Genomic DNA, 130,179 nt, shown 5'->3' with positions numbered 1-130,179 from the left:
GTCCCTTTGTAGTGCTGCCCAGGGTATGGTGTGGGTCAGAAACCCAAGGACCTGGCTGGGGAGCACTGTGTTGGGCTTGGATGAGGGTTGAAAACCAGCAGGCACCTGCCTGGGCCCCTCAGGCTGCTCCCTGCTGCAGGCAGTGCCTGCACACAGACAGGGAAGGAGAGGGAGGAAAGGCTGATGGTTTCCCTGCCCATGGGGTCACTTCTTCAGGGAGCAGGGTGAGCTGTGGATGGAGGCCCAGCTCTACAGGTTGGAGCTCCCAAGGACAGGACATACAGGACCCCTCTCTGGGAGTTCAGGCATCCCAGCTGCAGCTACCCCCTGCCTCTGGCTGCCTGCAGGAGCATCCCTGCTGTCCCACAGCCCCTGACTCCCTCCCCCTGTAACCCTGCTGTCCCACACCCCCAATTCCCTTTCCACTTCTTTGCACAGCCCCATTCCCCTGGCACGATGCTCTTCATGCTGGTGGCTGAGAACTGGAGCTGCTTTTGCAGGTCAATGGCTGGGAGTTGCAGGGCAGGGACAGGAGGCAGAGGCTGCATTTAAAGCTTCCACTGAGCCTCTCTCTCTTTTCACTAAGGAAACATTTCCTTTGGAAGCAGCTCCTGGCCTGGGGCTTGATAAATTAACAAAAATTGTCTCCAAACTCTTAAAATAGCAGCAGTTTATGAGCCTGGGTCTGGGCCAGGCCCCTGGGGCTGCCTTTTTCTGGCTGAGAGACAGACTCAGCCCTGCAGCTGGGGCACAGAGGGGAGCATCAGCCACAGGCTCCCCCTTTGGCAACAGCTCACGGTGAGCTGGGAGCCCCCAAGTCACCTCAGTGATGAGCCCAACACCTCTGCCAGAGGCTTAGGGGAGGGGACGAGAGATCCAGGGGACAGGGCACATCCTTCACCTCCCTGTGATTGCGCTGGTGGGAAACAGCCGCCTTCCTCCGGGGGTGAGCAGCCGAGGATGCCGGAGGGGCCCCGCCTTCAGGGGCTCATTGAATAACGCTCACGGAGGCCGAGCATCCCCCCGAGAGCTGCCCCGACGGCGGAGGGTCCGCGGGCAGGGGGCAAAGCCCGAGGGTCTCGCTCCGCAGAGCGTTCGGCAGCGGCAGCGCCGCGACCGCCCCGTCGGGGGAGCCCGGCACCGAGGCGGGGACGGCGTGAGCGGTGTCCCCACGGGCCGTGACGGACGGCAGCAGCCAGGGGAAGGGCCCTGGCTCGGCCCCAGCCCGGAGAGCTCCCGCTCCGCCTCCGCGGGCGGCCCCGGACGGGGCGGTGCCGGCAGAGCCGCGCTGCGGGGCCGGAGCCGGGAGCGCTGCGGAGCGGAGCGGGCTGAGGTGCGGGGCCGGAGCCGGGAGCGCTGCGGAGCGGAGCGGGCTGAGGTGCGGGGCACGGCGGCGGCGGGGGGCTGCGGGGGGCTGCGGGGGGCTGCGGGGGGCCAGGGGTCACTGCTGACGGGAGTGTGGGCAACTGCCATGCGGGGTTACTGGGCTGTGGCGTTACTGGTGGGGTGGGGGGTGACTGGGGTTACTGGTGGGGTGGGAGGTCAGTGCTGGAGTGGGACTGGGGGGAAAAGGGGACGGGGGGTGGATGGGCCAGCTGGACAGAGTGGGGTGTAGTGGGATAGGATGGGCTGGGGGTCTCTGGGATAGGCTGGGCTGGGGGTCCATGGGATGGGATGAGGGTCCCTGGGATGGGATGAGATGGGGGTCCATGGGATGGGATGGGATGGGATGGGGGTCCCTGGGATAGGGATCCATGGGATGGGATGGGGGTCCATGGAATGGGGTGGGCTGGGGGTCCCTGGGATAGGATGGGATGGGATGGGTTGGGATAGGATGGGGTCCACGGGATGGGATGGGATGGGGGTCCCTGGGATAGGGATCCATGGAATGGGATGGGCTGGGGGTCCCTGGTATTGGATGGGCTGGGGGTCCCTGGGATGGGATGGGATGGGGTGGGATGGGATGGGATGGGATGGGTGTCCCTGGGCAGTGGCATTTGAGACACTGTGGACATCCCTCTAGTAATCATCCCTCAGGCTGTGGGTTTACTCAGCTTGGGGGTCCCTGGTACCTCCCAGCTGGGCACTGCCCTGGGCCAGGCTGGGTGAGAGCCCAGGGGCTGCTGGCCTGTGCCACCATCCCTTGCCACAGCTCCTCCCCAGCAGTGTCCCCACACTCAGCTTTGCTCAGGGAGCAGCCACTCAGTGTTTTCTTCAGAAAAAGGAAAAAAAAAACCCCACCCTTCCCTTTGCTTCCTGCTGAGCTCATTTCTAAACATTTATGTTAGGGGGGCTTGTGGGGAGGAGAAATAATTCTGTGATGTCTTAGGAGCAAGGGAGCATTCCAAAAGCATGACTGAGTGGCCCTTTCCAGCACTAACAATCTGGCAGCCACAGCAGCTGCCAAAACCCCCTAAATCCAACCCTAAATCCACACTCAGCCCCTGGACAACCCCTGGGCAAAGGGGATTGTGATGCCTGGGAGGCTGGAAGTGGGCTGGGCAGCAGTGCCACATCCCCAGCAAAGCCCTCAGCTTGTGAAACCAGAGGCAGGGATGTAGCTGCATTTGATTTTCATGTTACCCAAATGCCTTTTGGTGTCCAGAGGGTTTCAGTTCAAGTTCAACTCCTTCTCCTACAAGTAGCACTGGGGAGAGACTGTGTGAGGTTTTCCAGCCTTCACATTGCATCCCTGCTCCTGACAGCCACAGATTCTCCAGGGGAAGGGGGTTTGAAGTGGAAAATAAGCCAAGTCACTTATCTTCCAACAGGTTGTGGGGAGCATTGGACCAGGCTCACCTCCCAGCTTGCTGCTTTCACTGGACACCAGTATTGACATGAAAAGTAAGGAATGTATTAGCAAATATTGATTGGCCCTGGGGCAGTGGGTGGCAGACCTTGCACAAGGACAGGCAGCTGGTATTGGAAGCTTTTAGCAAGACTTTTGTGCTGCCCTGAGCCTGGAAAGGCTGTCACTGGCCTGGGAGGTGAAATAAGAGCATGGTATGATGTCCTTTGGAAAAGGAGGTAAGGGCAGGCAGCCTTTTCCCACACAGCTCAAGCACTTGTGGTTCAGGCTTTGTTTAGGCTTTAAAATTCTTCTGGTCCAAGTGCCATTCTCTGATTTGCTTGTGGATGGGGTTTTTTTGTGGGATTTAGCAATGAAAACAAGGCAGCCTGGCTCCTGTGCTCTGGGGCTGGGCTGACACCCTTTGCTGCTGCACAGGACTGTGTGGGGTCAGGCTGGGTGATGCTGCCAGGGAAAAGCTCCCAGTGTTAGAAAAATATATTGGGAAGGTCTGGGGTGTGTTAAGTGTGGGCAGCAGGTCAAAGGAGATTCTTCTGTGTCTCTGCTCTGCCCTGCTGAGGCTTCATCTGGTGTCCTGTGGCCAGTTCTGGGCTCCCCAGCTCAGGAGAGACAGGGAAGTGCTGGAGAGAGGCCAGTGCAGGGCCACCAAGATGCTGAGGGGATGGAACATGTGTGTGAGGAGGAAAGGCTGAGACCTGGGGCTGTTGAGCCTGGGGAAGAGGAGGCTGAAGGGAGAACCTCATCAGCACAAACCCTGCCTGTTGTGTTTCCCTTTGGCATCAGGCTCTTTGCTTTGAGCCCTTTTTGGAACTTTGTTCTGCTTCTGCATCAGAGTCCCCCTGATACACCAAACACTTCCCAGGAGCCTTCTGTGCTGCACTGGCCATGGGGTAGATGTCTCAGCAACTTTCATTCCCCTCTGTGGGCACAACTGCTGGTCAGCTACCTGAAAGGGTGTTGTAGTGAGGTGAGGTGGGTCTCTTCTCCCCAGTAATGAGTGGTGGGACAAAAGGAAACAGCTTCAAGTTGCCCCAGGGGAGGGTGAGGCTGGAGCTGAGGCAGAACTGTTTCCCTGAGAGGGGTGTCACCCCTGTGCCAGGCTGCCCAGGGAGCTGGGGCAGTGCCCAGCCCTGGAGGGATCCCAAAGCCATGGGGCTGAGGTGCTGAGGGGTCAGTGCTGGGCTGGGCAGGGTGAGGGCAGGGCTGGGGCTGCAGCAGCTTCAAGTTCTTTTCCAACCCAAATGATTCTGTGATTTAAATGTGGAAGTTTACTTTCTGTTTCATTGCACAAGCTGTGCCAACAAGTCCTTCCAGCTACAACCATTTCTAGTATGAGGCAGCCCTGCAGGGCTTTCTGCTGGTGGTGTCTGCAGGTGACCCAGGAGCCTCTGTCACCCTGTCCCCAAACACCTCCATTGCTTTAACCTGGGGACAGCTGTGACTTTGACACACACTGTGCTGGGGTTCCCTGCTTGGGCTGCTCAAAGCTGTGACCTGGGCTGGGAGGAGAAGCTGCTCTCAGGGGGTTCAGGAGGGAGACAGACCTGGGGTGGCCTGTGGCTGTCCAAAGTGGCTCCTGTTTGCCCAGTGGCTCTGGAGCCCTGTCCTGAGCTGCCCTTGCTTGGTGAGCTGGGGTGGTGGCAGCAGCCCTGTGCACACACAGAGCCATGTTTAGAAGTGGAGACAGCTTGTCCTTGGCTGCACTGGTTAGAAAACATGTTCTGTGTTCCCTGCTCTGTGTTTTGCTGCTCTCTGGGTGCTGTGAGCTGCCATTGGGCTGCTCTGTATTACAGGTTGCACGGCCTGAGCTGAAGGTGTGTGGTTTAGGAGCTTTTGAAATGCAGTTGAGTGCCTTGTGGCAGCTTTAACCTCAAGCCTGGTCTGTGCTGCATCAACCCAGCTCCTTCCCAAACAACAATTACATCCAAACAGCACTCTGGGTGCTTTTGTTTGTTAAACCACTGAGAAGAGTTTAGCAGAGCCCAAGACACAGCGTTCCCAGGAAGATCTGGTTCTGTTCAAAGAGGTGGTTTTGCTCCTGTGGTGCTGGAGGGTCCAGGTGGGTGTCTGGGCTGTGGGGTGATGAGGCTGCATGCAGAGAGCTGGCTGTCCTCTGAGCCTCCAGTCCCAGGAGATGTTTGGTGGCAGCTCTGCAAGGCAGGAACAGGAGCCCTGGGTCTGTTCCCCCATCTCTGGCCAAGAAAGTCCTTGGGGCAATGCTGGTGGCTGCAGGAGCACTCCCTGGAGCCTTGACCTTACTCTGCTCTCCTCTGCTTGTTCAGGATGGGGGGGTTTGCTTTGGAGTGGGATGTCTGCCCAGCCCAGGGGCTGTGGGGAGCTGGCCCTGACCTGCAGCACTGCCTGTGTGGGCCCCTGAAAAGGGGGTATCCTGTGAAAAGGCTGCTCCCAGCACAGCTCCATCCCCCCACCCCTGCCCAGGCTTCAGGGCTGAGCAGAAATTCAGCTGCTTTTGCTGAATTATGTTGGATTTGGGGACCTTGAGCCTCTCCAAGGAGGTTCCTTGAAAGATTTCTGTCCCTATTTTGAGCCCTTCTTCAAAGTGATAACATCTGCCTTTGCTGTTTCCTGAGGTCCTGTAGCAGACACTGGGTGAGAGCTGCAGACACTGGGTGAGAGCTGCAGACACTGGGTGAGGGCTGCAGACACTGGGTGAGGGCTGCAGACACTGGGTGAGGGCTGCAGGCACTGGCTGAGGGCTACAGACACTGGGTGAGGGCTGCAGGCACTGGCTGAGGGCTGCAGACACTGGGTGAGAGCTGCAGGCACTGGTTGAGGGCTGCAGACACTGGGTGAGGGCTGCAGGCACTGGCTGAGGGCTGCAGACACTGGGTGAGAGCTGCAGACACTGGCTGAGGGCTGCAGACACTGGGTGAGGGCTGCAGGCACTGGGTGAGAGCTGCAGGCACTGGCTGAGGGCTGCAGGCACTGGGTGAGGGCTGCAGACACTGGCTGAGGGCTGCAGGCACTGGGTGAGAGCTGCAGACACTGGGTGAGAGCTGCAGGCACTGGGTGAGAGCTGCAGGCACTGGCTGAGGGCTGCAGACACTGGGTGAGAGCTGCAGACACTGGCTGAGGGCTGCAGACACTGGTTGAGAGCTGCAGACACTGGCTGAGGGCTGCAGACACTGGTTGAGAGCTGCAGACACTGGTTGAGGGCTGCAGACACTGGCTGAGGGCTGCAGACACCGGGTGAGGGCTGCAGGCACTGGTTGAGGGCTGCAGACACTGGCTGAGGGCTGCAGGCACTGGGTGAGAGCTGCAGGCACTGGGTGAGGGCTGCAGGCACTGGCTGAGGGCTGCAGGCACTGGCTGAGGGCTGCAGGCACTGGGTGAGAGCTGCAGGCACTGGCTGAGGGCTGCAGGCACTGGCTGAGGGCTGCAGGCACTGGTTGAGGGCTGCAGGCACTGGGTGAGAGCTGCAGGCACTGGGTGAGAGCTGCAGGCACTGGCTGAGGGCTGCATCCTGCTGCCAGAGGAATTCCCCTTTTCCTGCCCGGCAGGAACTTCACATTTTGAGGCAAGAAGCTGGAGGAGGCCAAGAACACAAGGGCTGTCCTGGAGCCCTAGCTGGTTTTATAGGCATGGCTTTAGAATGAGCTGCTTGGAAAGCAGAGCAGAGCAGTTGGGTTTCATTTGTTAGTTTCTTGGCATGCTGAAGGAGCTGCTTGCTCAGGGTTAGGCTGGCACTGGCAGTGGTGGCACAGGCTGAACCTGCACTGTGGCCCCAGCAGTGGGCATGGGGCTGTGCACAAGAGCCTGATGGGGTTTGGCAGTGCTGCTCTGCAAGAGGTGTTGGCACAAAGGTGCTGCTCCCTTTTGTTATCTCTGTGAATGAGCAGGAGGCATCTCCAGTGAGGCACCTCAAGTGCTGCACACACCCCAGCCCCAGAGTTGCCATGAGCCAGGTTGGGTTGCCAAGGAGGCTGGGCAGCTGCTGCTGGGGCTTGGGCTGGTTAACCCTTGGCAGAGTTTAAGACCTGAATTTCCATATCTGATGAGAGTGGCTGTGTCCTTTCAATTACTTGGCTTGCCAGCAATTGCAGTAAAGCTTTGCACTGCAGATTGTCTTCACATCTTGCACTCTCTTTCATGCATTTGTGAGAGCCAAGTCCTTTGCATCAGGCTCCCCTGTCCCAGGGACTGGCCTTGTCCTGCTGAGTGACAGAGCATCCCCTGGCACAGGCATTAGTGTCTCCCTGAGCAGGGTTCCACTGGCACCTGGGGTTGGTGCCATGGGCTGGCTCTGGGGGGTGAGGGCATGGCTGGGGGTAGCCCATCTGGCTACCGAGGCACACAGTGCTCACAGCCTCCTCACCCCACTCACTTTGAGAAACCAGCTCTGGATTAGTAATGGGCTATTTCTGGATTGCTCTCATGAGTAATGGAATGAATTGTGCTGAGATTTTTGGGTGGGGACAGTGGCTCTGCCACTGAGTCACTGCTCAGCAGCACGCTGGGCTCCCGAGCTGCTGGGGCCGGAGCTGTCCCGGGTCAGGGTGCACGACGGGGGCCGTGGGAAGGAGCTCTGGGAGCAGCACAGTTTGGAGCCATCCACCATTCCCCTCGCTGGCCAGGGCCTTGGCACCATGCTCTGCCATGCCAGCTGGCTTTGGTTAAGGTCTGATGCCTGGCAGACGGGGCAGCTCTGGGTGTCTGCGTGGGACAGGGTGTTTATCTCCCTCAGCAGCCGCTCCACAGACGTGTCTCTGCCGTGTGAGGATGAGATAACAGCACAGCCCTCACCACCTTTCCTCCTCTGTTTGTCTTTGAGACATGGAGTCACTATTTACTGCAGGCAAAGGAGCTTTCTGTCTGAGTAAATAGACTTTTTTGCTGCTGGACTCTCCTTTTTCCACGCCATGGTGATGACGGCTGGAGAGACGGACGTGCCTTTGGTCAGATAAGGATGGTTGCAACAGGGGTGATGTGTTTCTTGTGTCCCCAGGGACACTCTGTCCTCGAGAGCCTTCCCTCTCTGAATGGGCAGGAGACAGCAGTCTCCTCCAGCCCTCTGATCTGCCTCCATCACACCAACACTGTGTCTCCTTGGGATGGGTTCCACGAGCTGCTGCGTGCAGAGGGCTGTTGGCATCCCTGGCTGTGCTGAGATGGGAGCTGGAAGGCACAAGGGCAGGGAACAGGAGCCATACAGGGGGGTTTCCCTCCCCTGGAAGTGGGAGCCACATGAAGCATGGGCTGGCTGTAGCTGCTCAGTCCCACTCACCTGCTTTTGTCCCCACAGCCATGGCAGCCATCAGGAAGAAGCTGGTGATCGTGGGAGATGGTGCCTGTGGGAAGACATGTCTGCTGATTGTCTTCAGCAAGGACCAGTTCCCCGAGGTCTATGTGCCCACTGTCTTTGAGAACTACATTGCTGACATAGAGGTGGATGGGAAGCAGGTGAGGGCTGTCCTGGGCTGATGGAGCTTCTCGCATCCCCTCAGCCCCATGCTGGCTCAGGGGAGCCCCACAGCTCCCACATTTCTGGGTCACCTCAAACCTTCTCTGGTTACTAGATCAGTAACTGAGGGAGATGCTGAGCCACCTGTGAGCTGCTGAGCTGTGTTTCTCCCCTCCCAGGTGGAGCTGGCCCTGTGGGACACAGCAGGGCAGGAGGACTACGACAGGCTGCGGCCTCTCTCCTACCCTGACACCGACGTCATCCTCATGTGCTTCTCCATCGACAGCCCAGACAGCCTCGGTAGGGACTGAGGGGGAACCCACAGGACTGGGAGCTGCTGCTAAACCCCTGGGGTCTGGGAAGCCCCCATGCTGTCCCTCTGCCAGTCCCTCCATCTCCTGGTGTCGTGTGAGCTCCAGGAAAATGGTGGGAACTTGCTGCTCGGTGGAGGTGGGAGGAGAGGAGGATGAGGTGGGAGGAGAGGAGGATGAGGTGGGAGGAGAGGAGGATGAGGTGGGGGGAGAGGAGGATGAGGTAGGGGGAGAGGAGGATGAGGTGGGGGGAGAGGAGGATGAGGTGGGGGGAGAGGAGGATGAGGTAGGGGGAGAGGAGGATGAGGTGGGGGGAGAGGAGGATGAGGTGGGGCAAACTCCCCTTTCTGATGGGGCAAACCCCCCCATGCTGGTGCCTGTGGCTGTGAGGAGGGGGGAGCAGCCCTCCAGCTCAGGGATGGGGCCACTTGTGCTCGTTGCAGAGAACATCCCTGAGAAGTGGACGCCGGAGGTGAAGCATTTCTGCCCCAACGTGCCCATCATCCTGGTGGGGAACAAGAAGGACCTGCGGAACGACGAGCACACGCGGCGGGAGCTGGCCAAGATGAAGCAGGTTGTGGGGAGCAGCCCCTTGGCCACCACCTCAGCCAGTGACCCCTTTCTGCCCAGAGCCCTTCATTTGCCTTTAAAGTGCTGTCTGGCTGCCTGAACTTTGCAAAATGAGCCGATGTCAAAGTGGCCTAGAGCCACGTGCTGGTTCAGGCCAAGTTTATTTGTGAACAGATACAAAATGAACTTTAAAGCTTCTTGAGGAGGGATGTGGTTTGGTTTAGTTGCTGAGGGACATGGTTTGGTTGAGTTGCTGAGGGACATGGTTTGGTGGAGTTGCTGAGGGACATGGTTTAGTTGCTGAGGGACATGGTTTAGTTACTGAGGGACATGGTTTGATTGAGTTGCTGAGGGACATGGTTTAGTTGCTGAGGGACATGGTTTAGTGGAGTTGCTGAGGGACATGGTTTAGTTCAGTGGTGGGCTTGGCAGTGTGAGGTGAGTGGTTGAACTTGATCTTTTCCAACCATCATGATTCTGTGCTTAGCTTTATGGGTTGTTTATGAGTTTCTATTATCCAATCTGATCTACATGCAGAGATGTACTGTAACCTGTCAGCAGTGCCTTTACCCCTCCCATTCCCTGATTCTCCCTGGGGCTTCCCTTTGTTGGATGCCCCAAGAGCAGTGGCTGCTGTTCTCTGGTGATGTTTCTGAGCCCTTTCTTTAACGTTTTCCAGGAGCCAGTGAAGCCAGAGGAAGGGAGGGACATGGCCAACAGGATCAATGCCTTTGGTTACCTGGAGTGCTCTGCCAAGACCAAGGAGGGGGTGCGGGAGGTGTTTGAGATGGCCACCCGGGCCGGCCTGCAGGTCCGCAAGAACAAGAAGCGCAGAGGCTGCCCGCTGCTGTGAGCAGGAGGCAGCTGCCTGTGCCAGCCCCACAGCCCACGTGGGACCTCGTGGTGCCAGTACCTGCCCTGAACCCTCTACCTGAGAGCCTGGGGCTGTCCCTGCAGGGCTCCTGGCAGTGAGGGGTCAGTGCCTTCCACACCCGCTGCGCTCCACGGGCCGGGCTCCCCGCCGAGCCCTGGGTTGTACCCAGCTCCCTGGCTTCCCTCTCCCATGGGGATGGCTGTGGTGTTCCTCTCCCTCCTCCTCCTCCTCCTGCAGAAGCAGGAGATGCTGCTGGCTGCTGGAGTCTGCTGGGCTCTTGGGGTGCTCTGCCCACTCCCCTTGGCCATGCTTGGGATGGCCTTGCCCAGAGCCAGGCTCGGCCACTGCCAGAAGCTCTCAGCTCCTGGGACCCCACAGAGGTTGTGGACTCTCTCCTTCTCTGTGACCTGCACTGGGGCAGCACCTTGGCCCAGCTCTGCCAGTAACACCTTTGAGTGTGCCTTGGTCATGGACTTAGCACCAGTACACTGAACTGCATAACTGGGAGAATAAATGCAACCTGGTATTTTAGTAACTAACTCTGCTTGTCTGGCATCCTTCTGGCTGTCCTTCGTGCCCCTGTGCCAGGCCAGTGCTGCCTGGGGTCCAGGGCTATGCATTGCAGGGTTGGGGGAGTTGCTCTGCCCCCAGCCCCTCTTGCTGCTTGTCACCATGTATTTGGGTAAGACCCATGCAGCAGCTTCCATGGGAAAGGCTGGGTGGGAGTTCCCCAGTGTACCCAGTCCCTGCTGGGATTGTCCTGTGGTTGCTGCTGGAGCCATCCTTCCTCTGTACCCATCCTGGAGCAGGGCAGGGCAAACCTCTCCCTGCTCCAGCAGTCTCAGCTGTGGCAGCAAGGCTCAGGACTCAACATCAGTGCACAGTTTTTCTCTATAAACATTTATTCCAGGGGGAAAAAAAACAGTGAAGTGTATCTGCCAGCTGTGAGGCCAGGGGTTGCCCAGGTGCCCTGCTGATGGCCTGCACACCAGTCACCCAGCACAGCAGCCCTGAGCTCCTCTGCCCACCCAGTGATGCCCTGCAGAGGCTGCACCCTCGCCTAAGCCAGCCCTTGAACGGTGAGACCACAGAGAATCGGGTTTCGACCATTTAAAGTGGAGAGTGGGCCCTGTTCCGCTCTGCAAGGGGAGATGGGTGGACTGTGGGGGCTTGGCTGGCACCAGAGGTTGGCAGGACCCTGTTGCCTGCTGGGCTTGGCTCCATCTCCACAGGGATGGCTGAGGTGAGGGGAGCAGGCGGCTGCTGCAGGCCAGGGACAGGCTGAGGGAGGCTGGAGCTGCACCGGGCTTCTCCTTCCCCAGGTGGGTTTCCTGCAGAGAAACCTCATGGCAGAGCTGGCCCCTGACTGGGAGGGGACAGGCAGCCCCCAAACCTATCTTGAGCCCCATCTTACTGCAGGAGAAGCATCCCAGTGCCCTCAAACACGCAGCCCCTGGCTCCTGCCCCTGCCCCGCTGTGCCAGCAGCTCCCAGCTCCGCTCACCTCCCTGCTACTCGCCGAGGTGCAGCGCCTGGAGCTCGTTGGCAAGGCCATCCTGTGCCTGGCTCTGCTCCTCGTAGGGGTAGCCTGTGTAGCCACCCTTCTCCCTGCAGTACCTGAGGAACCTGTGGGCACAGAGTGAGAGGAACGTGGGCAGGAGCTGGCAATGGCCTCGCTGCACACAATGGCCTCGTTGGCCACAATGATGCTCACTGCACTGGCCTCACTGCCCACGATCATCCTCACTGGCCTCACTGCCCACGATCATCCTCACTGGCCTCACTGCCACAGATGCCAGGGAAGCACAAGGCAGGTGCTTGTGAGCATCATCTGCAGAGGGGACCAGGCACAGCCTCTGGACAATCCCAGGTCCTCCAACCCTGCCCAAAGACTCACCTCTGCCAGTGCTGGTCCTTGCAGAGCACGGCTGGGTTCCCCACCATGATCAGCAGAGCCTTGGCCCTGGTGATGGCCACATTGAACCTCTGGAAAGAGAACAAGAGCGAGGGCTTTACCCTGCAGCAGCACCTCTTGGTGCCCTCCCCAGTGCAGGTAGCTCTGGTGTGGGACCAAGCAACCAGAGCAGCTCTGCCTGGCTGTGGGACACAGGAGGGGAGTTGGGGGTGCCAAGGGGCATCATTGGTACCTTGGGGTTCTTCAGGAAACCCAGCCTGAACTTCTGGTCGAGCTGGGAGTACTGGGTGCTGCTGCGTACCGTGGAGATGAGGATGACGAGACGCTCCTGGCCCTGGAACTCCTCCACGGAGCCCACCTGGGGTAGGGGCAGGAGGTGAGGGGCTGGGACTGGCAGAGTCCCTCTGCCCATGTCAGGGTGGGCTCCCTCCACCCTGTACCTTCAGCAGGCCGATGTCTGGCAGCGCCCGCAGGTCCCTGTCCAGGGAGGTGATGGCTCTCCGGATCTTCTCCACCTGTGGGGAAGCACCAGCTGCCACAGCGACGTCCTCACGAGCCAGCCCCAGGGCTGCCCTTCGTCCCACTGCCCCCCTGGCCCCTGGCTCCTCCAGAGCCATCCCCCTCACCTGCTTTCTGTAGGGAGAGATGATGCCAATGTCCTTGGGTGAGATGTTGGGGCAGCCCCTCTTGCCCTGGCTCTGCAGCAGCTTCTTGACGTAGTCGACCAGCACCTCGATCTCGGCTGTGTTGAAGAACGAGGGGCTCCTGGCTTCTCGCCGGTCTTCCCCACAAACCCCGTGGAAGATGATGGGGAAGCCCTGGGGATGGAGAGCATTAGGCTCTGCTCTGCCTGTGGTTCATGGTCTCCTCTGCTCTGGTCCCTGTCCCTGCTGCCCCTGCTCACTCTGGTGGGAAGTTCCTTCCAGTTGCAATACAGACTCCGGACATCCAGCTCGTCGCCCTCGTAAGCTTTGAGCTCGCTGTCGTAGAAGAGCTCGTTGGGGATCCTGAGGATGGCCTCGTGGGACCTGGCAGAGGCAGGACATTGCCCAGGGTGGATGCCATGCAGCCCCAGCACGCTCCCAGATCCTGCCCTGAGCTGTGCTGGGCAGAGCAGCCCCATCCCAGCCTGGCCTCGTCCCTACCTGTAGTTCCAGAGCAGTTTGGTGACAAACTGTGGGTTGTATCCTCTGTCTGACTTCTTGTACAGGGGGTTGTGCAGCATCAGCCTCTCCAGCAACGAGGTGCCTGCACCCAGTGAGACCCCACCATGGCTCTCTGCGAGGCTGCTGGGCACCAGGGTGCTGCCAGTGCTCCTCCCCCTCTCCCTACTCACCCAAACCATGCTCCATGGCCAGTGGTGACCTCAGGACGGGGCCCAGCTGCTGGGGATCTCCTGCCAGCACCAGCTGCCCCCCATTGGGGTTGGTCTTCTGGTCCATGGCAGTCAGGATCCCTGGGCACAAAAAGAGCTCAGCAGGGCACAGGGGAGAACCTTGGGCCATGTAGAAATGCTGGTCCCCAAGACAGCAGCTTTGACCACTCACCTGCAATGGCCACCACGCTCTCTGGCTCTACTGCTTGGCCACACTCATCAATGAATACATGGGAGAAAAACCCTGAGGGGAAGTTGGCTGACACCAGCCTGGAAGGAGAGGTGGAGTGAGGCTACCTCAGCATCCCTGCCCTGGCTGGCCATCTTTCCTCCCCTGGCTTTCCTCCTTGCTGCCCACCATCCCTCCCCTGCAGCCCAGCACAGGCTGCTCACAGGGCAGCCCAGGGGGTGATGGGGACAATCTCAGCTCCTCCAACCTTCCTGCTGTCACCAGCGTGGTGATGAGGATCCGGTAACGCCCCAGGTACTCCTTGCTCGGGTACACGTAGCAGCTCTGCTCGTTGTCCCAGTTGCAGCAGGGCTGAAACACAGGATGAGACTCTTAGGAAGAACTTTTTCCTTGAGAGGGTTGTCAGCCCCTGTGCCAGGCTGCCCAGGGAGCTGAGGGGAGCACTGGAGGGATCCCAAAGTGAGGTGCTGAGGGCTGTGGGTCAGTGCTGGGCTGGGCAGGGTGAGGGCAGGGCTGGGACTGCAGCAGCTTCAAGGGCTTCTCCAACCCAAATGATTCTCTGACTCTACAACTCTGCTGTCTGGAGGCACTGCCAGCACAGATATGCCAGGGGGGACCAGGACAGAGTGGCAGGGCCATACCCTGATATCAGTGGGCACCTCCTGGTAGTTCCTGGAGCTGGCCAGGACCCTGTAGATGTGGCGGGGAGCGATGTCCTTGATGAGGCGCTGGCACAGCAGATCTGCAGCACTGTTGGACGGGGCACAGGCCAAGATCCGGGCGTCCTTGAAGCACGTCCACACCTGGGTGAGAGCAGGGAGCAATGGCACTGAGCCCCACAGGCCAGCAATGCCTGGGGCTGGGGCTGGGCACTGGCCACTCACCTGCTTGATGGCCTCAACCACCGTGACTGTCTTGCCAGTCCCAGGAGGGCCAAAGATGAGGTATGGGGCTGGCCTGGACATGCCCATCACAATTTGTGTCACAGCTCTGCACTGCTCCTCATTGGCCTGCAGCTTGCGGTCGAACCACCTGCGGGAGCAGAGGCTGAATGTGATGGGTCCCCAACCTCCCCTGTCCCCATCCAATCCCCCTATCCCCATCCATCCCCTCCTGTCTCTATCCATCTTCTCCTATCCCCATCCAACCCCTCCTGCCCCCATCCAACCCTCCCTGTCCCCATCCATCCCCCTTGTCCCCATCCATCCCCTTTGTCCCCATCCATCCCCTCCTGTCCACATCCATCCCCCTGTCCCCATCCCTCCCCTCCTGCCCCTATCCATCCCCTCCTGTCCCCATCCAACCTCCCTGTCCCATCCATCCCCTCCTATCCCCATCCATCTCCTCCTGCCCCTATCCATCCCCTGTCCACCTCCATTGCCCGTCCCCTCCTGTGCCCATCCATCCCTTCTGTCCTGCAGGCACAGGGACTCACCGGGGCTGGAAGGTGCCTGTGAAGAGAGACTTGTGGCAGGAGGCAGAGGGGAAGAGGAGGCTGGACAAGCCACACTTGATGGCCATTTCTGCAGCCCGGTGCTGGACCTGCAGCGGCAGCCGGTTGAAGGTGAAGGTCACGTCGAACTTCATGTTGTTCACAAACTTCCTCTGCAGCCTAGGAAGGAGCAGTGTGAGTGGGACCCAGGGACCCACACCTTCCCTCACCCTTCCCACCTTGGCCTTTGGCACATCTGAGCCTGGCCAGGGCTGGACACCACTCACTTGGAGGAGAAGCCCAGCCTGACCTTCTCCAGCTCCACGCTGTGCACGTAGCCCTTGTACCGGACGAGCGGGGAGTGCTCCCGCTCGCTGCTCAGGGAGGCGAAGAGATGGTCGCCCCTCAGCACAGACGGGCGGTTCTCAGCCACACCGGGCACCTGTGCCAATGGTGATGGTGATGCCAGGCACCCTGAGAGCCCTGGCAGCCCTCCTGCACACCCCCCCCCAGCTCCCCATACGCACGTCAAGGGCCAGCAGCCCCCTGTCCTGCACCATGGACACGTCCTGCATGTCGTAGCGACGGATGTCCACCTCCATCTGGATCTCCTCCAGTTGCAGCAGCAGCTGGAACTTCTGCTGGTAGTTCCCAGTCTGCAGGGGGGCCTCCAGCTGTGACCTGTGGGCAGCAGGGACATCACAGTGCTGTGGGTGGGAGGTGCAGGGATGGGCAGCGTTGCCCTCACCCCACAGCACTCACTGCATGGTAGCCCAGCTGGAGCCGCTGTTGGATCCAGCCAGGATGGTGTCCTTGAGGCTCTTGGGGTACTGGTAGGTTTTCAGAGGGATTTCCCTCTCCAGTTCACTTTTCAGGGAGCTGGGAGAAAGGGACAAGAGTGCTGCAGGGGCTGGATCCCCAGTGAGCAGCGTGTCCCCAGCCCTCTGCCACCGGCCGTGGCGTGGGGATGAGGCACTGCCACACTTCCCAAGCAGCTGAGCCTTGAACCCTCTAGGCAGTCTGGCAGCAGGTGACCCCTCTCAGTACCTGTCTGGAGGGATGCCCTCCTCGATGACAACAGTAACAGGGCGCTGGAGGCTGGCCTGGTATGGCTGGAAAGGTGCTGAGGGCCCCAGGTCCTGGGCCAGTTGGCTCTCAGCAACAGCAGCGATCCAGCGCCCCATCATGAAGGACCCATCTGGCTCTTTGGTGAACTTGAAGACCATCACAGCGTGGAAGCAGCCGTTGCAGGTGACCAGGCACTTCACCTTCATGGGGTACCTGCCACCTGTGAGGCAGAGAGGTGAGAGCTGGGTCCTACATCTCCTCAGGTTGGGCAGGGAGTGGAGCAGGGGCTGGGGCCCTACCTGGGTGCAGCAGCAGGGGCTGGCCTTGTGTCACCCCCTGCTCATCCACAGAGAACTCCCACGACTGCTGGAGCAGAAAATGCTGCTGCAGTGTCACAGCCTCTGCCCCACGGTTCTGCACCACGAGGGTCACGTGCCGAGGCTCACTGGGCACCACGGGGAAGCGGATGTGCCCGTTGCCCTGGTCGTGCTCTGACACGACCTCTACCCCGTGCTTCCCACAGATGAACTCATCCCTGGGGGAAGAGAGGATCAGGCTTTCCTAACCAGGCTGAGGAGTCCCTGGGGCTGTCCCAGGGCAGGGTGGGGAGTCCCTGGGGCTGTGCCAGGGCAGGCGTGGGCAGGGTGTTGCTGGTCGTACCGCTTCTTGGCACGGCTCTGGCCCGCTGGCTGACTGGAGCTGGGCTGCTGTGCTGAGGCTGATGCAGATGCAGATGTAGATGTAGGGCTGGGCTGCTGTGCTGAGGCTGATGCAGATGCAGATGCAGATGCAGATGCAGAGCTGGGCTGCTGCCCTGAGGCAGATGCAGATGCAGAGCTGGGCTGCTGCCCTGAGGCAGATGCAGATGCAGATGCCAATGTCCTGGGTCTCCGGTACTGATCTGCAACCACCACACGCCTCCTCTCCTGCAAGGGGCACTCAGCATCAGCATGACCCCAGGGTATTGCTGAGGGTCAGGGGCTCCTACAGAGCCATTCCCAGGGGCTGTGGGAGCTGCTGTGCTGCCCCAGCCTGGGGCATCTCTCACCTTCTTGAAGTGCACTAACTCTCTCTGCACTTCTGCCTGGTGAGTCACCTTCAGCGCGTACAGGATGCAGGAGAAGTTGGGCAGTTTTATGTCAACCCTGCACAGAAAAGGATGAGAGGTTTCTGTGTGGGCTGGAGCACAGCTGGGCTGCCAGGGGCACAGGCAGCTAAGCTGTGGCACAGTTGTTACAGCTGTACCATGGCCACTCCAGCTGTGCTACACCATTCCTGTCTGACCCTGACAGCCCTCTCCCTGCCAGTGCTCAAGCAGCAGCAGGGCAAGGACACATCCTCGACCCCAGATCCTCCACAGAAGAGGCCATTCAGAGGGGTCAGCCCCACAGATCCTCCAAGATGCCTCCCCAGGTATGTCCTGCTGCATCCCAGGGCACGTCCCACAGCCTGCTGCCAGCCTGAACCCTGGCTTTGGCAATGATTAACAGTGGTGACATTGCACAAGGGCCAGCGTGACCAGTGTCAGGAGGGTGAGGTGGAGAGCGTGGCAGGCAACGAGTGTCTGAGGCTGTGTCCAGGTAGCTGCTGGGGGACTCATGCAGCTGGGGAACATGCCAGCAGAGCTGTGGTGAGATGGAGGGGTTTGAGGGGCACACAGGGATGGTGTCTGGAGAGTTAGCTCTGCATCTTGCTGCATCCACAACCCAGCAGGACACGGGTGGCCCCAGCAATGCTGCTCTTTGCTCTGAGCTTGGAAAGAACAGTGCCCCTGCATTTGGGTTTAACTGCTCCAGGTGGTCCTTGTTGCTGGGAAAGCACCATTCTCCTCCATCCCACCCTGCCAGGTGATAAAGGAGAGCCCCTGAAGACTCTACTTGCTTCCCATTACCACTTTCACACAGCTCCTGGCTGGAGTTGGCCTGACCCCCTACATGAAGCCCTAGGAATGCTGACTGGGGGGACCAGGGATGCCGTCTGTGGGGATCACCCCGAGTGATGCTGTCTGTGGGGATCACCCCGGGTGATGCCGTCTGTGGGGATCACCCCGGGTGATGCCGTCTGGGGGGATCACCCCGGGTGATGCCGTCTGTGGGGATCACCCCGGGTGATGCCGTCTGGGGGGATCATCCCGGGTGATGCCGTCTGGGGGGATCACCCCGGGTGATGCCGTCTGGGGGGATCACCCCGAGTGATGCCGTCTGGGGGGATCACCCCGGGTGATGCTGTCTGTGGGGATCACCCCGGGTGATGCTGCCCGGGTCCGGCCGAGGGCTCTCACCTGCCCCGGAACTCCAGGTTGTAGATGCTGCGCAGCGTGTCCCGCCGGTTCTCCCGCTCCCGGGCTGTGTCCTGCAGGAACTGCACGAACTGCTCTCCCCACCGCCTGGTCTCGGACACGCTGAACCGCGGCATGGCTGTACCGAGCTGTGCCGAGCTGTTCGGGGCTATGCTGACGTGTGTAGGGCTGAGCTGGGCTGGGGTGTGTCGGGCTGTTCCGTTGCTGGTCCTGTGAGAGGAGAAACGAAAGTGAAAGGGGCTGTTCGGGCTGCGAACCCGCCCGCCCGGGGCTGGGGACGGGGCGGGGGGGGAGCGGAGGCGGCTCCTGCCCCGCAGCATCGTCCCGGGATGAGCCTGGTCCGGGACTTGGCACCACGCAGAGTGGCGAGGATTTGCCCTGAGTGGTTGCGTGCTGGGACCCCGAGGGATGCACAAACATTCTCCCCTTTCCCCTCCCGGGCTACCCCAGCAGGAGCAAATAAGCGCCCGAAGCGGGCTGAGGTTGCAGGGTCGGGAGAAGCTGAAGTGGCGAGTGCCAAAGGTCTGGGCTAGTTGCCATCGAGCCCGGGGTGGTGTGAGAGACGGCTCAGGGGGGTGGGAGAGGGGCCCGGCTGTGCTGCCCGGTGAACGCGGCAGCAGCAGCAGCGAGGGTTGGTGCCTGTGTCTCTGGTTTGCTGTGTGTCCAGCCTCTAGCCTGCCTGGTGAGGATGGTGATCCCTGACCTGCTTCTGTGAACTGGCTGGGGCTGCTCATGGTGCTGCTCGGGAGCTGCTTTTGCTTTGTCTGTGGCCCAAGGACGTTGGGGTAAGTCTGGTGTTTTTCCTTAGCTGGGATTGGCTTTTAGCCTGGCTCAAGCTCTGCTGATGATGCAGAGGTGGCTGATGCTGTCAGGCCCTTCCAGGGTTGTGGGAGGGCTCTGGGGCTTGAAAAACTCAGGTATTGCTTGTAAGCCTTTCATATATTACAGGTAGAATCCTGCAGCTTTTAGCTTTGGTCTTGCAAAGAGATGGGAAAACTCTTTCCTTGGTGTGCTGCTGTCCCTGGCTCAGCCAAGCTGCAAGTGCCTTCTACCTGTCATTCACCTGGTGTCAGCCTTTGACTTTTGTGTGCTTCCAAAGAGCCAGCCCAGGATCCATGTTGCTCTGGAGCTGGTCAAAGTCTGCTGAAAGTTCTAGTTGGCAGCAGACTGAGGTTTAAGGATGAGAATTCCTCTGGGCACAAATCGCTGCTGGGCTCTGTGCCCCAAGGTGGGGGGAGATCCCAAGGGTGCTGCTTTTCCAGGGAAGACATAGGAGCTGGGAAGGGGCCAGGACTGAGACAGCTGAGGCTGCTGTAGAGAAGGTTGGTGGGGGAGAAGGACCAGGAGACTGAAAGGATGATTAGGGACAGATTTGGAGAAGGACAAAGAAACAGAAACAGTCTTAAGGCTGTAACAAGTGTCACTAACCTGGAGTGGGCAGAGCCCAGCCTTGAGGCAGATAAAAGCTGTGTTGTGTGCACAGCCTTATCTTGGGCTCTGCTTCAGCATCACATTCTTGGAATTGCTGCAGTGCTTGTCTGGCTGGGACCACAGCCACACACCACAGCAGCTTAGGTGCTCATGCACACAACCTTCCATCTCCCTGCAGTGCTTTGGACAGAGAGGACACCCTTCCTACAAACACCCCCTGGCAGAAGCTGCCCTTGAGCAGCTCAGTGTGTGCAAAGCCTTCAAAGGCAGCTGAGCACAAAGAGGTGAGGGAGTTAAAGACACAGACAGTGAGTGCAAAAAACCTCCTCTGCTGTTTTCTCTGGGCTGAAGTACATTCAGCTGCAGGCAGTGGAGCTGGGGAAGGAGCTGGAGCACAAGTGTGCTGGGGAGCAGCTGAGGGAATGGAGGTGAACAGCCTCAAGTTGCCCCAGGGGAGGTTGAGGTTGGAGCTGAGGCAGAACTGTCTCCCTGAGAGGGGTGTCAGCCCCTGTGCCAGGCTGCCCAGGGAGCTGGGGGAGTGCCCAGCCCTGGAGGAACCCCAAAGCCGTGGAGCTGAGGTGCTGAAGGCCAGGGGTCAGTGCTGGGCTGGGATGGGCTGGGACTGCAGCAACTTCAAGGGCTTTTCCCACTGAAATGATTCTGATTAGAGCAGTGTGACTTTTTAATGTGGAAGTTGGTAGACTCCCAGTTCCCTGGTGTGTGTACTGGGGTGGAACTCCTGTGTTCAGGCTGCTCTCTGGACATCAACCTTAAACAGAAGCAAAACCACCAAACAGACACAAGTGTGGTTAAAACACAGATGGGTGTATTTCCACGGGGCTGTTTGATACAGAGGGTGCCTGTGGGACTCGTGGTCACTCCCTACAGCAAATACAAATAGATCTTATTTAGACAACACTTCTCACAAAGCACAGACACACTGATTTTGTGGCATTCCTGTGCAAAACCTGAAGGTGACACTCAGCCAGCCCCATCCCCATCTCCCCAACCCCCTTCTCTGTGCATGTAACAGCAGGAAGACGTTGGCCAGTTTAAAACCAGAACCCAGAAGGCCCAGGGATAACCCAGTGCAAAGCAAGCCAAGTGAACTCACCAAAGGGGTTTCATTCTGCAGTGAATCCATGTTCTGTTTGAGAAAGGCAGACACCTACCTCTTCAGTCTCTTTTATGAGATGCTGCTGGGACTCCTAGTTTTGATTTTACAGGGGAAAACAAGAGTAGCACAGAGCAAGGAAAGGATCAATTCCCAAATCCCCTTCAAGTAAGAAACTGCCCACAACTGAGACAAAATGGAAAGGGTTGTTTTTAATCTCACTGTGGTGCAAGTTTATTTTGTTACACCATCCATACACCTGTGATACAAACTCTAGGAATCCTGCCACAAAGCATGAAAGCACAACATACTTATTGTTCTGTAGACATTTGCACTTTTAATCACCCTCCAGCCTACATGGATCAGCAGTGATGCAACACAGAAACTGGTAAAGATGCAGCTGGCTGATAACCGTGCACACGGGAGGGGGGGAGCAGAAAACGTGCCTCAAATCTTCAGGCTAGGGAAGGAAATAAATTAGTCCCTGGCAGAGCTGGCTGTGCAGGGATTTCTGTAAAGGATCCTGTAAACTCATTTCATGTGGTAAAATCTAACCCTGCAGGCTTTTTGCTTCGTGGAGGTCAGCACTGTGGCTAGAGGAGCTGCTGTCTCCTGCAGCGGGTCTGTCCTGCAGCGCCCGGAGCCGTTGGCAGATGTGAGGAACCTACTGGAGTACCTGGAGTGCTGCAGGTGGGTGAAGGGAATGTTCTGCACCCTCAGCTGTATTTACAATAGGGCTTTTCCAGCTAGGAAGTTTTCCAACCAGTACAATCAAAGTGATTGAAAACAGCTACTGCTGAACAATGGATGGGGCTTAATTAAAATGACCTACGAGTAAATGCAGACAGGACAGGGAGGGCTTATGCATCAGGAAACACAAAACACACAGACAACACTATTTGTTCCACAGTTCTCTCTGAGGCCAGAAAACCTGTTAACTTTGAAAGCCCTAGGGAAAAAAAATGCTGCACTGGTTTAGAAACCATCTACTTGGCATGAGACCACATCTGGGGTGGGGGGTTATTTTGCTTTCCTTTTTCCTTGCTTTCCTTTGCACACAAACACTTGTTACTCCTCCTTCCTCCCACGTTAAGCATTCTGCATCTCCTTGCCAATCTTGTAGCTGAGGATTTTGTTCCAGTCGATCTTGGTGCGGGTGACGGGGAGCTGGCGGCGTAAGGCTTTGAAGGTGGTGTCTGACATGGTCTGGTAGTTCTCACTGATGGCTGTCTGCAATGAGGAGCTTCAGTTACAGCAGGTATAAGATGAGGGGTAAGCCACAAAGCACTTAGTGCAAGGTGAAGGCAAACTACAGCCTAAATACATCACGCAGTCACCAGGGTGTGTGCAAGTGTGTGTTCAGCTCCTCTGGGTCTCCTTGGGCTTATCTACACGGAGGCTCCTTGCACACAGGCTGGGGCAGGGGAAAAAGCTGTCACACAAATTTCCTCCTCAGTAACTGTAACTGTCAGAGAGGAAAATATTTCAGACTGCCCTTCCATACTTGTTCCATGTAACCCTTTCAAATAACCCTGCAGCAAACCTCATCACTACACGTGGCTTCACATCTATATTCTTTAGACAAATACCACTGTCCTTTTCTAAGTGGTTCCTACAGTCAAGACCAGAAGCAGAATTAAGGGTCAATTTTCCATGTTTCCATCAGCTGTAACCAGAGACAGGATTCCACTGTGTTTATTTAACAACCTGATCTTACCTGGTACTCGTTTTCTGCATTTTCTATTATCTTAATAAATTCTTTTGCTGTCTGGACATCGCTCTGGAAAGGGGAAAAACACACATTGAGATGTTGGAGAGCAACTTGCAAAAGCTACACAAGAGATTTGGTTTCCTCAAATGACAGGCTGAGTAGAGACAAAGTGGATAACACCAGCAGCTTCTGCCTCATGTTTGTAGCTGGGGTGTTTTTTCACTTACTACTGATGTCTCCAAGGCTCAAAACAGAGGGATGTACTGGCTGGAGCTTGTGCTCCAAATTGAAACAGGGCTGCGCTCTAGTGAGCAGGAGGGAAGTAGATCTTCATGGTATAGATGAGGGATTTTAGGACTGTTGCTCCCTCTACTGCACTATAGGACAAAAGCATATTTTGCCTTCTTCAACTGAAGCTCTTAAGAGAAGTTTTCCAGCAGAGACTGTGCTAACAGAGTAGGACTTGATGTAGAAGGTTTCCCACGTGACTCTAAACACTGATGACACCGACCAGTCACCCCCAAATGACATTCAGGTGTAGTCACAGGAGTGCTTCAGGAGATGTTTAAGGGATTAAATAGTTGCTTTATCATGGAAAAAAAAAGTCTTTTAGCATACTTACAGAAACCTGTACAGAGTCCTGGATATCTTTATGACTAACCAGCTGGACGTTGCCATCTTCATAATAATGAACCTGAAGAGAGAGACAGAATGCAGGTTATCATTACCACTCACTTCAGCATCCCTAGAGCCCCCAAATGCTACCAGAATGGCACAGCAATGCTGTTGTGCCAGTCTTCTCTGCTTACGTGGAGGCTAAAAGCAGGATGGACTTTCTAAAAGGTTTCATTCTTTGTCAAGACTGTTCAAGATTATGTTAATGCAGTAAACGCCTAGAGTTGAAATAAGAGCAATTACAAAAGGATTCATGGTGTAGGTTTTAGCCCTATAAAGTGAAGCAGGCTTGGAAGCCTGTAGGGTAATGCTGTAACAGCTCAGACTGTAGGTGATGTGTGAAACATCAGATTTAAGGATTCATTTCTTGAATTGTAGGGTTGAAGTTTACATCTCGACTTCAGAAGGACATCTGGGCTGGATTTCAGCACCTCATTCTGAGTCAGATGCATCTGTGTAAGGGAAGCACAGTGCAGCTTCTCCTGGTACTGCCAGAAAGATGTCACTCACCTGGATTTTGAGCACTGCAGCCACTTGAGCTGTGGGTGGTGTGATGGTGAACTTCCATTCTGACCTCCAACGACCGTTCCTAAGAACAATCAAAGCGTGGAAATGATTTGCAAGGAGCTTCAGCAACCAGGAGAACCAAACTCACAAGAGCAACTTGTTTCTGCTCTTGTCTCATGACCAATATTACAGTGCTTTTAGATGGCATGGAATGACATTTCTGAAGCACAGCTGAACACAGTGCAGCACCAGTACAGACCAGCTCCAGTGTGCTCTGGAATATGTTAGGGGGTGTGGATCTAGCTTGGCTAATGCCTTTCTCTCTGGGTAGCCACACTGAAGGCTTTAGGGAAGTGCCAAGAGGGCTGCAAGGAGAAGAGACTACAGAAAAACAACTTCTGGGGAAGCCCAAGTCTACCTGCCCTTCAGACTTGAGAAGACAACAGAGGATGGGTTGGTTTGAGGACTAGCAAAGGAAGAAAAGACACTGTGTTGAAATAGTCTTACCAGAAGTTTTTGGGCTGGAACTGGTGGCTCTCAATACAGGCAATAATTGTCTGCTGCCCATCTATAGATTTACCATAAACCTGTGTTCAGAAAAAGAGTTAAAAAGGCCCAAGAGCTGAGGAAAGCCATTCTTAGTTCCTGTTCTTAGCAGCATCATGTTAGTTTGCTGTTGTGCAGTCTCACTGGGAACACAGACCACTAATTACAACATCCAACACCTCCACTTGCACATACATGCAAATAATGCCTCCTTTGAATTCACTGCAGGACTGAAGGTGTTTGGCAGTCATGACTATGAAAAATAAGGTCTAACACATCTTTCCCACTGTCTGCATCCCAAGATGTTTGCCCCCTCTTTGGAACTTGTTATTCCTAAGTTAGCAAAAAGCCTAGTGAGGATGGAGAATTCAAACACTGCTGCCCAGCACAAAGTCCACTCAAGGTACTGGCTGGTGTGGAGCAATGAACTTCCAGTGAAACAAGGTGGATACTCAACAGTACAGAAGCCGTTGGGGTAATGATCTTTCACGTAAGCTCTCAGAGCACTGTCACAGGCATCTCTCCATTGCTTTAAAGCTGATTCTGTGTCCTCAGGTTGGGGGTCACTTGCTTCTTTCCTTAAGTGATCAAACTTAAAAGACAGTTTGTTTCTTGGGTCTAAAAATCTGCCATTGCCCAGATCACCGTGTTCTGTGATTAAGACCTGTAAAAGAAGTTGAAATGAGGCCACACCATGCTGCAGTAAATGTGCAGGTTCCTGGCTTTCCCTATTTGAAATGATATCAGTGTTTCAACAGCTTCTTTCTTTGAGCTCTATCTTCACACAACCCAAGGTTTTTCAGCTGTAATTGTAATGAGGCTGCAGGTAAACTCTGTAACTCTGTCCTCAGTCTCCTGTCCCACCAATGGCTGTGCTTGGACAATGTGTGTATTTAAAGCTGGACAATCCTCATGTTACAAACAGGTGGTTTTGCTTTTAAAGTTGATTTTGCTTGTTCTCCTTCCCCATTTCTAAAGGAAACAAAGAATTTTACCCTGGAATTGACCATTTATTGCCATGTTCCACGAGGGAAAAGCTCTCTTTCTGGTCAAGAAGGGTATATAGATGTGGCTACTGCTAACAAAGCACACAGCAAAGCAGCACCATACCTTCCTTCTCCTTTGTCCCATTCACCCTAATTCTCTGGCTTCTTAAATACTAACTTGATCCTTTATTTTGTGAAGGTTGTACTGTAACTTTCTCTTGTCCAAGCTATTTCTATGGACAGCTCTCTTAAAATACCTGCCTCTCATGAACATGTCTGGGACACCAGAAAAGCTGGGTCAGTGCTTGGCTCAGAGAATAGAACAGATGGTCAGGGCAGCTTTCTGTCTTCTGTAGGTGCTTACTCTCAAAAACCCCCACAACTCTTTTGCTGGTATAATCAAAGCTACAATGTGGGTTTCAGGGTAGTTGAGAATGGATTAGAAATGAAGAGAAGTTAAAAAAACCCCACTCAACCCAAACTATTAACAATTACTACCTGTGAGCAGGTAGCAACAGAAGGATTTGTAAGTGAGCTTTAAATGAAGAGGAATCTTTAATCATTCACACTCTCTGCAGAAATCCAGGAACTTCAGCACAGGAACAATGAATTAACAAGGTAATATCACACAATACTTGAACATTTCACCTATGCTGCTTCTTTAAGAACAAAGGTTTGGTAATAGAATGATGTGTGGGAGAAGGAGGAGAGGTGATAACATGGGAGCAGATTGAAACTAGTCAATATCTTGATGAAACAAGATTGTTATTGCTTTTGCACAGTGCTGTGCTACAAATTCCAAGTGTAAAGAGTTTCCCCTTACCTGATCATCATACCCTTCTATCTTCACTGGAGTGAACTGATCCATGTTATACTGTGCAAATGCACTGTCAAGAATGAAAAGAACATGAACTTTAGCTGGACATGCACAGTTCTGACTCAAGGATAAGCAGCTGGTGTGGTTATGTATTACAGAGAATTTCCACTTAATTTGGCAAATAATACACAGGAGCACTCTTCAAAGGAGTTTTCAGTACCTTTTATTGACAATAGCTAGAAAAACCTGGGTCTATAGCCAGGCTTGTTTAGTGATAACCAGGGAAGTACAGAGTTCAAAAGCAGAACAGCAAGCAGCCTGGGGAAATATGAGCAAGCCAAGGCAGAACAGCAACACCCCAGCTACAATTTAGCAGCAAGGTAAACAAATGAGTGGACTCATATTTATAACAATTGTCTTGTGTCAAAACCTGCTGACTGATGTGTCACCTAAGCTTGAAGTGGAACCTTTTAGCATCAAAAAGCTTGTGTGAATAACCTTTAAGCACCTTTTGTTGAGGCTATGCAAGCAAACAAGACATTTTGAAAGCAGTTCTTTTTCTAGACTGAAGGATTACTCAGTATTTCAGGCTTCACTGGCTTTACAAATCATGCTTCAACAAGATCAGACACTCCTGCTGCTGCAGAGTTGAAATTTTTGGCAGGGTGCCTTCCTGTCAGTTTTATAGAGCCTCTGTAGCACAAATTCCAATGTAGGGCTTTTAAAAAGAATCACCCATACTCTTCACTATGTGTTTTGTTGGGAGGGGGATAAGGAGTTACAGGAGATTGCTTTCAATACATCAAATGGCTTTCTTTGGCACAGAATGATGGGTGTAAGAAGACATATGCATCCCTGATGGTAACCTGCCTTGTGTTTGAAATGTTAGTACTTACTGTGCTGCTCCTTCCCTGAGAAGATTGTCATTGTTGAGCAGTAACCGGACATCTGGAGAGGAGAGAGTCCAGGTAGGTTATTGGCATTTTTTTGATCAGATGTTTCTCTTTATGCATCTCATTTTCAACTCTACAAACACACCCGTTAAAATGATGAAATCATTTCAGTCAGAGTGCTTTTCCCTTGCCAATTCTTAACCTTAGAGTCTTACAATAGATGAACTGTGAAGGAAACATCCCTGATCATCTTTCCTTCTTCACTTACCATTGAATACTTCATTGAATTCTCCAGGAGGTGCATGAGTGATGAATTTTGCAGCTATACGCACCTACAACGAAGCAGAAAGGTAATTAAACTAAAGGAAAAAGAGATGATTAACTGAGTTCATACATACTGCAACCTCCACTGAAGCAACCTCCAACAAAACCATCTCTGATGGTGATAGGAAGTGCCAGGTTTAGGGAGAAGTCTAGGCACACATTGTCAAAATAGAAACAACCACTTAAACCTGATTTCTTTTCACTGGAACTGAGCAAGATAATCCCAAATGTGCTTGGGAAGAAGTGCAAATGTCACATGGACTCCTGTTAAAATGTGAACTGTACAACCTCCATAGTATGAACCTATTTAAAGACTGAATGCTGTTCTGCTCTGGCAGAGGATTTGGACTTAGATGATCTTTTGAGGTTCCTTCCAGCCCTTGTGATTCTGTGATTCCTAAACAAACCCTGCTAGTAATCAGAAACCTCAGTGCCAAGGTACATAAAGAGTGAAAAACTACTGCAGTGAAGGTGTCAGTGTAACTAGAGCTTAACCTTCAGCACAACCAGGTAGCTGAGGAGTGTCTGCCACACACTGCAGAAGGCTGGGATTCTCTGTGATGCAATGTTGTTGCTGATGAGTGGCTGAAGGAGATGCCACCACTCCCAGCAAATGCTGTGTGAGGGGTGAGAGGCTGATCCCTCTTGAAATGGAGCAGTAAATCAATTACATCAGCTGCCATGGGACTGCTTCCAGAGTTAATTATGCCTCATGGACTTTGAAAAGCTGCTGGTGTGCTCAGGGAGCAGAAGGTGGTGTGGAGATACAGAGTAAACAGCTGGCAATCAAAAGAAACAGGGGAGCTGATGGAAAGAGCCAAAGTTAACCAGAGAAGTCAGAGCCCCCAAAGGAAACCATCCAAATGTCAGTAGGTGGTTTTTTGCCTTGATCCTCCAACGGTGCCCTGGTGACTTCTAACCCTCACAGCCTGTGCCTTCTGTGGCCTGTTACTCCTCTCATCCCAAAGCAGGTTTTATTGGGAACTGAGCTGCAGTTCAGCCATGAACTCTCAGGGTAGTGGAAGAATTCAGGCATGACAATAAAAACTGAAAAGGCCAGCTCTAAGAAAACAGCTGAATGTCTGCAAACTTTGAAGGTGGCAAAGAAAAACCCCATTCTTTATAAAAAACTAATGAAACTGCACTGTGCTGTGAAATTCAAGAGACAGTGTTAGAACTCAGGCAGTCTAGGTATTGATTCTGCTGAAACCACTAGGAGTTTATGGTTTTCATAATCAAATCTTGTGTGGTTTTTACAGGACTCAAGGGAACAGAATCACCTTGGTTGACTGGAACCAGGAAATGTCACAATTTCAACCTCTCCCTTAGCATCATAAACCCCTCAAGTTTCTCCCAGCTGACCAAGCTGTGCAATCAGGCTTTCTTGCTCAATGAGGCATTTTCTGAAGATGACTGCAGAGCAGTGCAGTGCTCATTACAACTCTGATTACTTTTCATTTGGAGCAGTAAAAGGAGTGTGTATATATCCAACTACTTCAGCCAAATGTTTGCCAGAGCTGGAAATAACTTGCTTCTCTCAGTCTTCCCCCTTTTAATTAGAAGCTCTTGTTTGTATTGTTTGGCACATAATGATTTAAAGCAAGCCATGAAAGGAAAGAAACACCTTTCCAAACAAGGGGTTTATTGCCTTATTTCAACAGGATCAAGTAACAACTTTGCCTTAATTGGACTGAGCTTTGGATAAAAATAGGTTATCTTCCAAATCAGCAGCTATTTCAGACAAGAGATAGATGTTCATCATGACTTAAGTAGTTACTCTTCCCAATTAGCCTCTACTTATATATATGTATATACACACATATACACATTCTTTGTGCCTTAAGTAGTTGTGGGATACAAATGAAAACCTCAAAAGCCAGTAACTTGTGTAACTGATAAAGCATTTTCCTCTGAGTTCCTGCTTTTAGGAAAGGCTGTAAGTAAGTACACAGCAACCCTAAAAACCCAGCTCTTCCTGTTGGAAAATGTTTACTAAGTGCTGTCATTAGAACACTTTGTTGTCAAGATCTTGTTAGATTTCACTATCAGAAACTGAGCTGGTGATAAAGACCACCCAGCAGTAATTAAGAGGGACGCTGCTGCTTTTTATTTGCTGACAGTGCTGAGCACCAGCCCTAAATGGCTGAGAGACTTGTGAAATGACACCACGTGCTTATCTAAGAAAGTGCAAGTGTAAGCATTGGTGCAGGTGTATCACTGTGCTGAAGGGCTTATAAAGATCATAGATTCCCAGAATGGTAGGGGTGGGAAGGGCCTTGCAGAGCTGCTCCAGTCCCAGCCCCTGCTAAAGCAGGTTCCTCTGGCTCAGGGGGCACAGGAACGTGCCCAGGTGGGTTTGGAAACCTCTTGAGGAGGAGCCTCCACACCCTCCCTGGGCAGCCTGGGCCAGGGCTCCCTCACCTCAGCACCAAAAGAGATTCTCTTAAGTGGAACTTTTTATGTTCCAGCTTCTTTCCCTCACCCCTTGTCCTATCACTGGACACAACAGAAACAAGTGCTGCCCCAACCTCCTGACACCCACCATTTACATACTTGTAAATATTAATGAGATCCTCCCACAGTCTCTTATCCAGACTAAACAGCCCAGATAAGAGGAGATGTACCCCTCTGTGGCATGATGCTGCTCAAACACAGCCTGCAGATTAAATCCCCACATGAACAGATTCCCTTTTAGAAGGGGCTTCAGCATATGGAAAGCAAAGTCCCTAAAAAGCCATGAGATGCAAGATCTTGTCACTGGAGGTAACAATGTTGTGGCTGCAGAATTGGAAGTGGAACCCTCATGAAACTGTTTTAACAGGATGACTGTTAGGTCACTGGATTCTCATGAACAGATCTTCCTGAAGATAAAAAACAAACAAGGCAAAGTGGAGGTGGAGTCACCATTGGGTGTTGCACTTAGGGAAATGGGCTAGTGGTTGATAGGGCTGGGATAAAGGCTGGACTTGATGATCTTAAAGGTATCTTCCAGCTGAAATGATTCTATGAAAGGCTGTGAGCAAAAAGGGTTCACTTTTACAAAGTATCCCTAGCCCTGTCTCTCTCCTGGGGCAAGCAAACACAAAGCATTTAAGTCAACCAGGAGTGAAGGGCAGGAAACAGGCTGCAGAATAAATGAGATCTAAATGTCAAGGGTTTGAATTGCTGTTGGGTTTGAGAGTTGTTTTGTTTCAGATGGCAGGATGTTTGTTTGCAGAAGCACAGAAAGAAGACTTTCTGCAGTCTGACCTACTTCCTGGCCACGGTGGCCATTTCAGGTAGCACTGAGCCACGCTAGCAAAGAGAACTTCCTGCTTCTGAAATGGGGAAAGTGCCTGAGAAGGAAGCTGCTCAATTATTAAGCTGGCAAAGTCAACTTAAGCAGTCAACAGGTTACATTGCAGTAGACCTGAAAGTAAAAGGACTCCCTTAGCTTACCTAAAACATGCCAGTTGAAGGGAAAAATGAAAGCAGGCTCCAGACTTGTGGGATCCTTGAAGATCTCTGAACCTTAATGCCCTCTCCAGAATGTTCAGAAACAACACAAAAAGCTAAATGTAATATATTTATGAAGAGTAGTGGTGGATTTTTGAAGTATTGTTTGTAGGTAACCAGTGTTACCTGGCAGACAAGACAACTTAATCCTTTGTTAAATGAAACTCAGCGCTGCTTCTAAGACTGTAATGTTCCCACATTCCTACAGGAGGAACAATTTGCTCATTTCTCCTTTTCCTAGAATAAATATTGCCCTATTTGCTTCTACTTAGTCCCTTCCACCCAGTATAATTTGTAGGATCCACATCAAAGTTGCTGTCAGCAGCTGGAGCAAGCTCTTGAGGCTGTTTTGGAACTGAGGAGGTGGCATGGCACCTTTTGAAGACGTCACTAACTTTGTTAACCAGGGAAAAGAAGACAGCCTAAGAGCACAAAACGTGTTTTCCATACACAAAGACACGCCGAGGCACCTCAGCTGCACCCAGGCAATATGGAAACAGGGTGACACTTTTTTCTGTAGTGTCCGTTGACAGAACAAGGGGTAGGTGGAACAAGTTGGAACACAAGAAGTTCCACTGGAACAAGAGGAGAAAGTCCTTTGGTGCTGAGGTGAGGGAGCCCTGGCCCAGGCTGCCCAGGGAGGGTGTGGAGGCTCCTTCTCAGGAGGTTTCCAACCCCACCTGGACACGTTCCTGTGTCCCCTGAGCCAGGGGAACCTGCTGTAGCAGGGGCTGGGGCTGAAGCAGCTCTGCAGGGCCCTTCCCACCCTTAAGACTGTATGAAATCGAAGCGCAGAGCGCTCCGCCGCCCAGGAGCCGCCGATCCCCGTTCGGACGCTCCTTCACTCCCGGGAAGTGGCGGCCCGCTCGCTCTCGGGGCCCGCGCTCTCCCAGGCTTTGGGAAGCCGGGCCTCAGGCTCACCCCCGCCGCACCAGCTGAGCCTCCCCGCCACCCCCAGCCGCTGCCCTCCCCTCGGGCCGGCGGCAGCAGCCCGCCGCGGCCGCCCGGCCGCCTCCCTACCTTCTCCTCATCCGACACCCGCTCCTCGAAGTCGGCCATCTTGGCAGCTCTGGGCCCGGCCCCGCGCGGGGCACGCCGGGAGCGGCCGGTTGGGCGGCGCCGCCGGGCGGGGCGGGAAGCGCGGCTGGCGCCATGTTGGTTGAGGGCAGAGGCCGTGTGGCGGCCATGGTGGGAGCGGGCAGGGCCAGGCCGCAGCGGCCGCGGATGGGGGTCGGGGTGTGTGTGGGGGGGGGGAGGCGCTGAGGCCGCGGCCCGGCGGCCGTGACGGGCTCCGGGATCTGTGAGGGGCTCCGGGAGCGAGCGGCCCGCGGAGCCTCCCTCGCGCCCCGCCCCGGCCCGCCCCTCTCCCGGCGTGCCCCGGCGGCGGCCATGGCGGACAGCGGCGGCAGCGGCCGAGGGCCGCCGTGTCCCGGGCCCGCGGCCGCGGTTCTGCGGCGCTGGGAGCAGCTGCGGCGGCGGGCGGCGGCGGCGGCACCGTGGGCCCGCGGGCTCCTGGCCGTGGTCGCTGGGCTCGGGCTGTTCTACGTTGTGCTGCGGATGCCGCTGAGGCTCCGGGATGGTCTGGCGGCCGGTGAGACGCGGCGGGCCGCGCCGGGGGAGGGTTTGCCCCTGCCCGCGCCGGGGGACGCCGGTGCGATGCGGGACAGGAGGGCTCGGCTGCGCTGGCAGCCGCCCGCGGGCCTCCCGTAGCGATACAGCGAGGGCAGCGTCCTGGCGCCGGGGGTCCCGCTGTCCGCAGCCACCCCCACGGCCTCAGCCCAGGCCTTGGCAGCTCGGTGACGCTGTCGGAGTGGCTGGAAGCGACGCTCGCTGCCCACCCACAAGGCTTGTCCGGAACGGAGGTGGGACCTGGGGCAGGGAGGCTTACCGACCCCTCACTCCCTGTCATTTCCACCTGAGGCCCTCCCCAGCCCTCTCCCAGATGAGGCTGCTGGTGGGCTTGAAGCTGGTGGGCAGAGAGTTAGAACCACGGTCAAGAGTGGCACTAGGAAACTGCCTGCCCTGCCTGTGCTGTAAATACCAGGCCTATGGAAAATCAGAGCTCTTAACACAGAGTACGAGCTTACATCAAAACTGAGCGTTTTCATTTCAGCATAAAATGAAAGAATACATTAAATTGGCTTGTTGCCATCCACGGTACAGCTGAAACCATGGGCTGCTTTGTCTAGGAGCTTAGACTGAAGTTTTTAGGTGGAGTGTATAACCTGGTCCACTGTCAGAGGGATACAAACAGCAAATAATATATGGAGAGGATTCACTGTTTAAAGTGAACAGGGCTATGCTGTGTTAGGTATTTGCATGCTTCTTCATGGTTTAATAAAGAAGCTTTTGGTGGTTTTCAGTCCTTCTTGTTAAGTCTTTGGTTTTGTTTCTCTTGACAGTGACTGTGTTCTTAAGCACTTTGACTCCGAAATTCTACTTTGCCCTTACAGTGACCTCATCTTTTATATCTGGGCTGATATTTGTAAGTAGTCCACTTTTCTTCTTTTTAAACCACTCCAGCAGCTCTGGGATGCTTTTGTTAGGGGTAGATGCAGTCGCTTCTTTTTGGCTCAGACTCTAGAGGGTGCCTTTGTGCTAGGAAGGAGCTTGTTGGTTAGTGTGTTCCCTGAAGTATTACCCACCTTGTGAGTCTGAGGAAAAGAACTTGTACCTGTTTGAGAAACTCAAGCTTGTTTTAAGGAGGTCCATGTCTATATGTGTGCACACATACATGTCTGCATAGACACATTAGAAATGCAGGTTGCACATGCAGACTCTGCAGACCTCACTCTGTAAAGAAAACACTGAGGTTTTGATCCCTTTTAAACTAAGTAGTTAAAAGTTTAGCTCCCTGTAGTAAATTAAAGGAGGAGCTTTTGCTTATGTGCCATCACAGAAACTATCTTTGGGGTGAAAAGAAGCCAATAATTCAGCTCCTCTTCAGAGAACAGTGTGCACAGATGTGGCTGACTCTACACATGGGGTGAACTGCATGGTCAGTTCTGCAAGCACAGCTCTTGCTGCAGTGCTGATCATCTGGCCCTGATGCACACTGTGACACTCCAGACAAATCTTTTGGGTTAATCTTTATTTTCAGCATTAAAAACTAAAGACAACGTCTCATCCCTTAAACCTGTTTTGCAGAAGGTGCAAAATCCGTTTCATGGGTGACTCTTTTGTAGCCACCATTTGAAAAGAGAAATGTCTGTATTTATGTGGCAGATACTTGTTTGCTGTAAGCAGTGTTGCTTGGGTTTGGATTGAAGGATTTGAGGAAAGTCCTGTAAGGAGAAGGATTCTGCTTGCGATAGGCCTTTGGTGTGGGTTTGCTCTGAAAACAGTGGCCATCAGTCAGGCACTGATACACAAGTGTTGTTTATAGCTTCAAAGAGACAGAGGGTACTGTTTGTCACCCCAGATTTCTGGTAACTGAACTCGATTCAGCCTTTTCTCTGTGGACTTCTCTGAATGGCAGAACACGACGGTTTCACCATCCATTCTGTGCTTTATTTTTAGAGGAGTACACCTGCCTTGAGGTTCTTGCCTCTATGCACAGTTTCCCTACACAGGCACTTTCTGGAAGGGTTTAGAAGTTATCCTAATGATTTGGGGAGAGAGGAGCATAGGGGTTTTATCAGTCTCTTTTGTGTTATGTGAGTGAACCTGCATGACAGGACAGGCTAAAGCAGGCAATTAGTGTGACTTTGTGTGTAGATTCCATCTAGTCATTTGCAAGGGGATGTTCTAGCTGTGAACAACTGTCTCTTCAGCTCTGATGTTTATGTTGGAAGGATGTCACCTAAGGAAATTCCTGGTGCCTTTTTCTCCTGTGACAGGTGTTTGAGTGGTGGCATTTCCGAAAGTACGGCACGTCTTTCATCGAGCAGGTCTCTGTGAGTCACTTGAGGCCCCTCATTGGTGGTGCAGAAAACAACCCTCCAGGACCAGCTGCATTCTCTGCTGCAGAGAATGAGACGAGCAGGCAGAATATGCCAGGTGATTGTTGGTGTGTCCCAGCAGTTTTCCTTCAGCTTCAAGGCAGCTGAGTCACATGAAGTGGCTTTTCAATGGCTCTGACTCTGCATTAGTGGTTGTAAGAACTGGAGCCTACATCTTTAATCTAAAACATGCAGTATTGAAAGTATGATTTGGAAAAGACATTGCACATTTAGCTAAAATATCTGCAAGGTGAGCATTGCATGAGTGGCAATGGCAGTGTTTAATCCTTCCACCATGTGCTGTTGGACCCCAGCAATTTTGGGGAGCAGCAATATTTGTGGGTTAACAGAGGTTTATGAAGAAGGGGATCATATTATCTAAGTTCAGGTTGTATAACAGTAAAATCAAAGCAGCTTTTGAAAGGAAGACTGCATTTGCATGACTACATTTTCAAGTCAAAGTTGTATCTCCTGTGCTCTTCATTAAAATGTTTGTTGGTTGTTGTTTTTTCACCCCAGAGTGCAAAGTGTGGCGAAATCCTCTCAATCTTTTCAGAGGGGCAGAGTACAGCAGGTATTATTTATCTTACTCTCCATTGCATGTTTTTGAATTTCATCTGGGGCATACACATGACTTCCACAGAGAATTTGCACTAGTGATATCAGGAGATAGCTGAGACCTGTAAGATTGTAGAGGTGATTGATGCCAGTCTTGTGTTTAAAAGTTACCTATCTAACCATGGGCAGTTTCAGTGGTAGAGAATGCAAATGTTACTGTAATATCACCAGGTTCTGAGAGTAAAGTAGGAGAAAAACTTTGAGGTTGAGACAGTGATTCTGAGTCTAAATTCTCTTTTTTAAACTGATATGGCTGTCTCATGAGTCTCCTATTGTTATTTCATAGGAAGAGCTGCTTCCTAGGAAGCTGGTTCTGAACCTTTCACAAACTGTACAGATAATGGAACAGTAGTTCTTGGAACTTGTGGTTACTAGCTCCAGTCTTTTAGTAACAACAATTTTCTACACTAGCTCCAGTTGTTAGATAGATGAAAGATCCATATCCTAGGAGTTCCTCTTACTGAATTCTCTCCTGTTAAAGATACATGTGGGTGACTGGAAAGGAGCCTCTTACATACTACGACATGAATTTGTCTGCTCAAGATCATCAGAACTTTTTCACGTGTGATACAGATGCCCTTCGCCCTTCTGACACAGGTACCAGTGCTGTAGGCACGAGATGGCTCACTGCTGGAGAGGGTAGAGTGGGGATTTTTAATGTACCTCAAGTTAGTGCATGCTGTCCTGTCAAATATTTTGCTGAAATGATAGCCTTTCTCAACTGCTAAGGAGGTTTCATAGTTGTATTTCATGAAGAGATGGGGGTTTTAAGCTTGTACTGTCTATTAATTTGAAGGCTGTCAGGATCCAGACGTGTTTGAAGGTCTCACACAAGTACCTAACACCACAACACTGAAAACCTGTTCTGTAGCCTCAACAGCCAAAAAGATGTGCCCTCATTGAAACCTCTGTAATGAATAGTGCAGTTTCCAGCTCTCCTTTTCCTTTTTTTTCACTGTGCTCTGTATCTTTAGTGCAGAAAATGTTCTCTACCTGGTTATTGTCAGGCTGGGTGTGAATTCCTGTCAGGTTGTGGGAACGTTACTCGTCAGCTGGCTGTGACATGCTTGATGTGTGGTTTTGTTTCACAAAATGGAGTGTATTGTCTCCTTTGCTAAGCCAAGACTAATATTTTATTTCCAAAAGAAAGCTCAAACATTTTTCCACGTTGTTCTTGCTGGACAGCAGAAGGTTTTGTTCCAAAAGAAACATGTATAGATTCTTCAGTTTTCTTATCATACTTGAGACAGGCCAGATCTGTAAATGCACCAATGAAAGGTTTTGGAGTTCTTTCAGAACTGTTGTTTCTTGGGAAAGTTATTAGTTCTGCATAGAAAATGGTAGCTACAAGGATCACAGAATCTCAAAGGCTGGAAGGGACCTCAAGAGCTCATCCAGTGCAACCCCTCTGCCAGAGCAGGACCAGCTAGAGTAGGGCACACAGGAACTCGTCCAGGTGGGTTTGGAATGTCTCCAGAGAAGGAGCCTCCACAACCCATCTGGGCAGCCCCTGCCAGTGCTCCCTCACCTCAGGATGTTGGTTTTCCTCTGCTAGAAGTTGGTTTTCAGGTTGAGATTCCCATTTGTCCCTAATGGAAGCTGAGTGAAGAGGGTTTTATGGTCATTACATTGAGCTTTTGTTTGCTCCTGTGATCTGGCTGTAAGTCTGAGTTCAGGTTGTAGTTCAGAAGCCCCTTTGGAATAGACAGATTTCACCCTGCTTGTTTCCTAGAATGCTTCCCCAGAAGGTGAGAAATGAGTGTACTCTGTCTTGAATTAACTTTACCACTTTATGCCACTCAAAGGTGTTTTGCAATTTTACAGAGGAGTCATTTTAACCCTTTATGATCTGGTAGTTGTCTAAACACTGAAGTGTGAAGCTCTACCTATGCCAGACATGCCTTAACTCCAGCACTGTTTTCTTTGAAGTACTGTTTGAAAGCCCAAATTAAAATTCTGGGCAGGTCTGTGCATGAACCTCTGTTTAACAACTGCTTCTGCCAAACTTTCAACAGGCCTTGGGAAACGTTTCCAAATATCTGTAGCAGTTTAGAAATGGTACATCTGCCTAGTTATGTAAGCTGTCTTTGCTTCTCAGCATAGGAGTTCTTAGATGGTCAGTGAATAGTCTTCCTGGTGGTGTTGCTTCCTTAAATTCACTTTGGGGTATGATAAGTTGGAAGATTCTGCTGCTTGTGGTAAATCTCACGTTGGATTAAAACACTTCTTTACTTTTCCCTGTAACATTGATATAGTAAACAGGAGTTTGCAGAATGGGAGTGACTATTAAGGTAAAGCTGAGGTGTGAGCAGCCAGTGTTGCCTTTGTTGCCTCCCAAGTGTTCCACTTGTGTCTGTCCCTCACCAGCCTTTCAATGTTTTTGCAACAGTTATGCAGAAAGCGTGGCGAGAGAGAAACCCTCAAGCCCGGATTAAAGCAGCATATCAAGCTTTAGAGTTGAACAATGAGTAAGTTTAGAGTATAAGTTCCATTGCTGTGTTTCTAATGTGAAAGATGATGAGCAGTGATGCTGAGCATGCTCTCAGTTGCTTGTTCTAATAGGTTACTCCCAGCAAAGTTCAGTAGGACTTGTGTGACTGGGAGCGTTGCCCACGGGGCTGTCGTTTGCATCGAGGTATTGAACTGTCCTGTTAAAAAATAGCTTTTGTTCTCCCTTTGTATTGGGAAACAAGTTTAAAGAAATCTCTGTATCAGGAGCAACAACAGATGTGGAATAGTCTAAACTAAATAGGAGGTGGTCTGTACTTCAGAGGTGGTGTTGTGACAGTACTGTATTTGTTGTTCACAGATGCAACTCCTGTAAAGGGTTTAAAAATACTCTAATAGCACAAACCAAAGCATTTTGTGCCCTTCTGTGATCCCTTTTGGTGTGTAGTTTCCTCATTTTTGTTTCAAATATCTACCTCCTAGATCTAAAAAAGCAAAGCAAACCAAACACAAAGAACCTCTGCAGACAATCACCAGAGCCTTTTGAGCATTTCAGGGACAACAATTTGACTTGCTGTTACAATTCTTTCTCTTGTTATTTCTCCAAATGTGTGATTTCCTTTTTTTCTTTCTGTAAAATGGAAAAGGTTTCTATTTTCCTGACACTCACCATTTGAACTCCAAGTTAATATTTTGGTACTTTCATATTGTCAGTGCCTAGATATGAAACATAAGTGGAAACTGCTTACTTCTGATGCTTTTAATACTTATTCAAAGTCCCTCAGAATGATGAGAGTGGTTTTTCCTCATTATAGCTGTGCCACTGCCTATGTCCTCCTGGCTGAGGAAGAAGCAACAACTATTGTGGATGCTGAGAAGTATTTCAAGCAGGCTCTGAAAGCAGGAGAAATGATTTACAGAAAGTCTCAGAACTGCCATTCCCAAAGCCCTCAGCACGAAGCACAGCTGAGTAAGGACTTTGGAATCACAGAAACTCTTGGTTTTGTGTAAAACTGAAATGATAATTAGTGGTTCTAGTTTGATTCCCCATTCAGGGAGGCAGTTCCCAGTGTTTTAGCCATGTTCATGCATTACCTGCCCTGTGATCTCTTGTAGTACCTGAGTGAATCTTGGGAGGTGGCAGTTACTCTTTGTATTCATCACAGGTTGTCTTGCTGAGGCTTGGTATGTTATTGTCTTGGAAAGCTGGATAGCTAGAGCAGACTAATGACACAGTTAGTGTGCATCACTAACACTTTCTTTTATTCTACCCAGTATTTTGGGGAAAAGGGCAGATTTTTGTCATTTAGCCTTGCTAAATGTTGCTTTGAGTCTAGATGGGCCTTGGTTGGGACAGCAGTAGAAATTACTTTGTGCTTTTACATGTGGTTTGGAAAAAGCTTGTGGGGTTTTTGATGGTTTGGGGTCTCTTTTAGAGAGGAGAAAGGAGAAGTAAGGATTGAAACTGATAGACTAATTGTTCTATATCTCTGTAATCAGGGAGAGACACCAATGTATTGGTATATGTGAAAAGGAGACTTGCCATGTGTGCAAGAAAACTTGGAAGAATACGAGAAGCAGTAAAAATGATGAGAGATGTAAGTAAAAATTGAAGGGAGCCACTGTTGTTTTCAGCCAATTGTCCAAATTGATGGTTTAAAGGCCTTCTAGAATCATAGAATCATCTCAACTGGAAGAGACCTTTAAGATCGTCGAGTCCAGCCTTTGTCCCAGCCCTTTTCTAGGCATCTGATTGGAATTATTTTCCAATGAGATTTGCACATCATGATTCATAAATGTTTTAAGAACAGATCTTGGTTTCTGCACATAGATTTTATATTTTTACATTCTCCAGTGTCATATGTCCACAGTTATTTTGTCCAGTTTGCTTCATGTTGGATTCAGTGACTGACTTGTCAAAACAACTGACTTTATAGACTTGATCACAGTTTTAATTTCACTTGCTCAAGTTGTGTCATAAGTTCTGGGTTTTTTTTTTTCCTGTAAAAGTATTACTGACCAAACCAAGCTGCTGTGGAAGTTGTGCACATTTGGCCTGGGTGTATGTTGTATGAACCTCTGCATGTTTGTTTTCCAGTAGGTGAATATAGAGGGGGAAAAAAGGAAGGTAGAAATGATGTGATTCTTCTCATGCTGCTGATGTACCAGCTTCTAAAACTATGAAAGAGCAGAACACTGAACAAGCTTAAATTATTGTCCTAATTTCTGGGAAGTATTTCAGGGATTCAAGTGCAATTCTATATGTGCTTAATTTATTTCTCCCTACTGATTTGCAGTTGATGAAAGAGTTTCCACTTCTCAGCATGCTGAATATTCATGAAAACCTCCTGGAGGCACTGCTGGAGTTACAGGCTTATGCAGATGTCCAGGCAGTTTTAGCAAAATATGATGGTAAGTTGGGAAATACTGATGTTTTTGTATGAGAGTATAGGTGAGCTGGACAAGGTGTGTCTGTCCAAAAGCAGATGTCTACCCATGATCTCAGGGAGCTGACTTTGATTCCTTTCATTGGCAACAAATAGGCACTACCAGACTGCAAGTTGTGTCTTTTCTTTTGAGTAATGGAGCCAAATTTAGGCAAGCTACATTGAATACACAATTACTTTGTGTGTTTTTAAGTTAGTTGTAATCTGTACAGAAATCTTTGGGTTCATTTTGCTTCAATTCAAGGATTGTTTTAATTTTTAATCTCTTCTACACCCCTGGTTAAGCTTGAAGTCATCAGCCTTTCTTAGTCAGCACATAGCCCCTAAGTGAGTGATGTAAATAAGATGAAAGAGGTAGTTTTCCCTTCTGTTGTCTTCCAGGCTTGGCCTCGTGATTCTGTAATACTGGGGTTGCTTGCCAGAGATTAGCAACTTGGAACCAACTTGCCAGAGACTAGTGGTGTGCTTTAAGTGTTGGGAGTTTGCTTTCACTTTCCATCTCAACTGATACATTTCAGGTGTTGTGCAAGTCTAGACAAAGGTTAATAAAATACAAGCTTTGCCACCTAGATAGTGCCAACATCATTAGTGTGCAAAGTGCTGCTGTCAAACCTGTCCCTTAAATCTCCTTCAGAATGGAGTGACACACATTTTGTGGCAGTGGTTCCCTGCCCTTGAGGAGTTGCTATGTTGTGTCTTGGGTCTCTGTTCTCTATATTTCATGGCATCAAAGGTATATTAACCTTACCTAAACCCTGTGCCCCTTGTGTGTTGCCGCCCCAGCAGCTGCTCCTATTACTTGACCATCCACATTTCTTCTCTTTGGACTCCATTTAACAAAGCCATTTGCTCTTTTCCTGCTGCTGCTTTATGTTAACATCAGGAATTGCAACACTTTCTTAGGAACCAGTTGCTGATGTCTTTTTTTCCCCCTAAGCATCTGGAAAAATGAGTATGAGCTTCAAACTGTCTGTAGCGCCTCTGTGTTTTGCTTGACGCGGCAGCCAGACTTCTAGTAAGTGATGGACAAGCCCAGGATGGGATTTACAAAAAAAGCAAGAGCCATCTGACTATACACAACATGGTACTTGGGAATTAGACCCCAGACTTTGTCTGCTTTTAAAGTAAACTTGTACTGTGGAGTGCTAACCTTCTAATCTGTAATTGTCAGCTCAGACTTGGCCTCAGATATTCTACAAAACCTACAAGTGAAAGAATTTTTCCCCATGGAACTGGAAAAGAATGGAAATTGAATTTTCATTGCAGTTTAAGGGGTTTTTTTTAGTCAGCTTCTAGTCAAGTCTTGCAAGTGTTGTGTAAAACTGTGTTAATGTACAGCTGAAAATGAGGTGAAGTGTAAAAGCTTATTTTAGACCTTTGTGGGTTAATACAAGACAAGTGCATGTGTGGTTGTTTATACATGTGTTTCTCCTTGAATCCAGTGTTACTCTCTTGATACTTTTAAATGAAAAAATTGCTGTCTTACTACCTAACTATAACTGTAAGTTTTCAATCTGAGCCTAACTAAGTTTTTAACCTGAGCCTGGCTGCTGACAGAAAGACTGTGCTGAGAAATCCAGTGTTTCTAATAGTAGCCCTAATGTTCCAGGTGTTCCACTCATTGTCTGGTGTTCACAAGTAAAATGTTTAAGCTCAAAGGATGTGGGTTTAAAATGTTTTTGTCTTGCCTTAGAATCTTACAGCATAATTATTTTCTTTTTATCATAGACATCAGTCTTCCCAAATCTGCAGCAATATGTTACACAGCAGCCCTGTTAAAAGCCAGAGCTGTTTCAGAAAGGTAAGCAAGCACCTTTGTGAAAAGAATGGTTTGTTGCTGATCTTGGGTTGTTGTGGTGTTGAGCTGTTCTGTGTTTTGTGGATGGGGTGCAGGATATTTGTGGTAGTTGATGTTGGCATTTCACTTTCATTCTGGTCTGTTTATATGGTTGATTTTGGCTTTACCTCTGAGCACTTGATGCTGTAACAATCACATCAAAGACTGGGCTTACCTGATTGATATGAAGTTTTAAAGAACTCAGCCTGACTTTGGCATATGGACATGGCCAGTGTTTTATGAACTCCAAGCTTAGAATGCAAATAACCACTGCTTTGCATTATTGATTCCTTTCATTCAGCGTGGGTTTTTTCCCTTCAGGTTCTCCCCAGAAACTGCCTCCAAAAGAGGACTTAGTACAGCAGAAATTAATGCTGTGGAAGCAATTCACAGAGCTGTGGAATTTAACCCTCATGTTCCAAAGGTAAGAGTATTTTATTTCCTATTGGGCCACTTTTTATTGTCTTCTAAGAAAAAGTTGGTTTATGTTATCAACTTGTTTTGTGCCTTTTCTAGCCTCATGTTTTCTTGGCTTGTTAAACACACTGGTATTTTATCATAAATGTTAGGTGCCCAGCATCTCTTCTCTTTGGAGAATCCTGAAGTGTGTTTCTGAAGGCACTTTATTGGTTAAGGGTGAACATTAATAAATAGACATTCAGAGATTTTAAATCACTGGAGCCAAATCAGATTCTCCGAAGAAGTAACCTCTGAGAGTATTTCCACAGACTTTTTTTTCTGCTGTGCTTCCAAACACAGCTGGAACTGGAGTTATTGAAAGATCTGCAGGTTACTGAAAGATGTACAGTCACTTATTTTCTTCATCCATGTGTAAATAAGATGAAGAGTCGATTTTGCTACAGGTTATCATTTCATGTCTGGCATTACTTGAAGCAACCAAGAGAGGAATACCACTGAGCATTGAGTGAAAATCAAACCTTGTGTTGCTTTTTACTGTCCTGCTATGGATGATGCATTCAGTTTGAAACCTTGAATGCAGAAGGTTGGCTTAGTCCTGGACCTAATCCTCTGTAAAATGATCGTGGAGTCCCAATGCCTATTGCTGTGAAGGCTCAAATTATCCAGCCACTCTATTCTGTCTGCCTGTCCAATCTAATAGAATGTGCACTGAGAAAGCTAATTGCTGGGAGAAATTGCTGCTTGTTTGCATGACTGATCAAGAGCGTAGCAAGTTCATTTCAGACAGTCTCAGACAGATTTTTCTTTAGCCTCTGCCTTTAGGGGAAGAAGATTATAACCCATTATCATTATCTAAAAGTTGTTTTGTATATCCTCCAGTTGTTTCAGGAGCCTCATGGACCCTTTATAAAGAAGTTAGATATCATTTCAAACAGGCTCTTTGCAAAATATGTTCTGTAGTTCTAATGACAATCACAGCAACTGCTTCCAGATTGCAGTAATTTGATCTTCTCTTCTAATTAGATACCTAGCCAGTCTTCTCCATGATTTTTTTATTACAATATTGCCTTGAAGCACCAGTTTGTTTGATGTCAGGGCAGAATTTTGTTGGTGCTGGCTGTCTGCAGCTCTGAAATGCTCGTAGTGAAAGCAAACAGATGAACAAGGGCACAACCAAGTGATTTAACTTGCCCAATGAGTTACTGTTGAGTAGTAAGGAAATGAAGTTTTTATATCTGCAGTCTGTTCTATCCCATGGACTAACAATAAATGAGTATGCCAAGCAGAAATCTTGTGTCTGATGAAAGTGATTGTTTTTGCACCTGCCATCCTTTTGCATAAGGAAAATAAAGGTGTTTGTTTCTCTGTGTTCTGAGTTATGCTTTTACAAGGATGGGCTCCATTTGGAAAGTTGGGAAGGTGCTTCCCATTGCTAGAAAACTGCTGCTCTTGAGCCATTTAAAATTGGAGATCTCTCACTGCCTTTTGATAATGTATCAAAAGATCCTTTCCAATCATCTTCTGAGTATCTTACAGGAGGGTTTGTTGTATAGAAAGACTTCCTTTAATCTGCAAAACCCAAGATGTTTTCAGTACTGATACCTCACCTGCTCTACAGTTAAACACAGACACTGAAGACTTGCCAGAGTCTGGGATATTTGTGTACCTGGGCTAACATGGGCAGGGAGGCAGCCAGAGCCTGGGGCTCAGCACTGGCATGTTGTGGCAACACTTGCAGTGGGGCTTCGCTGCCTCTGTTGAGGTTCTGTCCCTCGCTGTCTGCGCTGTTAGCACAGTGGAGGAGAGGGTGCTGTGGAGAGCGTGAGGAGTCAGGTCAGGGGTCAGATATTTGAGCCCATTTTCCCACAGCAGCCCTGTGTGAGTGATCCTTTACTGTGTTAAAAAAAGATGAAAAAAAAATAATAAATTGAAGAGGATTAGAGAGGATTAGCAGGAATATTACCCCGTGGAGAGCAGGCCCAAGGCACTAAGAGAAGAGCCTAGCCAGGCAGTAAATGTGCTTTATTTGGCCAGGGCACAACCCCTCCTGCATTCCTTCAAGAATCTGAATGGGAAAAGTTAAGTCCTCAAACTGGATTAGTAAATAATCTCATAGTTTGTGGCATCTGCTGAAATAAATCGACGAGTTAGCTGCATTCTTACACTTTGGGAGACACTCAAAGGAATTGCCAGCTACATTGATCAAAGATGGGGATTAACTTTGGCTGTTATTGAGTGAGACACTATATGGTAGGAGAGAAGAACTCACAGGTAAATAGTAGAGCTGAAACTGTCATTGGGGTAAAAGAATTACTCATGTGTTTTTAAAAGCGAAGTTAAAGTGAATACCTGTCTCTCTTTCATGTGCCACAAGAAAACCAAACTACATGCCCTGTGTTTTAAGGGAAATGGAAGATGATTAATCCTTGTGTTCTTTGACCCCTTTGTGCATCAGATATTCTGCTGATGTAGGGTGAAGGCTGCAACTGAAAAAAAAAACCCCTTGAAATCAGAGGTAGTTTGTGGTAGTCCAGCAAAAACCACACTAAACCGAGATTCCCCAGAGTTTGGTTTATTATTCTTCCTTTGGTCAGCACATTGACACTTTCTGGTTTGCTACTTATACTTGAGAGCTAACAAGTACTTGGCCTCCTATGTTGAAACTTTCAGGGATTAAATGATGAGCAAAAATACCAGTGGTTTGTTGGGGTTGTTTTAATTAGCCTGAACTTGGAGCTCCTTGGCAGTGTAGCTGTGGCATTGCACTTGAGGTATATTCCACAGAATGTATTTTCAGTTTGCCTTCCTGAACATACATTGATTTTCTTGGTCCTTTGTGTGTGAAAAGGAGTTTAAGCATCTGTGTGTTTTGCTGCTTCTCACTTCTACCTGCACTGTGCCAGGCTGTTTCTTTGCAGGCAGAAGTCAGCCCCTGTGCTTCAGTTATGCCTCAAATGATCCTTTATATTTCACAATTAAAGATACTGGATTATTCCATGTAACCAAGTGTCCTTTCCATTTTTACTTTCAGTATTTACTAGAAATGAAAAGTTTAGTGCTACCTCCAGAGCATATTCTGAAACGAGGGGACAGTGAGGCAGTAGCATATGCTTTCTTTCACCTCCAACACTGGAAGAGGATAGAAGGAGCTCTAAATCTGCTGCACTGTACATGGGAAGGCAGTAAGTATCTCTCCAGACTAAACTCTCTGCCTCTATTCACCTCAAACACGATTGGTTCTCTTTGTGGGACACCAGTCTCTTGGTTTAGATACAGATCTAATGTCACTTACTGTTCTTTCAGCATTTAGGATGATCCCATACCCACTAGAGAAAGGTCATCTTTTCTATCCCTATCCGAGTTGCACAGAAACAGCAGACAGAGAACTGTTGCCAAGTAAGTGGTTTCTAAGCAGTCAATGATAATAAAACACAAGCTAAGGAGACATTCAGTTTGTGGTATTCTGTATTTACCTTACTGTGATTTTTTTAGTTTGAACTTCCTGAGAAGGGGATTCAGCTATTTGTTGATGTCCCTCTCAAGCGATGCTGAAGCACTTGATGTGTACGTGTGGTAAATGTTAGCTTGATTCTGGAACAACAGAAGTCCTTGGAAGATGAAGTCTGTGTGTGGTACATTCAGACTTAAGTATCACCAACTTTGAGACCAACAAAATGGAACCAAGTCTTTAAGTGACTTGGATTTGACTGCTGGTGTAGAGGAGCCATTCCCCTTTTAGGAAGGAATAAATGCTTAGTGCTAGCAGAATCTGTCTCTGATCTTACAGACACTCCTTGGGAAATCTGTACTTTCATAGAATAGGTCATTAATTCATTGGTACCAATTAGTCTGCTGGACAGTGTGCTTCCTGGAGCTTTCTATCCATGTAGGTATTTGTATGGATTTATACTGGCTCTTGACACTGGACATTTAAGTCTTCTCCAGCTGCTCTTTACTTTGAGCTTACTTTCTGCAATTGTGAGCCTACATGTTTCCTAAAGGTCTTTTCCAACTGCAGTGATTCTGTGATTAGGCAAACTAACTAAATCACCAGGACCTGTGCTCATCATATTTAGGCAAACAGCATTAATCTAAATTAGAACTGGACTGTTAATTGTACATGTGAATGGAATTCCTTTGAGAGGGAGCTTCAACACCATGAAGAAACAAAAATCCCCACAGGGCTAGAAAGGGCTACTGCAAACTCACCAGCAGACCCACTGAGACCACAGCTGTGGAAAGGAAAACTTACACATACATGGTTCTATTTAAAAGCCTGAAGTTATATTTAAGATGTGTAATTTAAATTTGCCCCCAGACTGCTTTAAATTACTCATTTCTCACTTATGCAGGATATTGCACAAGGAATTCCTTGGTTAGCAACTAACCCTAAATTGTAGACTTCCCAGCATAATTAAACACCAACACATGCAGATGTTTCAACACGATCACTCACACATTCCTGTTATGTTTTAAATATAAAAGTACCCATAAATAAAATCATCTTAACACTTTTATTGCAGTACTTCCTTCAGAAATCTTGACACTTAATTTTTGGCTTTAATTTATCCCTTTAAAATGATGTTGGTTCAGAAATCTCCTGTTGCTCTGACTAGTAACAGTTCTCCAGTGGCTGTGAACACAGACAGTTATCTTTACTTATCCTTAACCATTTTAGCTTTGATTTCCCAATGTAAGAAAGATGTTCCCCTCTCAACTTTTCCTAACTTATGTTGGGACTTTTCCTAAGTTGTGCTACTCCATGTGTTAAAAATCAGGTGAGTTTCTACATGGTGTTGCAGAGCAGACAAGTGGTTTCTTTGGTTGCTGAGTAGAGAGAAGTGTGTTGCTATTGTACTGTACCATGGCCTAGCAGGGCTGCTGCTTCTTAAGGTGAACTGATAATCCCTTGGATACTATTAAACATCTCTAGTGGGCATTAGACACAAAACTCCAAATGTTTTCCTGCTTCAGAATCATAAACTTCAAAGCAAAGCAAAACCCAAGAAGCACTTTGCTACTCATGAGGTGCAGGAGCACAAGAGACTGTTGCTGGGCTTGTGCTTCTAATGGTAGCATCCAGAAACAGTAACTGGGAGGGAGAAGTGTCTTTTTCCTCCTCAGGCTTCAGTTTAAAAATGAATGCAAATGTATTTTCTTGGCTTATGAAAAGCCTTCCTTCAATTTTGAGGCTTTTGTCAGGTTTTGAAAGTGGCTTGTTGAGAAGCGTGCAGCCCTTTCGTAACGACTTCTATCTACAGGAACGATTTTTTCCCCTCATTTAAGAACCCTTTAAAATCAGAGCTGTAGGAATTCAGAGCCAGTAAATAATTGCAAATTCACCAAAGAAATTCTCAGCTAGAGACCAGTAGTAGTGTCTTAAGTGCTCAAAGTTCCATATGCCAGCCCTTAGCCTGGCTAATCACCTTCTTTTGGGCTTGTGACAGTCGATTGGTAATTGCAAGGAGCTGCTAGGTGCAAAATTTATAACCTAGTCCTGGCTCTGTGGTTTTTGAGGTCTACTCTGTCAGCTGCTCTGGAAAGAAATTCCTGTAGCATATCAACCAGGAATCTTTGAGAAGTATTCAGAAGCTGTACCTTGCACATACCTATAACTTGATGGTTGTTTAATGCTTCAGATTTGGACAACTCATGAATTTTACAGTTCTTCCCTTTGTCCTGTTAAAAGAGTAGGTGCCTATAACTAAACTTGATGAAATGCTTCAAAAATAAAGCCTGTGCAAGTGAAAATGAAGATTGTGAAGGGATGTAATGAATATTAATAATGAAGACAAGCATTTAATAGGAGGGGAACATTCCTGAGGAGTTTGAGTACTGTGGCCTACCAAGCGCTGCACAATAGCATTGAGTTCACACTTACTCCTCCTGAAAGACTAGAACTGAGGTAGAAAGCTGTGTAAATAATTCAGGAAACCCTCCTCAAGTATCAAATGTCAATGTTCTTCATGTTTTCCTTTCAGCATTTCATGAAGTCTCCGTTTACCCCCAGAAGGAGCTTCCCTTTTTCATCCATTTCACAGCAGGCCTGTGTTCCTTCTCAGCAATGCTTGCTCTCCTTACACACCAGTTCCCTGAGCTGATGGTCATTTTTGCTAAAGCTGTGAGTATTGTCTCTACCCTGGGGTAATTTGTGGGAGCTTTGAGGTCCATGGTAAAGCAGGCTCCAGTCAACCTCATACTTTTGGGCATGGATTATTCTGTCCCCTTTAGTTAGTGACAAACACTTGTTGAAGTTTGGGCAAAAATATCTACTTTGTCATGGCTTTAATTAACACTCTGATGGTGAGAGAGTGGTGTTTCAGCACCAGACAAATTTTGCCAGGGAGTACTGGTGAGGATGGATTTTATTCTCATGGAAGTAGGAGACTGCACAGAGAGAACCTCAAAAAAGAAATGTGTTACCTGGAGATTTTGAGAAGTGAGTAGAAGGCAGGCTGGACTGCAGGAAAACCAGCTCTCTTACTGAGCATTGGAAACTGGTAGCAAGGTGGGAATGGGACAAACAAGAACAAAGGTAAAAGTAACTGTTAGTTCCAAGCCAGGTTCAGAAGTTCCTTAGCTGTTACTTACCATTTGGGAACCAACCCAGTGGGTTTGTATATCACCTGGTTCCAGTCACTGGCTGGAGAAACATGTTCAGTAACCACAGTTGTATCATTTGAGCACCTGTTCAAGGGTAGAAATGAGACCTGACAGTGGCAATAGGGCTTTTAGCTAAATCAGTTTGTAATCTGTGCTGCTTTAGATGTATCTAAGTGTGTCTGCTGTTGAGCTGTTTGTTCCTGTGTGCCCATCTCCTTTCTCCCTCTCTCTGCCCAGCTCTTTTTAAGGTTTCTTGTCTATCTGTTAACACTGATACTGGCTGTCACCTTGTCATCTTTCCCTGGACTCTCAAAGCTATGCTGTCTTACTTGGGACAGAGGGAGAAACCTGCATCAGCAGCTCTCAAACTAAGCCATGCACTGCATTTGGCCTTCATTGAACTTCATGGGGTGGAGCAGAGTGGCAAACAAAGAGCTTTGAACCCTCAGTGACTCATTTCTTGTAGCTTTGCTAGTCAAAATAGGGTGAAAGACATGGTATTTTCTTGCTGTTTTAATGCAGCAGGTAGTGAGGACCTGGTAGGTCAGCCTTTTTTTCTGGAGTACTTTGTTCCTAAAAGCACTGGCCTTGCTAGTGATTGTAGTCTACAGTGTCCAGCTCATGAAGGTCTGAGAGTGGGGCCTCATTTCCACCCAGTTCTGTTGATCTTTATGTTGGAAAATGTAGTTGGACAGGCCAGTGACAAATTTCAGTGCTGTTCATAATTGGCTGGGTTCATAGTAACTGGGGTCTAACTATCTGCTTGATTAATTCTGTAAGGATTGCATTAGCAAAGTTGTATGATTTCCAAAGAGATACAAGGTCAAATGTTATGCTAACAAAGAATTGCTTGGTGAAGTTCTCTCTGCTGGGTTTCTTGAAGCAAAAAAACAAAGGCCTTTGCATGAGTTAGTTGGCTTTGCCTAATGGCATTTTGGATGTCAAGTGACGTGGCCAAATGTGAGGGGGGAAAAAAACCCTTCTCAGGGTTTGGTCATTTGGCAGTGTGTCTGTTTCACTGATTCTCTCCAGGAAAGGACAGATGGTGTCTGTTGAGCTGAAAAGGTGATCAAGGTACCTGCAGATTGCTGCATCATTCCACCAACCAAGTCTCAGTGGTGGCAGGCACAAAGGGGCCACTCACTGCTGGGGTAACACTGGGCAAAGGTTGAAACTGGCTATGGAGATAAATGGCCAGGAGGAGAATTCTACATCAATCTCTTGAGAGTGACAGCTGAGAAGGAAATACCATCTTCCAGTATTCTGCTACTTCAGATGGAATTTTAACCCTCAGTCACACTCTAATGATTAATATTCCTCCTTATTTTGGTTCTTAGGTTATTGTGCTCCTGATGGTTTTGGAAGCATTCAGATAACTTGTAAAAACCAGTGATATCCCTTATCAAACTACCACTTCTGATTTTACCCATAGATTGCTTCAGTATTTTAACCCTAGATAATACTGTGGTGGCTGCTAACAACTAATAAACCATTCTCTCTTGTGTTCTGGAGCTATGTGGCAGTGACATCTGGTTGAATTTCCATACCCAAAATGGAAGTTTCCCTTCTGTTTAATGACACATGCCTCTCTACCCAAGCATCCTGCAATAAACCAGTTATAGTTTGCTATATCTAGTGTCATAGCTGCAGGTAATTCCAGTGCTTTCAGCTTTCTAAACCATTTTTCCCCCATGTATTTCATTATTTCAAGTGGTTTCTCATGATATTGTGTTTTAACCTATTACAGTAAATTGAAGGGAGCGAGTTCTAAATGGTAAATAACCTGCAGTGCTTTGGCCTTAGTGCAAAGGTGATAGCAAATATATTTCCAGCAGATGGTTGAGTTTCCAACAACTGTAGAACAGCAGTGGGAAAGTGGCCATGAATGTGGAATGTTTCATGATCAATCTCTACGTGACTTCGGTATGACTCCTTAGATGACATTTCAGTTGCTTTTTGCTCAAACTGTTGCTCCCAGCAGTTAAATCTACAGCAGACTGCATGCCTCTGAAGGGGTTTAAGAAGCTGAATACCTTTCTATTGACTTGAAAAGTCTGAGTTTACATATTTTCATTTGTTAGTGCTTGAGTTTGTTTCCTCTATAATAAATCACAGGGTAAGCCTTGGCAAACTGCTAAAAATATTCCAAGTGGCCAAAAATCACAATGAAGCATTTACTGATTCCAATGTACACAGCCTAATACACCATCAACAGAGACTTGAGCACTGGCACCAGCCACGAGCTGACTCCTTCCAGTGGGAGCCACTCCTGCCACACTCCCAGGCTCCACGACCAGGCACCAGAGGGGTTGTCATGGAGCCATAGAGTTGTTTGGTTGGAAAAGAGATTTAACCTCATAGAGTCTCAGCCCTCCCCTCACCCTGCCCAGCCCACCACTAACCCAGGGCCCTCAGCACCTCAGCTCCATGGCTTTGGGATCCCTCCAGGGCTGGGCACTCCCCCAGCTCCCTGGGCAGCCTGGCACAGGGCTGACACCCCTCTCAGGGAAACAGTTCTGCCTCAGCTCCAACTTCAACCTCCCCTGGGCAACTGCAGCCCATTGCCTCTTGTCCTGTCATTCATTGCTGGGGAGCAGAGCCCGACCCCCAGCTCCCTGCAGCCTCCTGTCAGGGAGTGTCAGAGAGTGCTGCTGGCTGCCCTCAGCCTCCTCTTCTCCAGGCTCAACACCCCCATTCCCTCAGCCCCTCCCCAGCCCCTTGTGCTCCAGCCCCTTCCCCAGCTCTGTGCCCAGCTCTGGCCACGCTGCAGCCCCTCAGTGTCCCTGTGGCAGTGAGTGAGGGGCCCAGCACTGACACAGCCCTGGAGCTGCAGCCTCCCCAGGGCCCAGCACAGGGGACAATCCCTGCCCTGCTCCTGCTGCCACCCCACTGCTGATCCCAGCCGGGATGCCAGGAACTGGATAAAACCTTAAGACTGTGTTCCAGAGTGTTTTGATATGTCTGGCTTGAGATTTTGACAACAAAGAAAGAAGCCACGGGGCTGAAATTGAACACTGGCTAATTTCTGTGACTGCAAAATTAGGAGAAAGCATTTCTCATCCTGGTTGTTCTGTAGTTCCCTGTTGCCATTTTGCTGATAGCAGTCATCCAGAGACAGAAAATAGGACTAAACAGAGCCTGTCTGGCAGGGTCTGCTTTCTGTGACACTCTTGCTTTGCTTTCTGAGCAAATCCCCCTACCACTTTCCCCAAAGCTCATTAAGTGAGACTGGAGAATTAACTTTTTAGCCAGCTGCTGAACTTTTCATATTTATAAACACTTGAGTCTTTTGCTTATCTAAGAGAAAATGTGTATAGTTTGGAGATGTGCACTTCCCTGCCAATGTGCAATGAGTGCTTCTACACTTCATAGAAGGGGGAAAAAAAAAGGCCTGAAGTTTCCTGTCACAGCTGAGTGTCGATGCCAAGGGCAAAGGTTTCTTGCCTTGCTAATCTACATCTTAACTCATGCACTTAATGTGAAGGTGCCACACGCAAACAGGCAGGGAAGAAGCTTGCTGCAAGGAAAAGCTCCTGCTCTGCTGCAGATGTTATGTTTTAAAAGCCTTTTTAATGTAATATTTGAGGTTATGATAGAAGCCAGGAGGGCCAAAGTAAAACTCTCCAAGGAAATGAGTGTGGTCATTGGTGCCTTGTGAGAAGAGGGTTTGTGTGAGGATAAGGCAGGGCCCTGGAACTCGTGGGGGATGGGTTGAGAAGGGTCAGGGGAGTTGGCAGCGTTTGTTTCAGCCTTATCTTTACTTCTGGAAGTGTTTAGATGGCATCTAGAGTATGGATCCTGTGTGGAAGCTCAGGCTCATCTTGGTGGATGGTTTGTTCAGTTGTACATGTTTGAGATATAGAATCACAGGGTGGTGAGGGATGGAAGGGCCCTGCAGAGCAGCCCCAGCCCCTGCTACAGCAGGTTCCCCTGGCTCAGGGGGCACAGGAACGTGTCCAGGTGGGGTTGGAAACCTCCTGAGAAGGAGCCTCCACACCCTCCCTGGGCAGCCTGGGCCAGGGCTCCCTCACCTCAGCACCAAAGGACTTTCTCCTTGTGTTTAAGTGGAGCTGTTTGTGTTCCAGCCTGTGCCCCTTACCCCTTGTCCTGTCACTGGCCACTGCAGGAAAAACTGTTGCCCCATCCTCCTGACACCCAGCCTTTGGATACTTGTAAGTGTTAACAAGCCATCTCTTCTCCAAGCTAAACAACCTCAGGACTTGCAGCCTTTCCTCACAAGAAACATGTTCCTCTCTTCTCAGCATCTTGGTGTCTCTGCACTTGCCTCTGTGCAGCAGTTCCCTGTCTCTGCTGAACTGGGGAGCCCAGAACTGGACACAGTCCCATAAATCACATGAATAAATAATCTGTTACAAAACCTGTATCCAATCTGTGCCTGAATATCCAAGAAAACACACTCCCCTCCTCCCCAGCCTGTTCAATGCTGAAGACATGCTGCTGAAGACAAGGAGTTGTAGGGCAGAAAAACTCCATCCTAACCCCTCCTTGCTTCCCCCAGGTGCTGCGGGTGCTGTGGCCTGTGAGTGCTCCCAGTGTCCTGGCCTCCAGCTGAGTGGACTGTGTTGGGGTGAGTGGACAAAGCTGGAGCTGGGGCTTCCAGAGGGTTTTTTCTTCTTTCATGTGTCTTGGCTAGTACTTGGGGTTTAGTACAAAGCTGTTCCATGGCGTTGAGGGGGTTGATACAGGGTGGGTTTTTTGTTCATGCCTTTCAAAGGGTGTTTGGTTTGAAACTGAACTGACTTTCTATGGCTTTTGTGTTCTGTTTCTCCCAGTGCCTTGGGACTTTTCTTTCACCCTCCAGCTTTGTTATGGAAAACATCAAGGTCCTCCTGCTGTCCAGTCTCTGGCCTCAGCCAGCTCCAGTGTGACTGGGGTGTTCTTTCCACGATGGCTCCATTCCCTTGTTCTCACGAGCCTCACCTCAGCGGTTCTCTGACTGTGGGGAGCAAGGAGGAAAGCTGTGCTATTCCAACTAGTAACTTTTGACAGGCTTCCATGTTAGTAATGGTGCTTAATGTATGAATTTCTCCTTGACCTTAGCCTGGAATCATCTAAGAAAACAGCTTATGTTGAGCAATACCTTATTGCTCTTATAACTTGTACAACTGGAAGCTAATACTTCCTCTGTACGAAAGGAGAGGGCACAGCCTAAGCAGATGTTTGGAGTATTGACACTTCCTTCTCAGCTGCAGATGCACCAGATCATTGGCTTAGGTTTAATTTTATAAGCCTTTTTCCAAATATTTGTTAACAGCAAAGTATGGTTCTGCTTTCTTTATTAAAAGGTTGCTTCTTAACACATTGAATTTGTTGACTTCTTAAAGCGTCTGTTTAACATGGATCACAGTGTGCAAACAAAGATTTGCTTCTTCTGGATCCTCTGAGCTTACAACAAGCAAGGAACTGGTGCTATAAACTCTCCTGTTTCATATTGTTACTTCTTTGCATTTAATTGTACATCTTTTGTTCTTCAAACTGCTTTACCTCAAAGAGCAGAATGGCTTCTGAAACCAGCAGAAGTTGTTCTGATAACTGCATGGGAGTCTTTGAAGTGTTAGTCCAAAGTACTGTCATTGCTTCCCATCTCAGTTCAAGTCTCAGTATCACTCTTCAAAGGAATTGCTTCATATATGGACCAGCCACGAGGGTTTGTTTACTGCAGAGGTGAAAAGATGGCTGTGGCAGCCAAGTGGTTTGAGGTAATTGGTGTGACCTCCCTTTCCACTCTGCCCCCTTGGAGGAAGATGTCTGCTTTTTCCACGTGTGGGTCTGCTGCTGAGGAAGCAGAGTCATGTTAGCCAGGGATTCTTAAAAGTGGAAGTGATAAAAATAGCACAGGCTTGTGGATAAATGCTAATTCAGAGGACATGAGAAGCTGTCCATCATCTTACATTTTGCAGAGGAACCCAGAACAGCTGTGGAGACTGGATGGGCTTTATCTCCACTGATCTCTGTGCAGGATTGATGTCGGCCCTGACCTTGATGGCTTCTTTCAAAGGTGGTGTAAATTATTCCAGTCTCTGAATCCTGGATGGAAGCAGCTTGCTGTAGCCTGCTCTGTTCTCTGAAAGAACACCTAAATCAGTCAATTCCAGGTCAGTTTGAGGTGACCTATCATCTGTCTTGACACAGAAGACTGAAAATGATTTCTTTTTCCCTCTTTTGGTTTTTTTTCCCTGATCCTTCTTTACCTTGTAAACAAAGTACTGTGAAGCAGACAGTCTCTTCTGCAGCACATATTAGTGCAGCTTATTTATAACTCTGGCTGAGAGGAAACACAATGTTTAGGCACAAATGCCATTGTTACCCTCCTGTACATTCCTATGGTTTGGCCTTTAGTCCAAGTTAAGTGTTTGAATCCATTGAGGAGTCCAGAGGAGCCCTACAGAAAGGTCCTACCACATCTCCAGATGCCTAACTGCTAGTAGGTAATTTTCTCACCTTTCTTGCCAGTTGAATGGATGTCACTGGGGCTGTTTCTCACTGTGGAATCACTGTGGTGATTAATAGATACATTGTGTTCATGCAGTTTCACTTCTTGGTCCTCAGGGGCCCATAAGGTAACCAAGCTAATGCTTTTTAAAGTTGAACAGTTTCCAGCATTTGTGTGGGGTTATAAATGAAGCCCTACCTCCCATGTATCATCCCAAGAGCTGCTTTCTTTCACTGTCCTCCCCTGCCATAACAGTAACAGAAAGGGGCTGGGCTTATGCTGAAAGTGTATCTGGCAACAGGCTATGTAATGAAACTCTTCCTCCAGCTCTCTACAAGTGCCAGTAATTCTTGAGGCAGGAGGAGTTCTCTGTATCATTTCCTAGCAAGATTGTTCCTGCTTTATAGGAACATTCATTTGCCACTTAGGAGCAGGGCCTTGCCACTTGATCATAGTAATACTGCATCAGTCCACAAGCAATTGAGTTTGCATGCATGTGTATCTGTGTATTGTGATACACAGATACAGAAATGATAGTTAGGACAGGTAAGTGTCAATTCATGCCATTCCCCTGAAGCTAATGTGCCCTTGTAGCCACATCTGAGGCTGGATGTGATGGTAGTGGACATCTCAAATGTTCATTTCTTTCAGGGTAGCCAGTTAAAGTCAAGGAGCTGGAAAATCAGTGTTTATTGATGTACCTGAGGCCAACAGGTGCCTGTGTAAAACAGGGTCATGATGGTCTAGATGAATTTAGGCAGGATTTGAGTTTGGGGTTGTGTTTGGTTTGTTGGTTTGGGGTTTTTTGTGGCTTGCAGTGTCTCACCACCTCAGGACAGAATGGATTTTGATCCAAGTGTCCAGGAAGAGGAATGCTGCATTTCTTCAGGACAGGAAGGAAAGAGGGAAATGTCACCACAGGTAGAAAAGCTGTTGTTTCTGGGCCAATTAGGCAACTTCATTCTTGTGTGAATTTGCTCTGTCTTAGCACTGGTTTTAGTGAAAGGTGTCTGTAGGTCTTTGTGGATCAGGAATCTCTTGCATGTGCAACTGGAGAGACCACACCAGGATGACTTGTTATTGAAAGTTTGCCTGGCTTTAAATGAAGCTCAATGGGAGTAAATGAAGTTAAATAGGAGTAAAATGGAAGCTGATAGGTGAGTGCTGCCAGTGATTTGGTGTCATTTAGACATCCTTTGAGCCTGCCAGCTGTCCATCAGGTGTGTTGTTCCTATATAGGTAAATAGGAACAACAACTTTATCCAAGGAATTCATGAGGCTGGGAGAGTGAGGCCATGGCATCAGTCTGTAACTGGCTGCTCTGTACAGTGCAGGACATGAGACAGTTTAGACTACCAAATATTTCTGGGCAACTGGCTCAAGGCAGCTCTGGTTCCTCTGGGCTTATAAACCACATCAGAGTTATCCCCTGGGGAATGAGCTGTCCTGCTGTGATTTACCAAACCCTCCTGCAGTTATTTCATCCTCTGACACTGGGGATAGATACAGGTGCTGCAGCTTTTCTGTGTGTCTAGATGTGGCAGCAGGGCTTGCAATCAGAATCCTGATGCCCAAGGTTATGTTGCCAAGTTCCCAGTAGACGTGGCCACCTCCTCACCTTGGCTGCTGCCTTGGAGCAGTTCTTGGTCCAGTTTGTCACGGGCTGCTCCCTTCCTGCATCTCCTCCCATACTGGTCAGGCTTATTTATTCCCTGCTCCTCATCCTGGAATTGTTGTGAGGGTGCCAAGGCTCGTAGATCCATGACTCTGAGCAAGGCAGGGTTTAAAGGTCACAGTCAAGACCATTAATAACAAGGTGCAAACGGCTGGTTTATATGTAACGTGAAGCTTTTTACTTATTTCATTTTTGCACTTTGGGGGCTCTGTTTGCTTATGGAGCACTTGGTGTCTGGTACCTATTTAGGCTGAGAGCAGGCAATTGGGTTCCTTCAGGCCTTCAGAGGAATGCAGAAAATTGTTCTCTGGTGTTGTAATTCTGCTGGGATAACTGGAGCTTATTTGTCTCTCTGCTTATTAAATGCATACTTGTCTGGAGGTCCTCTTTTTTCTGAGAAACCTTGGGTGAATCCCAAGGACCACAAGTGAGAGGAAGATTCCAGGGGGAGGGGGAGGGGCAGGGTGAAGTGCCTGCACCTCTCCACAAAATGCATCTTCTGCTGCCAGTGCTCTAGCAAGCTGAAGAGGTTAAATGGGAGAGGAAACTCTCTTAGAGAAAAGATGTATGTATGGGGGTCTTACAGATATAAGCTGATTTTGCCCAGAGGTGACAAGGCTGAGGGGAGATGCACCTCTCAAACTACTGATAAATGGGGTGTGTGCTTGGGAGCCATGGGAGGCTGTGCTGAGGTTTTGGAAAGGCACTGGCTGTGGAGGAAAGGACCAGATGCTGTGCTCTTAGTGGGAAATGGTATTGGTGGCAAGGGCAGAGAGAGGAGATCATAGAACCATTTCAGTTGGAAAAGCCCTTGAAGCTCCTGGAGTCCCAGCCCTCCCCTCACCCTGCCCAGCCCACCACTAACCCATGGCTCCCCCAGCTCCCTGGGCAGCCTGGCACAGGGGCTGACAACCCTCTCAGGGAAACAGTTCTGCCTCAGCTCCAGTCTCAACCTCCCCTGGGGCCACTTCAATCTGTTTCCTCTTGTCCTGTCACTTGTTACTTGGGAGAAGACACCGACCCCCAGCTGGAGCTGTTGCAGGAGCTGACCCCATAGAGCACATTGTCATTGGCACAGGTTCCACCAGCAAAGCCTTTTGCTCATGTGTGAAGGTGATGGTGAAGAGAAAGGGCCCATGGCAGCAAGAAGGGGGATTTTAGGACTGGGCTACAGCTGAGCTGTGTGCAGGGCTCTGAAATGTAATCCATCACTTCTGGATCTGTGCTTGATCACTACATCCATCCAGAAAATAGGTGGTGTCAGCCCATCCTCACTCACACGTGCTTTGGTAGAGAAAACACCCTGAATTTCTGTGGATCCCTTGTTTCCAGTGCCTTCTGCCTCCTCCTGTGTGTCCAGCTCCTTCAGAAAAGGTAATTTCTTCAGAAGCTCATTAAGCAATGAATTCTGCTCCTTGTGCTTGAGTTCAGCCATGCTTTGGACTGGAGAATAATTAGAAGATGCTTGTGCATAAAGGGCTCCCTGCACATTTGAGGGAGATTACTTAAGAGGGGTTTGTGAGAAGAACCAAATGCTCCCTGACGAGCCTGCAGCCTTCAGAAACGTTTCTAGATGGAAAACATCTGCTTGCTGAGGATGAGTGTGCTGAAGGGGAGCTTCAGTAGGGCTCATCTGTGGGAAGACACAGGCCAGCCTCGATTCCCTTCAGCCTGCAATGAGACATCTTGCAGAAGCATTGGAAGTTAAAGTATCTCTCAGCCTCAGGCACTGTGGTTTTCCTAATTGCTTGTTAATAACCAAGAAGTGAGTGGAGGCTGGCAGAGGAATGCTCACCTCTTCTGTGGGGGAGCCTTGAGCTGTCTCAATCACTGCTTCCCTGAGCACTCTCTAATACTGGGACCTGCTTCCAAATGCTTTTATTCCTCTTGATTTCCTGCTGTGACAGGGGAAGGCAGCTGGGCAGGGAGTCCCATCATGGCTGTGGTTGTCCTCCAGAATGCTGAAGGCATCCAGGTTTAGTGTCTCAGTGGTGATCCAGGGATGAGGGAAGCCAATAAACCCCAGACAACCTGTCCTCAGGAGTTTGCTCCTTTGTTTTAAGATGCTGAACTTCTGCATTCTAAGGGAAGACATATTTTGGCAGCAGCCATTGATTGAGGTGTCATTCAGCATCAGGTGAGCCTACAGATCTGCTACAGAGCAGTATCTCTGCTGGAAGGCATCTCCCAGGGCTCCTCTGCAGAGGAAGAAATGCTCATGGATGGCTGAGCCCTGGTGCCCAGGGACTGGGGCCCTCTCAGCCCACAGAGCATGTCCTGCTCTGGGTGAGGGGCTGGAATTGATTGCAGAGGGAGGAACACTTGGGTTTTTTTCAAGTCTGTTGTAAATTGCTGGTAGGTGGAGCAGCAAATGAAGATAAATGAGGGAGCTCTTCCCAGCAGATTAGCCTGTGTGCTGGTGGAGGCTTGAAATGCCTTTGGCCTGGCTCAGGCCTCCTGCTCACCTGCCAGCATTCCTCAGCACAGCCCAGATGGAGCAAACCTTTAGGGAAATTGCCTCTCCTTGAAATTCTGAGGGCTTTGAAGGGCCTGGGGTGAGACCTGAGAGCCTGCCAGGCAAACACCAGCTCGAGTGCAAGTCCTCCAGGAGCAGAGAGAGGGAAAGGTGCTGCTCAGCCCTGGGGCTGTCAGTGTGGGGCTCAAAAGGGAGGGGGTTTGATTCTGTGAGAAATGAGTTGGGCAGCAGGGAGGGGGGATTCCTGCAACTGTTTGAAGAGCTAAAACAGTCTGTTTAGGCTGCACCTTTTTGTTTGTCTGTGGCTCTGCAGCAGCTCTGCTGAAGGTCCTTTTCCTGCATGAGCAATCTCTGGTGTCTGGCATGGTGTAAGGTGCTCACAGCTGGCCCAGGGCAGACTCTTTCAATTCTTTGAGCAGTTCCCATCAAAGCAGTTTTCCAAGTGGTTCTCTCTCACCACTTAAGCTAATATTTCCTGGGGCTATTGGATAAAAGCCCTGCTCAGAGGTGCTCTTTGTGCAGTAGCTGGTGGGTGGCTTAGGGCCAGAATAAGCTGCTTTGCCTTAATCCTGTCCTGCTGCTTTGCCCTTCCTTCCACCATCACCATTGTGGCTTCCTCAGCTCCCTCTGCCCACACATCTCACTGCTGGTGGGAGGAAGGTCCTCAGAGAGCTTCTGCAGCCCCTCCAGCAGCAACAGCAGTGGGAAAGCAAACCCCAGGTAAAAAGTATTAGCAGCTGAATGTTGTTATTGACTTGTCCTTTCCCCTTGTTGTAAGCTTAGAGCTTTCCTGTGTGAAATGTCCTTCCCTGCCCCTCATCAGGAGGGAAAACTAACATTTTCCCTGGGTCAGAGAGCAATGGGGCAGCTGAGCTCTGCAAGTGTTAGAAGCACTCAGCAGGAGGAAGATCAGCTTCAGCATATCCTCAGGAACTGCAGTGATTAAGGTAATTGGTTGATTTGTACCTGCAGGTTCAGCTCTCTTAACCTGGGCATCAAATCTGTTTGTGTGGCACCTCTTGACCAGAGCATATGAAGTAGTTGCACACTAAGTAAAGCACCTTTGTCATTGCTGTGTGCTCAAGTTGGGAGGGGAAACAAAAAGGGATTGGGGAACTTTCTAGAGGGGTTGATCTCTGTAACATACCTCCTGGCAGCTCTGGAGCCTTCATTGGCTTCCATTTTAGTTGATAGTTTCTGGTGCTAGTGTAGCATCTCCTGCTCAACCCAGTGCTGTGTCATTAGTGTCCTGTGTCACTAATGTCCTGGAGTGTGCTGTGCTGCTGCTCAGGAGGGATTCCCTGGGGCTCTGCTCTGCACCAGGCCATCAGTCACTCCCAGGCATGGAGGTGGAAGAAATGCCATGGGCTGATTGCTGCTCTGGGGTAGTGCCCAGCTGGGCCTGTAGGAATTCAACAAGCAAAGGACATTGTTTTCTGCTATAGGTTTATAATGAATTTTGACTTCAAATAATAAGCAGTATACACAACATACAGGTGAGTTTTACAGAGACACTGTTGGATCTGTTGAGTTCACAACCTCCCACTGAAGTTCACAGACCTGGTTGCTTTTTCTCTAGCTTTCTGTAGCTGCCAGCATCTAGGGCTGGCCCTTGGCTCTGTGCAGTCACATTTCAGTTCCAATTTACAGCTCTGCTTGTCACCTTTGCTGGGGAGATGCCTCGAGCAGAGGCTGCTCCTGCCCCAGAGCTCCAGCACCACGGAGCTGATGGGATTCCCAACACCCTTCCTCTGGCCTTGCAAACAAACAACAGTAAAAGCAGGAATGCCTTCTGCAAGAGTGGATTATTCTGAACTAGTGAGTTTGGGGCTTGTTTTGGTTTTGTGGCTGAGACGTCGAGTTGTGTGGGGAGGGGCAGGATCCCTCAGCCCGCGCCAACAGCACTTTCACAGTTTAAGCAAGAGCCGCGAGGCTCCTCCCAGGTAGGGGATGAGTTTTGCTGAGCAAACAGAAGGGTCCGCAGCACCTCCTGGGAAATGTAGTCTGTCCTTTAGTGCTTTGCAGAAGGAATTAAATAAAAAGCCATGCAGTTGAACTACAGCTCCCAGAACATCCCGGCCCTCGGGGCACGGGCTTCGGGGAATCAACGCTGCAAGAGGCGAAGTGGCAGCGGCTTCTTCCCTCGGGGGGAGGGGGTGGGATGTTCCTTTCTCCTCAGGTCTGGTCCAGCCACTCGGCCCGTTTGGGTGCTTTGCAGGTGTGCACATCCACAGTGTCCTCGCACTCCTTGCAGCGCACGGCGCAGCACCAGTGGAACTTGCACTCGCACTTGGTGAGGCGAGTGACGCGCGTGGTGTCGTAGCCCCTCCCGCAGCACATCACCTCGCAGCCGTCCGTCCCGCGGGACAGCTTGTTACACACACGGCCAGCGGTGCCCAGGGAGCCTGCAGAGGGAAGGAAGGGAGATGGGGATGTCAGGGTATAGCTTGTTCCAATGATTCCGCCACCCCCGTGGTGTGAGTGCGGTGGGAGCTGCCTGGGACAGAGACCGCGGGTACCGAGTGCCTTGGGGGTGGAATCACAGATCCCAGCACGGTGGGGGCTGGAAGGGCTCTGCAGAGCTGCCCCAGCCCCTGCTACAGCAGGTTCCCCTGGCTCAGGGGGCACAGGAATGTGTCCAGGTGGGTTTGGAAACCTGAGAAGGAGCCTCCACACCCTCCCTGGGCAGCCTGGGCCAGGGCTCCCTCACCTCAGCACCAAAGGAGCTTCTCCTCCTGTGCCAGGGGAACTTTTTGTGTCCCAGCTGATGTCCATCATCTCTTGTCCTGGCACTGGCCACCACAGACAAAAGGTGTCACCCCATCCTCCTGACAGCCACCCTTTAGATACTTTTAACAAGGTCCCCCCTCAGCCTTCTCTTCCCCAGCCTGAGCAGGTCCTGCAGCCTTTCCCACTCAGAGAGATGTTCCATCCCCTCAGCATCTCTTTATTCCTGCCACAGCACGTGCCCCAGTGTGGTCTTCAATGGCTGGGCACAGGCTGCAGACCTGTGTGTGCTTTGCTCTAAGAGCAGGGGTTGGCTGCACTGTGGGCATCAGCTCATCCAGGGATTCAGCTTTAGGAGCCCTCTGCATGGCCCCTTCCCCATACCCACTGCTGCCCAGAGCAGGATTGCTCAGGGAGATGGGGATGGGCTCTGTGCAGCCCCTCTGTGCCTGAGGGGGCCCTGGAGCACTGTGTGCCCACTGAGGTGAGCTCTCCAGCTGGCAAGGCTAGCAATGCCCTCTCTGCTCAAGCTCAGGGCTCACTGAAAGGCTGCAAGGAGCACATGCTGCCTTCCCCATGGAGCCTCCACTCCTCACCTCCAGGCTGGGAAACCATTTGCAAGGGCCCTGACACCACCTTCCCCACTCACATCCCTGGGGCTGTGTTCAGAGGAGCAGCTGCCAACAAACAACAGGTTCTTTAGTGCCTGTTTCAGGGAGCTTTGCTCTGCAGGAGAAAGGCTCTGAGGAAATGCTCCAAGAGGCTGGATGGGTTTGGATCTTTGGTGTGAAACCTGGGGATTTTGGACACTCTCAGTCCTGGCTGTGCAGGTGTGAGGTGCTGTAGGGAGCTGCTGAGGGTCTGAGTAACCCCACACAGCTCAACTCTCCCACCAGGGACTGGGGTTTGGGGAGGGAGCTGGGAGCTGTGAGGAGAGGAGGAGGAGGAGGAGCTGCCTTTGAGCAACCACTGGAGCTTTGGGTTTTACCTGCTGACTTGTCCATCACACAGTAATCAGGTGAGTTCTCAAAATACACCAGATCTGTCTTTGTGGGCTTCCTGAAGTTCTTGTTGGCCACGGTGAAGCCAGTGCCGTCCTGGTTCATGGTCACCTGGATGGCGCCGTTGTATTTCCTCCGCAGGTAATCCCCTGTCTTCCTGAAGTCTGCCATTGCCAGCCAACAAGTCCTTAGTGTGCAGGAGCCACTGACCCCGTGGCATTTGCACTCCAGCTTCAGGAACCTCTTGACAGCCTGTGGGACAGAGGGATGTCGTGAGGACCAGCCCTCAGCCTGGCTCTGCCCATCCCTGCTGAGGCTTTCTCAGCCCGCTCGGGTGTGGGATGTGGCTCCCGATGCTCTGCCACACTCCCCGCTGCCAGCAGCAGCAAGGACACACGCTGGGGGCAAAGGTAAGCAGAGTCCTGCCACCCCCACAGCCCCTGGCAGCGTGGCAGGGGGCACTGGGAAGGGAGAGCAGCATCCTGCCATCAGCCTGCAGCAGGACCTGCCCTCCACAGACACCCCCATCCCGCCGCTCTGCCCCAGCTGCTGCCAGCGCCCGTCCCCTGCGCGGGGCAGCCCCGGGGCCGCACTCACCATCCTCCCACAGCGGTTGTTGTGCAGGTTCATCAGGGCCCTGGCATCCTTCACTTTCTTCTCCTTGGCATCCACGAAGGCCTTGGCAAAGCGGATGCCGTAGTTGATGTTGTCGCTGCAGCCGCCCCAGTCGAACTCGCCGCGCTCGTCCCTGGAGCGGCCCCTCTTGAGCGGGTCACAGCTGCACACCTTCAGGTCTCCCTGGCTGCAGGCCCGGGTGATGGCATAAACCACTCCAGCTGAGGAGATGGCATAGACAAAGGCTGCCTCCCTGCTGCCTGCATGGGAAGGGAAACGGAGGGGGAGTGAGCAGCCCACTGAGAAGCAGGATACCCTCACCAGAGAGTCAGAATCACTTGGGTTGGAAAAGAACTTGAAGCTGCTGCAGTTCCAGCACTGACCCACAGCCCTCAGCACCTCAGCTCCAGGGCTTTGGGATCCCTCCAGGGCTGGGCACTCCCCCAGCTCCCTGGGCAGCCTGGCACAGGGGTGACACCCCTCTCAGGGAAACAGTTCTGCCTCAGCTCCAGCCTCAACCTCCCCTGGGGCAACTTGAAGCTGTTTCATCCTGTCATTCATTGCTGGAGAGCAGAGCCTGATCCCCAGCTCCCTGCAGCCTCCTGTCAGAGTGTCAGAGAATGCTCCTGTCTCCCCTCAGCCTCCTCTTCTCCAGGCTCAGCACCCCCATTCCCTCAGCCCCTCCCCAGCCCCCTTGTGCTCCAGCCCCTTCCCCAGCTCTGTGCCCAGCTCTGGCCACGCTGCAGCCCCTCAGTGTCCCTGTGGCAGTGAGTGAGGGGCCCAGCACTGACACAAACACATTGGTAAGTCCAGCCCAGCTCTCTCTGCTGCCTGAATCCAGCCTCAGGTTCCCTGGCACAGCTCAGACTGAGGGGAATTTAAGCACTGAGCCCCAGGACTCAGCAGCTTGTGCTGTGGGGCTGCTCTGGGGGCTGCCCAGAGGGTCCCCTCGCTGACCTGCAGCTCAAGAGCCTTGTGGGTGCCCATTGGGGCTGAGACTGTGGGACAGCCCCTCCTGGGGTGATGCTGAGTGTGGGAGCTGCTGCCAGCTGCCCCCCATCCCCCGGGCTCAGCTCTCCCTGCCTGGCACAGTTTGTCTCCTGCTACTTTGACGTCTCTGGTTGAAGTTCGCAGCTGGTTTTATAACACTGTAAAAGAAGCTGCAAATCAAAACCATCTTCGTTCTTCATTCTGAGAGCCTTTGAAAGCAACTTCAAAGGCAGCAGAGCTCTCTTTGGGCCTCGCAGGATGGGGCTGTGGTGAGGAGCTTTCATCATTCCCCATCCTTCGCCAGGAGAGGACATGGACAGGAGTAAAGGTGCTGCCATGAGGATGAAGAGGCTGAGGCCAGGCAGGGTGAGTGGTGCTGCCCAGTGCTTACAGCCCCCTTCCCTCCAGCCAGCTCCTCCCTGGGCTCTGGCTTGCAGGTTCTGCTGCTCATCTGCCCCTGGGTAGCTGCCCCATCCCCCCAGCAGCTGGGAGCAACCCCCCAGCTCCCACCACAGCTCACGTGTCCTCCAGATGAGCTGCTCCTGGTGAGTGCAAATGCTCATCCCAACTGCCTTTGATTTGGAGGCCACATGGTGAGATGGGCCCTGGCATGTCCTGGGCTGCAGCAGCATCTGTCCCACTGCTCCCAGGGGCTGCTTGCTGCTGGACCACTCCCAAAGTGGCTGGAGCTCGTGATGCTGCTCCTGCTCTGGAACTGCCCCTGTCCCTATCCCACCTTTCTGCTTCACTCCTTGGGTATATCCCTGATCACAGAGTCACCAAGTGGTGGAGGCTGGAAGGGCCTTGCAGAGCCCCAGCCCCTGCTACAGCAGGTTCCCCTGGCTCAGGGGGCACAGGAATGTGTCCAGGTGGGGTTGGAAACCTCCTGAGAGGAGCCTCCACACCCTCCCTGGGCAGCCTGGGCCAGGGCTCCCTCCCCTCAGCACCAAAGGACTTTCTCCTCTTGTTCCAGTGGAACTTCTTGTGTTCCAGCCGATGTCCATCACCCCTTGTCCTGTCACTGGCCACCACAGACAAAAGGTGTCACCCCATCCTCCTGACACCCACCCTTTAGGTGCTGATGAGCTCCCCCCTCAGCCTTCTCTTCCCCAGGCTGAACAGCCCCAGGTCCCACAGCCTTTTCTCCCCACAGAGGTGTTCCATCCCCTCACCTGGAGCAGGAAGGGCTCTCCCAGGCAGGTGTATGCCCAGCAGTGTCGTGGGGCTGCCCCGTGGCCGTGGTTCTCCTCCACCTCGGAGCCTGCAGCCAGGACTGGAGCCGTGGCTCTGCTTTGCCTCCCTTTGCCATGCAAGGGAACAGCCAGTTCCCACGTGAATTGCTGAGTCCTGGCCAACCCTGCTCTCCAAATATTTATATATCCCATTACTGTTTACATATGAGCCTGTTCTCTGGAGGTGTCTCCTCCTTCCCCCTTCTCCCCCAGTGCTCCCCCTGCTCCATCTCATCTGCTGCAGCGATCCCAAACGCACCGCTCTGCTCCCATTACTGCTTGATTAATTTACAGGGAAAGGCAAAGCTCTCCTCAGGGAGTAATCCAAGCCACGGGGCACAGCAGCCCTACGAGAGGAGAGGCTCTTCCCAGGGAAGATAAAGCTGGAAAGGGGCTGGGGCAGAACCTACTTCGCAGCATGACCCGTCCGAAGACGGTGTGATCGCGGTCCAGGGTGCTGCAGTTCCATCGGTGGTGCCGGAATTGGTGCTGGCACTCCCGGATCCATTCCTTGGCTCCTTCCCCAACTGACTGCATGATGTCAGGGTACCTCTGGCACAGCTGCCTCTGCTTGTTCACCAGCCCAGGGATGTTATCACAGATCACCCTGGCGCCCAGCGCCCCGATGTACCTGTGAGACAGAGCAGTGCTGTTACCATGCTGCCCTCACAGGGGGAAGGAGCAGGGCTCTGGCTCCCTGGGTCCTCCTCCTGCTTGATGGGGGCTCATATTAAAGCTCACCTTTCCCTCTTTTCTTTCTAGGGGTGTCCCAGCTGCTCTGGGCTCTGCTGAGAGCATCCCCCCTCCTGGCAGCATCCCCAGGGAGAGCTGCTGGGTGCTGTGGTTCAGACAGGCAGGACACGGGGACAGGGCAGTGCTGAACCATCACAGCTGCTGGGCTTCTGTCTTTGTGTTTAACAAAAGAACCCTGAGCCACACCAGCCCTGGGGAGGGCAAAGCTCTGTCCTGTGCATACAGAAGACAGACAGCTCTGGGTGCTGCAAGTCATGAGGCTCTGACATCCTGGCTGCTCTGTGAGCTCCTGGGGCAGTAAGAGGGAGAACTGGCTGATGTGCAAAACCTCCCTCCCACTCTCTTCCCCTGCATCCCAGCCTGACCCTGCTGAGCACAGCAGGATGGAGCCCAGTGCCCTGCAATGCCTCCTGCCTGCACAGGCACCCACATCATGCTCAGTGGAGAGACAGGAGCTGACTTCCCCTCTCCTCACTCACACTATCCCATCCTCTATCCCATCCTCTCTGTGCATCTCCTGCACTGGGCAGCGTTTATGATCATGCCCTGAAGCTGGAAACTGGGAGAACCCCTCTGTGTCCCCTCTCCTGCCTGTGTCCCAGTCCCCTCCCTGCAGCAGTGGGAAGAGGATGGGAGCTCAGAGCAGAAAGACAATGTGCAAACAATGTGCTGGTAGAGCCTGGCTGAGCCCCATGGGCAGCTTTCCATGGTCACAGGGCAGGGAGCCCGGGCTCTGCCCTGCAGCCTCACACCAGCCCATGCAGCAGCAGCAGCAGCAGTGTGGGATTTTCCATCCTGAGCAGCAGCACTGCTCACCCCAACCAGGCAATGTCTGCTCCTGCCAGAGGATGGTATTTGCCCCAGAGCTGTGATTCTGCCTGGGAAGGATGAGGTTTGGGTGAGATTCACATTTTTCACCCCCACTCCCAGCAGCTTTTACAGGAAGTAACAACCTTTAATGACAATTAAAAGCAATGAGCTTGGGCAGTGTTTCATTGTCTCTCCCTGGCCATGTTCTATCAGTTCCATCAGCCCCAGAGTGAGCTTGCAGGCTCAGGAAGACCCTGTGAGCACAGAAACCAGTGGCATCTGTTCCCTTTTTTGAAATACTTTGTTTAAATGCTGGCAGAAGCACAAGGTCATCTCAGGCTGGAGCTGAGGATAATAAACCCGGCTCCCTGTGGCTTTGCGAGCCCCACTCTCAGGGCATCATTGTCACAGGCTTTCTCATCAGCCTTTCATCCTGCAGCAGTGGGACAGGGGGAGATGGTGGAAGGCATTTAGGAGAGGAAAGCTCCCACAGGAGCTTGTGGAGCAATGCTGCTGGTGAGTGTTTAATCACCTCCCTCGCTGGGCTGCGAGAGCAGAAGGATCCTGCCTGTGGTGAGCAGGGCAGGGCAGAGGAGCATCCCGGCAGCTGTGTGATGGCCACAGACCAGTGCTCTCCAGTGGGGCTGCAGACAGCCCGTGGGGAAGAGTGGCCAGGCCTCCTGGCCCCAAATTCCTTCTGCCCTGGTCCATCAAGGGTGAGGATGGCTGATGTGTCCCTGTCTGCTGCCAGGAGCTGGGACGAGGCAGTGGTGGGAGGCTGCAGCAGCAGCCAAAGCTTCTCTGTGCTGGAAGAAAGATGCTGGGAAAGCTGGAAAAAGCAAAAATGTTCTTTGATGGGCCACCTCAGCAGGGATGTGGTTGGGACTCCTTGTCCTGCTTGAGCTGGGACAGGGTCTTTGGTCCCAGCAGTGGGCTGTAAGGGGGTTGAGCTTTGGGGACATAACAGATAAAGCAGCAGCACCAGCCCCTGGGAGAGTGTGATCAGGGAAAACCCTTCAGACAAGATCAACACCTTTTTCACACTGCAAGCTAATTACTGCTCCTTAATTCTCCAGATCAGAGCAAACATTATCAGCAGCAGAAAGTGGAAGGAGAGCAGAGTGCAGGGTACTGACCACCCAGGAACACCTCACTCTGCAGGGAGCTGGACCCTCTGGGCTCAGTGGCTGCATCTCCCTTTGCTTTTGGCTACAAACAAGCAAGAGAATTTACTACAGCACCTCCAGGTCTCCATTTGAGACTGAAATCCATCTGTGGAGGTGGAAAGTGCCACAGGACAACAAGGAGGGGAAAATGCCTCACGTCTTGGAAAGGCCACGAGCCCGAGAGCTTCCATTTCGTGAGAAAGGCTCCAGTTGGGTTTGGTTACTTTGAAATGGAGCGAGACAGGGAACAGGAGAGAACTCTGCCAAGCAGAATTTTTTGGGAGGGAAGGAACCCAAACATTTGTTTTGGATTGATTAAAGCATCCCTTCCAATGTGATGCCTAAAAGTGTGTGACACTGGAAAAACACTGACAGCACAGAGACAATGGATGTTCTGAGAAGTCCCCAACTGCCTTATCAGAACTGCACTTGCAAGAGATGAAGCTGTTGCTGGAAGTGGCAGATCTCTGTGCAGTGCTGTACCCGTGGGGATTTTGCCTTTTTCTTTTACAATAGAAAGGAAAAGAAGCAGCCCAAGCCCTGAGTTCAACAAAGCCTGGGAGAGGGAGCTGCTCCTGAGCCTGGAGGCTGCTCAGGCTCAGAGAGAGGCAGGAGCAGCCTGTGGTGAGGAGGAGCTGGGATGGAGGGAGGGAGTTCATAATTAGATTCATGTGGAGATAATGATTCCCCCACCCTGCTAAATGGGGGCTATGGGATGCTGTATGAGTGCCTCCCAGGAGGCAGCATCCCTAGAGCTCTCCCCCTGCTGCCTTGGAGGCACAGAGCTGCTCCTTGGGCTGGGAGAGGCTGGCACAGCTCCCTCTGACAGCTTTTGGCCGTGTGATGCCGCATCATTTACATCCTGCGAATCAGCATGAGGTCACCAGCTCGCTGTGGCTCCCAATCCCTCCTCGAGTTCAGCTGCCAAGAGGTGGGTGTGAGCCGTGGTGCCGCGGGAAGGGCCGTGTGCCGTGGGAAGGGCTGTGCTGCCGTGCACGCCACCAGCCCTTCCCTGCACCCTGCACCCACCAACTTGCACCATGAAGGCTTTGTGTAGAGAGGCAAGTGCTTGCAGAGCCTGGGAGGGAAAGTTCTTCTCTCCCTGCTTGCCCTTCCTCCTCCCTGCAAGTCATCTGTTGCCCGGCTGCGTCCGTGGGTGCAGCTGAAGCGGTTTCTCAACAGCCCGTGAGCGCGATGCGCCGCGGGAACAGGAGACAACTGTCACATGTTGGCTCCCAGTTGTTGTTCTAAGAGTCTGCTGACTTCAGCTCTTGTAAACAGGGAGAAACCTAAATTGCTTCTAAGATAAACAAGCAAATCAGAGGCAGACACATCCCTTGCCTTGGCAGCGTGTGCTCTGTGCTGACTCCCTTCCCCGACGTCTCTCCGTGTCCTGCTCCTGCGCTTCCCCGGGGACTTGCAGACTCCTCAGGGTGCTCTCCCAGAACCCTCTGGCCCATGTCCTGTCTCTGGTGAAAGTCTCAACAGCTCAGAGCTCTCCTATCCCCAGCTGCTCTCCTCCCTGACGCAGTTGCACATGGGCTGTGAGTTCCTGGGATCTGCTGCATCTTGTCCCAAGGATCAGATGCCAGTATGTCTCATCCCTTCTCCATCCTCACTCTGCTGGACTCTTTCTGGATGAACATACTCTGCTTCTGGCTCTGGCAGAGTGTGTGCAGCTTCCTAGTTGCTGCTCTCACTCATAGGAAAGGCTCAGGGAGAGCTCAGCAACCCAGGGGCAGCAATGGGGAGAGTGTGGCTGGAATCCAAAGCACCTTAGTGACAGGCAGATGAGAACTTCCACTGCTGGGAAAGGAGACCTCTCTGGCAGCTGGGGCCAGGGCCAGCCTGCCCCATGCACATTGGGCAAGCAGAGAGGCTGTTTGGCTGCTGAGGGGTTTCTCTGTCTCTCAGGAGCACCAGACTGTGTTTGCAGGGGCTTGGGGGCTGCTCAGCAAAACCAGCAGTCAGAGGGAACCATAAAGCTCCTTGTTTGGTGGCAGAGCAGAGGTGGAGGGGATGTGAAGGTGCTCTGGGCAGCACCATGAGCCCTGTCAGCTGATGGCTCTGCAATGATAGAGAGATGCTTTCAGCACAGGCTTCAATCTCAGCCCTGACATCCCACCTGATGTGTTTTCAGCTTGAGAGTCTGCTTTTCCCCAGCAAGCACAGGGTGCTCTCAGCCTGGTTGAGGCAATCTGGGCAGCCCAAATCCCTGCAGCTTCAGCCACATCAGCTGCTCCCAGGGGTTCCTGACAGGATCTCTTCTCACAGAGACACAGGCAGCCTCACACTGCACACAGAGCAGCACCTGGGGATGCTGAACTCAACTAAACCACCTTTAAAACAACAAAGGAAAACAAGAAAGCAAGTGAGCAGGCAAAGCACTGAGGTGTTCCCAGGCAGGTGGCTCTCAGCTGACAGCCTCTGGGGCTGCTTGTGGCTCTCCCACCTAACAGGACTCAGGCAAATAACCTCAGCACAGCTTGAAAGAAATACTGAGCTTTGAGCCCCTCCACAGCTCCAGTTATAGCCAAGTGCCACCAGCAGCCTGTGGGCTGAGGTGTAGGCTGTTCCTCTCAGCACTGGCTCTGCTCTCACCCTGTGTGACATGTCACAGCCAACCACACATGTGGCCTGCTCCTGAAAACACCCCTGGGAGCATGGCACTGCTTGGCATTGCTTTAGGCTCCACCAGCACTCAGAGCATCAGAGGTTTCTCTAGGTTGTTCTGCAAGCCAAGTGCTGTGAAACCTCCTGAGCTCCCTTCATCTGTGTCCAGGTGAGGCATGGTCCAGCTCTACCTCTTCCACCCTGACACATCCCCAAGCACTATGCCTGTGAGGACACCTCCAGCCTCTTCTCCTGCAGCCAACAGTTCTGCTTCAGAGCCCCAGTCCCCATCTCCCTGGGCAGGAGATGCTCTTGAGCAATCCATCCCACAGGCTGGGCTCCTGAGCTTGTTCTACATAGAGCCTCCTCACTGGTGACTCCTGCTCCAAGAGGTTGAAGTGACAGCATGGTCCTGGCCTCTTGGTGGTTGTTCCCCTGGGAAAACACCTCCCCATTGTTCTTGTAGCCACTTTGCTAGTCCTAAAAGACCAACTTGGGGCCAAACTATCTTGGCTTCTCCTCTCTTTCCATCCCATTGAGTTGACATGAAAGCTGTGTTTTGGTGGGAGGCTGGAAAGCCCCAGGCAGCTATTGGAGACACCTTGTGCAGCCAGGATCAAATCCAATCTTTGCCTGATAAAGAGCAAATTCCAGCGTGCCTGGCAGCATTTCACCTCCTCGAGTTCTTTGCATGCTTCCAAGGATGCTGCTTCTTTCCTTCCTCTCCTCTCCCTGGCTGTGGGCAGACAATTTATAGCCAAGTGCAAAGCACTTTGGGTTGCAAGGTGCTATAGACATTTGAGATATGATTTTGTTATTATAAAGCCCGAGTATTTGATGAAGCCCCACTGGGAACGGGGCCATCCTGGCCTGCTGCAATTGTTAACACCTTCCAATGATTAATAGTCCTAATTTCCTCACTCACAGCCACTGCTCTGTGTGTGTTGAGAGTGTCAGTCTCACTTGAGTAACTTCTCATATCATAGTGCTGAGCCACTACCAGTGCCATTCAAGGGACGTGGTTCTCACTTTCTGCCCCCTCTTCCTTGCCCATCACCTTTCCTCTTGTTGCTTCCCTGTCTGAGTCCCCTCTCTGTGGTTTTCCTGCACTCAGTGGGATGCAGCTTCTGTGGGAAGAGCTGGAATGTCTCAGCCCCAGGGAGCTGGACCCAAATGAGCATCCTCTCATCCTGTGGGAGGGTTTGCTGCTGGTGTCTTGTCTCCAGAGTGACCTGGCAGTGGAAGCCTGTGGGGTAATGCTGAGATATGGTGTGTGCAGAACATGTGGCAGGGGAGCAGCAGAGCCTCTGAGTGCTCAGGCTGCTGCAGAGCCAGAGGAGGGGAGAGGCTTGGAGCTTATAAAAGCACAGGGAGAAAAGGACTCTGGTGCCTTCTGCAATGCTGACCAAAATCTTGCTCAGTGCTGGGTGAAAGCTGTTCCTCAGGGGTGTTGCTGGTGATGTACAAGTTGCTCATCACAAATACACTTTATGCTTAAGTGTCAGTGTTTTCTCCCCAAATGGCAAAGCACTTAGCTAAGAGATGGGAGGTAAGAGAGGCTCTGGTCATGTCCATGGCCTGTGGTGTGTGTGGGGTGTGAGCAGAGGCTGTGTTACCACAGGAGCCAGCCCAGACCTCACAGTCAGATCTCACCAGCAGTAACAGGACAAGTTAATGAGTTTGGAAGAGCAGAAGGATTTCTTTTTATTCCCCTTCTGCATTTCTTTGTAAGAGAGATTTCCTATAGGTGAAAGTGACCCTAATGAAAAATGAAGTAAGGAACACAATTAGGGATTATTCTCAGGGTGCAGAGCGACTGAGAGAACCCATCTGTTCAATCCACCCCGACCAAGAACACCAGGGCTGCTGCAGAGGCCACAGGGTTCACTCTCCATCAAGGCTGATGTTACTTTAAAGCTGATTTTTCAAAGTGTGGCTGTCTGGACAGCCAGAGCTGCAGAGCTCCTTGGGATAAAGACTTCCTGGTCGCTGACCTCCTGCTTTGATTGCCACACAAAGCTCTGGGGAGCACCAAAGCTCTGCCATGCCCCGCCTGGCCCTGGGAGATGGTGACTTTCCCTTCCTGGCACCTTGCCCTGGGGCTGCTCTGCAATGGGGGGCACTGGGAGAGGAGGGAAGGGCTCTGAGATGGCATTAGGGGTTATGGGACAATCCTTGGAGCTGCCACCTGAGCTGCAGGACCCTCTGTGAGCAAAGCCCTGGCGGGGCTGCCGTGGGGCTGCGACTGGCACGGAGGGGAGGCGGCGGCGGGGTTGCAGGGGCTGGCTGTGGATGGAGCTCCTCCACGCAGCTGGCTTTCCCTTGGCTTCAGTTCAAACATTCCTGTTGATGCTATTTCCCCTCCCACACCTCTCAGTGTGGTGCCTGTTTAAATAAGCCCCTCTCTCCTTTATCCACACGTCCATGTGGCTGGGTTCTGCCATCCCTTTGTGCCCCTCTGCAGCACCGGTGCCCTGATGGAAACACCCATGGAGAGGAAGGGCTGTAGGGCACTGCTCCTTCCATCCCCTTTCCCTTCTCCACCTGCCAAACCCTCAACCCCAGTGCCTGGGCTTTGTTCTACCACAGAGGGTACAATGGGAACTCCTGCTTCATGATTCCCCCTTGCTGTGTCTTCCCTGCCCATGGACACAGACCTTCCCTGGCCAAGGAAGGGAGCTGGAGCACAGGGGCTGCCTAACTGAGGTCTGGAGCATCCCTAAGAGTGCCCAGTTGGACACTGTGCCCTGGGTCCCCCCACAGCCCATCAATGCCTTGAGAAGCCCCACAGGCTCCTGCAGGCTCCCTGCCCCACGCCCAAGCTCACTCTGCTCTTCCTTCCACAGATTTGTTTTATCTCTTTGGGAGCCTGATGCCTCCCATCTGTTCCAATGCCAGATGAAATGAAATATTTGTAGTTTCCAAGGGCTGTGGTTAGCAATAAACAAGTTAGCTAACGAGGATTTGGTGCACTGAGGGAGGGGGGGAGGAGGTTGGGGATGGGGGGGGTCATGTGGGCTTGCAGGCAAGTGGGGATGTGTGAGGGTGGGGTGCAGGAGTGTGTGTCCATGGCCTTGTGTACATTCTTCTTTAACCAAACCTTCAGTTCAAAACAGTTTTCCACACCAGAGCAGCTAGTGGGGCTCTCAATAGCCAGTAAACTCTACTTAGTTATTTACACCAACTCTGTTTATTGCACAGTTGATGTTTATAAGCAACATTTGCCTTAATCTTCCCAATCTTTCAGAAGGAATTCCAGAGGCCACTTTTGGGGCCCGTTGTGCTGGTGCAGGGTGTGTGGGGCACAGCCCTGCCAGGGCTAGGGCCAACCCCCCAACCCCCTGACCATGCCCTTCTCCTTCCCTCAGTGCACCCAAGTCTAAAAGGGATTGAGGGATTTTCCCCACCACATTCCTCTGTGTTTCAGCTGCTATTTCATTGCTAAAGGCCACTTTCCAACTGGGGAGGACTTCTCCAGGGATGCTGCTCCCCACAGCCCCAACTGTACCCTGGCTGTGGCCACAACAGCAGCAGCCTGAGCTCGTCCCTCTGCTGCTCTGTGCCCCGAGCCCACACTCCCACAGACACTCTCTGGAGCTCCAAGGTTCCCAATTCCTGGCATTTTTGGAGATGCCTGACATCACTGAAAAACTAATAATTTGCAGTTGTTGAGAAGAAACATTGGGTGGGTGTTTGGTGGGTGTTTGGTGGGTGTTTCCATCCCCTGGACTGGGACTGAGCCTGACCCAGGGGTGGGTTTATTTCTTTTCTTTTCCAATTAATCTACTTTAAAAGCCATCTCTGCAAATGAGAAGCATTTCCTCTCTTTCCACAAGTTTATTGTGTGTGAATCCCTAGAAGAATTTGGCAATAATAATAAAAATAAGGAGCGATGATGCAGCACCAAATGTATTTACTGTAATATCAGTAGTGCTAAAGATGTGCTTGGAAACCTCTGTAAATCACTGAATAACTTTTTCCCAAACCACAGCTGGTCGAAAGCATTTTCAGGGAAACACAAATTCATCTAAACATGCTGTTTGATCAGAGCTGACACGTCCAGCACAACAGCACTCGCTTCACTGGAGGCTTTGCTTAGGAATGTTCTGGTCTCCAGACGAGAAGAGACGATTGAAAACGGGAACTTCAGTGTTCAATGGCTTTGGTTTCTAATTGCTTTATCTCTGGTTTTTCATAAGAGGTTCATTTTGCTCATTGAAAAGGGTCAAAGGAATCGTGGCTGGTTGAGGAGTTGGCTGAGCTCCTGCCCCAGCCACCCCCAGCTGCCCCCTCTCTGCCTTTGCCCTCGAATGAGAAGCTGCTGGTTAAGGGAGTCCCTCAGCAAGCTCAGAACACAAACTGCTGCAAGAGCTCAACCTATCTTCCTCCAAATAAGCCACAGCTACCGAGGCTTAAGCTGTGGCTGCTTTTCCTCCCGCTTGTTGGGAAGAGACACGGGGCTGGGCAACGCTGCAGCAGGGTCACTGCAGGGAGGAACGAGGCACAGCAGCAAGGCAAAGGGGTGTTGTTCACACCCTCCCCAAAGGAGGAATTGCCACCCTTCAGGCAGCACCCACAGTGTGTTACCAGAACTGGGCAGATGACTCTGACTATTCAATACCTTGTCCTTCAGCTACTTCACCCCCATCACCCTCAGCTCCAGTGAGCCTCTGTTTTTGCTTCCTTGATAACAAAGGGAACTAATCCAACCCCCCCCACTGCCCTCAGACTCTTTCCTCTTTCCTTCCTTAGCTTTTAGCATCTCAGCACATCACCTCCAGCAGCAGTGCCGTCCTGCCTTCACCTGCCCCCGTGCCTGGGGGGGGATGTGGCTGCAGGAAGCCAGGCCAGTGCCTGTATCAACCCAACAGTGACTCACTTTCTCACCCAGTCATCCCAGTTCCCCGTGGGCTGGTCGGGCTGCAGGAGATCTCTGGGTACAGCCAGGACTGGCATTGCTATTGATAGTTTGCATGACATGTACCCCACTCCCTCAAAGCCTGTGCAGCAATCTGGAAGAAGCTGCTCCCCCCACAATCCACCCTCTGTGCCTGGCTGCAACCCATTGCCCAAGCAGCACATCCCCTGCTCTCCTCACTCCCTCCAGCCCCACAGCTTTCCCTTGCAGCTCCCTCAGCCTGGAATCACTCTCCCAGGGATGCCAGCTTGGCCACCACTGCCACACGCCCAGAGGTGCTCTCAAACACTAACACCACCCGTGTTATCAGCACGACTGTGAAGTGCATCCCAAGTCCTTGTGCTCCACAGGAGCTGAGGAATTCCAGAAACCACCTTTCTGTTTTGGTGGCAGATGGGCTGAATTCGATGAAGCTCTGTCTGCTTCATCCACCGCTAACGATGAGGAGATTGGCGTGGAAAACGGTGTTTTCCACAAGATTGGAGAGGATTTGGGCAGGGTGGGGGCCACTGAGAACTTTTCTGCAGCAGAAGGGGGTTTTGTTTCTCTGTCTGCAGCATTACTGACCCACTGCAGCAGCACAGGGTCGCTTGGAAAACTTCACACCCCGTGTTTCCCTGATTACTCTTACCCTGCACACATCGATTTTCCTTGTTACAGGAACGGGGACAGGAGGAGATTCATTTCTAGAAGGCTGGGATTTTCTGTGGCGTCATTTCTATCTGTTACAGAGCCTCATCTTACCCAAAAATGAGGCAGAACAGCAACTTGTTCACTCACAAGAGGCTGTAACACAAGTGCACGGGGCAGCACCGCGGCCCGGAGGGATCCGGGAGCTCCGGCCCCATCTCCGGGTGGCAGCGGGATGCTCGGGGAGCTGCCGGGGGCGGCTCTCAGGGGGGTCCACGGCAGATGCGAAGGGACCCGGGGGGGGTGTCCCGCGGCAAATCCCAGCCCCGGGGGCAAACGGGCCGTGGCAGGTCGAGGGCGAACTGGTTTTCCCTTGGCCGCTCCGGTCGCCACCCGGGAGCCGCGCAGGTGGAGCCGGGAGAGCCCGTCCCACCGCGGGGATCGGGACCGGGACCGGCAGCCGCAGTGTTCGCGCAGCCCCCTCGCTCCCCGCCCGTTCCCGCTGCCCCGCGCGGGGCTCCCACGGCCGCACGTCGGGCGCGGGGCTCCGGTTGCGGCACGGCGGGGCTCGCCGAGCTCCCACCAGCGCTATCCCAGTCCTCCCGGCCCGGCTTTCTCCCCATCCCCGGCCGAGCCCCGCGCAGCTCCCGCCCGTCGCAGCCCGGGGACCGTCGGGGCGGCGGCACCGTGGCGGGGACTCACCACCACGAGGAGTCGGCGCGGGGCGTCAGGGCGAGCAGCAGCAGGACGAGGGGCAGGCAAAGGCGCGGGGCTGTGCCCGCCGTCCGAGGGAAGGCTCCGCACTCCGCACGCCCGGGGGCCAAGGCAATCCCAGGAGACGCTTCCAGGAGGTTTGGGCTGAGCATATCTCTCCGGGGCGGGGTCCGAACGGAGAAATGACCGGGGAAGGGGGGGGTCCTGCCCGCGCTCCCCTCGGGGGCACTGCCCGTCACGGCCCCGCGCCTCGGCTGGCGGCTCCGCGCTGCTGAGCGAGCCCCGGCTGGGCCCCCGCTCCCAGGCTCATGCTGCTGCGCGGGGGGCGGCGGGGCCGGGCCGGGAGGGGGGCGAGGGGAGGGGAGGGGAGGGACGGGGGGGGGTGAGGCGGCGGCGGGGCTCCCCGCAGGGGTCTCGCACCGGGGAGCTCAGCGAGGCCGGCGCCCCTCGAGACGTGCGGGACGGACGGTGCGGCCGGTCGGGGCCATGGAGGTCTTTGCGCGGAGGACGAGGAACGCTCTGGGGATGGGAGCGCGGGGGCCGCGGACAAATACTGACAGCGCCCGCCGTGCTCCGGGCTCTCATTGGGCAGAGTCAGAGGCGCGGAGCCGCCGCTCCGGCCGCACCGACCCCCGCCTCCCCCAGGGCACGTCGGACGGCCCCCTCCGGGCTCCTGCCCCCGTCACCGCCGGGACGCAGCGCGGAGCCGTCGGGCCGGGAGCGGCGGGACGCGGCTGGGTGGGAAACCGCTCTGCGGGGCCGTGCGGGGACCCCCCTGCCACGACCGCCCCGTCCCGCCACCGCCGCTCGTCGCCGAGCCCCGGGGCGATGGGTGATGCCGGCGCTGTGCCTGGGACGCTCAGTCTCTGGGGCAGGGATGTCCCCGGCCAGAGCTGCCGCTTTGTTTTCCCCGGGACAGCCGGGTGCTGAGGAGCCACATCCCTTCGTGCCGGGCTGGGGAGAAGTCCCCGAGTTGTGCCCTGACTCTGTGGCTGTGGGATGGGGATGGTGGGTGAGGGTGCCCTTGGCTCTGAGCTCCCCAGCAATGAATGAGAGAAGAAGAGGCAATGGGCTGCAGTTGGCCCAGGGGAGGTTGAGGCTGGAGCTGAGGCAGAGCTGTTTCCCTGAGAGGGGTGTCAGCCCTGTGCCAGGCTGCCCAGGGAGCTGGGGGAGTGCCCAGCCCTGGAGGGATCCCAAAGCCGTGGAGCTGAGGTGCTGAGGGTCGGTGCTGGGCTGGGCAGGGTGAAGGCAGGGCTGGGACTGCAGTAGCTTCAAGGGCTTTTCCCACCAAAATGATTCTGTGATTCATCAGCCTAAAACTGAGCAGCCTCACCTGGGAGCTCCCTGTTCCCTGCCTGGCTGGTCCTTCCCCAGCTGGAGAGGAGCAGGGACCAGGCTGCAATGAGCAGCCTCTCACTGGTGCCACTTCCCAACATGCCTCCTTATTTACTAGGGTAGTAAACCTCATTATCTCCCAGTTTTTCAGCCTGCCAGAGCCCTGAGCTTCTCCCTCCACCCAGCTCAGCTCATTCTGCTCTTTCCTTCTCATCCCTGTTGCAGATCAGAGAGCGACAGCCCCAGCCTGAGAGAAACGGGGAGCAGAAACTCGCGGTTGGTTATAATCCAATTAGACCTCGGGGAGGTGCAGTGACAGAGAGCTGGTGCTGGTAGGGTGCTGCTGTCCTTTTGTGTGAGAGCCCGAAGGGAATGTTGCATTACAGCTCGTGCATCAAGGGGCTGCACTGAAAAGGCTGATATTTATAGACCCGTGGGGAAGGCTGGGGGTGTGTTTAGAAGACCCCTCGTCGTGAAGAACGTGCTGGGGTCTCTGTTGCTGCCTTCTCGTGGGTTTTTCTCTGTTGCTGGATGGGTTTTGCTCAAAGAGAGGAGATTGGAGTTCTCTGTATCCTGCTCTGATGGGCAAGGAAAGGGAGGAGGTGATAAGTGCCACGTTCACCTGGGTGTGCAGGTCTTGGTTGTGATGTGCTGGGCAGGAGAGCTCTGGCTTGGGCTTTAACTGGCTCCAGGATGAGAGCAAGTGGCAGTTAGTGTGGGCAGTCCTGGGAGGAGAGGATGAGGAGGGTCTGCAGGAGGATGGTCACAGCTGAATTTGAAGCAGCAGGTTTGAGTTGAACTTCCTAGGGCTCTGCACCCAGTGTGCTGAATTTCTCTGTCAACTGGCTGGAGTGACAGCCCACAGCCTGTCCCCTGGGCTTCATGGGTTGTTGTCAGGCTCTCCCTGTGTGCCTGCACCCAGCAGTGAGTGCAGTGGGGCTGGGGCATCCCTCACTCCTCCAAACTACAGCTCAACCGGCCAGAGACTCGCATTTGCTCTTCCATTCAAGTGAGCAGCGTGCTGGGGTGTCTGGGTGCTTCACCACATGAGCCGCCGTGAGTAAATAAACAAGGCTCTGCTTTCAAAGGCTTTCACGATTCATTAACTTCAAAGGAACAAGCTCTGTGTTTTCTTAGCAGGTCGGGCACTCCGGGGACTTGCTCAGGGTGCTGAGGGTGGTGGCTGCTCACTCCGGGGCAGCTGCTGCAGGGCTCAGTGTCACACCTTGTGCAGCATGAAGCTGGGCTGATGGGCAAAGGGCCAGTCCCCAGCTGGTGTTACCCACTGGAGAGGAAAGCAGGGTAAGGAATGTGAAGGTGAGGATGGTCTGTGGCATTCTCTGCCCCAAAGAAGGCATCCAGCTTGTAATGTGCTCATGGCATTGTCAGGCAGGCAAAGCCAGGGATGTGTACCAGATCCACACCTGCTCTGCAGAAGCCTCCCCATCTTTTCACAGAGGCAAAGGCAACGTGGTCTTGCTGCCCATGCTGCCTCCCCATGGGTGAGGGTGCTCTGCCCCGTGCCTCTTGCTGTGGCAGAGATAGCAGGGAGGTTGCTCTCCCTCCCCAGCTGTCTCCCCTCACCCCACCGTGCTGGATTCCTGCTTTGATTGTGCAGACACAGGTGCTGGGGCTGTGCCAGGAGCTGGCTGAGATTGCAGCACCTCCAAAATGCCTGAGCTGGGCACAACTAGGAAGCTCACCTTTCATCTGGCAGCCCCAGGAATAACTTGGAGCTTTGCATAATCACAGCCACCTGGAACCCCAAGGGGAAAAAAATCACTGTCCTGAGATAACCCTCAGTGCCAGGCTTGCTGACCTCATGGGAAACCTATTTCCTGAGGCAACAAAGCCCCAGCAGGACCAGGGCACTGATTATGCCCCTACTGTGTTCAGTTTTGGGCTATTCACTCCCAGAGGGATACTGAGGGGCTGGAGCATGTCCAGAGCTGGGGAAGGGGCTGGAGCACAAGGGTGCTGGGGAGGGGCTGAGGGAATGGGGGTGTTGAGCCTGGAGAAGAGGCTGAGGGCAGCCAGCAGCACTCTCTGACACTCCCTGACTGGAGGCTGCAGGGGGTTGGTCTCTTCTCTCCAGTAGCAAGTGATGGGACAAAAGGAAACAGCCTCAAGTTGCCCCAGGGGAGGTTGAGGTTGGAGCTGAGGCAGAACTGTTTCCCTGAGAGGGGTGTCAGCCCTGTGCCAGGCTGCCCAGGGAGCTGGGGGAGTGCCCAGCCCTGGAGGGACCCCAAAGCCCTGGAGCTGAGGTGCTGAGGCTGTGGGTCGGTGCTGTGCAGGGTGAGGGCAGGGCTGGGACTGCAGCAGCTTCAAGGGCTGTTTCAACTCAAATGATACTCTGATTACTGACATATTTATTGGAAGCTCATTTTGGGATGGGTAGAGCCCCAGGGACATGGTACTGCTTGTTATCATTGCCTGGCACAGCAGCACCAGCAGAGCCACAGGCAGGAGCCAGGCTGGTAGCAAGGTCAAGCTCCACAACTGTGTGGGCACAAGCCCCCAGCTTCATCCCCTTTTGCCACAAACCCAGCTGCATTCATCAGAACAAGTCACCAAAGGCCAGCAACGGTGCAACAACACCTCAGAGCACTCGACAGCGAGCCAGGCAGCCCCGGTTTCCATCAACCTCCCGAGGCATCTGTGTATTGTGTGTGCTGCAGGGAGCATGGGAGAGCAGGGCCCTGGAGAAACCAGCCATAAATCCTCCCTCTCCTCTCCCTGCTGCTGGCCTGGGGCTGTCTGGCAGGCTCAAGCCCCGGCTGTCATCGGCACATCAGACGGGGCTGAAACTTGACAGGCCTGTGGAAAAACACGGGGTGACATCACACAGAGACACCAGCCCACTGATTAATCTCCAAGGTCAGAGGCTGGTTTATTTATAACCAGGCAAGAGTTTGGAGGTGGGTTTTTAACTGGACTTGAGCTGTGTGGGGTGGCTGTGCCACATCCCTCGAGCAGTCGCCTTCCTGTGCCCGTGGGGACACCTCTGCTGTCTCTGGGCACTGCTGGAGGGGCTCAAACTCTCATCATCACTCCCTACAGCTACTTGAAAGGAGGTTGTACTGAGTTGGGGTTGGTATCTTCCCTTCAGTAATGAATGATAAGAGGAAACAGCCTCAAGTTGCCCCAGGGGAGGTTGAGGTTGGAGCTGAGGCAGAACTGTTTCCCTGAGAGGGGTGTGAGCCCCTGTGCCAGGCTGCCCAGGGAGCTGGGGCAGTGCCCAGCCCTGGAGGGATCCCAAAGCCATGGAGCTGAGGTGCTGAGGGTCAGGGGTTAGTGGTGGGCTGGGCAGGGTGAGGGGAGGGCTGGGACTGCAGCAGCTTCAAGGGCTTTTCCCACCAAAATGATTCTGTGATTCATCAGCCTAAAACTGAGCAGCCTCACCTGGGAGCTCCCTGTTCCCTGCCTGGCTGGTCCTTCCCCAGCTGGAGAGGAGCAGGGACCAGGCTGCAATGAGCAGCCTCTCATTGGTGCCACTTCCCAACATGCCTCCTTATTTACTAGGGTAGCAAACCTCATTATCTCCCAGTTTTTCAGCTTGCCAGAGCCCTGAGCTTCTCCCTCCACCCAGCTCAGCTCATTCTGCTCTTTCCTTCCCATCCCTGTTGCAGGTCAGAGAGCGACAGCCCCAGCCTGAGAGCTGAGGGCTGTGGGTTAGTGCTGGGCTGGGCAGGGTGAGGGCAGGGCTGGGACTGCAGCAACTTCAAGGGCTTTTCCCACCAAAATGATTCAGTGATTTGATGAAATGAGGCTCAACCTCAACCAAGCCTCAACCAGCACAGGAGCACTGGGCTCTGGCTGGAGGCACTGGTATTGCTGCAGCACCCGTGCATCATGTCCTGCTTTGCAGCTATTTTCTTTGCTCCTGGAGCTTTTTTCTTGCCCTCTCAGCAGGGACAGCTCAGCTCCCCCCAAAACACAGCACATCAAACTTGAAATGTTTTGTGAAAGTCTGTCAGGCTCTGGGGGGGGAAGGGAATGGGATCCCCAGGGCACAAAACCTCCCCCTTTCTCCATTTCCAAAGCCACCTTTTCCATTTGCAGTGACTTTCTAATGCAAACCAAACTTACAGCTAAAATAATATACCTAGAGCTTCTCAGCTGAAGCATTTCAAGCCATCCCTTTCTCTGGCTTTTCTTTTCCAGATAACCTGGAAGGCTTTGGGGTGGCTGATTCTGAGTTGGAAGAGAAACAGGTCTCAAAGTGTTGTGCAAAGACAGAACTCCATCTCTCTTGCCAAGTGGTAAGTGGCCAAGGGGAAGAAAAGAGAAAGCCCTATCAGGTCTATCTCTAGCATTGTTGCTAAATGGAGACTTTTTTTTCCCTGTGATTAATAAAAATGGGGAAATAGGGCCAAGTCCTGAACATACTTTGACCACAAAGCTTGTCCAAACACACTGGTTGGGCTTTTGGCTGGGAAGACCAGGCTTAATTAGTTCCCTCCTAGCTAGGGATGAGGGTTGTGGCTGTCAGTGCAAGGCAGGATTTATGTTTCTCTTTTCCTCAGGACTATGATGGGTGTCTAAGTGTTGAGAATCATCATTTCACTGCTGTCAGGTGAATTTGTCACCCTACAGAGCTGTGAGTGAGGGATGCTGCTGAGGCAGGGATGGGGTTGGGACAAGCAGCCTCCAGTGATGCTGACTTACTGCTGTTATGATCCCAACTCAGCTCTTGCCCACTCCTGGGGGTCTCAGACACTGAGTTTAAGCTCACTGAGGTGGAGGTGAGAACCTTCCAGCTGCTGGCTCAGAGCTGAGCACCAGGCCCCTCGTTGCACTGTGGCTGCTTGGCTCAGGTACCTTCCTTCTGCCAGGTCTGGGCTGAGAGGAAAAGCTGCTCATGGGCTGGTGGCAGCATCCAGGCTGCATCAGATGAGGTGCTGAGGGATATGGTTTAGTGGTGGGCTTGGCAATGTGAGGGGAAGGGTTGAACTCCATGAGTTTAAAGGTCTTTTCCAACTAAACTGATTCTGTGACTGTATGAAGCAGGTGATGTTGTGCCTCCCCAGGCACAGCACAGACCTGAGCTGCCCCAGCTGCCTTCTCCCTGCTGCAGCCTCAGGGTGGTCAGAGCCCAGCTGAGCCTCTGCTGAAGTGCTCAGGGTTTTGCAGCTCGTTGTGATGGGGGATTTGGAAGGAGAAGGAGAAGGTGGAATAAGTGAGGAAGTGCAGAGAGCCCAAACCTAACTCCAAACTAGGGCAGGAAAGTCACCACACACAGCTCTATCCTTATCATCTGGGATGGATTTTAAGTGCTTCTTCAGTGACTCATAGTCCCTGAATGGGCTTGAAGGACTGTCTGCTTGAGATGAAAGGCCAGAGAACTGCAGATCAGATAACAGATCATGGACAAAGCCTGTGCTGCCTGGTGCAGGGCATCTGCCAGGACAGAGGCTGGGGGCTGCCCAGCCCCTGGGGAGGGATGAAATGTGCTTCTGGATGGATACAGGGTGGCAGAGGCTGAGCTGGAGGAGGACAGGCAGCATCCCTGCCTGCTTCTGGCAGCTCACACTGGAAGGTGCTGAGTCCTTGTGGGGGCTGTGGGTGGGTGAGGGCTGGTGTGTGTGCCCATGTCTGCAGCAGGTCAGGGCTTTCAGTCCCTGAGCAACACGGACACAGGTTTGGCTCAGTCCTGCTGCTGAGGAGCAGTTGCAAGCTGTGTCTGCTCTGGCCCTGGTGTTACACCAAGCTGGTGGCAGTGCCAGTGAGGCCATGGCTATTAACAGCTCTCCTGGAGCCTGCTGCCCATGCACAAGCTCTCTGCAGCATGAGGAGAGGGATGTGAGAGCTGAGGTACAGGGCTGCTGGCAAACACAAGGCTGGGAGGCTCAGCTTGCCTTTTAGATCCATCAGCAGCAGCTTTCCAGCTTTCTGTGTGTGGAGGGGAGGCTGGGAGCATCCCCTGCCCCATGGGAGCAGGGAGGGAGGCAGCTGGAGGTGGTGGTGGCAGCTCTGTAGAGCCCAGTGTGGCAGGGATGGGAGCTGTGGGGCAGGGATGGGAGCTGCTACTGGGTACCCCAGCTCCCACTGCTGCTCTGAGCAACACTCTGGTTGTGGATGTCCTGGCACAGGGTGGTCCCCAGCTTGGAGCTCCTTGCCCCCAGTGATATGGGCTGGCCTTAAGCTCAAAGGGGCAAAGCTGGCATCTGTGGTTCTCACCACAAAGCCTGTGGTGAGGTTTGATGGTTCCCTTGTAGCCTGGCTCCTGGAGTCAGGTGAGGATGGGGACAAATAGAGCCAGGCTGAAATACCTGTTAGAGAGCTAAACTTGCTGTAAAAAGCCCTCTCTGTATTGTGCCTGACATGAAAGGTGCTGCTGTGGTTCAGAGGTTGACTTTTATCTGAAGCTCAGCTAGAAGCTGAAGAGTTTTAGCAGTTTTTACAATATCAGGAAAGTGTATATATATATGTGTGTGTATGAAAAGACAAATTCTGATCCCTGTTGCATTGGTATTAATGGAGAGAAATTGAATGGAAGTCTGCAGAAGCTTCTGATTTACTCTTGTGTGAGGTGGGATAGAAATAGCCCAAAGAATCCCATTGCTGCTGCCTGGATTCAGCTGCACAGCAGAGAGCTATTAATGCTCTGCTTTCTTACCTTTGGTCAATACATCTTGCAAGGCAGGAGGAAGCTGGATTATGTCTGCAAGTGTCCCAGTGTCATGCTAGGTGGGATAATGAACCATGGCTAAATTGGATCAGCTTTTCAGTTGCCAGCCCTTCTGAAATGCAACAAGGAGTCAGGGCAGCAAGCTGTGCTTTCAGGCCTGGTGTGCCAAGAAAAAAGAGAGGCATTTGCTCTGATAACCTGCATGCTGCCTTGTCAGGATGCAAGTGCTAGGCAGCAAGGGCTCTTGTGGAGATGGCAGGCTGGAGCAGGTGAAAATCATTGTTAGCCTGGAAACTGTCCAGCTCTGTTTAACTTGGTGCTTCCCCAGTGCATTACAAATGTCTGGTCTGGTGTAAATCCACTGCTGAAGGAAATAGAGCTGGAGTGGAGCAGTGTCTCACAGAGCTGCATTCCTGGGTTGCTCTTGACCTGCTTATGCAGGGATTTGTGGAGGGTGAGGAGGCTCAGGAAGCATCCAGGGCCCTGGAGAAGACTCTTCTGTTGGACACCTGAAGGTCTGTGTTTCCATGGAAGTGGTTCAGAGCCACTAGAGAGCATTGAAAGATCCCCTTTGGCAGCAGGAGCATCAAATCAAACCTGGAGATGGAGGAGACCAGCTCCTGTGCTGCTGGCTGGTGTGATGGGATGCTCCTTCCCTGCCCAGTGCCCTGCAGGAACAGTCCCAGTGGGCTCCAACCTGCTCCTGGTGATGCTGGGATGAGATCCCAGCTCCATGGGCACTGCCATGTGCTCTCCCTTCTGTAACCTGTGGGTCACCAAGGTCTCACCAAGGCTCTCAGTGTTGGTGGCAGCTTGTGCTGCTGGGGTGGCACAGGGTAGAGGAGCAGCTCCAGACACTCTGATGGCCAGAACAGCTTGGTCCTGCCTGCTGAGATGCTCTGGGGGTGGATAGAAAGCCAGGGTCAGTGTGGGCACTGGAGGAGCCCAAATCCCCTGTGGCTGGTGCAAAGCTGAGCCTGTTCCTCAAGCATCCATGAAGAGTTCAACCCAACACTGTATTACAACACTCCAAACAGCCCAGGAGTGTGTCTCCCAGCCCTGGGGACATGCAGGGATGCTCTGTGAGGCTGCAGGGGAGGGCAGGCAGCACTGGGTGTCTGTATGTGCATTGGAGGGCCCAGGCACATAATCCTGTTAAGGGCTTGAGCATCTGATTGAGCTGTCCTGTGAGATGGCTAATCCTGCCAGCAGGAACCTGCATGAGCCCACTGCTGGGGGAGCTTCTGCAGCCCCTTCAGGCACTGGGGTCACTGTGGGTGTCTCTGACCCCTTCACCCTCCCTGCAGGCAGCCCAGGAGCCCCCACTGCCAGCCCTGCTCCCTTCTCTTTGGGCAGTGAGCCCCTGGGAAGCTGGGGAATTATCTGTCACCCCCAGGAGCTGTGTGGGCTCCTTTGAACTTTCCTGAGCAGCTTATGGCCCAAGAGCATCCTGGTGGGCACTCAGCCCAGCACCCCCTGCTCAGGGCATGGGGAAATCCTCACTTTGATCCCATTGTCCACTTTTGGGGCTGTGTCATTCAATAGTTTCCCAGCCAGGGAGTTAATTGTACTCATTACCTCTATATTTGCCAGGCTTTAAGTGCTAGTTTTGCTCTCCTTACCTCGAGGAGGGGGGAGTTTTACCCTTCTGCTGTTGATGGCTGCTTAAAGGCAGGACCCAGGCTGGGGAGGGGGGTTTGTTTCCCTGGCAGCTGCCCTGGTTTCTGAGAGGCTTGTAAATGCTCTTTAAAAAGAGGATTTCTACAAAACAAACCCTTTTAGTTACAAACATCAGGAGAAAAGGTGGTTTTACCCATCTCTCCCTGGAAAGAATGAACTCCAGTGCTGATGGGTGAGGGGTATGTCATAGAGCCAGTGATCAAATGTGTCACATCAAGAGCAGATCCATGGCAAGCCCACAAAGCCAGGGGCACAGGAGGTGTCAGTGTGCCCCAACCCTTGTTTTGGGCTCTTTTTGCCCTTTTGATGACTTCAGTTTAGGCCACAGCCCATTCCCTGAGCAGATGCCAGCCTTCAGCCCCAGGAGTCCCCATTTCATCCCTCTCTGCTCTAACCTGAGACAGTGAATCTGGGGTTAAAAGCCTGAAGGAAAGCTGATAAATGTGTCTAACATAAACTATTGAAGACTGAAAAATTCTGAAAACACTGGAGAAAGTAAATACAATAAATTTGGGGTGACATTTCTCTCCCTAACTCAGGTTTTCCAGCAGCAGCTGCCCAGCCCTCTCCCAGCTCAGAACTCCTTGTCACCTCCCAGCAGTGATGAAGAGAGACTCTTGTTTCTTGAACTGACTGAGCAGGAGTAACCTTGACTCTTTTTTCACCTGGGGGGGCTCCCCCAAGCTCTGGCAGGGCTGTTGATGAGGGACAGATGGGCTGAGCTCAGTGAGTTCCTCCCCAGGAGCTCTGTTATCACCCAGATCTGCCCCTGGGCTGGGGTAGGGACTCCCCCCTTCCCCACTTACTGCCTCACTGCTGCCTGTTTATTTCTTCTTGTCTCTTCCAGTTTGGCTCTGTGGAAACCTCTCACTTCACATCCCCCTCTCCTCCCCAGCCCCTCCAAGTGCTGTGGTCCCAGCTTCCTCAGCCAGGAGGGTTGAGTTTGCACATGGAGAGGTAGGAATGGTGGGAATGGCTCAGGCTGGAGGAGGTTGTGCTGCTGCATGAGGGAGCTGCCAGCGAGTGCTTGTGCTCTAGGAGTTCATTTTACTCCCCTCTCTTGCTCACAGATGGAACAGGAGGGCAGCCATGGCCTGTGCACAGCTGGGCTGTGGCTTGAAGGGGATGAGTCTATGACAAATGAGAGAGCAACATATGAGAGAAGGTGGTAAAGCAAATGTGTAGTGTTACATCCTGAGCTGCCAGCCTTGGGAAGATGCTGGTGGGAAGGCAGCATCCTGAGACACCCTTGCAAAACCCACCCCAATGTGGTGCTACAGCACACAGCAGGGCAAAGGCATTTCTGCTTTATGGTCTGATAAATCTGTGGCCAGATCTGGGACTGGTTCAGAAAGGCCACAAACTGTACTGCTGCAAATCCCTTACATGGGGATCTTGATGCTGAGGTGAGGAAACAGCCTCAAGTTGCCCCAGGGGAGGTTGAGGTTGGAGCTGAGGCAGAACTTTTTCCCTGAGAGGGGTGTGAGCCCCTGTGCCAGGCTGCCCAGGGAGCTGGGGGAGTGCCCAGCCCTGCAGGGATCCCAAAGCCGTGGAGCTGAGGTGCTGAGGGGTCAGTGCTGGGCTGGGCAGGGCTGGGACTGCAGCAGCTTCAAGGGCTTTGCCAACCCCACTGATTCTGTGATTCTCTGCCTCCTCTCTGACCCCAGGGCCACTTGCAGGGCACAGGAGGGCTTGTGGAGATGCTGAGATGCCTGAAGGGTCTCTGCCAAGTCACTGTGTGCATTCAGCATGGTCCTGTTTATCCAACAGCACCAGGGCACTTAAACCCTTTATGAGGGTGAGCATGATGCCATGTTTACTGTCTGTCTGCCAGGGTAGCACCCAGCTGGGTGCCCACAGTGCCTGGCCAAGCTCCCTGAGACCACACACCGCCCCAGTGAGCCCCGAGAGCTCAGCCCCTCTGAGGATCCAGCCCTTGGCTCCCCACCAACACACTTCCTAACAATTTTGCCTCAATGCTTTACAAATCAGCCAGCAACCAATTTATCCCTGAAGTATTTTGGAGATGTCACTGGGAGAATGTTAATGGTGCATGATGCACAGGGTCCTGCATGCTGAGCCATGCCCAGGCTCACGTGGGAGGGCAGCAGGGACAGGGGGGGTCCCTCATTTATTAATGATGGGTCAGCTTGTCTTTTAAAGCCTATTTCCCTGCAGCACAGCACAGCAAACTGGGGGAGAGATGGAGCCATTTAGCTAGTGAGGGGATTGTGCTTAAAAGCTGTTATTTTTGGATTGGGTTTCCAAGCCCCCTCTCCACCCCCCCTGCAGCATTAAACACGGTTGTTGATTGGAGCTGACAGTAGAAACACAAGCAGTTGTCGGTTGCTTCTGCAAGAGTTGGTGTCTCCCAGGGTTGGAATGAACATGGCTGAGCCTATGACTAATACAGCTTTGAATTTTATATGCTTCCAGCTAACAGGTCCCATCTGTTCCCCCAGGGCAGCCCCAGGAGCTTGGCTGCTGGGTGAGAGCAGGGTGGCAGTGCCCAGGACCCTGCTGATGCCCAGGGATGGCTGGAGGGGTGATGCTTGAGCACACATCATCTGGGGGGTATCAGGAGAGTGTGTACTTGCAGCCCTGGGGCTGGTGCTGCTGGCAAGCTCTGTGGGCAGCACTGAGCCAGGTCTGAGGAGACCAAAGAATCTTCAGTCTACCCTGGCTGAGCTGGATCTCTTGCTCTGCTAGAGGCTGTGGTGATCAAATGGATCCCCTTTGCTTGGAGCTTTCCCTTTGCAGCCTGTTGGCAGTGCTGAGCAGCCAGGGAAGCGATGCTTCCTCAGCAAGCTGCTGTGTCATTGAAGCAACCCAGCAGCTCTCACAAATCATGCTTAGTGAAGATGTGTGCAGCTTTACTGCTAGAGGTATTGTGAGAACCCAGGGAGCAGTTAAAACCCAGGTCAAGCATGTGGAGACCACGTCCTCCCAGGGCACCTGGGCTCCTGGTTGCCCCTGGCTGCTGCCAGCCTGTGTGCCTGGCTCCTGCCACAGGGCCAGGGCACTGTGAGGTGATCACAGAGCTTGAACAAGTCACTTTCCAGGACCTGCAGCATAAAGAGATTGTCATGGGAGAAGCTGCCCAGAGCCTGTGCTTGTTTCTGTCAGTGCTGTGCCAGGGCTGAACTAAGGGAAGGCTTTTGTCCTGTGTGTTTTGTTTGCACAGCTCTGGCTGGACTGCTGCTGCCCTCCTCTTCCCTTGTTGCTGCTGTGTTTTAAAGGTCAGAATCCACCCCATTCCCCTCCAAATGAAGGAGGAAATCATGGGAACATCATTGCCTTGCAAACAGCCCTCTGCAGTCAGAGGAGTGTTTCCCACTCCTGGCACATCCACTCCCTCCCCTGCCCTTTGCCAGCCTCAGCACCTGGTCACTCCTCAGGGCAGCACCTGGAGCCACTGGGCACATGGGCAAATGGCTCTTTAAACAAGCAGGGACCATGTTCCTGAGGGGCTGACTCTGGGAACAATTCCCCTGTCCAGGAAATGTTTGGCATCCCAACCACTGGGGAAATAAAAGATGGCCCCGTGGTGTTGGCTGGCACCTGCCCCCCATGGACTGGCACACCAGAGCTCCATGGACATGCCCAGCTCATTCATCTGCTCCCTGAGGGATTCTGACCTCGTGTGTTTCTCAGCTCTTAAGTGCAACCTGAGTCCAGAGCTGGCAGAAGCAGGGGATGGTGAAGCTGAGAGTGCTGGGTGCTCACAGGTAAGCCTTTCCTTTGGGGATGTGCTCAATACCCATCCTGTGTGCAGGGCACGTGAGCTGCTGCCCTGCTCTTGGAGGGGAATTTGCCTCTGGGTGCTGCTTCCCTCTGTCCCAGGGCTGTGGCACTGATCCCTGTGTAAACTCCTCTGTGCTTCTGAGCAGAGGTGGCTGTGGCAGCAGCATTTCCAGGGAGCTGAGCTGCCAACCTGACCCTGCCCTGAAACCCCCGTTGCAGAGTCTCCAGCCAGTTCCCATCTGCTACTTCACTCCATTCATCTGCCAAAAGAAATTCTTGGTATAAACACAGCATTATCAGCATCTTACTGCAGACATGGCCCCTGGATTCCCTGCCAGCTTTTGCTGGTATTGCACTTTTTGCTACAGCAGCTCTTTGGTGAAAACCAAGTGCCTGTGGGAAGCTGAGGACATGTGCTGTGCTGGGAGGCAGGAGCATGTCAGGCCAGCCCCTGGGAAGGGCTGTGGCTGTGATCCTACAAGGATCAGCTGCTTTACTGTCAATATAATGCTGCTCTGAATTGTCTTTTGAGGCAAATGGCTTTTGAGAAGACTTGAGGTGCTGGCAGGAGCCAGTGACATCCCAGCTAAGTCCCTGTTGAGGAGGCAGAATGAGAGGCCAGGGATCATCCCTCAGCCCCAGCTATGGTTTGACTGGAGCCAGTGATGCTCAGAGGTGTTCACAGTGGGCTGTGAGGGAGCTGCTGGTGTCTGCCAGAGTATCTGCTAATGCACAGAGCCTAAAAGGCCTCAGTGTTTAATGTCCATGTGATCTGACCCCTCCAAGGGCAGGCTGCAGGCTCTGTGTTGAGTGTGCTGCCCTGTTCCCCAGCTGGGATGAGGATGCTCCACAGGCTGCTCAAGTCTCTTCTGTGAGGTATGTTCCCAAACTGGCCTGGTTTGAGGGTTTGGGACATTTCAATGTATACAATAGTTCTTTTTCCAGGTCTTTTGGCAAAGCTCTTCCCAGAGATTCCCTTCCAAATCTTAAAGAGCTTTTATCTTGGTGTTTTTCTTTCTCTGGAAGCAAAAAGTCACCTCCCAGTCGGGTGCTGGGTCCTCTGAGCAGCATTCCAGCTGGGATGGCTCTCCAACACCCAGCTCCATCCTGCTGTCAGTGCACTGTCCTCTGCTTGATCTTCTCCAAGCCTTTCAGAGCCATAATCTGTGTTTACTCAGTGGTGCACCGTTCCCCATCCCTCACTGTGTGCAGGAGATAACAACCTGCCCGTGCACGCCGAGGCCACGTGTGGGTGCACACGCAGCTCCAGCTCTTCTCCACTCACATCCCTCTGGGAGGATGGAAATGAGCTCACAGGTGGGCACCCAACCTCTCTCCTCCTCCTGCCATGGAGATGTGCATGGGCTAGCAGAGCCAGGCAGGAGGTAGCCCTGGGAGTGGGCAGCTGCAGGCAGAGGACACGATCCCCTGGCTGCTGCTGGGGGGAAGGAGCAGTCTGTGCCCATCACTTGTGAGCTCCAGCTCTCTGTTTGTTTTTGTAATCCCCCCTTTTTTTTTCTCCCCTAATAGTGATTTTAGCAGTGGTGAAAGGTGCTGGATTGACAGGCCCTGCAGAGGGAAGGGCCTCTGGGCTCCACTGAAGTTTACATTTACAAAGGACACAGAGAATAAATAGAAGACAGTGTTTAGAGTCCTCTGTAGACACTTCAGACTTGCTTATAATTCTGCAGCAATCCCATCACCTCTGAAGTGATTGATGCTCCCTATAAAGTCTTTTGCCTTAAAACATTTTCCCTATGTGTCAGGGGGAAGAAGTTTATTACACTTGGTAAAGGGCAGGATCTGTGTTGTGCTGAAGGCTGAGGCCATCCCAGCCCCATCCTCAGCAGAACAAATAATCAGAGTGCTGGGGGGGGGGAAAAAGAAGAGAGATTGACCCAAAGCAGGGATGTAGTTTGTGGGTAGCCAGGTCTAGTGCTGGGTTTTGGATGGAGTTCCCTGGCTGCTACAAACAGAGCAGTTTTAACAGGTTCTCATCAAACTGAGTTGGGTTTTTTACCTGAAAGCTTCTATTTTGTGCCTCCACTGAATGACATCCCAGCTTTCACTGCATCAAGTACATTGGAAAGGAACTGCCTCAGGACAGAGCTGCTTGTGTCCCAGTCAAAACACAACAGCTCATGAGCTTTAGGTCTAAACTTGAGCTGCAGGAGTTGGGGTTTTTAATTACAATGTGCAAGATTTAAGGCAAGGTTCTGCTTTTTATTCCCTGTAGCAGCATCTCCCTTGGCTGCAGCAGCCCAGCTGGGAGCTTGGTTTGCCCCAGGGTACCTGCAGCAAGGCAGTGGAGGTGAGTTTGGGTGCTTGGGTTGTTTTGCAGATGTGAACTCTCCAGAGCCCTTGTTGGAAACCAGACTTTCCCTTCTCACCTGAGTGCTCTGGGCTGGCAGGGCCCTGCTTGAATAGGCAAAGAGATACTAAGCCAGGAGTCACTTGGTGATGAAATCATCCTGAACAGACATGGCACAGTCACTGGTTTCACCTCTGCAACCAGCTGGATCCTCTGGGGCTGCTCATTTTATGAACCACCTGAAAGCAGCTCACACCTTACCCCCTGACACTGGCTCTCATGGTGTTGCCCCCTGGGCTGGAACCATGATTGTTTGCATCAAGCTGCCTCCTTGGCCTCAGAAGGCAAACTGAGGGGGATGCTGATGTGCTGCTGGAGCTGGAGCCTCTCCCACCCTGCTCCTGTCCTGTCACATCACTGGGGCTCAGGGCTGGACTCTTCTCACCGTCTGCTGTGCAGCCACAGATGCTGATGCTGATTTATCACCAGCTCCATTGGCAAGGAATCAGCTGTGTCTGCCTACATTTCATCTCCATTTTGATGTTTTAGAGAGAACCTGATGTGAGGTCAGCTAATTGTCTACTAAAGACTCTTCTCCTCCCCTGCTTTCGTGCTACATGCACCTTTTTTCCCTCCCCACAATAGCCTCAGGTAAAAGACAACTTGCAACATGGGAAAATGACCCCAGTCACTTAATTTGAACCAGAGAACACAGTGACAGGCTGGATGGAGAGCTGGATTTATGCCTTTTCTCTCTGAAGGAGCCCCCTCCTCCCAGGATGGTTGGCATCTGAAGCAAATGGAGGGGAACCTTTTGTCCCACGTGGCTCTTCCAGCAGCATCCATCGGTCCCCAGCACATCTGCAGCCCTCATGTGGGATTCTGGCAGGCTCCAAGCTCGTTGGCAGCCAGTTCCAGTGCATTAGCTGGTAATGGAGAGAAAGGCAGCTGCCAAGTCAGCCCCTGCACGCAGAGCCACGCGTGGAGCATCCCCCCAACACCTCCCCTCCCAGCTCTGCCCATGGATCTCAGCAGCAGGGAGTGAGGACACTGCCCAGGCAGCTCTCTGGGACCTTTACAGATGGTTTTTCACAGGCTGTTCATCCACCTTAGATTGCAGCACTTGCTCTGTGGCAGCTGGTGAGCCCTTGGGTTGAGCAGGGGGTGTGCAGGTGCCTGGGCAGCCATCCTGAGCTGATGTGGGGAGGAGCTGGGAAGGCAACTCAAATCTCCCCCTGCCTGCTAGTTCAAAGGGATTTGTGTGTGTGTGTGTGTCCAACAACATGGGAAAATGTGAATGATGCAGAGCAAAAAGAGCTTAACCTCTGGCTCATGAGCTGTTGGACCAGCAGCTCAAGGGCTGAGAAGCCAAATGTCAGCCACATCGTGCCTGTGCTGCACCTCAGGCTTCAGAGGCTTGTTAATTAGGTTTGCTGAGGGTTGTTAATTAGTTTTGTCCAAGTTTTGAGGTGTTTGTGCTTCAGTCACAGCCAGGTCACTGTGACAAGTTCCCTCTTACACCAGGTCTGAGGTCCCAGGGGTGGGGACAGACTCTCCTCGTGCCAGCAGCCAGTGCCAGGGCTGCAGGTTCCTCTGCAGCAGAAGAAGGGCTCAGTTGTACTTCCAGGGTAAGATAAGTGGGAATAACTGGGAGCAGCCAGGTCCTGTCCCTCTGTTTCTGAGTGGCTGCTGCAGATATGGCAGGATACCATCCAGCCTGTTGCAATTAGCTCTTGCTCACCTCTGCTGCTTCCAAGGGAGCCCTTGGGATGCTGCAGCTCTGCATCCAGGTACCACTTGCTTCAGTGGGGTTTCATTTTTGGTGCCTTGATGTTCATCTCCCTGGCCAATCCTTATATCTGGGAGGTGTCTCCCAAACTGTCATTATCAACAACAGCAATACAACAAGTGCTGAAGAGGCTCCTCTGCTATGCCATTGGTCTCCTGGCCATCGCCTTCCCTTCAGTTCTCCAGCTCGTGTTCTGATTGATGGTCAAAACTGATCCAGTGTCTGAGAGTGCAAACAGGACACTTTATAAACCTTGTAATTGCATTTCATAACCTCTTTCCAGAAACCATTTACAGCATGTTTATAAACTTCCCCATCTCTTGGGAAAGGACTTTTTTTCCCTTCCCTGAGAGGGTTGGTAGATGCTGGCCCAGGGAGGTGATGGAGTCTCCATCCTTGGACACCTTGCAAAGACACATAGGTGAGGTGAAGCCTGGCAGTGTGAGGGGAGGAGGCTGAACTCTAGGAGCTTAAAGCTCTTTTCCAACCAAAATAATTCTATGTCTGTCTACTTGTGACATCTCAGCCCCATCCCTGACCCCATGGGCTGGGCTGGATGGTGCCCATCAGGCAGCTCAGTGGCCTCCCAGCAGTGCTGTGTCCCATTCTGAGACTCAAATAACTCCCTGCTCCTCTTTTTTTGTCTTAGCTTAGCAGATTGCTGCAGCTCTCCAGTGCCTTTCAGGCTTTGTTTGTTTGTTTTCAGCACAACATAAGCAAACTGCAGATTGCAGCATCCTCAGCAAGGAGCCTGACTCCTACAGAGGAGTTTTTTTCCCCACTAAAAGTAATGGCAAAGTCATGGTTTCATTCCCTGGGATGTGAAATGTGCACAGATGAGTTTTAGCCAGAAGGTCAACAGCTTTTAACTTCCAGCCATTCAAATCCAAGCCTCTTTCCCAGGAAGTTCAGCTGTGGGAGCTCAGGACACTGCAGGATTGAATCCCCTGGACACTGCTGCTGCTCTTGCTCCCTGCTCAGCAATTGTCCCATGAGGCAGCACCAGCCCAGGGCAACGAGGATGAGTCAGTGGGGTGACCAGGGAGATGCCAACATGAGCCTGGGCCATGGTGCTGTCCCAAAGTGGGGTCATTTACATGGTGTGTGAGATGCCAATATACATACCCAGAGGCAGGGGGCAATCCACAAAGGCAGCACCTCCTGTGCTGCATTTATACCCAAATCATCAGCATCTTCTGTGTTCCAATGCATCTGTGTTGGTTTTGATTAGTGACTGGGCAATGGTCCTTCTCCCAGCATGGGAATGAGTGCACTGCTCAATTCCTCTCCTCTGCTTTTGGGTCTGGGGTAGGAATTGGCTGGGTGGGCTGTGACTTGGTCATCACCCTCTGCCACCTCTCCCCAGGTGCTTGCTGGCCTCATGCTCCCCCAGCACCATCAGCCTTTGGGCCTTCTGAGCCAGCAGCTTCCCTCCTTTATCCATCTCTGGTCCCTCTTGAAGGATACAGAGCAGTCAGGTTCACACCACAAAGCTTCATCCCTTCCCACCACCCATTTCTCAAGACAACTCAGCTCTTTGCCCTTGCTGAAAGGAAATCTCCAGTCTATTGAAGCACATCCCTGAGATTTGGTGCTGGCAGGGGGATGGAGCTGATGCTGGGGGATGGCTTCACCCTGTTCAGCTGTGCTGCAATAACCCTGTAACATTATCAGCAGCAAATGGCTCTCAGTGTGTCACTTGTAGGAAGCAGAAAAACAAACAAAGCCTGAATAATAGCCAAAACATCTTTTGTGGGACTTGCAGCTTTCTAACTTTATTTAAAATGGAAGGAAAGAAGGGGGGGGAAAGCAGTAAATTTCCCCTGTCAGGGGAGTGCAATCAGCAGGCCATGGCACTTAGCAAGATTATAAACAACTGTGTCAGTTTATAGGGCTGAAGCCGTTTTCCCCTGGCTCACACAGGGGGGCAAGGGCTTCATGGAGGGCTCAGAGCACACAGACAGGCTGCCTGGGACTCCTCCCAAAGCTCTTCTTGCTGATACTCTCTGCCCTGTTCCTCAGCCATGGGCATCCCTTGCTCCAGGGCAGCCCCTTGCCAGGGTTGTGGTCCCTCCCTCTCCCTGGCAAAACCCCTGCTCCTCTCCCCACTCACATCTTGCTTTTCTCCCTGATCAGCACTTTACCTGTGGCTCTGGTGCAGATCTGAGCCCAGGCCTGTCTATCTAGGCTGTGCACAGCCCATGCAGGTGAGGAAGAGGTTGTTTTGGAGGGGTAGGGAGCAAGAAACCACCCTGGGGTGTGTTGGTCTTTGTGGTTCCCTCCATGGGCACAGCTGCTGCGTGAAGGGGTTTTACCCCCTGCAGCAGAGCATCACTGCTCTGGGCACCTCTAGTGCCCAGCTGCTTGGTGACAGCTGAAGCTGGATGTGCTGGAGGTGTCTGTAAGGGCATCCACCCCTCCCTGCTCCTCTTGTGCTCAGAATGCTGCAGCCTGCTACCTAATTCAAAGAGAAGAACCCATCTATATCTCTCTACCTGCTTTATTCTGCATGCCCAGGGCTGGAACACACATGCTCTGGCTGCGAGTGCTGCTGCTCTCCCCCTGCAACCCTTCACCTGGCAGATGGAGCCTGTGAGACACACCCTGCAACCCTCTCACCACCCAGCTGGGGGACATTGATAAGCTCAGGCTATGACAGACATATGAGGGACTCCCACAGTGCAAAGACAAGAGCAGGGGAAGCAGAAAGCTCCACACTTGGGTTTGATTCAAGGAATTGGCAGCCCCTCTTGTTCACACAGGTTCACAGAGGGCCAAAAGATGCCAAACCAAGCTCACACCATCACAAAGGCTTCTTGAGGAAAGGTTGGGGCAGAGATGGCTTTGTAAAGACAAGGGAAAAAGCAGCCACCAAAACAAAAGCCCCATGTCCCAGGGCTGGTATTTGGGAGCTGCACATGCAGGGTGTCCAGAGCAGAGGCAGATTCTGCAAGTCACTGAGTGGAAAAAGAGCTTCCACTGGGTGAGGAGGGGTGGTGGCTTTGAGCACATCGAGGGCAATGAAGGAGATCATTCCATTGTTTTAAGATTTCCATAACTCACTGTGCTTCAGCACATAAAAATGTAGACACTTTGGCACTGGAGTTGGGGTAATTTTTGAGCAGGAATCAAAAATCTCTCCCTCGTGCTCCCCTCCCGCTTCTGCCTTTTGTTGTTGCTGCAGGCAGCTGCCCCCCCCCTCCTCCCTCTCCAACCCCCCCCCCTTGCTCCACCCCATGGCCTCATGAATGGAAAAAATGTCTTCAACACAACCCTCCCAGCTTTTCATTTTCTAATCTGCAGCATCTGTGCCCAGCCCAGGCTGTGGCAGGTCCCATCCTGCACGGGGATGGGCTCAGGGGGCAGCACGGGGCATCCCCTCAGCAGGGCTCTGCAGAAGCCAGCAGCTGCCTGTGCTTTGCTGTCCTCAACCACCTAGAGAATTCCTGCCAGGCAGATCAGTTTGGGGTTGTGTTTTGCTTGGTGCTGCAGGATGCAGAGGCAGGATGAGCTCAGTGAGCTGCTGGTGTGTTCCTCAGCATCCCCTTCACTGGTGAGGCTGTGGGAGTCTCAACTTTCCCCAGCAGTGAGCCCAAAGCAGATGGGTGCTGGTGCCCATGGCTCCTGGGGTGCAGCAGTGAGCCCCATCCCAGTGTGCCAGGTCAGCAGCACGTTGAGCCCTGCCAGCCCCTCTCAACCACTGCTGAGCTCTTGGAAACTGGGCAGTCAGGGTGGTTTGGGGCTGGGGGCTCAGTGCCCATGTTCTTTGGGGGTCCCTGCTGCCAGTGCTGGCAGCTCTGGTGTGGGGCAGCTCCTGTACTGGTTGTTTCCTTCCAGCTATTTGACTCCAAAGATTTTGCACCAAGAGCAAACTTGTTTGAGTGAAAAACCCCCCATTGTTTTGGCAACATGTCATTTTCTCTGGGAAACCAGTTTCCTACTCTGGCCAGTGCTCCCAGTTCCCCCTGGGCTGCACAGGCAGCAGCACTCACAGCCTGGCACACTGCACATGGGGCTGGCATGGGATTGGGGGTGGGCACACATCACCTTCACCACCACACACCAGCCCCAGGGATGGAGCTTGCAGAGGGATGTGTGGCTGAGCCCAAACACCCCCCTCCACCCCACCTCACTGCCTCCCAACACCACCCCAAATCCTGCTGCAGGGTCCTTAGCATCCCATCATACCTGACATCACAAGCAGCAGGTGATGGCACAGCCAGGATTGAGCTGTCAGGCACTGGGAGGCCTCTGAGATGCACCAAGCTGAGCTGCACACGCTCTGAGAGCTTCAGCTGGAGGTCCAGGGGCTGTGGGTGACACACACACGTTGCATCACTGTTAGTTTGTCTTGTGCTGTGCTTTCAGCCACCTCCAGGGATGAAAAAACACCCCCCAGAGACCTCCCCAGGCAGGTGCTGGTGAGGGCAGAGCCATTGTGCCCACCCCAGGCACGTGGCAGTGAGTGTGGAGCTCTCCTGCTGCTGGGTCTGAGCCACCCCAGTGCCATCAGCATCCCTTTGGGCTTTTCCCTTCTCTTTTAGTTTCCTTTATTTTCTTTGCAGTGAACAACTTTATTTCCCACTTTGACATTTTCCAGACCCCCTGGGAACCTGCCTGCCAGAAGGAGAAATGGCACAAGAGGAAATACATCTTCCCAGTCTGGAGAGAGGAGAAAGGGCTTGGAATCCCAGCCCATAAACAGCAGCGTTGCTGAGAGGTGAGCAAAGGCAGAGCAGGTTGTGCTCTGGAGAGTGTAACTCCACCTCTGCTGCTCCTCTTCCACATCTGCAAAGAAATGAGTGGAGCCTGTTGGTTTGAACCTCTCAGGCTGGATGCTGAAGGCTGAGGGATGCTGTTGTGAGCAGCAAGTGCATCATCCCCCCTGACAGCCAAGGAGGAACCTCTGGGCTGCGAAAAGTCCCTTTCACAGATTATTTAGGGAGCTTTTTGAATCCCACCCCAGGGCATGTGGTGGCTCTGCCCACATCAGCAGCCACCCCTGAGAAATTGCTCCTGGCTGAAGGGCAGAGAGGACCTGGCTGAAGCCAGGGCAAAGCTTGTCCTTCCTGAGCAAGTGGTGGGACTGGGGTGGCTCTGAGGGCTGGACCTGCAACCTCTGCATGAGCTGCTCAGTGCAGAGAGCCCCAGCAGTGCCATGACAGGCATTTTGCTGCAGAGCCCCCTGCAAACAGCTGGTGAGGGAGGCCAACATGTGCCCAGGATGGGCTGTGCAGGGTGAGGGAGCTGCCTCCAGCCAGGAGCCACGAGCAATGCCTGTTTCTGCCCCAAACTGTTGGCACCACAGCCCCTTTCTGCTGCCCATGAGTGGGGAGCTTTGGAGGCACTGGAGCAGCTTTGCAGTGGAGTTCACCTTTGATTCAAACAGGTTTGCTTTGCCTTTGGAGGCACTGGATTGGTGGTTACCTGAGAGGATGGCAGGGAGGTGTCAGAAGCTGCTTCCTTCAGTGCATTTCTGAGCTGTTTTCCCCTCTGATCTCCCTCTGCTCATCTTCCCCAGGCTCACAGTCTTTCATCATGGTGATGGCAGGGGCTGCTCCTCCACCATGGGGCCAGCACTTGCCCTCAGGCCATCACCTGCACTGCCACATTCCCTGTGGGACCCTCAGGGCTGTGCTGTCCTGGGGAGCCTGAACATGGGCATGGTGCTCCTGCCATGGCTTTGTCACAGCACCTGACAACCCAAGAAACATGGAAAATCATTCTGTGAACACATTGGTGTCTTGTTTTCCAATGGTCAAAGCCAAACCTTGCTTAAAGCCCCTTCCCAGCATTGCACATGTGATACCTGTAACCCTGGGCTGTCCTCACTGCTCAATCACACAAGTGTGCAGCATCATTTACTCTCTCCCACATCTTCACCTACCAACAGCACTTGCCTGTGTGAAATTGCCAGGATGGCCATTTGTCATGGCCAACACTGAAATGGCAAAGGTGCCTGAGGCAGGGGGAATTGCTGCTGTGCTCCTCCCAGCCTCAGCCCCCAGCCTGTCCCTTCTACCCCTTTTAGCCCTTCACCTTTTCTTTCCAACTCACTGAGCAACAACTGTCATGTTTATACTCTCCCCCCACCACCCTTTACCCCCCCAAGTCCTGCTCTACCTCAGGGATTAAGCTTTCATCCTTCATCATGAGCTTCTCCCCCAGGCAACATTTTCCATGAAGAAAAAGGAATTTCTGGGATTTTGCTTTTAAGAGATTGTGTTACTCAGTGTGTGTGTGTTTGTGTGTGTGTGTGTGTTTGTGCCATGGGCAGCAGCTTTCTAACCCCACAGGCAACCTGTCACACCCCAACTCAGGGCAGCACTGAGTGGGGCAGCTCTGACATTTGGGGACAAGCTTCCCAGGTGCTGCCTGGCTCTGATGGCTTATGGCCCTTCCTCCTCTTCAGCCAGGGCACTGCCAGCAGCAGGGCATCCACAAAGACATCCATGGCTCTGTGCTGACAGGAGGGTCTGGCCCCACAGCCCTGGGGACCACTTGCCACACTGGTGTGGGCTCACCCCTGGCACAGGAGGTGTAACAGGGGGATGTGGAAGGGAGGAAGCTCAGCCTTTTGCACTCTTTTGGGGGATCACCATTTGGGCCAGAATCACTTGATATCACCTCTCTCCACCTGAGGCCAAAGGGCTGTGGCTTTGTGGCTTTCCCCATCCTCCCACTGCCCAGGGCAGAGCTGGAACCAGCTGCTGCTGCTGCTGTGGGGCGAGTGCTGACCCCGCCACGCTCTCATCTGCACTTACACCAAAGCTCAGCTACTTACAAGGAGCTTCTGCCACGCCTGGAGGCTTGGCTTCCAAAAATCCTTGGCTCCAGAGTGACTCTTGAACAAGGTTGTGCTTTCATTGGCAAGGGCTCTTGTTATTAAATCCTTTTTTCTTCGGGAGCTCATCTAAACCCAACAAGTTCCCATCAGGGAAACACAACTGGGAATGTCAACCCACCCAAACAATCCAACCCTGCAGCTACAACGGGGAGACATAAACACAGCCCAGGAGGAAGAGCTGCTGCATGTTTAGCTTCAGCATCTGGGCTGCTGCTGCTCAGGAAACAGCTCAGATGAGCCAGGGAATAACTAGGGGAGAGTCAGGTGCAGCCTGGGAGGACTGGCAGCCCTTTGCCAAAGCCTCGGGACACTGGCATGGGGTGGGGAGGGAGGAAAGGCAGAGCCTTGGGATATGGGCATGAGGGGGGAGGAGAGGCAGAGCCCTCCCATCAGTGGCATCCCCACCCCATTGGCCCTGAGGATGAGGCACTGGGTGAGTCACAGCTCTGACTCAGAGCCTTCTCATCCCCTGCCCTGAAATGTTCTGGGGGACAACAGCAAGAGCTGTTCCTAGACAGATAAGATGCTTTGCCATTGCTTCAGCTGTAGCCAATTGCATGTGCTAATTAAGCTGCAGTAATTGGTGATTGCTCACTCTGGATGCTGGAGCAGCTGCCCTGACTCTGCTCTTGGGAAGTCAAACACTTATCAGCCCTCCAGTGCTTTGTGACAAGTTGTTTTCAGCATTCCTTTAGAAGGCAATAGATACAAACAGTAGGCCCTGCAGAGCTCAAAGGCAAAAGGGGAAAGTACACTCAAACCCAGGCTCCTAAATGCACAGGCAGCCCACAGACCCCCCTCCCCAAACAGGTAGAGCAGCAGGTCTGTGTCACACCCCCAGACACACACCAGTGTGGGTATTAAAGAGCCTAAATCTGATTAAAGCCTTTCTCTTCTCACCAGTGGTCAATTCCAGCAACCAGCTCACCCAGGAGGGTGAATTCATTTCATCCCCAAAGTCTAATTAAAGCCATTAGTGTATTCCTTGTCTCTCTGATAAGATCAAAGCATTCCAAGAGCCCATCATTACCTTATTCTCAAGACAATTATAGAAGGTACAGCATCGATTTCTTCTGCCTCCAGCTGTACAGTTCCTCTGTCTGTCAGGGGGTAACAGCACCATCAGGGCTCTCAGCTGATGTGTCCCTGCTCACTGTCCTGGGTTTCCCACTCTCAGCTGCAAATTAACATGAGGCAGGTTATTGTCCAGACCCCCATGGCCACGGGGCACATTCAGGCTGCTGTGGTGCTGGGGCAGCCAGCAGTGACCTGCTCCTGCAGCACAGGATGCTCCCCCAGGCTCTCCCAGTCTCCCCACACAGCCCCAGCTTTGGGCAGGGGGACATGGTTCTGGCAGGGCTGTCCTAGCAGTGGGGGCTTGTTACTGACCCAATGTGCTTTCATTGAATCCCAGCATGGTGGGGGCTGGAAGGGCCCTGCAGAGCCCCAGCCCCTGCTGCAGCAGCTTCCCCTGGCTCAGGGGGCACAGGAACGTGTCCAGGTGGGGTTGGAAACCTCCTGAGAAGGAGCCTCCACACCCTCCCTGGGCAGCCTGGGCCAGGGCTCCCTCACCTCAGCACCAAAGGAGCTTCTCCTCCTGTCCCAGTGGAGTTTTGTGTCCCAGCTGATGCCCATCAGCCCTTGTCCTGTTTTTCACTGCAGGAAAAACTGTTGCCCCATCCTGCTGACACCACCCTTTGGGTACTGATCAGCATTGCTAAGCTCCCCCCTTCTCTTCCCCAGGCTGAACAGCCCCAGGTCCTGCAGCCTTTCCTCAGAAGAGAGATGTTCCAGTTCCCTCAGCATCTTGCATTGCTTTGCTGCTGGTTGGTGCTTTGCCCAACCCCCCACTGCCGAGGGCACAGCCCAGGGAAGGGGGTCGCGGTGGGGGGTGTTGGGCAGAGGGGCAGCGTGCCCGGGGGTCCCTTCCCCTCGGATAAACACATCCCCAGCAGCTCCCGACCCCTCCAAGAGCAGAGCTGTGAATTTTCATCTCTCAGCTCATCAACTCCCCTGCTAGTCCAAACTTGTCAGGAGCTTTATCCGTGCCCCGCCAGCCTCCTCCCGGCTCCCGGCTCCCAGAACACTTTCCCATCCCTCCCTGACACACATCCAGCCGCTACAAAAACAAACATCCTCGGGGATGGCGATTCGTGGCCGTCAGCCGGCTCTGACCCCGCTCCCCGGGCAGCGCTCCGCCGCCTCCGGGCGCACCGGGACGCACCGGCCGCGCTCCCGCCGCAGCCCCGGCAGCCCCCTCAGCCCGGCGCAGCCCCGTGAGCCCCCTCAGCCCGGCCCTGGTTAATTACCGCTTCTCCCCGTGCTGCTGGGACAAAAGACGAATCACCCTGCCGGGGCTGCGCTGCACGGGAGGCTCCTGCAGATGAGAGGCAGCTGTGGCAGAGCCGGGCTTGCAGAGCCCAGGTAGGATGGATGGGCAGCCCCTGGGCTGGGGATGTGGTTTTGGGAGGTTTGGAAGGGTCTGGGCAGGTTGCATATGGAGGAGCTCTCAGAAACCCACCTGGGATGCTGCTGCAGGCTGTAGGGGAAGGTCCAACCATTCTTCACCATCCCTTTTTTTTGTTACAGTGCCACCTCACATCAAACACCTTGAGCCCTGTGCTCCTGCTTGGCCCAAAGCGTGGCCTTGGGGGGCAGCTGTGGCTCCAGCACACCCTGACCTCCATCCTCCAAGTCACCAGGACTCGTTTGGGATTTGCAGCCTCTGTGCATTTCTGGCACCTGACTGTAGATGCTGGTGGCAGCAGCTCCATCCCTGGGCCAGCCTGGGGGGTAGGTGGGAGCACTGAGCACTGCTGGGTCTGGGGGATCTCTGCCCATGGCAGGTGGGTGCAAGACCAGCTTGTTCCCAGGGCACAGTGAACGTGCTGCTCCTCCAGCTCTTCATGAGCAGCACATGGAGTTGCTTCGTTGACATGTAAACAGCTCTTGGACTCCACATGAAGCAACTTCCCCTCTTGCTTTCAGAGCAGGATGGAAACCATCAGAATCAGCTCTTCAGCTGGATTCTCTCTTCCACCCAACACCAAGAGCTGCTCACCCTGTGGGAGGGTGCCTACAGCCCCCTGACTGGGGGTGAACCCCCTCTGACCTGAGACCTGCCTGGCCCAGGGGCAAACTGGGGTCAGTGAAACCAGCCCAGATCCAGCACTGGCTTCATCTCCCACAGCATCACCTGGGCACGTCCAGTGTGACTCTCATGGGGCTCAGCAGCTCACCCAATGAGCTGACCCCTCTCCATCCCCTCACAGCCACAGCTCTGTCAGCCAGAGCTGAGCAGACTCAAGGCACATGGGACATGGGAATAGTGGCCCAGTGGAGCTGAAATGGTGCAGCTGTGGGGAATGTGATTTCAGTTGGACATCCACTGGTTCCTCATGAGCTGCCCTGAGTTTGGTTGGTGTTGCAATTACAGTGCTGCAGCCATGCATGCTGATGTTACAGTTTGCAACCCTGTGGCTACAAGGCAGGAGGTGCCTGTGAGCCCTGGGCAGGTACAGACACACAGGGCTGAGCAGTGGATCCAGCACCTGCAAACACTCCAGCAGGATGCACAAACTGGAAGCAGGGGACTTATGCACGTGACAGTTTGGCCTCCAGATTTAGCCCTGTGTTTGCTACTTTCTCTGTCCTCATTGCAAAAGAGATCATTGACCCCAAACTGACTTTCATGGGCCCTTTAACCTGCTGCTCCAGTGGGTTGTTGCCCCTGGGTGGCAGCTGAGGGGTGACGGGGCCGTGGCAGTGACTGTGGCGTCTGGATGGCGCCTGGGGGTTATCAGCAGTGGTGGCTGAGGCTGAAATAGCAGAGCAGGAGAGTGGGGTGAGCAGACCTCAGCTTCTTGGCATGTTTGCTTGTGCTAAACCTGTAGCATGAAAACTTTTCACAACAACACTCAGTGCTTGAAGCTGCCTTTGGCTGCTTGAGCCCCTGCAAAGGGGGAGAGCCAGGGCTGGGGTTGTGCAAATAAACCACAGCCACAGGCAGGGCAGCTGGGACAGCCCCGGGCTGATGCTCCAGGGGGAATGCACACCAAGGCAAAAGCTCTCTCTCCTGGTAGAACTGCAGGTTGCAGCATCTGGGAGACAGCCACAATTCCCAAGGGATGCTCCCAGAAGAACTCCATGTGCTCACCCTGATTCTGCCCTCCTGGGAAAGCCTCACCAGCACCGTGCACCCCCAAGACCCCACTGCAGGACCCCCTGGCTGGTTCCTCTCCCTGCCACAATAGTTTGTTGCCCCGTGGTTGCTCCAGGGTTCTGCTCACACCTGGGGGTTTCTCAGCCATAAGATGCTTTAGAGCTACAGCACACACTGAGGCATCAGGGCTGCTGCCTGACCCTGCAGGGTGAGCTCGCAGCCCCCGGGGGAGGTGTGAGCATGCAGCTGCCCTCAGCATCCACCCCTGTGTTGCCAATTAATTTAGCAATGCAAAGCTCCTGGCTTGATGGGACACCAGACTGGTTTTGCTGAGCTGATTTGGTCACTGTTTCTCTTGACACATCTGTGGTTGCTCTGACAGCAGAGTGCTGACGGGACCAGCTGGGCAGCCATCACCCATTTTCCTCAGTGGATAAGAACAAGAGGCTTGGAACATCTTTCTTGTGAGTAAAGGCTGTGAGACCTGGAGCTGTGCAGCCTGGAGAAGACTGAAGGGAGACCTCATCAGCACTTGTAAGTACCTAAAGGGTGGGTGTCAGGAGGATGGGGCAATAGGTTTTTTTCCTGTAGCATCCAGCAATAGGACAAGGGGTGATGGACAGCAGCTGGAACACAAAACGTTCCCCTTAACCACAAGCAAAAACTCCTTTGCTGTGAGAGTGAGGGAGTGTGGGGACCTGGAATGTCTTCTTGGGACAGCAGACGGGTGCTGGAGCCTTCCTCCGGTGCTGAGCTCCTGCTGGGGATGGAGCAGCGAGACAGCTCCTGCCGAGAGAGCTGGGAACGGCTGCTGCAGTGGGACAGCGACGGAAACCCGCAGCTCTCCTGGTGAGATGGGCTGTGACCAGGCACCCCCTGCGGGAGGGGTACCCTGGGAGGGGGATGCCGTGTGATGAGGGATGCCGTGTGATGAGGGATGCCCTGTGATAGGGATGCCCTGAGCCATGGCTGCTCTGCCAGGGGGATGCCCTGTGATGAGGGATGCCCTGTGACAGGGATGCCCTGAGCCATGGCTGCTCTGCCAGGGGGATGCCCTGTGATGAGGGATGCCGAGTGATGAGGGATGCCCTGTGACTGGGATGCTCTGAGCCACGGCTGCTCTGCCAGGGGGATGCCCTGTGATGAGGGATGCCGTGTGATGAGGGATGCGCTGTGACTGGGATGCTCTGAGCCACGGCTGCTCTGCCAGGGGGATGCCGTGTGATGAGGGATGCGCTGTGATGATGGATGCCGTGTGGTAAAGGATGCCCTGTGACTGGGATGCCCTGAGCCGTGGCCGCTCTGCCAGGGGGATGCCGTGTGATGAGGGATGCCGTGTGATGAGGGATGCCCTGAGCCATGGCTGCTCTGCCAGGGGGATGCCCTGTGATGAAGGATGCTGTGTGATGAGGGATGCCCTGTGACTGGGATGCTCTGAGCCGTGGTCGCTCTGCCAGGGGGATGCCGTGTGATGAGGGATGCCCTGTGACTGGGATGCTCTGAGCCGTGGCCGCTCTGCCAGGGGGATGCCCTGTGATGAGGGATGTGCTGTGATGAAGGATGCTGTGTGATGAGGGATGCGCTGTGACTGGGATGCTCTGAGCCGTGGCCGCTCTGCCAGGGGGATGCCGTGTGAGGGGCAGCCGCAGCCCTGCTCTCCCCTCCCCGGCAAACGCGGCCTCGGGACGAAGCGGCCGCACACAGGCAGGAGGGAGCAGTCCCGGCCCCTCCCGGCCCCTCCCGCTGCCTCCGGCCCCTCCCCGGTGCGTCCCGGTGCCTCGGGGCCGGTTCCCGGGCTCAGGGCTCCCTCTCGCGGCCCCGTCCCCCAGCCCAGGTGCCGGCTCTGGCCGCAGCCTCAGCCCCGGCTGCCGCGGGCTCAGCGCAGAGCAGCGTTCCTGGGCGGCTGCGGGGTTTGGCCAGTGGCACGGCACGGCCCTGAAACGCCATCAAGCCTGAAGAGGTGAACGAAGAGCTTCCTCCCAAGTGGCTGCAAAACACGTTCAGCTGAGCTGATGTAAAGAAATCGCGTCGGTAGTGAGGATTGTACCCGGGAGTCAGGGCAGCTGGGGGCTCTGCCTGGCGCTGGGCTGGGGGGCCGGTGGGTGCTCACATGAGCTATGGAGAGGTCAGTGCCCTCCCAGGGCTGGGACGGGAGGCAGTGACACAGCTGAGCTGTGCTCTTCCAAGGCTGAGACATTTCCCAGGAGAAATGGATCCCCCTGGCACAGGGAGTTCCCTCCCCAGCCCAGGATGGGCATTGGTGTAACACCCCCAACAGGGGAGCAGCTCAGAACCCTGACACTGGGGCAAAGGGCTTTGACTTTCTAGGGCAATTGTTTTCACTTAGAAGTGCCCAAAAGCCTGAGTTGCCCCAGGAAACCTCCTGAGGGGCATCACCAGCACTCTCAGGGCTGGGAGCAGGATGAACACTCCAGCCCAGCCCACACTGCTCCAGGAAATTTGCTTTCTTCTGCCCTTTAAAACCTGGATGAGTTCCTGTGTGACCTGCTCCAGCTGGTCCTGCTCTGGCAGGGGACTTGCACTGGATGTGTGGAGCCTCATTTTTGCCCCTGAGCCCTGAGGTACAACCTCCTAGGAGGGCTCCTGCCCCTCAGCCTCAGCCCACACTGTCCTGGCTCCAAACACCTTCCTTAAGCAATTTGCACATCTGAAAAATAAACTCCTTTATTGATAATATGAATTGTTTAACATGTTTAATGCCATCAGCTATAAAACCCCCCCCATGATTAAAGACTTCAGCTTGGTACATTTGGCTTTACAAACTCACAAGTGTTAATGCATTAGCACTAGTTGTATACATTTTGTACTTCATGATGCTCCATTAGCCAGTGACAAACTCTGCAATGACTTCTGCTGGTAAGAGATGGGAGTTAAGAGAAGAAAGATTGAGTTGCTTCCACACAGAATCTACATCAACAGTTAAAGACTAACTCTAAGTGTGTTTACTGGATTAGTTGGATCTGGTTGGACAGCTTTGTGCTTAGTTTCTCTCAGAAGACAGGCTACTAGCAAAAATACATTCCTCTGCATACCCTCCCTTCCCATATTAGAGTTCAGAAGAAACAGTTCTCAGTGCATTTCCCTAACAGACCTCCTCAGTCTCTCTCTCTAGAGCTATTGATAAAGGGGATAATACCACTTAGATTAATGTCAAAGCAAAGAAACATGTTAAAGCAGTGTATACAAAAGCCTCACCTTTGAGTGGGAAGTGACACATGGGCCAAAATCCATTTGCCCATCAGGTTTTTACAATTACACTCATCAAGGGGAGAAAACCCCTCAAATCTGCTGTTGATGTATCAAAGTGAAAAAGCCATCGGTGTGCTTCCAAAAGAGTCACAGCCCATCCCCCTCTGGGCTGCCTCTGCCCACTCCATGGGCTCAGGGACAACAGCACATCATCCCACCACTGAAAAGGCTGCTGAGAGCTCTGTAAAACCCTCTGGTTCCAGTCCAATACCTGTGAGAGGGAACAGCTGAGCCACTTCAGACAACAGCCACAACAGCAGCACAGGAGCTCTGATGGCTCCCAAAAGGGAGCCAGGAGGAACCTCTCAGCTCAGTGCATCCTCCCAGCTCCCCCTTCAGTGAAGGGGGGTGGGTTTTGTCTCATTAAATATGGATCAATGACAAAGGAGTGTCTGTGGCAGTGGGCAGCTGTGCTGTGTGTGCCCCTGCTGCACCTGCACTGACACCCAGCAGCACAGCCAGCCTCTGAACTGAAGACCAGTTCACACCCACAACACGAGATGATGAACTGGGGGGGTTGGGATCTCAGCCTCTGGCACCCAACCTGCTGCTCTGGGACTTCTCACCACAGTGACTCAGACCTGAGCCACGGGCACCCACTTCTGCTTGTGCTGCTTCTGCACAGAGAGCAGTTGCTTCTCCCCTTCTTGGACCCAAATCACTTTTTACACAGATGATTTGCCTCCAATTTCAGCAATTCCTCACAGAGTCTTTTGGTTTTAACCTCAATGAATTCCAACCTTTCCTTTGTTTGAGACAGAACAGCAAGATTTTCCTGATACATTGTGTGTTTGGTTATGTGTGAAACTACTCACACACACACAGCTCCAGCTCCATGACAGCAATGATTCAGTTCCATATCTGCAGCCAAGGAAAGCCAGAGGTAACCAGTGGGTAAAATCCAGAGCAGCCACACACAAGGGACAGAGCTGAGGAACAAAGTTACTGCTTTTGTTTGTAGATCTCAGGTTAGTGTTGCAAAAAACACCTGTGTCATACAGACTAGGGATGTGGTTTTCAAGTACTAATGAGATCTCTGTCAAGTAATAACAAGATCCTTCTCTCAGAAGTCCTACACACCACAGTAGAATGCTTGAGGAGCCTGGAAATGCAAGGTGACACACCAGAAAGTAGGGTTTAGGCATTTAAAGCACACAGGCACCTCTGCAGAATGTGTTAAAGGGAGGCAAAAAAGGACAAGAGGACAAAGAAATACCAAGAGAAAGGTAATCTGGATTGCACTCTGGCTGAGTTTTACCCCATGAAACTTGAGTGTGTGCTTCTTCAAATAGTGAGGAGCTGTGTCCTACAGGACACAGGGGGACTGGCTGCACTGGTGTGCTGGTCACCTTGCAGGATCTGTAACACATTTGCTAGCTTGTTTTAGCAAATGGAAAGAAGAAACAAACCCCAAACCCCAACCACAGCGTTGGTTTTGACATTCAGGACCCCGAGGTTCCTGCAGCTAGATGGGCTCCCCTCCTCCCCTTTGTCACATTCATATTGCAGGCTTAGATCAGGCACTTTTTAATCAAATGTTCATCTGGAGTAAAAAGTCTGGGAGGGGGGGGAAAGAAAGGTTATTTCTGCATAATTTAAAGGTAGCATTTCAGTCCCATTGGAGTTTGAGTGAGGTCCCACCATGTGGATCATGGTTCTTGTTACCTCTGTTGCCATGAGACACCTTGAGGCTACTGTACAGCTGTAGGTCAGGTTTCTTCATAAACAAATACCTTTTCCTACCTATTAAAAACAAAACAAAGGGAGGAAAACCAAAATATCCTGAATGCTTTATACAGACAGAATCTGCTCCTATGGAAATAAATAACGTGGAGTGGAAAAACAGGGTCTTAGCTGCAGGGGGCTCAGCCATGGAATGTCACATTCACACCTCCTGGAGACTAGCTGCTGGTTGGCAGGAGGATCTCCATGTCCTTCCCGTTGGACACTGCAGCATTGTTAGAGCAGCTGCTGGCCATGTCCATGGGAGCACCCAGAGAGGCCTGGGCAGAGGGTTTGCTTAGAGGAGCAGCAGCAGCAGGTGACTGAGCGAGGCCGGGTTTCTTTGGAGGGATGGGAGGAGGGTTCCCTCTTTCTGCTCTCGGAATGGTTGGTGATTTAATTCCAGGAGATAATGGACTCAGTGGACTGGAAACCTTGACAGGGCTTGGAGAGTGACCAGATTCATTTTTGGGGCTCACAGCATTTGCCAGGTTTCGATAGTCCGTGCCAAAAGGTGAGCTGTTGGGAGAGACGGGTTTGATGGGTCCCTGCTGGCTGGTAAATCTGGACAGGACCTGAGTGACCGTGTTGCGGGCCAACTGCTTGGCAGCAGAGTTGTCTGCAAAGGTAGGAGACAAATCCCTTGATGGGGGGCTCTGCAGCCCACTGGACTGATGGTCCTGTTCAGCCTGAGACTGGAACTTGTGCCGAGCTGCGTGGAAACGCTGATTGATCCCCACCTGGTAGGAGGATTGGTAACCAGGGCTGCTGGCCGAGGCTCCCACCAGGCGCTTCGTCAGAACCGGTGAGGAGCAGGGAGAAGGTGTGAGAGAGGAGGCAGCTGTGCTGCTGGGAGACAGGGAGACCCCACCAGATGGGAGCTGGGCCATCAGATGCACTGGTGACTCTGTTCTTACAGGAGAACTTCCATTCTCAAGCGTGTTTTCTGAGGCTGCACTGGCAGATCTCTCCTTTGGAACCTGGCTCTCTGCTGCGTTTGCCTGCAGGAGCTCGCTGCCCGTCGGCGTGTCTGCCTCACAGTGACCATTGGACTTTGCATAGGAATGAGTAGGTGTAGCAGGGCTGGGGAACACACTGGCTGCAGCTTTGCTTGTGCTGGAAGGAGCTGCTCTCTCTGCCTGCAGCAGACACTCTGTCTGGCAAGACACAGACTTCATTAGGGGACTGTCAGTTGCAACACCCCTGGATGTCATGGAGGGGCTTGGCTGTGAAAGCTCAGCAGGACTCTGCTCCTGGCAAGAAGCCTCCAGCTCTTTCAGGGCTTTCTTCAGACATTCCACCTCTTCTTTGAGTGCTTTTGTACGGTTTTCTTCTCTGTTCAGCTTGGCTTTCAGCTGTTCTCTTTCAATGTCAAATTCTGACAGCTGCTTTTCTACTTGTGCTTCCATCTGTAAGCCCCTCTTCCTCTTGGATGCCAGCTCCTCTTCCAGTTTACTCACCTTACTCTTCTCTTTCTCCAACTTCAAGCTCAATTCTGCTGTCTTCTGCCCCTCTTCAGCTGCTTTGGCAGTGGCTTTCTTGCACTCCACTACAAGCATGGAAGACAGTTGCTTGTGGCGTGCCCTTTCCTCCTCCAACTGGCTTGACAGCTTCTTCTGTTCTTTCTCAAACTTCTTCACTTGGGATTTTTCAAACTCCAACTGGAAGATAACAATAAAGGTGTCTGTAAGGGGACCACAAACCCTCCTGAAAGCAAATCAAGTACAATGCTCTAAAAGGAAACAGAGCTACCATGCATCTTGGAGAAATGATACAGTACAAGATGGCTGTACAAGAAAGAGGTTCTTGCCCCAGGTATCCACAAGACAACCTTGTATGACCCAGGCTGCACAGATGGAGTACTCACTAGTAGTTTTATCATGTATGAAACTCAATAGAGCTGTAATGAAATGTACACTCAGACTGCTGTGCTCTGACTGAACAAGTGATCCGGAGCAAAGCTTCCTTCCGACTCATTTACTACTTTGTTTGCCCTTTAAAGGCATTTAGGCTTTAAAATGCTGATGTGTTATGTCTACAGAGTCTACAGAGCTCGAGTAACAGCAAACAGTAGCTTAAATATTTGTTATCATCTCTGAATAACCCCCCCAAGGAGATCTTTTGTGACCTACTCTGAGCTTTAGAGAGCCCTAGCATTTTAAGTACAGTCCTGTTGTGCAGAATCTCTCAGGTTTTAGGCTGAAGTAAGGTTCCAAAGCAACCCACTGCTTGTTAATAGCTTTTATCTCTGCTCAGATACCAAAACACCTTGAAAAATGAAAGGCTGCTTTCCAAATCTTGCTAAAAGCTGGGAGTGCCTTACAGAGGAGGGCGGTCATGCTGCTCTTTCAACAGCCAGGTGCAATTAGCCATGGCTACTGAGCTCAGCACCCAGCAGCCCTGGGGTTTCTGTGTGCTGGGAGGTTCCCAAGGCTGACCTGCTGGGTGAGCCGCTCCCTTTCCTTCTCCAGCATGTAGGTGACATCGTCTCCCTCAGCCGTGTCCTGGGCGTGCCGCTGCCGCTCCTCCTCCAGGTCCAGGATCACCTGCCACACAAACAGCAGCTCCTCAGTTCGTGCCCAGGGACACTCACATCAGGGAGAGATCAGCACCTTCACACACAGTCCAAAGCCAAATGACACAAGAAAGCAACTCCTGCAGCCTCAGGCATCCAAATTGGAAAAGCTCTTGAAGCTGCTGCAGTCCCAGCCCTGCCCAGCACTGACCCACAGCCCTCAGCACCTCAGCTCCACGCCTTTGGGATCCCTCCAGGGCTGGGCACTCCCCCAGCTCCCTGGGCAGCCTGGCACAGGGGCTGACACCCCTCTCAGGGAAACAGTTCTGCCTCAGCTCCAACCTCAACCTCCCCTGGGGCAACTTGAGGTTGTTTCCTCTTGTCCTGTTATTCATTGCTGAGGAGAAGAGACCAAACCCTTTGCCTCTTGCCCCCCTGGGCACACTGCTGGCTCATCTTTGGGTGCTGTCACCAACCCCCCCAGGTCCTTGAGTCAGTCTGAGAAGTTAAGAAAAACCTCACACTGGATGTCTCTTCATTTTATGATTAAATAGCTAAATTACATGTGTTTCCCCCAGACTGCAGAAGAGCCTTGAGAAGTTCACATTCACCATCCCTGGTTGTCCAGTGTCCTCACCAGAACCTCCTGGCAGGACCATTAACACGAGCCCCAGCAGGAGCAGAGGCACTAACAGTCACTGCAAGGTGATTGTCAGGATGGTGTCAGCAGTAATTCACATACAGGCTTCTCCCCCAGTTCCTTACAGGAGATTTGAGGATTGCAGTGCAAAGTTTATACTAAAGAACATTAATTTGTTCTTCCACTTAAGAACAAGATGAGCTCTTGAAATGAAACTGCTTGCCATAAGGACTCAGTTAAGGAGCTCCTTCAGCTTTAACACTGAATTACAAGAGTAATTGAAATTCTATTAACTCAACAAAAAAAGCCAGAACACAAACTTCCCAGGAGGCTCTGTTGTGCCTCAGCACCAACACTCCAGGCTCTCCCAACCCATGCTCACCATAAATTCAGCAGCAAATCACTCTTCCTGAAATTTAAGCTTCCAAACAATGCTTAAAGATATTTAAGTACACCAGGAAGCTGAATGAGACAGGGAGGATGGAATGGGAAGGGGAAGGACACCTGATTGTGACAGCATGGCTTAGCTAGATCCTTGGCTCAGAAGTGATAACATGCAGCCATGCTGTTACTGGTTGCTTATGTCATTGGGAGGTTTCTGCAACAGAAACACTTCAAATCATTCACTGATTGGAAAGAACTTGCTCTGTCTTATTCCCACCAAAACAGATGATGGGAAAATACATTTTAGCCCACATTCTGATGAGCAATGAGGGAAAGGGGTCAATTGTGGACCTGCTCATTAAGATGTGCTTCAACTTCAAAACCACAGGATGCCATTGGGCCAAGCACAGGCACTGGCCAAACAAACACCTAGATCTGACTTTGTCAAAGATGGCTTTGAGACACCAGAGCAATGGCACTGCCTCACAGTCTGCCACTGCTGAAACCCCAGCTATTTCAGATAGAAAAGCAGTATGTGAAGAGGTGAAGATGCAGAGCTGCAATGCAGGTATGACTGCAGGGATGTGACAGAGAGCTCCTCCCATGCACAGATTCCAATGAGGTGCTCTTGGGCAGTTATTCTGCCTTGACTACATGGCAGGGACAAATACTTCATCATTTTGACTTGTTTAAATTTACTGCAGGACAAAACAAACATGTAAACAACTAGTTGCACACAGAGAATATGTTGCAGCAAGACTCCAAGAAGCAGAGCTCAGTGGACTGTTTCTTTCAGAGTTGTGTGAAGCTTTATGCTCCTCTAGTAAACTACAGCATGGCAAGGAGCAAATCTCTGGGGGAGCACAGGGTGACAACATGGGCCAAGCACTTCACTGGTGTCCATACATAAAGTTGCATATGAAGAATAAGAAGTGCTTTATTAAAGAGGCCAAATAGCATGAAAAATAGTTTTGGTCATGCCATACTCTTAGGAAAACACAAGGAGGTGCACTCCCATAAGTACCTGGCTGCAGCTCTTGGTCTCTGAGACCAAGACACAAGCAGAACAGTGATATGTCTGCTGAGAACTCAAGCTTCCAGAAATCTTTGCTTACCTTTTGGTAAGCACTGTACCTCCCAGCTGGGTACAAACTGGTTCCATTGTTGTGTGTTCTAACAAAAAACATATTTGAAATGTTGGTATGACAATTCACACCCTCCCCAGCTGCACTGTACTGAGGGAAAAGTTTGGGCAAAGGTGTAGAGCCTTTTCAGTTACCAAAACTCAAGGCATTGAACTGTTTTTGCTTGAGGTAACATAGCACCAAAATGCAACTGCTGACTCCTGCACAGCACATCTGAAGCAAAACTTACCTTTCTGTGCCTGCTTTCTGCAGCAGCTAGTTGAGATAACATTCTCTCCTGCATATTCTTGCAGTGTTTCATCACCACTTTCAAAATAGATAAGGGATTGGAGCAAACTGGTTGCTTTTCACCATGATTTCCCTCCTTCAGGGTCTCAAAGTCTCTTTGCAAAGCCATCAATGGATCACTGATGTTGTACTTCCCATAGCGTTCTTCAAGGAACGTGTCTCTGTGTTGGGCCTGCAACACAAGCAGTTTCTAGTTAAAGTATATCAAGATGCAAACTGGCTAAAGGAGAAAGTGTTTGTAGGTAATACTCCTCTTGCCCAGTTTTCAACTTAGAGATAGGGACATCTTAACACAGTTTGATTCATATCCTTCTATCTGGTCTAAGAAAAGTATTCAGACAGGAAAGCAGCACAAGTGTGTCATTTGAAGGCTCCTTGCCTTAAAAGACAAGCAAGAGACAGTAGTTCATGAGGCAGAGCAGTTCAGAGAGCTACCTGTCAAACAGCAGTGCCATCCATGCTGCCTGTGAGACCTCCAAAGCCCATGGGGACCTTGCCATTTCTGATCAGGCCAGTAACAGGGGGACAAACAGCCAGAAACAAGTGTGTGTGTAGGGGGAGGTTATACAAAGCATCTACTTGATTGATTTCTCACTGTCTCACCAGTTGAACAATGTCTTTTAATTAAATGGCCACACACTAGAATCAAAGGACAGTGCTGCTTAAAAACAGCATCTCCAGACTATATTCAGTCTGCCAACATCCTCATACCACAGCTCCCTGCTATCTATGTCCATGACTTCCACTCCACAACTGTCTGAAAGGAAAGGAGGTGAATGTAAATTCTTGCTCATTTAATCATTTACAGAAGGGCAGTTATGTGGTTGTCTTGACATGTCACCATCAAAGAATTTCATGTTGAGCAACTAAAGAGTTTTACTCTTGCAATAGCCTGGAACTATTAATTGCTAATAAAATCCTTGATATTCTCACCCAGACTAAACAAAGTTTAGCTGCTCAAAAAGCAAGACGGGAATGACTGGTTTTCTTTTGGTGGCATGTAAGAATGAAGCAAACTCACACCTTCTAGGCTTTACACTTTACACAGTGTTTAAAATCAGCCTTTCCAGATGGAAATCTGTTTGTTAGGATGGCAATAGCTTTAATCCTACTGAATGGCTACTGCAAAGTTATAAAAAATAAGGCAAAATGTCATAGATAATGCAATATTATCTATCTGTCATGCAAAGAAACCCTGCCTGCACGTTACCAGGTGTGCTTTTGCTTTGTGTGTGTGCACTGTTCACATCTGGGCATCCTCACGAGCATAACCAGAAAGTAAACCAGTGCAAACTAAACACAGTAGCTTTTCAGAGTTGGTTCTTGGCACAAGCTCCATAAAGCCCCAGCTCTGCTGATGCTGTGAAATGGCATTCAGCTGTTGTGAGGTGGAAAACAAGCTAGCTGCTTTGAATACTGAGTGAAACTGTGCCAACCTCACCACGTGCTTCTTCAGAAGCCCTGTCAGCTAACGACAGCAAATTACCCATGGCAAACTGCTGCCCATTCCCCATGGGATTGCTTGAGGACATCTTTTAGATAGGAAAGACTTCACCTGACTAAGATGCAAAACCAACTTGGAAGCCAGCATTTACTGCAATGGCTGTTTCCTGATGTCTTAGTAAACAGTACTGAAGATGCAAATGCTTCCCTCAAACACGCAGGAGCAATAGGGATGCTCTGGACATCACCCCACACAGCAGCTGGTACAGTTACACTGAAACAGAAAAGCAGACTGCTGTCACTGAGCTCTATAGGTCAGAGGACTCACAGACAATCAAGCTTTGCTTTAATCAAAGAACTGATGAAGTTTGCTGCTCCTGCCCATAAGATGTAAGCATGTGCTTAACTCTCAGTGGGGGGAAGTGCATGCATCATTTTGACACCAGGCACTAAAAACCCACACCAAAATACTTCCCTTGCCATACTTCCTCTGTGACCAAACCAAATTTAGGACATTCACCCTATGATACTGGTTTGGAGCTGTATAACCCCTGCAGTAAACAAATTCAGAGGAACAGCTCACTCTTACAAATGCCTCTCCCTCTTTATCAGCAACATCCACTAGGAACAGCGGGTACCTCTGATCAGAGCTTAAGATATTGTTCTAACTTTACACAAAGAAAATGAAAAGAGGAAGGAAAAGATCAGCCCTGGAAATGGGAGGGCAGGCCCGGATAATGAGCCACCCCTGCTTTCATGAATCACAGGAAAAGCTACAAGCTTTTGTTTTCTTTCTGGGGGGAGGGAATCTTCAGTTGCTCTGAAGAATTTTTGTAATGACTCAACCAAGCCTCACCATAAACCGTGTGTGTGTGGGGAATTTCTACTTGACTCCAGCACTAAAAGCCTGGAAATTGGGATATTCAACCAGCTGGCCTAACTGCTTTGATGGATGAATTGCTTTTCCTCAAACCCAACCCATTTGGGAACCTGTCACTCACAGCCACACATGGGAGAAACCCTTCAGCAGGAGACTGCAGTGTCAGCAAACCATGGGGGGATGCTTGGAAAGTTTACTTCTGTGCAAGTTCTTGCTAATAAAAGCTCAAAGAACCGAGACTGAGGTCACACCAACTACCTACAACCTCTGATGTTTTTTGCCATAGTGAAGGTGTAACAAAAGCCATGTTTTAACTCTAATCCTGGCAGCAGCAGGCTCTGAACTCTGCTGAATTTAGTAGGGTGGTTTATTTCCTGTCTGGGAAAGAACAAGGAGTTCTTCCTTGTTACTTTGAGCAATTAAGTATTTCCCTGAACTAGCAAAACAAACAGATGAGACTATCATAACATTAACAGCTTTCTGAAGTCCAGCTATTCTTCTTTAAGTAGCCAGCAGAGCAAAAACACTTCATTAAAAGTTGCCTAGACTAGGAAGAGCCTTTAAACAGGTCACCCCAAACAACCTACACCTCTTGTACATCCTGCAGTGTTCCAACTGACTTGAAATAACCTACTACTGAGCCCTAAAAAAATCAACTCAGACATCAGACCCTAACACCAACCTCTTAAAGCACAGGAATCCATAGGAAATCAAGGAAATAAGGTTACAGAAAGCATTGCTAACTTCAGAGTGGAAAGCTTCATCTGGAAAACCAGAGATGACACACACACTTCCCTCAAGATCAACTGTGCTTTGAAAGAAGATGCACTCTTCTGCAACTTAGAAGATCTTCATCTTTAGTACCACTACCTGTACCACTTCAAATATGCAGGCTTCTGAATTTCCTATCAAAACATTCAAACTCCAAAAGCAACTAAATGGACTGTTTGGCAGTTTTGAAGACTATTAAATTGCTTTCCCTTGACAGGGAAAAAAGATAAGATTTAAGCCTGAGCTGCTCTTACAGAAAGGGAAGCAGCTATGCACATTGGCTACCCTTAAAAACAAACCTGATAGGAGAATTGGGCACATGCAGAGAGAGTATCAGTTACCACTTGGAACTGGTTGTCTTTTAGCTCAGGTTAAGGTAATTGGCCACTGCTGGTCTCTTTGAGGAGAGATAATTGTGATTTTATGGAGCACTTATGTGACACAACCAGAGAGATGTTTCCTGTGCAGGCAGGCAAAGCAAAGGCTTCCCTTTGCTAGGGAAAAGCCAGTTTCCTATTGGGATTTCTAGACTGTTTTGGGATGGATGTTTCCCACAACCTATTTATATCTCTTTTAAAAAATAACCCATCTCCTTTTAGTGCAATCTTGTTCAGATGACAGCATTTTCTTTCTGCCTTCAATAATCTTTATGACTTGTTTTATTGGAACATCAAACAGGGTATTTCCAAGACTTGCTTCAAGTATTTTTTTGGACACTCAAGTAGAATATTACTCTTCTATGTAATTTTAGATTTTAGGTTGTCACCTTCAGCACAACACAAACACTATTAATTAACTGCAGCTACTGCAATCCTCCAGTCAGAGTTTGCACAGAAGTTCCTCCTTTATGTTGCAGAGAGTGCTATAATCTTTAAATAGCTTCTTACTGCCTTGAACTTCCTTATTAGCTTCTCTCCCTAGAGACAGATATTGGGAATAAAGACAAGCTGAGGTCACAGCAATGGCTGAGAGAGTGAAGGGAAATGGGGGTGGGGACAACTTGCTTTGCACAAAAATAAATGTCAAAGTGCTGGAGTGGGACTCTGAGCCTTCCTTTAGCTCCAGCTCTGCAGCAATGCCTAGCAGAGAGCCACACAGCTCAAATACAGTATCTGTCTTAACTGCCATCATTAGATCAAGTGAACAAACCAGATTAACTGGAGCTACTCAGATTTGCCCACATAAGACCTGATATCAGCTTTGAAAAATGCAAGAAATTTTCTTGGCAAACATCAAGAGGCACAAAACTGCCACTTCTTGCCCTGGGAATTTCTGGTCCATAGTGCAGATAGTCCAAGTTCCAGAATGAGCTTGGTCACACACAGCCCCCAGCACACTGTGGTGATGGTCTGGGGACAAGACTGTGCTCAGCAACTGCACTCTGGTCACCATTAACACAGGGAGTCTGACAACACCTGAAATTAAGAGCTGGAGCAGTTCCAGCATGAAAGCCATTGCCACACCTCTCTGCTCCTGCTGCTTCCAGCAAGAAAGAAACAAAACAGCCCCCAAGAAAAGCTGTAAGAAAAGCCTGCACTCCAGCAGGACAGAACACTGCTACCTCTAAGCTGCTTTCTAAGTGGTGCAAAAGCCCATTATGCCCCATCAGTGAAAAAGGTAGCTGCATGTGCAAGAAGGGTTTATATTACTGGACTTTTTTGGTTATTTAAACAAGAGGTAGACTTAGTTTTTGAAACTGCACCATAGATTTCATTTCTAAATCCACTGACAAAGGAACCCTTAATTTTGCAATGCTTTAATACTGCCTTATAGAGTGAATCACTGAATTCAGAAGCAAAGCAATGAATTACCAGCTCCTAGTCATTAACACAAAATAGATAGTTTCTATTCCAGTGTAAACTGCCTAAGGCTTTAGTAACATAAAAGAATAAGCCAAAAAGCTGTTTCCTGTTGTCTGAAAGTAAACAGAACTTCATTTCTAAGGTATGGAAAATTCTCAGTTAAAGAACAGGAGGCAGGGAACAAAGTGCTCTAACACACTGAGAGAGACTCATTTAACTCTTGAACTGTTTCCAGGCATGGTGTGCTATTTTAAAATGAAGACTAACCTGTGGCTCATGCATGCAATCCTTCCTACACGCCACCAAGCACTGAGAATCTAACCCACAGTATTATGCAACTCTCTGACAGCATCTGGATTTTTTTTGGATGACTTAAATACGATTCTTACTACAGCAAAAGAGTCACACAATGGTAGGGGTTGGAAAGGACCTCTCAAGATCATCTAGTTCAATCCCCCTGCTGCAGCTGATCCACCGAGATCAGGTGGCAGAGGAAGAAGCACAATAAGAAGTGAGACTGAAGGTCTGTTCCAAGCAGAACACTGAGATTTATGCAGTGGACAGGAAGCTGCTTTCAGGCAACAAAAAATCCAAAACCATTTTGTTTCCTATGAGGGTTTAAAGTACAGGAAGCCAACTGAAACACTGGGAAAGAGTATTTTAATACAGTAAATTTGTTCACTTAATCCCTTATACCAGTAGCTCGTGTTTGAATAGAAGGAACATTGCCATTTGAAATGGATGTGGAGAGCCAAGTCCAGGCTCACTGCAAGAGCACGGGGAGAGATGATGGTCCCCATCATAAACACCCACCACTCAAAAACAATGCACAAGAAAAAAGCAAGCCACAGGAAAAAACAGAGGAGAGGAGTCAGCAAGGGCAAGTCACAATATGCCAGAGGCATCAGTTAGAGGTGACCTAACAACTGCTTTTTATTCTATGAATCTGAGCACCAGGCAAATAGACCTCAGGAGTTAACCCTTTTATCTCAGCATGCAGGGGAGGGATGCTGCCTCCAAGCAAGATGCAGAGACAGCCCCAGGGAGAATGTAGCAAGAAAGAAAGGGTAAAGATTTGGAGAGGAGAGGTAAAGAGGAGGGAGGAAAGTGAAAGAGCAAGTTAAGCAAGTGGTCTCTGGAAAGCCAGGCTCAGCAGCTCCATTTTGACACTGAGAAACAGAGCCAGTGCCAGACAACAAGTAGCCTGATACCAAGAGGGAGAAGAAAACTATTTTAGGCTTTGTCATCTGCATGCCTGGATTCTCTCTGCTAAATGCCAGATGCTAAATGTTTTTCTCTAAGCATGCAGGAATATCAATTATTGCAGACTGCACTATGACCAAATCACAAGTTTACAAACCAAGGTATGTTTGGACTCTAAGTTACAGTTCAATTTGTCCAACGCCTGCAAGTTCTCAGAGCTTCAACCTTAACTTCAGTCTTAGAAGGCATTTTTATATGTATCAAAAAGTGATTAAACAGACTAGCAAGGTGAGTTTTCCTTTAATTAGTCACACACAACAAAACTAACTCAGCTGGTGCAGCACTGTCAAGTTGTTACCACAGTTACTATCAGTAAACAAAAAGCACAGTAAAGCCAGAGTTTCTCTGCCTGTGTATTCCAAATAATGGACAAAGCAAAGCTGGGAGTTCTTTGCTTCTGAAACTCTGCCCAGCCACCAGATTAAGTAATTACATGGCTTTTTTTTTTTTCCATCCACATCTCAGAAGGGCCAGGCAGCCTCTGCCAGCAGGAAGCTGCACTTTACCGAGCTCCATTTTTGGCCCTGAACAACAGCACAGCCGGAGACTTCCAGCACCTCACCATTTGCTGTGGGCATGGGCCAGTTTTGGAGGGGTTTTGCCTTCCCCTGAGGTCACATGCAGGAGGGCAGTGCCACAGGCAGCCAGAGCCAGCTCCCATTCCAAGCTTTAACTGCCCTTTCCTGCTACCTTCAGCTTTCTTCACATTCTGAAGGCAAAACACTGCCCTGACTGAAGAAGGGGAGCACAGCACCAACCTTTGATGAGACTGGTACTTTATATTATATAGTTATCAAGCACAGGTCACAATTTCATTTGATTTCTTCTCAGTTATGAGTACTTTACAAATTAGGTCAAAGGGTATTCTAACTGTATTAATCTCCTCATGTAAGAGGGAACTGCAGGTTAAATTTCAATAGAGAAGATAATTGCTTTATGCTCTAAAAAGGTACATGATAAAAAGCCTTTGGAATGGAGCTGCTGCATCCCTTCCCAACGGTCTATCTGTGCTCCACCAGATGCATTTCACACTCCAATATTACAGTGATGCTTGTTTTTGGTAACACATTCTGACCACACACAAGATTGATCTCAAGACAGGGAATTTGCAAGTCTGTTCCAAGAGTGGAGCCAAACCTTCCACTCCATTGACAGTTTTGAGGGTAACAATATTCCTCCAAAATAAAAAGACTGTCTAAATACAAAACCAATTAACAACAGACACATAAGGATCCTGACTGTTTTGGAAGAGGATCTCCCTCCATCCTCCAAAGGATGTTTTTATTTGGAATCAAGCTACAGAAACATTTGCTAGGAAACCAAGCCCCTGCTCTTAGGCTTGCAACTGCCATTCCTCTTAAGCATAATGAGCAGTGACAGGTCAGTTATTATTGTTAAAAGACTAATTTGTGATTCTTCCTGGTGAGAAGAGTTTCTGCTTTAAGAAGCCTTCCTTACTGAAGGAGAAAAAGGCTAACAAAGGAAGACTGAGACTTTTTCCAATTCTCACAACAGCAGAAAGACTTGGTTCTTTATCAGAAAGGATGAAAGCACACACATAACACTGTATTTCAACACTGAAATCCTTCTTGCAGCCAGCTTTCAACAATGAATCCCAAGAAGCAGAATGATATACAGCATTTACTATCTAATAGTACTGATATTAAGATGGGATTCTGAAGCAGTAATAAATCTTTGTCTCTGAACTTCACCTTGGATGCAAGCTCTTTGCATAACCTATAGCAGTACTGCTGTGGTTTTGTTTCTTATCATGGTACTTACAACATACCTTTAAGGCTTCTATGACAAGATCTCTTGCTTCTAATTCTCCCTCAAGAATGCTAAACAGTGTCAGTAGTTCTGGTTTGCTGAGTTTTTCCAGATTCATCCTGAAAACCTGAAAAAAAAAAAGGAACATAGTTTAGCAGGTATTAAAATCACTGTTCTAAGTTATGACACATCATCTCCATTTAACTTCAGTTTCCAGATTTTTGGACTGCAAATCGCCCTGGGGTGGAAGGAGACAATCCACAGGGTGAACATTTGGTCTTGAACTTCCAACAGCAGATGCAGAAGATGCATTTTTCACCTTTTCCCAATGAGTCATGAACATACACAGCCCCTCGATGGCGTGGGCAGAATGGATGGGCTAATGTGACAGCCTAATATTCCCCAAGATGTAGTCAAAGTTAACAGAAGAGGGAAAAATATGGATATTTAAAAGCCATACTACTGTAAATTACACATCTGGCTCACACAGCTGCAAACATCACTGAAAGGAGCCTGAAGAGCTGTGATGAATGCAGTCCAAACTGGGCCACTGCCACAAACTTGACGGCAAAGCCAACATTTCAGCTCTCAGAATGCCATTATGCATTCCTAATGGAACAAGCCTCCAAACCACTTTACACAAATCAATGCTTCAAAAAACACACATTTAATTACTATATCACCATCATTTATTAAACAGAATTTTACTGCCCACATAAGAACAAAGATCCTTCATCTGAACTGCACGTCCAAATAAACCCAAGCCTTCCCCCCTGCACTGCTGCTGACACACTTCATGTTGCCCAGTAATAAGCCTTTCTATTACACTATTTTGTTAACAATGGAAATCATTTCATGGGCTAAATCTTTGGCTCTGATGTAAACATCCCAGTTTGATAGAATCTTATGTTTTGAGCAGCAAATATACTTTTCTGAGTCCAAGCCACATCCATCTTTCAGCACTCTGCACCAACCAGAAAACGCTACCGCAGCGTGAAGCTACTTGGAGATATCAAACTCCACTTTACTGGCAAGTCACAAAGGGTTAACTTAACCTTTACTAGAGAAGTCTATCCAGCCACAACACTCAACTGAAACTCTAATTTTTCTGAAGTCACTGCTACCAATTTGCATAACTGTGCCTTGGAGAATTACACATCAATGCAAGTTCTGTCTTGTTTATGCCAAAGCAGTTTTCCAGTTGCTGGGAACAGAAAGTTCTGCCTCTAGAGGAGCAGGTAGCCTTTCACACAGCAAGAGAAAGCAGAAATATGCTTTGTGCCCCTCTCTGTCAAGCAGGCAAGTTTGTCATGCAGTCACATCCTTGCTTCATGGAGCATTTTACATGAGATTTCATTAAGCAGCAATGTTTCTTACACATTTTTCTGGCTCTCCCTCCCACGAGCATGGGTTGCTCAAGGAAATGTCAATGGAAGCGACTGTGACTGTATGGGGTACTGCAGCTGCTCCAAACCCAACTTAACTGGACAGCACAGATCTGTCAGCATTGCATTGATGTTCCCCAGTGCAGAAGCAGTAACATATGTTCAAGGGGAAAATACAAGAGCAGAGTGTTTGGCAAACCCATTAATATCTGTCATGATTTCAAAAATGCCTGATCCAGACTTGACAAGTGTCAGGAAGCTCACTACATTGATTCAAATCCCATTTCAGCAGACCAGGGCAGTGCTGGTCACTGCTTAGCAAGAGCTACATTTTCAGATCAGCCTATACACCTTTACAGAGTTGTCCAGGATGTGAACCTGACCATCTCCCCCAGCTTTGGATCCATCTGCTGATGGTTCCGTTGCCACATGCAGCCTGGCTAGCTGAGTGTGTGTGGAAGGAGTGGGATTTACAACTTGTCTGTCTTATGTGAATAGGGAGAGAGTGCAATAGAAGCAGCAAAATTAATGCTAAACCATAAATAAGTAGACATACAGGGTGAGAAAACAGGGGGCCTGGTTTCAGCCTTTAGCATTTACCATGGTTATGTTGGTGCTTCAGCCTGAAGTACTTCGGCACCACTTCCTGCACCATTTCCCTGGGCAGGCTTTAGACCTGGAACATCTGGATGTCTGGCTTGGGACATGCAGGGCCTCATGTCAAAGCAATCTCAGTCCTTGCTCAGACTAAATTCACAGGTGCTAAGACTGAATTAGCACTGATGGGAAATAGCAACAATTGAGTTTTGTGGCATTACAAGCCAGAACTAAAAGAAGTTTTCATGGAGATCTTAGAACAAAGCTCTGTTACCCCAGAACACTCAGTTTGGAAGATGGACTTTCAGTGTGGCTGTGTCTATGCTCTTCTCTTAATAAAAGACAAGGTGGAAGTGTGCAGCTGCATCTTTCCATCAGCTACCCAACAGCATGCTCCTAATGCCAGGGCAGCTACCAGCCACAGTTTGGCATTTCAGAGGTGTTAAGTCTGGGCAGTAATCGTTTCTATTCTATATTCTAATCGTTTCTATTCTATATTCTGAAGACTCCCATTGTGATTTGTACTTCAGAGAGCTAGAGGAATAAGCCATGCTATTCTTAACATGCCTCCATAGCCATAGTCTTTAATCAGCTTAATAACACAAACAAGCCCTGTCTTAAAATATACAGGTAAAAATACTGACAGAAATCAAGACCAGGAGCCAGTTTGCACAGCAATCATTGAAACAATAACAACATTGAAGGTTTGTGATTGATATAGCCACAGGTTCCTTGTGTGCCACCTGCTGCTACACAAGACCTTTACCTGTTCTGTTTGCACAGCTTATCCCACGCTGCCGAGGCAACAGCCTACAAACAAAGTCACTGCCCTAAAAAAACCTCACTGAATTGCACTTGTGTTCTGCACTGATTTACAGGGAACTTCTTCATGCTTTAGAGCACACCTGGAAGATACCTGAGATGTGGAATGTGTAACAATCCCAAGCACTCCTTTTTAAGGCCACTCAATACTAGGGAGCTAAAAAATGCACCTCTGGATCAAACAACTAACAGGCACATATTTGAGCTCTTCCTCTGTCCAAATCCCTTCCCAGCCCTTCAGCATCACAGGCTCCTGAGCTGACCTTTCCAAGCCTGCTTTCCTGTTACACATCCCTGTGCCTTCTCTCATCCCACTTTTTAGTAAAAGATCACACCAACCTTACTCAATTACCCACTTCTACCCCTTACAAACAGCCTCGTTCTGCCAAGCAGATCTGTACTCAGCTGGTGAGCCTGACCTACTCTTACCTTTAACCAAGAGAGTTCAACAGCACCAGAAACAAGATACAGAAATAAAGAGGTATATTGCCCCTTAACACTCAGTGAAATACAACCCCAATCATAGAGATCACAAACCGCAAGGACCTCATTATTTAGACTGATGGTGTAAATATTTTCCCTCAGTCTGAGATACACCACCATTTTTGGACAATAAGTGAGGGTTTGGAGCATAAACAAAGATAATCACTGCTTGCCTAAAGGTAAGCTTCCTTTCAGCTATGCTATGCACCATTAAAGGGTCTCCTCAGCAGACCTTGAAAGACATAAAGCTGTTAAATATTGGGAAATAACTTTCTAGCTTAAAATAAACATCAAGTCCAGTTTAAGAATACACACAAGCATGCAAGCTAACAAAGCAGGGTAAGTTATCTTTGGCATGTAGCACTTCAGGAGCTAGAGAGATAAGCTTCTTGACCGTGGCAGCTCCTCCGCGCCCTGAATCACGCTACGATGACTATGAAACTATCAGAGATTACACTTTGCTTGGGCTCACATATATATATGAACCAAGTTCACCAGTCTTAGCAGCACAAGAGAACTTCAGGCAAGGCTCAGCTCCCTGCACAGCGGGCACTAACCTGAGAGCAGCCAGAGCACCCTGCCCAAGGCACGGAAACAGGAGTTTGTCAAGTGGAAGCTTCAAGACACCCTGTGAGACTCTGACTCAAAACTCTTCCACTTTCAAAAGCCAGGATCATCAGCAACATAGCTCATCATTCCTTTTTTCCTCTAAAAGAGGGTTTTTCCTTTCACAAGCCACAGTTAGAGCTACACCAGTACAGCAATGCCTCTATGTCTATAACCCTGAATCAGCTTCATTTTTTTTCCCTCCCTGTCCCTGAAGAGGACCTGGTATTTTCCAGGAGCCTGCACGGGCAGTCATGCAATCACACTCACATCAGAACCTAAATGACTGCTTTGAAAACTCCTGATGGACGAGTTTCTGAAGACGCTGCTGCGCACACAGCGTGATGTTTGAGTTGTTAAAATAATTACATGACATGTTTATATAATAAAAAGCTAACATACACTTTATAATTGTGCATCCACAGTGCTACTGGCCATTGCATCAGAACTGTAGAGATTTGGGTTAAAATAAGCAGTGTTTAAATGCCCCAAACCTGTATCTTAGAACTAAAAGGAGAAACAACACCACCCCAGAGACTCCCACTCGTAATGTTGCTTCCTGAAATACTACTTCGGATGAAGCAAACACACAAAATTCATGCTCAAGCCCTTGAATGACAACCGAAATTTCAAATTATCACCCGTCTGCCCTGACCTTCACCCGCACCGTGTCCCCCGAGGGCAGCCGAGCTGCGGGGAAGCCCAGCGCATCCCCGAGCAGCGGGACACAAGCCGCCAGCGCCCAGCCCCGTCCCGCCCCGATCACTCCCACCGCAACCGCGGGGGCCCGTCGGTGCTCAGGAACGGTGCGAACACTCGGGTCACTCCGGGCCACGGAGCTCACACACAGCGGGAGGGAAGACGCTGCCCGGGGGCGACTGCACCGGCCGCCTCGGGATGAGCGGCGGAGGGCAGGGGCCGGGCTCGGTCGGTCACTCCCGAGCTGCCACGGGCCGGTGCAGCGAACAAAGGGAAACACCGGAGCCCATGGCAGCTGCCGGGCCGCAGCAGGAGTGGCGCGGCCCCCCGACCTCCTGCTCCCGGGGCCGCTGCGAGGCAAGGACGCGGGTCCCGGGACGGGCTCGGGGGGCAGCAACCCACTCTGCCTTTCGTTGTCCCTCACCCCGCCGCAGCACCCACCCGTCAGGCCCGGCCCGGCTCCGGGCAGCGACGGCCGCGGCGACGCCAACCTCCCGGTAACGCCCCCCGGCCTCCACTGTCCTCACGGCCTCCGCGCCCCCCGGTAACGCCCTCACCCCCTCCCCGCCTCCGCCCGCCCAGGTCCCGGCCGCGACCGCCCACGCCCGCAGCGGGGCTCGGCTCGGCCCCGCCACCGCCCCTCTCAGCCCCCGCGGGATGGGTCACCCCGCACCTGCCGCGGCCCACCCGCCGGGCCACCGCCACGCCGCTCTGCGCCCGGCCGCACGGAGACGAGTCCCACCGCCACCGCCGCCGTACCGGGACCCACGTCCCCTGCCCGCCCCACCGACCTGTCCGGGCCGCCGCCGCCGCCGCCGCTACCGCGCCGCTCCGCTCCCCATCCAGCCGCCCCACCCCTTCGCGCCCGCCTGCTGAGGGACGGCGCGGCCACCAATCAGAGCCGCCGCCGGGAGCGCCCGCCAACCAATCCGCAGAGGGGGAGGCGGGGCGGAGGCGTGGGCCGGGCGGCGGTGGCCGCGGCAGCCAATCAGAGGGCGCGGGCGGGGAGAGGAGGGCGGGGCCGGCGCTGAAAATCCCTTTTGTTCGCGGCGGCGGCGGCGGAGGGAGCGCGCGGCTGTGATTGGAGCGTCACTTCCGCCGCGGGCAGGGCTCGGCCGGGGCGCGGCCGCCGCCCCCGTCCTGTGGCGCCGGCCCGGGCGTCGTCCCGACCCCGTCCCGAGCGCGGGCAGTGCTGACGGGAAGGGGTTGGAACTCACCAGCGAGCGCGGGCAGCGCTCCCCAGGTTTAGAGGGGGGCCCTCGGCTGGTTCTATGCCCCTCACAACGACTCTGCGCCCCTCAGGGCACTTCCCGGGCCCGATCCCCTCATGACATCATTTAGGGC

The 130,179-nt window shown here is 51.6% G+C and overlaps 6 protein-coding genes and 1 long non-coding RNA gene across 15 annotated transcripts; 3 read left to right on the top strand and 4 right to left on the bottom strand.

Annotated features, from left to right (window-relative positions):
• The first annotated feature begins 1,272 nt into the window (after positions 1-1,272).
• Positions 1,273-10,525, top strand: RHOC (ras homolog family member C). Of its 3 annotated transcripts, XM_062013425.1 has the most exons (6): positions 1,273-1,378; positions 2,772-2,844; positions 8,073-8,230; positions 8,411-8,531; positions 8,986-9,116; positions 9,792-10,525. In XM_062013425.1, exons 2-6 carry the CDS (start codon positions 2,838-2,840, stop codon positions 9,963-9,965), a joined length of 591 nt encoding a protein of 196 aa, XP_061869409.1. In that variant the 5' UTR covers positions 1,273-1,378; positions 2,772-2,837; the 3' UTR covers positions 9,966-10,525. The 3 variants fall into 3 exon arrangements, with proteins under 3 accessions (XP_061869409.1, XP_061869410.1, XP_061869411.1); XM_062013426.1 differs by lacking the exons at positions 1,273-1,378; positions 2,772-2,844 and adding an exon at positions 4,630-4,868; XM_062013427.1 differs by lacking the exons at positions 1,273-1,378; positions 2,772-2,844 and adding an exon at positions 6,158-7,725.
• Positions 10,526-10,870: 345 nt separating this feature from the next.
• MOV10 (Mov10 RNA helicase) lies at positions 10,871-18,466 on the bottom strand. Its single transcript, XM_062013800.1, has 22 exons — positions 18,247-18,466; positions 17,014-17,110; positions 16,626-16,891; positions 16,265-16,500; positions 15,945-16,185; positions 15,660-15,776; positions 15,425-15,578; positions 15,185-15,339; positions 14,901-15,077; positions 14,350-14,497; positions 14,107-14,268; positions 13,713-13,816; positions 13,448-13,545; positions 13,237-13,356; positions 13,046-13,148; positions 12,805-12,928; positions 12,527-12,718; positions 12,341-12,415; positions 12,133-12,258; positions 11,883-11,971; positions 11,490-11,611; positions 10,871-11,317 (listed from the first exon to the last, which is right to left on the bottom strand). The coding sequence occupies exons 1-21, from the start codon at positions 18,378-18,380 to the stop codon at positions 11,497-11,499; spliced, it is 3,033 nt and encodes a 1,010-aa protein (XP_061869784.1). The 5' UTR covers positions 18,381-18,466; the 3' UTR covers positions 10,871-11,317; positions 11,490-11,496.
• A 2,534-nt stretch (positions 18,467-21,000) lies between these two features.
• On the bottom strand, positions 21,001-31,863 carry CAPZA1 (capping actin protein of muscle Z-line subunit alpha 1). The gene is made up of 10 exons (XM_062013524.1): positions 31,784-31,863; positions 27,213-27,276; positions 26,948-26,999; positions 26,058-26,121; positions 24,706-24,912; positions 24,210-24,289; positions 23,706-23,784; positions 23,143-23,214; positions 22,527-22,589; positions 21,001-22,039 (listed from the first exon to the last, which is right to left on the bottom strand). The coding sequence occupies exons 1-10, from the start codon at positions 31,820-31,822 to the stop codon at positions 21,899-21,901; spliced, it is 861 nt and encodes a 286-aa protein (XP_061869508.1). The 5' UTR covers positions 31,823-31,863; the 3' UTR covers positions 21,001-21,898.
• A 110-nt stretch (positions 31,864-31,973) lies between these two features.
• ST7L (suppression of tumorigenicity 7 like) lies at positions 31,974-54,404 on the top strand. Of its 3 annotated transcripts, XM_062013430.1 has the most exons (16): positions 32,373-32,625; positions 33,166-33,248; positions 34,603-34,762; positions 35,224-35,278; positions 35,804-35,919; positions 37,712-37,790; positions 38,586-38,740; positions 39,271-39,368; positions 40,068-40,182; positions 41,946-42,018; positions 42,376-42,478; positions 45,506-45,656; positions 45,778-45,870; positions 48,456-48,595; positions 53,597-53,665; positions 53,871-54,404. In XM_062013430.1, exons 3-15 carry the CDS (start codon positions 34,756-34,758, stop codon positions 53,648-53,650), a joined length of 1,239 nt encoding a protein of 412 aa, XP_061869414.1. In that variant the 5' UTR covers positions 32,373-32,625; positions 33,166-33,248; positions 34,603-34,755; the 3' UTR covers positions 53,651-53,665; positions 53,871-54,404. The 3 variants fall into 3 exon arrangements, with proteins under 3 accessions (XP_061869412.1, XP_061869413.1, XP_061869414.1); XM_062013428.1 differs by lacking the exons at positions 32,373-32,625; positions 45,778-45,870 and adding an exon at positions 31,974-32,354; XM_062013429.1 differs by lacking the exons at positions 32,373-32,625; positions 37,712-37,790; positions 38,586-38,740 and adding an exon at positions 32,152-32,354.
• A 6,707-nt stretch (positions 54,405-61,111) lies between these two features.
• WNT2B (Wnt family member 2B) lies at positions 61,112-78,406 on the bottom strand. The gene is made up of 5 exons (XM_062013815.1): positions 77,840-78,406; positions 66,658-66,878; positions 64,008-64,285; positions 63,398-63,662; positions 61,112-62,087 (listed from the first exon to the last, which is right to left on the bottom strand). The coding sequence occupies exons 1-5, from the start codon at positions 78,001-78,003 to the stop codon at positions 61,858-61,860; spliced, it is 1,158 nt and encodes a 385-aa protein (XP_061869799.1). The 5' UTR covers positions 78,004-78,406; the 3' UTR covers positions 61,112-61,857.
• LOC133627567 (uncharacterized) lies at positions 77,589-109,117 on the top strand. Of its 2 annotated transcripts, none has more exons than XR_009820298.1 (4): positions 77,589-77,988; positions 83,351-83,448; positions 99,942-100,061; positions 106,736-109,117. It is a non-coding gene; the product is annotated as an uncharacterized LOC133627567 (long non-coding RNA). The 2 variants fall into 2 exon arrangements; XR_009820297.1 differs by having other exon boundaries at positions 106,733-109,117.
• CTTNBP2NL (CTTNBP2 N-terminal like) lies at positions 109,020-129,711 on the bottom strand. Of its 4 annotated transcripts, none has more exons than XM_062013810.1 (5): positions 129,627-129,711; positions 124,263-124,370; positions 116,256-116,486; positions 113,781-113,888; positions 109,020-113,003 (listed from the first exon to the last, which is right to left on the bottom strand). In XM_062013810.1, the coding sequence occupies exons 2-5, from the start codon at positions 124,359-124,361 to the stop codon at positions 111,522-111,524; spliced, it is 1,920 nt and encodes a 639-aa protein (XP_061869794.1). In that variant the 5' UTR covers positions 124,362-124,370; positions 129,627-129,711; the 3' UTR covers positions 109,020-111,521. The 4 variants fall into 4 exon arrangements, with proteins under 4 accessions (XP_061869794.1, XP_061869797.1, XP_061869795.1 ...); XM_062013813.1 differs by lacking the exon at positions 129,627-129,711 and adding an exon at positions 129,509-129,608; XM_062013811.1 differs by lacking the exon at positions 129,627-129,711 and adding an exon at positions 129,277-129,355.
• Positions 129,712-130,179: the final 468 nt, after the last annotated feature.

This window comes from Colius striatus, chromosome 22 (genome assembly GCF_028858725.1).
Source record: "Colius striatus isolate bColStr4 chromosome 22, bColStr4.1.hap1, whole genome shotgun sequence".
Lineage (NCBI taxonomy): Eukaryota > Metazoa > Chordata > Aves > Coliiformes > Coliidae > Colius > Colius striatus.
This window is presented reverse-complemented; position numbering and strand designations above follow the sequence as displayed.

What these genes read in the sequence shown, in the direction of transcription:
- WNT2B (XM_062013815.1), bottom strand. Translation starts at nt 78,003, where the DNA reads ATGCTCAGCCCAAACCTCCTGGAAGCGTCTCCTGGGATTGCCTTGGCC. An exon ending in CGGACGGGTCATGCTGCGAA is followed by an intron (nt 64,286 to 66,657) that starts GTAGGTTCTGCC and finishes CTTCCCATGCAG; the next exon opens with GCAGCAGGGAGGCAGCCTTT. An exon ending in ACAACCGCTGTGGGAGGATG is followed by an intron (nt 63,663 to 64,007) that starts GTGAGTGCGGCC and finishes TCTGTCCCACAG; the next exon opens with GCTGTCAAGAGGTTCCTGAA.
- CTTNBP2NL (XM_062013810.1), bottom strand. Translation starts at nt 124,361, where the DNA reads ATGAATCTGGAAAAACTCAGCAAACCAGAACTACTGACACTGTTTAGC. An exon ending in TTGTCATAGAAGCCTTAAAG is followed by an intron (nt 116,487 to 124,262) that starts GTATGTTGTAAG and finishes CTTGTGTTGCAG; the next exon opens with GCCCAACACAGAGACACGTT. An exon ending in GGGAGCGGCTCACCCAGCAG is followed by an intron (nt 113,004 to 113,780) that starts GTCAGCCTTGGG and finishes GTTATCTTCCAG; the next exon opens with TTGGAGTTTGAAAAATCCCA.
- MOV10 (XM_062013800.1), bottom strand. Translation starts at nt 18,380, where the DNA reads ATGCCGCGGTTCAGCGTGTCCGAGACCAGGCGGTGGGGAGAGCAGTTC. An exon ending in GAGGGCATCCCTCCAGACAG is followed by an intron (nt 15,777 to 15,944) that starts GTACTGAGAGGG and finishes CCTTTCTCCCAG; the next exon opens with CTCCCTGAAAAGTGAACTGG. An exon ending in GGCCATGGAGCATGGTTTGG is followed by an intron (nt 13,149 to 13,236) that starts GTGAGTAGGGAG and finishes CACTGGGTGCAG; the next exon opens with GCACCTCGTTGCTGGAGAGG.
- CAPZA1 (XM_062013524.1), bottom strand. Translation starts at nt 31,822, where the DNA reads ATGGCCGACTTCGAGGAGCGGGTGTCGGATGAGGAGAAG. An exon ending in ACCCCAACGGCTTCTGTACT is followed by an intron (nt 24,290 to 24,705) that starts GTTGAGTATCCA and finishes TTCTGAACACAG; the next exon opens with GTTTATGGTAAATCTATAGA. An exon ending in AGGACTCTGTACAGGTTTCT is followed by an intron (nt 22,590 to 23,142) that starts GTAAGTATGCTA and finishes TCCCCTTTCCAG; the next exon opens with AGCGATGTCCAGACAGCAAA.
- ST7L (XM_062013428.1), top strand. Translation starts at nt 32,153, where the DNA reads ATGGCGGACAGCGGCGGCAGCGGCCGAGGGCCGCCGTGTCCCGGGCCC. An exon ending in AGAGGGGCAGAGTACAGCAG is followed by an intron (nt 35,279 to 35,803) that starts GTATTATTTATC and finishes CTCCTGTTAAAG; the next exon opens with ATACATGTGGGTGACTGGAA. An exon ending in CCTTCGCCCTTCTGACACAG is followed by an intron (nt 35,920 to 37,711) that starts GTACCAGTGCTG and finishes TTTTTGCAACAG; the next exon opens with TTATGCAGAAAGCGTGGCGA.
- RHOC (XM_062013425.1), top strand. An exon ending in TAGAGGTGGATGGGAAGCAG is followed by an intron (nt 8,231 to 8,410) that starts GTGAGGGCTGTC and finishes CTCCCCTCCCAG; the next exon opens with GTGGAGCTGGCCCTGTGGGA. An exon ending in AGCTGGCCAAGATGAAGCAG is followed by an intron (nt 9,117 to 9,791) that starts GTTGTGGGGAGC and finishes AACGTTTTCCAG; the next exon opens with GAGCCAGTGAAGCCAGAGGA.